A 144,179-nucleotide genomic window follows, 5' to 3' on the forward strand; every position below is an offset into this window, starting at 1 on the left:
CCTATTGGGACTATAGGAACTACACTACAATGGTAGAACTGGCTTACACCCAATTTATATATTTAATTTACTTATACGTCCCAGGTAAAGTGGCCCTACATGTGCCCAGGGTCTGTAAATTAAATGCTTTTAGTGGGTCGGCATCACTATTGTGCCACCCACCTGGGTAGCCCTTTAAACGTGTCCAGACCTGCCATTGCAGCCTGTGTGTCCAGTTTTAATCTGCCATGTCGGCCTGGCAAAGTAAATCTTCTGTAAGGCCCAAACCTTCCATTTTAATACATAATAAATCACTACTAGTGCAGGCCCTGCATAGCCCAGAGGGTAGGATGCACTGTCTAAAAAGTAGGACATGTTCTTTTAAGTTATAATTATCCTGGTAGTGAAGAACTCTTAAATTCATTTATCACTACTGCAAGGCCTATCCCTCCCATAGGAGAATATTGGATTTACGTTATTACATTTAATAAGTGTAATTTCCAAATGGGACTAGGTAACCATAATTTAATCATAATTACAAATCCTAATTTATGGTGAAGTCGGATTTTAAATTGCAATTTTGAAAATGCCACTTTTAGAAAGTTTGCATTTTCCTCCCTTAGCCATATTGGGCCACATGTACAAAACTTCCAGTTTTCATTTCCTAAATAGCACAGTAGGAATCGCTATTAGGAAATTGCTGTTTAGGAAATGCTAAACCATTCTTTCCTATGAGCCTAAAGCCCTATAGGTGCGAATGGTTTTGCATTTCTCAATAGGAAATCACAAATTGGGAAAAGCAAAATCAAGGGTGCCCATGGGCCTAAGGCTCTCCTTGACGCCTCCCCCCCCAAAAAAAAAGTTGTGCGCAGGTAAAGTGCACAAAAGCTCTAGGGGCTTGTGTGTGCTACATGGCACTTTATAAAACGCATTTGGGTGCATTTTTGAAAATTACACATGGTCACCATTGACTTGGAGTCGATGGTAATAGCATTCCTGAATACCCATTTCGCATTTAGGAAATGCTTTGTACGTGTGCTTAAGAAATCACAAATTATAAATCCCTATTAATGATTTCCTATTTAGGGAACCGCAAAATGCGATTTTTACTAGGGTGAAATCGCATTTTGCAACCGCGTTTAGGCCTTTGGACATATTGAAAGGCAGTATTGCATTTCTTAAAAGACCAAAATTGCGATTCAGTTTGTCAAGAAATGCGATTTCCTTTCGGACATCTGGCCCTTAGTGCCTGTAGCCTGCCTTTGGTCACATGAATGGGTGTAGCTGGCAGTTAGGCTTTGTGTATTCCTCCTAGACAGTCACACATAATTGGGTGCATAGGTGAGACAGAATGGGCCATCACAGGCAGGGTGGGAGGAAGGAGCTGGGTCCAGTTCTTTTCATACTTATATAGGCTGTGTCCTGTCTACACACAAGGGTCTGCTTACCTCCTATATGTAGTCTGAGCCTGGGCTAAGAAGGCAGGGCATATGTTCACTTCAAAGGAATGCCTTTAGAAGGTTCTCCCCACTTCAAAGGCACAACTGGGTATTAATATTGGACCTCAGAGATCAACTCTTCTGTCCACTTCTGTACCTGTGGATACTCTGCCAGGAAGAAGGACTGCTGTATTGCTACAAGGAATACCACTCTGCTGGAGTCCTGCTCTGACTGACCTATTCCCCTGTTGTGCTGATGCCTGCTGTCCTCTTGCCTGGGGAGGAAGAACTGGACCTGCAACTTTATCTAGGATCCAGTACTCCGGATTGACTACAAGGGCTAATCTGCTGACCTCATCACCTCACCCTCGGGGACATAAAAGGCTCCCCAAACAGCTCCTGGACCCAACTGCAGCGAGTTCCTGACCCCCAAGTGGTTCCTCTCATATCCTGGACCATTGGTGTGGCTCACAGGCTCTTAAATCAAGCTTTTGGGCCCTACGCAACCGGGATTGGCCCGTTTGCACTACGACTGCGCTTCTCGCACTGAAAATCAGTGAGAGCCGCTGCCAGCCCATCTCTTCATGTAGCAGCATTAACCACTCATGGGCAATCATCAACACGCAGCACCTGCCTGCTTGTCAGCAATGCTCGGTCTGCTCTCTGTGCCAAGTAGGGGTGGGCGGAATTTGCGTAATCTAGTTACGCAAATCTCCACGAAATGGTAAAAAATCTCAGCGAACAGGCAGAAATTCCACGAACACGCGGAATTGCTTGTTCGCGATGCTTTTTTCCTGTTCGCAATTGCTGTTTGCGCGCTCGAGGGGAAATATCTCGCGAACACGCATTTTTAGAATGCGGACAATCAAAAAATTTCGTGAAGTCGCAGAATGCAGAATTTTGGGCAATTCCGCGTTCTCCGCGGAAGGCGAAATTACTCATATCACCCAAATTCTGCAAATTCAGCGAGCGGAAGAGAATTTACCGCCCAGGCCTAGTGCCAAGCCAGCAACCGCCTGCAATGTTCTCCTTGCTCCTCACAACATCTCAAACACAAACGAGACTCTCGGCACAAAACATGAGACGGTAAACCTTCATCATGTCTAATCAGGGACTGTATCTGACCTAGGCTCTATTGCGATCAGCCTCAGGTTTTGACTTTGACCCGGCCCTGCGTGACCAGATACCTGGGGTTAGCACTTTATGCTCTTAGGTGCTATTTTTCACTTTATTCTTTGAGACTTCATAACTCCGGTTCAACTGATAAGATTTTTGTAATTTTTGACTTTTTTTATTTAACCCCTTCCATACTCATGATGGAATGGTTCCGTCATGAGCATCAGTACTCCTGTGCTGATGACGGAACCATTCCGTCATGAGGCCAGGGGCACGAAATCACTCTGCTGCAGACAGCAGAGGGATTTCCTTTTCACTCCTGTGACCTTGGGTGCTGGGGAAGAGCTTCCCCAGCTCCCGAGGCCCCCTCCCTGGTTTCTGTTCAATGACGATCAGCGCGCACGTCGCGCTGTCGTCATTGAACACAAACCGAAACTAAAATGAGCCTTTAGGCTCATTTCAGTTTCACTTTCTACATGCTCAGTGGGCTATCTCAGCCCCCTGAGCACGTAGAAAGACGGGAGAGGTATCATTGGAAAGGGTAGAATGCCCCTTTCCAATGGTATCCCTCCCGAGTGGATCCCCAAGCAGGGATCCACCCACTAGACACCAGGGAGGGGGAGCAGCCCGTTGGGCAAGGGCCTTCACTCCCCCCATAAATAAATTTCTAGTATTGAGTCTTTCTGCCCCCCTTGGGGGGCAGATGGGGCAGTAGCCCCCTAATCTGCCCCCCCCCGGGGGGCAGAAAGCCCACTATACACCAGGGAATTTTTTTGGGAGCACTGTTTTTAGGGTGGGGGCTGCCGAAAATTAGACCATTGCATACTTTCTGCCCCCCCTGGGGGACAGATGGGGGCAGTAGCCCCCAATCTGCCCCCCGGGGGGCAGAAAGCCCACTATACACTAGGGAATTTTTTTGGGAGCACTGTTTTTAGGGTGGGGGCTGCCCAAAAATTAGACCATTACAGACTTTCTGCCCCCCCTGGGGGACAGATGGGGGCAGTAGCCCCCAATCTGTCCCCCCAGGGGGGCAGAAAGCCCACTATGCCCCAGGGATTTTTTTGTGTGCACTTTTTTTTAGGGTGGGGGCTTCCTGAAATGGGCACACCAATGCCCCCACCACCATTACAGCCTTTCTGCCCCCCCGGGGGGCAGATGGAGGCAGTAGCCCCCAATCTGCACCCTCGGAGGGGCAAAAAGCCCACTAGATGCCAGGGATATTTTGGGGCAAATCTGAATTAGGGTGGGGGCTGCCCAAAATGGGCATGCCAATGCCCCAACCCCTCCCCCACAAAAATTACAGCCTTTTTCCCCCCGAGGGGGAAGATGGGGGCATTAGCACCCAATCTGCCCACAGGGGGGGGCAAAAAGGCCAGTAGAGGTCATGGATTTTTTGGGCAAATGGTAATTAGGGTGGGGGCATTATAGCAGGACAAAGCATGTCCTTTTTGAAGACCCCTCACTCACCAACCTGGTTGGTGACATGCTTCATCATCGGGGTCCCACCCCGAAGGCCGAGTGCCAGCAGGGTGTGCTGCGACACCTGATTACAGTGGAGCGGCTTTTCTCTTTCTTTTATATGTGCAATGATTCTAGTAAGTGATAAGTGGATTAAAAGGGGGACAATACTACTCACTGCAAGACTTTATTCTTGAGTGATTGAACCACCATAAAATAAAGTGTGACACCTATGTCTAATTAGGTAGACTTCGATGTCTGAGACGTGTAGTGTTTATTAAAAATAGCGACGTGTGCTATGTGATTTTAAAATTAGGTCTACATGTTTCAACCATCTTGCGATTATGGGTTTTCATCAGGACCAAATGAAGTGATCTGGGTGGAATAAAGTCTTGCAGTGAGTAGTATTGACCCCCTTTTAAACCCGCTCCACTGTAATCAGGTGTCGCAGCACACCCTGTTGGCACTCGGCCTTTGGGGTGGGACCCCGATGATGAAGCATGTCACCAACCAGGTTGGTGAGTGAGGGGTCTTCAAAAAGGACATGCTTTGTCCTGCTATAAGGTTGGGCACTTTGTGCTCTAGTGAGCCTTAAGCTCCAGGTACAGAGCTTTTCTCTGTTACTCTTCCAGGGGGTACTCCTCCATTTGTTGTTTAATATTGTAACAGGGGACCAGGAGTTCCCACCTTACACACTGTTCAATACCCTTACTCTCTCATATTGTTTTGGAGTACTTTAGGCAGCGCACAGCTGCGAGAGTTTCACATATATACTACACATAACTATTACACCCACCTTTCTGGCACTTTCCGCAACCATGAGCGAGAACCAAGGCCTCTCCTATACCTCAGAAGAGGTTGAGGAAATCATGGGCGATCTGTCTATATTCGCGGATGCGAGTATAGCACAGAGTATTTCACAAACGACCGATTGGGAGAATTTGACAGAACTTAAACGGAACAGGATCAGAAGCATCCTTCATGGCACCATTTTAAAACAATATCTAAACAGCAATATGGCACCCAAAGGCCTATTGGTTACAAATGCAGCCCGCATTTTCTTGGAGGACGCCACCTTCCGCAAGGACTGGGCTTCCATAGCGTGGCACTGCACGCATGATTGGATAGTCCTCATACTTAAAACTGCGTTGAGACTGTCCAAGTGGAAATCCAAGAAGCAGAAGGTCACATAAAAGCCACAATCACTGGCTATATGAAACAAGCATTAGGAATGCATTAGGGCTCGGTTTGTTTGAGTTTGAGATAATGGCATTGTATATGGTAATGGGCACTGACAGCTGCTGATGATTGTGCCAATTGAAAGAGTGGCTGGTGTACTGTCAGCTGTTGGTGTGTGTGTGTGTTTAGTGAAAGTTGCACTGACATTGTTTGTTGTGTGCGTGGGTGTTTAGCGGCACGGATGCATGGTGGAGTTTTTTTTTGGTGAAAGCGTACATTGGTGGTTGTTGGTGTTTGTACATGGTGAAAGCATTCATTGACGGCTGGAGGTGTGGTGTTGTGTGTGTTGTTTTCTGTGTACTGGTGAGTGTGTGGTGGTGAGTCTGTGGGGGTGAGCCTGGGGAGAAAGTGGGGGTGGTGAGTGTGTTGTGGTGAGTGGTGACGAGTGTGTGGTGTTGAGAGAGTGAGGTGTGTGGTTTGTGTGTGCGCTATGTGTGTGTGGTGTATGTGTGTGTGGTGTGTGTATGGTATGTGTGTGTGGTGTATGTGTGTGTAGTGTTTTCTGCACACTCACACACTGCCCCTACACATTCACACACTGCTCACCCACACACTCCCAATGTCACCCTGCATAGTCACACACTGTTTATACTGCACACTCGTTCTGCACACTCACACAATGTGCACCCTGCACCCTTACACACGGTCTCTGCAGTCACTCTGCACTCACTGTCACTGTACACGCACTCTGCACTCATTCACTCTGAATCTGCACCCTGCACTCTGAATTCTGCACTCACTGCACTCTGAATCTGCACTCTGAATCTGCACTCTGAATCTGCACTCTGAAACTGCACTCTGAAACTGCACTCTGCATTCTCAATCTGCACTCTGCATTCTCAATCTGCACTCTGCACTCTCAATCTGCATTCTGCACTCTGAATCTGCACTCTGAATCTGCACTCTGAATCTGCACTCTGAAACTGCATTCAAAATCTGCACTCAGAATCTGCACTCAGAATCTGCACTCTGATTCTGCACTCTGAATCTGCACTCTGAATCTGCACTCTGAATCTGCACTCTGAATCTGCACTCTGAATCTGCACTCTGAATCTGCACTCTGAAACTGCACTCTGAATCTGCACTCTGAATCTGCACTCTGAATCTGCACTCTGAAACTGAACTCTGCACTCAGATTCTGCACTTTGCACTCTGAATCTGCACTCTGAATCTGCAGTGTGCATTCTCAATCTGCACTCTGCATTCTCAATCTGCACTCTGCATTCTCAATCTGCATTCTGCACTCTCATTCTGCATCCTGCACTCTGAATCTGCACTCTGAATCTGCACTCTGAATCTGCACTCTGAAACTGCACTCTGAAACTGCACTCTGATTCTGCACTCTGATTCTGCACTCTGATTCTGCACTCTGATTCTGCACTCTGAAACTGCACTCTGAATCTGCACTCTGAAACTGCACTCTGAATCTGCACTCTGAATCTGCACTCTGAATCTGCACTCTGCATTCTCAATCTGCAGTCTGCACTCTGAATCTCCACTCTGAATCTCCACTCTGAATCTGCACTCTGAATCTGCACTCCGCATTCTCAATCTGCACTCTGCATTCTCAATCTGCACTCTGCACTCTCAATCTGCATTCTGCACTCACAATCTGCACTCTGAATCTGCAGTCTGCATTCTCAACCTGCACTCTGCATTCTCAATCTGCACTCTGCACTCACAATCTGCACTCTGAATCTGCACTCTGAATCTGCAGTCTGAATCTGCACTCTGAATCTGCACTCTGAATCTGCACTCTGCATTCTCAATCTGCACTCTGAATCTGCACTCTGCACTCTGAATCTGCACTCTGAATCTGCACTCTGCATTCTCAATCTGCACTCTGCACTCTCAATCTGCACTCGCACTCTGCACTCTGAATCTGCACTCTCAATCTGCACTCTCCACTCTGCACTCTGCATCTGCACTCACAATCTGCACTCTGCACTCACAATCTGCACTCTGAATCTGCACTCTGCACTCTGCACTCTGAATCTGCACTCTCCACTCTGCACTCTGAAACAGCACTCACAATCTGCACTCTGCACTCACAAACTGCACTCTGAATCTGCACTCTGAATCTGCACTCTGCATTCTCAATCTGCACTCTGCACTCTCAATCTGCACTCTGCACTCGCACTCTGCACTCTAAAACTGCACTCTGAATCTGCACTCTCCACTCTGAATCTGCACTCACAATCTGCACTCTGCACTCACAATCTGCACTCTGAATCTGCACTCTGCACTCTGAATCTGCACTCTCCACTCTGCACTCTGAATCTGCACTCACAATCTGCACTCTGCACTCACAATCTGCACTCTGAATCTGCAATCACAATCTGGAATTAAAGCCTCCTGCTATACATATTCATGAAGGGGAGGGGAGGGCGGACATCTGCACGCTGTGTCCCATCATAGAGGAATGTACCATGTAACATGGGCCATACCAATGCAAGGGGGAGCTCCCTGGCTACCAGATCCACACTTACATTGAGCTAATTAGCCCCATAGTAGTTACTATTGTTACCTGCTGCAGAAATGAGTGCGTCGCCTGAAGGTAACACAAGCGCACTCATCCAAGCTGGAAAATAGTGCAGCAGGCAGATCTTGCTGTGTCCTGAGGCGGAAAGCCGGGACTGTTGTTCACCATTTAAAAAATGTACCTGTGCTCAGATTTACTCTTTTTAAAAATTTACTTGTGTTCAGACTAATCTGTTTTTAAAAAGCACTACTCTTACCTGGGCTCTGTAGAGTGGCACTCGGCACGGGCAGCAGACCCTAGCGCGACCACGCTGCCTTGACCCTCTCCCACGCCCCCAACGAACTCGGCACCGCGAGGACGGTGGCCACGCCCCCTTTAGGCCACGCCCCTTCCAGCAACCAGTTTAAAACGCTGATTGCTAGCGTCTGGCGCTCAGATCTTGCTGTGTCCTGAGGCGGAAAGCCGGGACTGTTGTTCGCCATTTTAAAAATTTACCTGTGCTCGGATTTACTCTTTTTAAAAATGTACTTGTGTTCAAACTAATCTGTTTTTAAAAAGCACTACTCTTACCTGGGCTCTGTAGAGTGGCACTCGGCACGGGCAGCAGACCCTAGCGCGACCACGCTGCCTTGACCCTCTCCCACGCCCCCAACGAACTCGGCACCGCGAGGACGGTGGCCACGCCCCCCTTAGGCCACGCCCCCTTCCAGCGACCAGTTTAAAACGCTGATTGCTAGCGTCTGGCGCTCAGATCTTGCTGTGTCCTGAGGCGGAAAGCCGGGACGGTTGTTCACCATTTTAAAAATTTACCTGTGCTCAGATTTACTCTTTTTAAAAATTTACTTGTGTTCAGACTAATCTGTTTTTAAAAAGCACTACTCTTACCTGGGCTCTGTAGAGTGGCACTCGGCACGGGCAGCAGACCCTAGCGCGACCACGCTGCCTTGACCCTCTCCCACGCCCCCAATGAACTCGGCACCGCGAGGACGGTGGCCACGCCCCCTGTAGGCCACGCCCCCTTCCAGCGACCAGTTTAAAACGCTGATTGCTAGCGTCTGGCGCTCAGATCTTGCTGTGTCCTGAGGCGGAAAGCCGGGACTGTTGTTCGCCATTTTAAAAATTTACCTGTGCTCAGATTTACTCTTTTTAAAAATTTACTTGTGTTCAGACTAATCTGTTTTTAAAAAGCACTACTCTTACCTGGGCTCTGTAGAGTGGCACTCGGCACGGGCAGCAGACCCTAGCGCGACCACGCTGCCTTGACCCTCTCCCACGCCCCCAACGAATTCGGCACCGCGAGGACGGTGGCCACGCCCCCTGTAGGCCACGCCCCCTTCCAGCGACCAGTTTAAAACGCTGATTGCTAGCGTCTGGCGCTCAGATCTTGCTGTGTCCTGAGGCGGAAAGCCGGGACTGTTGTTCACCATTTTAAAAATGTACCTGTGCTCAGATTTACTCTTTTTAAAAATGTACTTGTGTTCAGACTAATCTGTTTTTAAAAAGCACTACTCTTACCTGGGCTCTGTAGAGTGGCACTCGGCACGGGCAGCAGACCCTAGCGCGACCACGCTGCCTTGACCCTCTCCCACGCCCCCAACGAACTCGGCACTGCGAGGACGATGGCCACGCCCCCTTTAGGCCACGCCCCCTTCCAGCGACCAGTTTAAAACGCTGATTGCTAGCGTCTGGCGCTCAGATCTTGCTGTGTCCTGAGGCGGAAAGCCGGGACTGTTGTTCACCATTTTAAAAATGTACCTGTGCTCAGATTTACTCTTTTGAAAAATTTACTTGTGTTCAGACTAATCTGTTTTTAAAAAGCACTACTCTTACCTGGGCTCTGTAGAGTGGCACTCGGCACGGGCAGCAGACCCTAGCGCGACCACGCTGCCTTGACCCTCTCCCACGCCCCCAACGAACTCGGCACCGCGAGGACGGTGGCCACGCCCCCTTTAGGCCACGCCCCCTTCCAGCGACAAGTTTAAAACGCTGATTGCTAGCGTCTGGCGCTCAGATCTTGCTGTGTCCTGAGGCAGAAAGCCGGGACTGTTGTTCACCATTTTAAAAATTTACCTGTGCTCAGATTTACTCTTTTGAAAAATGTACTTGTGTTCAGACTAATCTGTTTTTAAAAAGCACTACTCTTACCTGGGCTCTGTAGAGTGGCACTCGGCACGGGCATCAGACCCTAGCGCGACCACGCTGCCTTGACCCTCTCCCACGCCCCCAACGAACTCGGCACCGCGAGGACGGTGGCCACGCCCCCTTTAGGCCACGCCCCCTTCCAGCGACCAGTTTAAAACGCTGATTGCTAGCGTCTGGCGCTCAGATCTTGCTGTGTCCTGAGGCGGAAAGCCGGGACTGTTGTTCACCATTTTAAAAATTTACCTGTGCTCAGATTTACTCTTTTAAAAAATTTACTTGTGTTCAGACTAATCTGTTTTTAAAAAGCACTACTCTTACCTGGGCTCTGTAGAGTGGCACTCGGCACGGGCAGCAGACTCTAGCGCGACCACGCTGCCTTGACCCTCTCCCACGCCCCCAACGAACTCGGCACCGCGAGGACGGTGACCACGCCCCCTTTAGGCCATGCCTCCTGGCCGTTCCCCCCAGCAACCAGCCATAAAATGTGCCTGGCCAGGAAGCGCAGCGGACGAGCCCAGCGGGAGCGCCTAAGGCAAGCCCGTCTGCGCCCGTCCGCGCTCGAACGGGCTCAGGGCCAGACCCTATGCTGGATCCAGACACCAAGAGGGTGAGTTACTCGCGCCGCGCCCTTCTAAGTCTTAGACCTACAAATAACACATTGTGTAATTATGTACATGACTCAGATGGACTCTTTTTAAACTGCACACTCTGCCACCCAGTGCACCTACAACTCACCCAGGCACCGACCTCATACTCTCTGAATACACTCTGAATCTGCACTCTGAATCTGCACTCTGAATCTGCACTCTGAAACTGAACTCTGCACTCAGATTCTGCACTTTGCACTCTGAATCTGCACTCTGAATCTGCAGTGTGCATTCTCAATCTGCACTCTGCATTCTCAATCTGCACTCTGCATTCTCAATCTGCATTCTGCACTCTCATTCTGCATCCTGCACTCTGAATCTGCACTCTGAATCTGCACTCTGAATCTGCACTCTGAAACTGCACTCTGAAACTGCACTCTGATTCTGCACTCTGATTCTGCACTCTGATTCTGCACTCTGAAACTGCACTCTGAATCTGCACTCTGAAACTGCACTCTGAATCTGCACTCTGAATCTGCACTCTGAATCTGCACTCTGCATTCTCAATCTGCAGTCTGCACTCTGAATCTCCACTCTGAATCTCCACTCTGAATCTGCACTCTGAATCTGCACTCCGCATTCTCAATCTGCACTCTGCATTCTCAATCTGCACTCTGCACTCTCAATCTGCATTCTGCACTCACAATCTGCACTCTGAATCTGCAGTCTGCATTCTCAACCTGCACTCTGCATTCTCAATCTGCACTCTGCACTCACAATCTGCACTCTGAATCTGCACTCTGAATCTGCAGTCTGAATCTGCACTCTGAATCTGCACTCTGAATCTGCACTCTGCATTCTCAATCTGCACTCTGAATCTGCACTCTGCACTCTGAATCTGCACTCTGAATCTGCACTCTGCATTCTCAATCTGCACTCTGCACTCTCAATCTGCACTCGCACTCTGCACTCTGAATCTGCACTCTCAATCTGCACTCTCCACTCTGCACTCTGCATCTGCACTCACAATCTGCACTCTGCACTCACAATCTGCACTCTGAATCTGCACTCTGCACTCTGCACTCTGAATCTGCACTCTCCACTCTGCACTCTGAAACAGCACTCACAATCTGCACTCTGCACTCACAAACTGCACTCTGAATCTGCACTCTGAATCTGCACTCTGCATTCTCAATCTGCACTCTGCACTCTCAATCTGCACTCTGCACTCGCACTCTGCACTCTAAAACTGCACTCTGAATCTGCACTCTCCACTCTGAATCTGCACTCACAATCTGCACTCTGCACTCACAATCTGCACTCTGAATCTGCACTCTGCACTCTGAATCTGCACTCTCCACTCTGCACTCTGAATCTGCACTCACAATCTGCACTCTGCACTCACAATCTGCACTCTGAATCTGCAATCACAATCTGGAATTAAAGCCTCCTGCTATACATATTCATGAAGGGGAGGGGAGGGCGGACATCTGCACGCTGTGTCCCATCATAGAGGAATGTACCATGTAACATGGGCCATACCAATGCAAGGGGGAGCTCCCTGGCTACCAGATCCACACTTACATTGAGCTAATTAGCCCCATAGTAGTTACTATTGTTACCTGCTGCAGAAATGAGTGCGTCGCCTGAAGGTAACACAAGCGCACTCATCCAAGCTGGAAAATAGTGCAGCAGGCAGATCTTGCTGTGTCCTGAGGCGGAAAGCCGGGACTGTTGTTCACCATTTAAAAAATGTACCTGTGCTCAGATTTACTCTTTTTAAAAATTTACTTGTGTTCAGACTAATCTGTTTTTAAAAAGCACTACTCTTACCTGGGCTCTGTAGAGTGGCACTCGGCACGGGCAGCAGACCCTAGCGCGACCACGCTGCCTTGACCCTCTCCCACGCCCCCAACGAACTCGGCACCGCGAGGACGGTGGCCACGCCCCCTTTAGGCCACGCCCCTTCCAGCAACCAGTTTAAAACGCTGATTGCTAGCGTCTGGCGCTCAGATCTTGCTGTGTCCTGAGGCGGAAAGCCGGGACTGTTGTTCGCCATTTTAAAAATTTACCTGTGCTCGGATTTACTCTTTTTAAAAATGTACTTGTGTTCAAACTAATCTGTTTTTAAAAAGCACTACTCTTACCTGGGCTCTGTAGAGTGGCACTCGGCACGGGCAGCAGACCCTAGCGCGACCACGCTGCCTTGACCCTCTCCCACGCCCCCAACGAACTCGGCACCGCGAGGACGGTGGCCACGCCCCCTTTAGGCCACGCCCCCTTCCAGCGACCAGTTTAAAACGCTGATTGCTAGCGTCTGGCGCTCAGATCTTGCTGTGTCCTGAGGCGGAAAGCCGGGACGGTTGTTCACCATTTTAAAAATTTACCTGTGCTCAGATTTACTCTTTTTAAAAATTTACTTGTGTTCAGACTAATCTGTTTTTAAAAAGCACTACTCTTACCTGGGCTCTGTAGAGTGGCACTCGGCACGGGCAGCAGACCCTAGCGCGACCACGCTGCCTTGACCCTCTCCCACGCCCCCAATGAACTCGGCACCGCGAGGACGGTGGCCACGCCCCCTGTAGGCCACGCCCCCTTCCAGCGACCAGTTTAAAACGCTGATTGCTAGCGTCTGGCGCTCAGATCTTGCTGTGTCCTGAGGCGGAAAGCCGGGACTGTTGTTCGCCATTTTAAAAAGTTACCTGTGCTCAGATTTACTCTTTTTAAAAATTTACTTGTGTTCAGACTAATCTGTTTTTAAAAAGCACTACTCTTACCTGGGCTCTGTAGAGTGGCACTCGGCACGGGCAGCAGACCCTAGCGCGACCACGCTGCCTTGACCCTCTCCCACGCCCCCAACGAATTCGGCACCGCGAGGACGGTGGCCACGCCCCCTGTAGGCCACGCCCCCTTTCAGCGACCAGTTTAAAACGCTGATTGCTAGCGTCTGGCGCTCAGATCTTGCTGTGTCCTGAGGCGGAAAGCCGGGACTGTTGTTCACCATTTTAAAAATTTACCTGTGCTCAGATTTACTCTTTTTAAAAATTTACTTGTGTTCAGACTAATCTGTTTTTAAAAAGCACTACTCTTACCTGGGCTCTGTAGAGTGGCACTCGGCACGGGCAGCAGACCCTAGCGCGACCACGCTGCCTTGACCCTCTCCCACGCCCCCAACGAACTCGGCACTGCGAGGACGATGGCCACGCCCCCTTTAGGCCACGCCCCCTTCCAGCGACCAGTTTAAAACGCTGATTGCTAGCGTCTGGCGCTCAGATCTTGCTGTGTCCTGAGGCGGAAAGCCGGGACTGTTGTTCACCATTTTAAAAATGTACCTGTGCTCAGATTTACTCTTTTGAAAAATTTACTTGTGTTCAGACTAATCTGTTTTTAAAAAGCACTACTCTTACCTGGGCTCTGTAGAGTGGCACTCGGCACGGGCAGCAGACCCTAGCGCGACCACGCTGCCTTGACCCTCTCCCACGCCCCCAACGAACTCGGCACCGCGAGGACGGTGGCCACGCCCCCTTTAGGCCACGCCCCCTTCCAGCGACAAGTTTAAAACGCTGATTGCTAGCGTCTGGCGCTCAGATCTTGCTGTGTCCTGAGGCGGAAAGCCGGGACTGTTGTTCACCATTTTAAAAATTTACCTGTGCTCAGATTTACTCTTTTGAAAAATGTACTTGTGTTCAGACTAATCTGTTTTTAAAAAGCACTACTCTTACCTGGGCTCTGTAGAGTGGCACTCGGCACGGGCATCAGACCCTAGCGCGACCACGCTGCCTTGACCCTCTCCCACGCCCCCAACGAACTCGGCACCGCGAGGACGGTGGCCACGCCCCCTTTAGGCCACGCCCCCTTCCAGCGACCAGTTTAAAACGCTGATTGCTAGCGTCTGGCGCTCAGATCTTGCTGTGTCCTGAGGCGGAAAGCCGGGACTGTTGTTCACCATTTTAAAAATTTACCTGTGCTCAGATTTACTCTTTTAAAAAATTTACTTGTGTTCAGACTAATCTGTTTTTAAAAAGCACTACTCTTACCTGGGCTCTGTAGAGTGGCACTCGGCACGGGCAGCAGACCCTAGCGCGACCACGCTGCCTTGACCCTCTCCCACGCCCCCAACGAACTCGGCACCGCGAGGACGGTGACCACGCCCCCTTTAGGCCATGCCTCCTGGCCGTTCCCCCCAGCAACCAGCCATAAAATGTGCCTGGCCAGGAAGCGCAGCGGACGAGCCCAGCGGGAGCGCCTAAGGCAAGCCCGTCTGCGCCCGTCCGCGCTCGAACGGGCTCAGGGCCAGACCCTATGCTGGATCCAGACACCAAGAGGGTGAGTTACTCGCGCCGCGCCCTTCTAAGTCTTAGACCTACAAATAACACATTGTGTAATTATGTACATGACTCAGATGGACTCTTTTTAAACTGCACACTCTGCCACCCAGTGCACCTACAACTCACCCAGGCACCGACCTCATACTCTGGCCTAAAACTAGCAGAACTGAACTGCAGGTCCCTCCCCATGCACGCCCTGCTTATCAATCACCTGCTTGTGGACCACGAGCTAGACATCCTGTTCCTCACAGAAACGTGGCTCACCACACACTCGGACTCGGATGTGGTCCTAGCCCTGCCCCCGGGTTTTCTTATCCAGTCCCAATTACGTCCATCTGGCAGAGGAGGCGGACTTGCCATCCTGCACAGAGATCACTTCTCCTGTAGAATCAGCGACACACACATCATGGACTCAGAGAGCTGCCATTTTACCATCCAGCTGGCCCCGACAACTTCACTGGCAGGCCTCCTGGTGTATCGCCCCTCCGGGCATTTTGGCCCCTTTGCTAGCGCCCTACTAGAATCCATATCAGCACTGGCCCACTCCACCCCCAACTTCACCGTGCTAGGGGACCTTAATATCCACTTTGACAATCCCCTAGACACAGGGGCTGCCGACCTGATTCTAGACTTGGCTGCCTATGGTCTCCAACTGGCCAACTCCGGAGCCACCCACATCAAGGGCCACCTACTAGACCCAGTCTTTACAAATGTTCACACCCTCCAGGCCAAAGCTTCTTGCCCCCTCCCCTGGACGGACCACTTTTTGGTCCCTCTCTTTTGGCAAGGAGAATTTAGGAAGCCCCACAAGCCGGTCACGTATATCCAAGACAGGGCATGGTCCAGACTCTCGACAGAGGACTGGGCCAGAGCCCCGGAATCAACTACCCCCGCTCCCTCAGAGGACCCTATCATAGCTGACAGCAATTTCAGGAAGTGGATCTCCAACTCTCTCGATTCCATCCTCCCTATAAAAACCCACGAAGATAAAAGCGGAAAGACAGGGTCAGCCCCCTGGTTCAGCCCAGAGCTCAGAACCCTCCGCAAGGAATGTAAAAAAGCGGAGCGACTGTGGAGGAAGGACTGGCTCCATTCTAGTAAGGAAACCTACAGAGGGTCGGTGAGAGCATATAAATCTGCTCTGAAACGCACTAAAGCCTCTTACTACGATGAGAGGATAAAAAATGCCACCAACTCGGCGAGGGAATCCTATCTCATTGCCAAAGAGCTCCTAAAAATACCACAACCCCCCCACAGGACCCTTCCAGACAGGAGCAATGAACTTGCAAACTATTTTGACTCCAAAATCTCCCATATCCTAGCCTCACTCCCGCAGCCTACCCAGCTAACCGATAGGGACAACGCTGCGCCTGCCACCCGTCCAGGAGACACCTCCCACCCACAGCTGACCGCTTTTAGGGCGGTTTCGCTGGACGAGGTTAGAAAGACTCTGGCCAAGGTAAAAAGCGGCTCCCTGTGTGACCCCGCTCCCATGAGGTTCCTGCAAGCAGTTGCCCCTTCGATCGTGTCCACAATCATGGAGCTGATCAACACCTCGCTGTCCCAAGGCTCCGTCCCTCCTAGCTGGAAGGGAGCGGTAGTGAAAGCCCTTCTTAAAAAACCCCAACTAGACCCCACCGATCTGGCCAACTACAGACCGATCTCGCTCCTCCCGGGCATCAGCAAAATGGCCAAGAAACTGGTCAACGCCCAGTTATCCCAGTTCCTGGAATCCAATAACCTGTTGCGTCAGTCCCAAACTGGGTTCCGTCCCGGCCAAGGCACGGACATCGCCCTCCTCGCAGTCATCAAGGAGGCAAGGTGCATTCTAGACTCGGGGGGGTCAGTGGCAGTGATCCTCCTGGACCTGAGTGCAGCCTTTGACACAGTGAACCACCGTGTCTTGCTTCACCGGCTGGCCAGGGCGGGACTCAGGGGCACCGCGTTGGCATGGATAGAGTCATTTCTGTCGGGCCGCTCCTTCCAGGTCTGGGATGGCAATTCCCGCTCTAATTCCCTGCCTCTGACTAGTGGGGTGCCCCAGGGGTCCTCACTCAGTCCCACCCTATTTAATGCCTATATGGCCCCTTTAGAGGACATAGTTGCCCCCTTCGGTATCAAGATTGTGAGCTATGCGGACGACACGCAACTGGTCGTCTCGCTCTCACACCTTGGCCACTGCCCAGACAACCTCCTGCACTGCCTCCAGGAAATCCACCTTTGGATGTGCGAGTCCTCACTCAAACTCAACGGGTCTAAAACTGAAGTCATGCTGATGGGCAAGAAATGGTCAGCAATTCCACCTTCTGTTTGGCCCGTTGCTATGGGTGAGGTGCCCGCCCCGAAGAAGGAAATCAAGAGTCTGGGGGTCTGGCTCGAACCAGACCTGTCTATGAAAACCCAGGCAACAAATACAGCGGGAACCTGCTTCGGACTCATGCGATCAGTCCGTAAGATCCTTCCGCTGCTTCCTCCCCCATCTAGGAAACTCCTGGTTCAAGGACTGATCCTTGCACGATTGGACTACTGCAATGCCGTCTACTTAGGAGCCCCCGTAAATACTCTGACCAAGCTACAACGTACCCAAAATGCGGCTGCCCGACTGCTGATGAGCCTTCCCTCTAGAGCCTCTGCCAGACCAGCGCTTAAGACTCTCCACTGGCTGCCAGTGCGAGAGAGGATCGAGTTTAAGGCAATGTGCATCGCCCACAAACTCCTTAAGGGTCAAGGCCCCTCCATTCTTAGAAACATGGTCACCCCGTACAAAGCCTCAAGACCCCTGCGCTCGGACACTGAGCATCTGGCTAATGTCCCCAAATTCAGGAGGGTACGCACTGGAGGGCGGCGTTTCTCAGTAAAAGCATCCTCACGCTGGAACTCGCTCCCCCGCTGTTTGCGGTTGGAACCCTGCTACTTACGCTTCCGCAAACAGCTTAAAACCCTTCTCTTTTCAAAATAAGCCCACTTCCCCCTTTGGCCATCTCAAGTTCTCACAGCGCGGGGATGCCTCCGGGTCACCAGGCGCTCTACAAATCGTTAAATAAATAAATAAATAAATTGTGACACCCAGTTCCTTTTCTTTCGACCATGTCCGCGCGGAAGTCGCAATTGCGTCCTCAAACGTTGACATAAAGTCTGGAAAACTGCATTGTGGGAGCTGTAGTCTAGTCGCACTTCCATTAGACCGATTCCGCGGAAGGCAATGATCTGTAGTGGAAAATCCCCGGCCTAGACACGCTGCTCCCAAATCCTGTCTAACAGAGCTTGCCACAGCAGAGCGCCTCGATACGGTTCAGTGTAGGTGCTTGGCAAACACATTAAACTCTACATTGGAGTGGCTGTGCCAGATTCTTTTGTACTGATAGGGAGTTTGCAGAGAGGCATCTCTCGTGCCTTTATATGACAGCCCACTCATCCCAGGTTAGCAGAGGGCACGACAAGGTCTTCAGTCCTTGCTAGGGCATGTGGAAATGTTTATTTTATTCAGGTTTGCTGATTGGAAGAGAAGAACGCGCGCACACAATGGCCACGTGACGACTTTGTGGTGGTTGGTGACACACGGCCGGGTGGCTATAAGCGCTGTTAGCTGCATGTGGCGCTTTACACAGACAACGGGATACACACTAACGAGTGCTTGTTTGGGAGAGTGCCAACAGCAGCACATGGTGGCTGCTATATTGCGCGTGAAATTCAATTTCCTTGCACACCCCGAAAATATTCGCGGGGTGTTCTGTACCTAGCATTCCCATCGAGTGCAGAAGGGAGGCGTCTGGCCTGAATTTGTATGAAACATCCGACAATGTTAGTGAGAAGTCCGGGGTTGCTTTAAATGACACTTCGCTGAGAGCTTCTACTGGCCCTTCTTTTCTATTTTATTTTAAATGCACGGTGTTGTGTAAATAAAGTTGACCGTGTGTCTCCATCGCTGGACACGTAATTTACAGATGGGCGTTTCTTACAGAGGTAATTTTTAACTAAAATGCACATTTCTGCCGAGTGACCGCAAAGTCCAGATGTCCTTCATATGCCCTTGTAAACGCTTCACTTTAATCAACTTGTAAATCTCCACGGATAAATAAAAAAATAGAAGAATAAAGAAACATTTACGTTTATAAACACCATATTTGCTGGTTTCTCGCACGCGCCCGCAAAACTCACTGCTGAATGGTGAACGCGCCCCGGCCATCTGGATTCACTTACCGAGGCAACCTGACAGCTCCTAATTGATATTTATGGACTGCCGCGCTCGTAACCGCAGACAAAATGCAGGAAATGCCCAACTGGAAATATATATGGCCTATTGCGTTAAGGGTATTACAAACACGGCACCGCGAGGACCAATCACCATAAAGATGGTAACATAAAGCACTGAAAATGCTCGCGCACTGAGGAATTTTTCAAGCACGATCAAGAAACCCCTTAACAATACGGCTCGCAGCTCCGCCCCACTTCTGACGAAGTGGTGACGGCGCCGAGCCCTAAAAACTGGACGAGTTGAATAGGGAAAATAATGATTACAAGGATAATCTAACACAGCAGAAAGTGCAAAAATTCCAGAAAGATTTGAAGAAATTCTCAATGGTAAAAGCTTACCCTTACTCGGATCCTGATTACGCACCACCATCAAAACCTGATGACAACTCGGATGCCTCAAGTAATGCCTCAAGCAATGCCTCCAATGCAAGCAGCAACTCGAGCACTGGAAGCACTAAGCAACGAGGAAGAGGACGGGGAAGGATGCAAAGCAATTGGCCATCCTTTAACCCAATGCCAATGCAAGGCTACCCAGGTCCTTTCGACTATCCTCAAAACTTTCCAATGTATGGATGGCAGCCTCCATTTCAGCAGCCCTTCTACCCACCAAACACCTACAGACCGCCTTTTTTAGCCAGGGGCGGAAGGGGGAGAGGCAGACGGAAAAACGGCAACCAGGGCAAGCAAGTGCACTGGGGAGCGGAGGACCCGAATGCAGGTCAAGCACGGACCAAGACTCCGCAAGCCGGCCCGAGCAACCGGAGAACCTAGTCACTAATCTATCCTCAAGACCCCTTTCCGAGGATGAAGAACGAGTCCTGAATAAAGGGCTCGGCTTTGTACCAACTGCGAACCTGGATAAATTTAAGCTTCATTGCGAGCTTTCCTCCTTCTTTAGAAAACTAAAACTCAAGGCGTTCTTTGACAAGAGGAATGACACAGCCTCTGATGAAGACCCGAACGAAACTGGCCCACGGTCAAAATCAACCTTCGTACCACCTCCACATACAGTCCCAGTAGAGGTAACCGCCTTCGAGCAAGCGGTTTTCAACGAAGTTGAGTCACTTACCCCGAAGAAACCATTCATGAACCTGACTAGGACAGAAAGGATCGCTTTGGACCAACTGAGAAACTGCGACACCATTATAGTCAAACCAGCGGACAAGGGCGGTCGGGTGGTGGTGCAAGATAAATCAGCCTACCAAACTGAAGGCCAGAGACTACTGTCTGACGTAACCAACTACCGCAGACTACCTGTCGACCCTACAGAAGATCTATGCAGTGAGATAAAATCGCTTGTAGAACATGGAGAAACTGAAGGGTATATCTCTAAACAAGAGGCAGACTGTTTGTGTAAAAGTGAGGGGAAAATACCTTACTTTTATACGCTCCCGAAGATGCATAAAAACAAGACCCCCCCACCCGGAAGACCGATAGTCTTCGGTCTAGGATCCCTTTTGGAACCTCTCTCCCGCTTTTGTGATGCTTTCCTTAAAAAACTGGTCCAAAAAACCAGTACTTACCTTCAGGACACCAAGAGGCTGCTACAACTTCTGAATAATCTCAATGTGGAAGATGACACCATTCTGGTAAGTTTTGATATTGAGAGCCTATACACAAGCATTCCCCAAGATGTGACTTTAGAAGTACTGAAAAATGCTCTGGAGAAAGAGGAGTGGACCTATAGGACTCCCCGGCAATTCATACTGGAATGTGCAAGGTTGGCTCTCAAAAGGAACTATTTTGAATTCGAAGGAACAATATACCTCCAAACTGGGGGTACATCGATGGGGAGCACCTTCGCCCCAAGCGTGGCAGGGCTCTATGTCCACGACTTCGAGGAAAAGTTTGTACTCAGTGACAGGAACCCCTACAGCTCTAATATCCTACTATGGAAGCGATACATCGACGATGTGTTGGCAATTTGGCAGGGACCTGAGGATCTACTGGTTTCCTTCTTCAATTGGCTGAACACCTGTGATGACAACCTCAAGTTCACTCATGTCAAAGATCACAACACCCTGGTGTTTCTAGATCTCAATCAAAAAAGAAAACGGAATGTTCAGAACACTGACACATTACAAACCAACGGGAAAAAACTTGCTACGATTCGAAAGCTTCCACCCCAGACCGTTACGGGAGAATCTACCCTACGGACAAATTTTACGTATACATAGAAATTGTAGTGAGTTAACCGACTACAAAAAACAGGCTAGTGACCGCACCAATAAACTAAAGGATCGAAGTTATCCTGAGAGGATCCTACAAAAAAGTCAGAAACGCGCTCGCAACCAGCTGAGGGAAGCTCTTCTGGAGAACGCTGAAAAAACAACTGGGGACACTCCTCTAACCTGTGTCACCACGTACAACACGATCTCTAATGATGTTACCAGAGTGATTAACAAACATTGGTCCATTCTGAACTCTGGTAAGATGAAATGGGTAAAACCTCTTTTCTCCTACAAAAAAGCGAGGAGCATCAAAGACGCAGTAGTGAACACCAGACCCATCCAAAGAGCAGCAGAAGCGGAGTCAGTGTTGAATGCCTGGGGCTTACCAAGAGTGACGGGCCACTACAAATGTGGCAATTGTAGTGTGTGCCCTTTTACTACTAACACCAAGACACTACAACTTGAACCAGGAAAAACCTGGATTATCCGAGGATACACAAATTGCAACAGCGAAAATGTAGTGTATAGGATAACCTGCCCCTGCAACCTACATTATGTAGGTATGACCAACCGTAAAGTAAAACTCAGAATTGGCGAGCACAGAAGCACCATCAGGTGTAAGAAGTCGATGACAAAGCTTACAGAACACTACCTGACGGCTGGGCACACGCCTGAAGACATGCAATGGACAATCATTGAACAGATCAGTGCAGGGAATAACCAAAATCAACGCCTGTTCGAGAAGGAACAGAGATGGGTGTACAGGCTGGGCACCCATAGGACTGGCCTGAATGACAATATTCCATGGAACTCAATCATGGGATAAAATAGTGCATTTGTGCTTAATGCTCAGGCAATATATCTAGTTGGCACCATTAACTCACATACATTTATCAGGCCATTAAGTGACTACCAACACTTTCAAACCACCACTAATCTGGTTGTGATCTCTGCCAGATAATTTCCTCTATAGAACTCAACCCTCCATTGTAATGAGGATTGACAATACTGCTGGATGCCAACGAATAAACAATCCCTTTCAGGCATACATATATTGGTCTACTAGTAATCAGATATCCCTAGACCAGTTGGTCCTGTTCTCCCTTCCAATATACCGTCTGCCTCCTTCCCCTTTCGGTCCCTTTTGTGTTTTTAATACATACACTGTGTCTAGCTGCCTGCGCAGCCAGCCGGGACACATGCTCCTGTGCCTACCACTTTTGTAACAACGAGCGATCGATGCACTGAGACTCTCGAACTAGCTACGGTGTTTCCGTGGCAACCTCTCCCAAGCCTCGTTCACGATACACGGTACGGGGATTGGCCACCCCCCAACGTGACTACGGCCACGCCCCTTTCGCCCGATTCCAGGAAGTAGAGAAAATTAGATATACTTCAATGCAATCACGGGCAGCTAGGGACTTCCACGGGGTGTACCGAACAGGAACCAAGTAGGTTTCCAGTCCGATGAGCAGAAGCCACTAGTAATTTGGTTTTCAATGTTACTACGGGACTCGGCCCAAACTCGAAATATCGATACAACACAGCTCATACCGGTATGTACTCGCTTCTGTGTTTATCTCTATCCAGGTGACGTGAGCTTTACTCTTGGATCCCGGACACCCATGTAGCGGCTTACATCGCTGTCTCAGTAACCCCAATGTTTATCATATATCTGGGCCGGTCAGGGCTACAATTTTCAAATATTCATCCGATCCATCGAATACATAGTTGTAGCGCCCTGGGTGTATGTCAGACATGGATTATACCCCACGAGTTTGCATTATCGCGGCACCTCCCTGATCGTATTATTATTATTATTTTTCGCCCGCACTTTCCTCTTTTTTAGTCAACCCCTAAGGCAGCATGCCAGGCACTCTCTCTAAAGTTGCCCTGGGGTAAAAACCACTGATGCACTGCGAAGTACACCATTGCACCTCCACCCGGCATTGATGTATGCTCTGGTGCCATACTAACTATAAGTATGGGTCAACAACCAGGCAGTTAGCTCTGCTACTCACTTTTATGAGCACAATATATGTTAAGTGTACAAACAATTGTCTGTCTACTTGTGTACGTGATCCCAACCCCATGTTTTCCCTTTACAGGTTTTTCTTCCGGAGTGGGGAGAAGACTTGCATTTTTTACTGAGGTCCACAATTTTTATGGGCCCACTTTTCTCACGTGATCGAGGACAGGGCGCACCTTAGCGTGTGCGCACCACCCAGATCACTTCATTTGGTCCTGACGAAAGCCCATAATCGCAAGATGGTTGAAACATGTAGACCTAATTTTAAAATCACATAGCACACGTCGCTATTTTTAATAAACACTTCACGTCTCAGACATCGAAGTCTACCTAATTAGACATAGGTGTCACACTTTATTTTATGGGGGTTCAATCACTCAAGAATAAAGTCTTGCAGTGAGTAGTATTCTCCCCCTTTTAATCCACTTATCACTTACTAGAATCATTGCACATATAAAAGAAAGAGAAAACCCACTCCGCTGTAATCAGGTGTCGCAGCACACCCTGTTGGCACTTGGCCTTCCGGGTGGGACCCCGATGATGAAGCATGTCACCAACCAGGTTGGTGAGTGAGGGGTCTTCAAAAAGGACATGCTTTGTCCTGCTATAAGGTTGGGCACATTGTGCTCTAGTGAGCCTTAAGCTCCAGGTACAGAGCTTTTCTCTGTTACTCTTCCAGGGGGTACTCCTCCATTTGTTGTTTAAAAAGTTCTGGAATCTACATGGATACACAAATTTCATCCCACCCAGCGTTCCCCCAGGTCTCCCGATAAAAATGATACCTCACTCGCGTTGGTGGGTCAAGGACCCGCAACAGGCAAGGGCCCAAAACCTAATGAGGCGACATCAAAATTACCTATCACAAACCAACCTGGTTTTGCAAGGGGGTTACCATGAGTTTTTGGCCCGGGGCTCGGCGGCCATGTAGGGAAACCTACCTAACCCATACATTTCTGGAAACTAGAGACGCGGGGGAGTCCAGCGAGGTATGGCTTGTGTGGGTCCCTCATCATTCTCCTACCCAGAATCCACTGCAAACATCAAATTTTGCACAACAAAACGTTTTTTTCTCACATTTCTGTGTGGTAAAGTTGTGGAATCTGCGTGGATCCAAAAATGTCCTCCCACCCAGCGTTCCCCCAGGTCTCCCGATAAAAATGGTACCTCACTTGCGTGGGTAGGCATATTAGCTGCAACAAGGAAAGGCCCAAATCGTTCGGTGGAGACTTAAAAATTACCTTTAGCAAAACTACCTTACTTTTAGGGGGGGCACCTGAGTTTTTGGCCCGGGGCTCGGCGGCCATCTTTGGAAACTACCAAACACAAACAGTTCTGAAAACTAGATACCCGGGGGAGTCCAGGGAGGTATGGCATGCGTGGGTCCCCCAACGTTTTCCTACCCAGAATTCCCTGCAAACCTTAAATTTAGGTTAAAAAAACACTTTCCATACATTTTTGCGTGTGATCTCCGTGCCGGCACAAATGTCCTACCACCCAGCGTTCCCCTTGTTCTCCCGAGTAAAATGATACATCAATTGTGTGGGTGGGCCAAAGGCCTGTGACTAGGATGACCCCAAAACAGTAGAATTCTCTGTGCTTAATTTGTCAATCCTGAACTCTACAATTTCTTAAAAATAAATTTTTGGCCTGTTCTGCTTTGGCCCACCCACACAAGTGAGGTATCATTTTACTCGGGAGAACAAGGGGAACGCAGGGTGGTAGAACATTTGTGCGGACACGGAGATCCCACGAAAAAAAGTATGGAAAAGTGATTTTTTTTAACCTAATTTTAAGGTTTCCAAGGAATTCTGGGTAGGAAAACGTTGGGGGACCGACACATACCATACCTCCCTGGACTCCCCCCTGGTGTCTAGTTTTCAGAACTGTTTTGATTTGGTAGTTTCCCAAGTTTGCCACCGAGCCCCGGGCCAAAAACTCAGGTGCCCTCCAAAAAAATAAGGCCGTTTAGCTATAGGTTAATTTTAAGTCTCCACTGTTCGATTTGGGCCTTTTCCTGTTGCAGCCACTATGCCTACCCACGCAAGTGAGGTACCATTTTTTTTGGGAGACCTGGGGAAACGCGGGGTGGGTGGAAATTTGTTGATCCACGCAGATTCCAGAACTTTCCACCACAGAAATGTGAGGCAAATGCGTTTTTTTGTCAATTTTTTAGATTTGCAAGGGATTCTGGGTAACAGAACCTGGCGGGAGGCAGTTGGGTCACCCCATCCTGAATTCCCCTGTGTGTCTAGTTTTCAAAAATGTATAGGTTTGCTAGGTTTCCCTAGGTGCCGTCAGAGCTAGGGTTCAAAAACGAAAGGTAGACACTTTGCCAAAAAAATGCCCATTTTCAATGCGAAATTGCGGTGCGACCACGTTGCGTTTTGCGCTGTTTCCAGTCGCAGGCACTAGGCAGACCCAGGCAAGTGAGGTACCATTTTTTTTGGGAGACCTGGGGGAACGCGGGGTTTGTGGAAATTTGTTGATCCACGCAGATTCCAGAACTTTCCACCACAGAAATGTGAGGAAAATGCGTTTTTTTGTCAATTTTTTAACTTTGAAAGGGATTCTGGGTAACAGAACCTGGTGGGAGGCAGTTGAGTCACCCCATCCTGAATTTCCCTGGGTGTCTAGTTTTTAAAAATGTATAAGTTTGCTAGGTTTCCCTAGGTGCCGGCAGAGCTAGGGTTCAAAAACGAAAGGTAGACACTTTGCCAAAAAAGGGCCTGTTTTCACTGCGAAATTGCGGTGCGAACATGTTGCGTTTTGCTCTGTTTCCTGTCGCAGGCACTAGGCAGACCCAGGCAAGTGAGGTACCATTTTTTTCGGGAGACCTAGGGGAGCGCGGGGTGGGTAGAAATTTGTTGATCCACGCAGATTCCAGAACTTTCCACCACAGAAATGTGAAGAAAATGCGTATTTTTCCCCAATTGTTTAGGTTTGCAAGGGATTCTGGGTATCAGAACCTGGTGGGAGGCAGTCGAGTCACCCCATCTTGAATTTCCCTGGGTGTCTAGTTGTCAAAAATTTATAGGTTTGCTAGGTTTCCTTAGGTGCCGGCAGAGCTAGGGTTCAAAAACTACAGGTAGGCACTTTGCCAAAAAAGGGCCAGTATTGACTGCGAAATTGAGGTGCGACCATGTTGCGTTTTGCGCCGTTTCCTGTCGCAGGCACTAGGCAGACCCAGGAAAGTGAAGTACCATTTTTCTCATAAGACTTTGGGGAATGCGGGGTGGGTGGAAATCTGTTGATCCACACAGATTCCAGAACTTTCCACCACAGAAATGTGAGGAAAATGCATTTTTTTCCCACTTTTTTAGGTTTGCAAGGGATTCTGGGTAACAGAACCAGGTGGGAGGCAGTGGAGTCACCCTATCCTGAATTCCCCTGGGTGTCTAGTTTTCAAAAATGTATAGGTTTGCTAGGTTTCCGTAGGTGCCGGCAGAGCTAGGGTGCAAAAACTACAGCTAGGCACTTTGCCATAAAAGGGTCAATTTTTAACTGCAAAATTGAGGTGTGACCACGTTGCATTTTGCGCCGTTTCCTGTCGCAGGCACAAGGCCGAACCACACAAGTGAGGTACCGTTTTTATTGAGAGACTTAGGGTAATTCAGATTTGTAAATCAACTGTTATTACCTATTGAGTTTTCATGCATTTCTCCCTTCCCAATGAAAGACATTGTGTAAAAAAAAAAATCTTTTTGAAAAATGACCAATAATTCTCATGCTAGTATGAGTATTCCCAATTTTGAAAATGTGCAAATATATACTGTTTCTAAACTCTATAATTTGTACTCAATTCAGAAACACATAGATGTCTTTCATACCGATTTTGCCATGTATACATTTTCAAAGAATAAGTGCTCTATACCCAGTACATAATAAAATACCATTGCAAGTTGCTGCTCAGTTTTTGGCTCTGGGTTCGTCGGGTTCTTGGTGAAACTACAAGTACTATATATCCCCACAACCAGGAAGGTCAAACGGATGTAACAGTATATTGCTTTCAAACAGCTGTCAAAATTACAAGAAGTTACAGGTGAAAACGGTGAGACAAAAGGCTGTTTTTTCAACTAAATTTCATTATTCCAATATCTAACTGTTAGTTTCTATAAAGAAACCTTCATGGATTTAGACAAATGACCCCTTTTTGAATTCTGAATTTTGTCTACGTTTAAAAAATGTATAGCTTTTCAGGATCCAATATTGCTTTCAAACTAATTTCTACCACTAACTGGAAGGAGGTTGAAAGCTCTAAAAATAGCAAAAATAGGCTATGTCCCAGAAAAATGCCAAAACTGTTTGAAAAATGTTGGTTCTCTGACAAAAGACTGTCATTCCCTAAAATATGGGAAAATGCTGATTTCATCCCCATAAAGCCTTTTTGGATAACATTTGCAGGGAAAAACCCAGAGGCTTTCATTTGCAACCCGTTTTTCCAATTTTTCTGAAAAAAACTAACTTTTTACTGTATTTTGCTTAATTTCTGTGACCCCTCCAAGGGAATCCACAAATCCTGGGCACCTTTAGAATCCAAATGATGTTGGAAGAAAAGCACGCAAATTTGGCATGGATACCTTATGTGGTCAAAAAGTTACAGGGGCATAAGAGCGCACTACCCCAAATCGCCAAAAAAGGGCTAAGCACAGGAGGGGTAAAGGCCTTGCAGCGAAGGGGTTAATAAATTGAGCTCTACTTTTTTAATCTGGTGTGGGATACCTTTTGTGTGGTGTATTCACAGCTTTACTGTTTGCACAAATACTTTATACATTGCCTCTAAGTTAAGTCTAACTACTCTGTGCCAAGCTACAAGGGGTTGAGCATAGGTTAATTTGGGGTTTGCTTCTGCCTTACCCTGCCAAGGATTGTGGTTGCTGCTTGACCAGGTTCATATTCCAGTCAACCAGTAACCCAATTTCTTACAGACGGGAATGGCCCCTGCATGGTACATGTGCATGTATTCCTGTCCTGTGTGCTCAAAAGCATGTGAAATTCGTATCCTGACTTTTTGTTTGGCCCAATATTCATACTAATCAAGAGTGTGCGCAGAGGCCTAGCTCTAATGGGAGGTCCAGAAACTGTTCTCTGATCGGAGAGATATGCCAAGCATTCTTCATGCTGGCATAAGAATACTGTCCATGACCTCCATTAGTGACATAAAGTGAAGGCAGCAGAAGACTGAATTTTGTGAATCATTAGTTATGACCAGACCTTTTTTGTGTCAGGTAAACACAGACAAACAGGTCTCGCTATACACAGCTAAAGCAGTTTGTAGCCAAGACCTAAACATTTAACTTGAAATTATAGTGTAATAGGAAATCACCAAACAAATGAAACCACAAACACATATTATTATGGAAAACATAGCGCAACGTTGAATAACAAAAGAAATGAATACATGGATGCCCTGCATTCTCTGGGCCTCATTTACAAGGTCCCTAGTGGCCCTTTTGCACCGCCTGAGCATCATTTGTTTGACGCTCCGGTGACACAATGTGTCGCAGCATATTTACAAGACCAGACATAGCCACTTTGTGTGGCTTTTAATGGTTTTGTGAATATGTGCCCTTTTACGCAGAACACTTGGTGAAAAGGATATTTCATGGGTGTTGCTGTGAGTGTGCCCATGGAACACCGATGGAATCTGAAGCATTCCCAGATTTACCAGATTTACGAGGAATCGTAAACCTGGGAATGCGTCAAATTCTAATACCACCCCAGGGGTGGCATTAGGGAGGCGCAATACGTCTCCTCATTTTTTCCTCTCTCTATATGTATTGTATTATATTGTATTGTAATTATTTTGTAATTGTATTGTATTGCGTTCTGCAGCACACATAGAGAGAGGAAAACACCTCTTGTAAATATTTTTGTGCAAGACGGTGTCCCTTCCTGCACAAAAACAATCACCCCTACAACGCAGACACCCTTGCACCAAGGTGCAAATTGTGCCTGCATTGGTGCATGGCAGCCCATTGTGTGCCAGCAAAGGGGAAGAGGACAGGGACACCCCTTATCTAGTGGATACGGTGCATTCCTGCCCTTTTCTTTTGACGGAGGGCAGCACAGCAAGATTCCTTGGGGCACTGCCCTTTGCCAAAACCTCGTAAAGGAGACCCTTTATTTTCATTTATTTTTTAAGTTTTATATTACCTATACAAGGCCGGAATGAGTCTCAGCGCGCACTCACACTGTGGTCTAGATATGTATCCATTAAATGATATTCATAACATAACTGGTGTATTTTCATGTTGATGGCAGTCAATCAGTGGGCAGCAGCAAAGAACGAGTTTGAATCTGGGAATTGTGCATGGCCATTGGGCGTGCACTGTGATTGATAACTAACTGTCCACGAGCTATTTAAAAATACCAAATGTATTTACAAAATGATATCAGAAGAACGATGAAGAGGAATGAAAAGGAGAGGGAATATTTTTGAGGATGCAACACACTGTGACAAACAGTCTTAAGTAGTTATAACACGCCTAATCTTTGACAAGCATAAAACACCGTGCTTGCATAACTCCCTGCCTGTTTTTGTAGGCGAATACCTTTCATGCGGCATCTAAAGAATTCGAAAGATTGGACCAATTTCAAAGCCACACTTCCTGACTTTAAATTTTATTGTTATTTTCTCAGAATGATTCCACGCAGTTGCCATGCTTTGAATAAAGAAAACAGTGGAATAAACGGCATTTTATTTTTGCTATTGCTATCTTCAATCTTACTTGTCTAGATTCCGTGAAACGTCTGCTTATAGAGGGCCAGTTTTGTAACGTTTAAGAATTCGTTATGAGAGACTGAATTCATGGAGTGAGCTATTTTCCCTGGCAGCACTTCAAAAGAGTGATAACTTCTCTTCATACCAACCTGTTTGTGTCAGCGAGGAATCGTCTCTTCTGTTAGATCACTGATATCTCTTTAACCTCTGATGCTTTCCTGCTCCAACACAATTTTTTCTCAAAACATGCCGAAGATGAAAGGTTCTTGTTTGCTTGTCATTATCTGAACGCTAGCATACCTTTCCTCGGTGTAAATGTGTACTCAGTGATTATCCACATGCGTGCGCTTTCGGGTTTTGCGACTGAAGAAGATGTAGTCGCTGATATATTACCGTACTTCAAAGGAGAGCTCGAGCCGAGGGTCTGTCAGGAGCGACTCAACGTGAACCTGCGCGGGTCCAACGTGCACCAGACTAATGGAGCTCCCGCATTAATCACCACGTGCGATGGGAGTGAGATCGCCCAGAACATTTCAAACAAGCGTGGTAATGCGAACGCTTCCCAAGAGACACATTACAAGCAACTCTGTTCTCACTTGCCCACCAACAAAGTGAAGTATCAAAAGTATCCATTTGAGTGGCCTTGTGCCCTGTTACAGGCCCTGTTATGACACCAGAAGCACTTTAGCTTTCCACGTGACTAACCAGTGGTGCTGGAACAATTTCCAGAGTGGGGGAGCTGACATTGTTACATCACTGAAGTCAGGAATTGATTTGTTTTGATCCTAATAAAATCTTTGTTTCCAGCATACTTCAGAATGAATTTTTTTGCTTCATTTGTGTTTTCCTAAATGTTGATATATTTTGAAATATTTGCACACTTCATTTACAGGTATTTGCATTTTAATTGTGTTGTGTGTTAGGAAAACAATGGCACCCTACAGCCTTTCCTTTCAGACTCACTGTAACTAGCAAGTTTATTGGATGAATGAAAAGTAAACACCAATAGCCCTTCTAGCACTTTGGATGCTCATAACGAGCTCAGCTCGTCATGTGGCACAGTGGCGCTGTGCTCATGACAAGCTGAGCTCATCATGAACACCGCGGAACGCCCACGTGGGGATAATTCCCCAGCTGTGCTGGGCGTTCCATGGAAATGGGTGTGGTCATGACGAGCTCAGCTCGTCATGAGCACAGCGCCACCGTGCTGCGTGACGAGCCGAGCTCGTCACGAGCACCGCGGCAGTGCTGCGTGCGGCCCCCCAGCACCGCGGGGCAATTAGCCCTGCAGTGAAGGGGTTCAAGGAATAAGCAGCAATTTGTCAAAACTCATAGCCTGACATTTGACCTCTGTATTTGTGACAAGATAAAAACAAGGGGCCTCATTTACAAGAAAATGATGCAGAGCGGCGACACAAGCCATTTTGCTGCTCTGAGCTGCATCATTTTAAAAGCACAGGGATGTGTTGTATTAACAATACAACACTTCTTTGTGCTTTCCCCTGCGCTGGCGCACAATTGACTGCTATGTGACATCGCAGGCACCCATGAGTCATGTTACAAGGGTGTCTGCGTAGCAGGGATGATTATTTTTGTGCAGAAAGGGACACCTTCCTGCAAAAAAAAAAGAAATATATGGGATTTCCTCTTTCTATGCCATAGATAGAGGAAAAAACAAGGAGAAATAAAAGTATTTCTCCTCGTTTGCACCACTCCTACCTATGCCTCCCTTGGAACACCCACAGCAACACTCATGGAACGTCTCTTTCATGCAGAGTAATGCGTGAAAGGGGCCCATATTTACAAGGACTTGCAAAATCATGCAGGGTGACATTATGTGGCCTTGTGAATATCAGCAGGCACACTGAACCCCCGGTGCGACAAAAAAGGTTAACACTTGTAGCCTATAAAGTCTTTTGAGAAGGTATTCTCTAATCAGAAGAGAGTTACAATAGTCTAACCTGTTCAAAAAGTTGCATTATACTATCAGCTTCCTGGCAGGTTGAAGTAGTAGGGGAAGTTTTCCTCAATTTCCTCAACAGTCCCTGTTTGTTGTCGATCAAAACCCCTAGGTTTCGAACTGACGGAGCAGAGCTTGGGATAGTGTCCTTTGACCTTGGCTAAAAATTACATGGTAATAAAGACTGTACTTTGCCAGAGGAGCAGCACAGAAATGCGATTGTAATGCAGTTACATTTAAGTGTTCATATTCAGCCATTTGGCCATCTCCTTTAAGCATGTATGAACATTTTCAAGCTGAATCGGGTCATTATTGTCTATGGATAGTATTAATTGGGTATTTAAACAAATAGAGAGAGAGAGGGTGCTTCTACAGATGTGTAGGGCGGGAACTCCTGGTCCCTTAGTTAATACTTTAAACAACAGCATGGAGGAGTGCCCCCTTGGGTTTTTCTGCAAGGCAAATCTTTTGCAGTAGAGAATGGTGAGCCCAACCATATAAAGGATGCGAGTAGTCCTTTAAGAAGACCCCTCACTCACCAACCTAGTTGGTGACATGCTTCATCATCGGGGTCCCGCCCCGAAAGCCGAGTGCCAACGGGGTGTGCTGCGACACCTGACTACAGTGGAGCGGGATAGTGATTTTTATATGTGCAGTGCTAAAAATACAGTGAGTGATATTAAAACAGGGGGTCAACACTACTCACTCATGGGCTTTATTCCTGAGTGGTTGAACACCTCATAAAACCAAGTGTAACACCTTTGCCTAATTAGGGAGGCTGTGGTGTTTCGAGAAGTAGAGTGTATAAAAATTGAGACGTGTGTTATGTGATTAAAATACAGGTCAACATGTTTCAACCATCTTGCAATTGTCGGTATTCGTCAGGACCAAAAAAGACCTGGGTGGTGCACACACTCTTAGGCGTGCCCTGCCCTAGGTCAGTGAATTTTCTGGAACCACAAAACGTGGACCAATTTTTAAAAACGTGAAGTAATCTCCCGTGATTTGGAAGAAAAAAACCTGTGAAGGAAAAAGGGGGTTGGGATCACAAGGACATTAAGACATACAATTGTAGTACATATAACATGTAGAGCTATCAGAATTATGCTTGTTTGTGGTAGCGGCCGGATCGCAGTATCTAAATCCGGGGAGCCTGCTGAGAGGGAAAAAGAACGGTGGATGGGCGACATTCAGGCGTGTAGTGCCTGGGTGGATATCATCCAGCCATAGTTTAAAAGTTGATCTGTCACCTCTCCAATAAAAGAGCCTCGGCTCACGCATTTGGTGACAAAGGAAGTGAATCAACGACAAGTGGCGTGATCACAAACATCCTGAACACTGTGAACATTGAGTACTCTCCTACATGCCACTATATCACCACAACCAGGTAATCTGATAGACGTATCTGGGATGGTAATACGGTGGTCAGTCATGGAAAAAACAACCAAAATGGACGCTTACTTAGAGCTCGGTGATTGTCGGCTTCATGGGCGTCTGGATTCCAAGAGCGGAATGCTCACGTAACCTGGTAAATAAAATAATGGAAATGCGGGAATGAAAGCCGCCGCGTATGCGTGTTAATGCTGATCTGTTGGGGTGGCCCCTGTCGCCCAAAAACTTACTTGTGGCTTCTTCCTTGCGGTATAGTAACCTACTTGGATCTCATCGCGGAGCCCCGTTTGTGACCGGCACCAATGGAGAGTGCTGGGAGACATACTCCTGCTACCGACTTCCTGGTGTGGGTGTGGCCAAGGTCACATGTCGGTTCCTCAGCCAATAGGGAACGGTGCCGACGTCATTCTGATTTTGCCACGGTGTTACCCTCGTTACAGAGTTCGAGTCGCTCTGTCTGCCTAAATCAAAAGCAAAGTTGAGCCGACTTTCTCGTCCCAACGTGTGGTTTAGTCTAAGGTGCGGTTACTTAACCTACCTAGGTTTGATGCGTTCCTTCTAAATTCGGGACGCGCAATAGTTCAACAAATGGGGGAAGGGAAAACACATCCGGGGAATATACAGGAAAGGATCAGGAAAAAAGGATCAGAAAAAACAGGGTCTATTCAGTTGTATTCATACTCCCTGCCTCCGGATTGCGAGACAGGTTAATGAGGCAACCGACAGGGTGGTTTCTCAGGTTGCTCATGTAGGGGAGTCCTGGTATTACCCCATAACAGAATTCCATGGAATATTATCGTTAAAGCCAGTTTTATGAGTGGACAATCTGTAGATCCATCTTTGCTCCTTCTCAAACAAGCGTTGGTTGTTTCCTGGGCTTACTTGTTCAATGATGGTCCATTGTAGATCGTCTGCGGTGTGGCCTGTGGCCAAATAATGTTCTGTCAATTTTGTCATGGATTTTTTACATCTTATCAAACTTCTATGCTCAGAAATCCGTTGTTTTATTTTTCTACTGGTCATGCCTATGTAGTAGAGATTACATGGGCATGTGATTCTGTATATAACGTTGTCACTATTACAATTCGTGTGACATCGAATGGTCCAGATCTTGCCAGGTTCTAGCTGGAGTGTTTTGGATTTCGTCGTTAGTGGGCAGACACTACAATTCCCACATTTGTAGTGACGAACGATCTTAGGCAAGCCCCACGCATTGAGTACTGATTGGTTTTCCATTGTTTTTTTGATGGGTTTGGTGTTTACCACGCAGTCTTTTATGCTTCTCGCTTTTCGGTAGGAAAAGAGGGGTTTAGCCCATTCCATTTTTCCTGTGTTCAGGATTGAACAGTGTTTGTTGATAGCCTTGGTTACTTGGTTTGACACCGTGCTATATGTTGTTACACATGTTAGAGGTGTTTCATCCATGGTTTTTACAATGTTTTCCAAGAGGGCATCCCTTGGTTGGTTCCGTGCTCGTTTTTGACACTTGTTCAGAATCTTGTCTGGGTACCCCCGATCTTTTAATTTAAGGGTGAGGTTACTGGCCTGTACCTTATAGTCTTTGGTGTTGCTGCAATTTCTCCGAAGCGCAAGTATTGTCCATATGGGAGGTTTTCACGCAGCGGTCTGGGGTGGAAACTGTTGGTATTTAACTAGGCCTCTGCGAAATTTTAATTATGCTAGAGTGAGCAGAGAAATTTTAAGCAACTTCTTGTTACTCTTATGACTCAAAATTACAAAATTTCATGATTATGCCCACTTGTGTAATTCAGAGTAAATTGGGTCAAAAATGCTTACCGGGAAGAACGGGAACAGAGCATGACTGGCTGCTACTGGTTGTGTTCTGTTGTATTTAGCACTATCTTCTTAGTCTAAAATGAATCCTCGGTCCATTATAAAAGCGAAGGTGCATTTTGCACTAACAAAATAGTGCTAAATGCTGGGTTACGCTCCTCATGTACTTCCGTGTATTCTTGTGTAATTTTTCTGTAATTTCACAAAATTACGCTACATGAACTGAATCAAGTTATGCCCACACCTGTATTTAATCATATGCTAAAGTGTTTCTTACTTGCCACATGCAAAATTAGGCAATTAGTATTGTATTGGCCTGAAAAGAATGGTATGTACATTTAGGCCCAGATTTACTCACTTATGTCACAGCCCCAACCAAAAACCGTTTTGGCGTTTACTAAGCCATACAAAGCCACTTTGTGTGTGTTAGTAAATACAAAGAAACACAATGGGGCATATAGCACTGGCCTGGGTTACTTTACGTCAGTTACGCGTTACGTGGGTGGAGCATGGGCATTCCCATGGGCCACCCAATTGTTTTTGAGGAAAACTCAGATTTACAAAGACTTGTAAACCTGGGTTTTAACCCAAAATGATGCACCTAATATATTTATTTCTCCTCTTTCCATGTGTGCAGCATTGTTCAGCACACCTGTAAAGAGGAATATGCCTGAAAGTTTTTTTTAGTAGGAAAATGTCCTTTCCTGCACAAGAATAATTCCCTTGATGGGATGAGTTGCGTGAACAAATAGTAAATGTGCTTCCAAATGTTTTGTAAAGATTGAGATTAAGGCTTGCAGAAAATAGTTGAAATGAGTTCAGAGAAAAGAAAAACTATAACAGTTAACTGTATTAGAGTTTATAATGGAAATAAAACATGAATTTTTTTATTTTTAAATCAGGCGCAAAAATTCTAGTCCAAACCAGTGATCTTGTTTTGGCTTCAGCATTTAAATATCAACACATATACAGTGGCACCAACATGTGCTCTGAAGTGGATTTAGGGAGACATGTTTAATACTCGCCAAAACTAAGTAAATATATATCTGAGTACAGTGTTAATTCAAATGCAACTTGTAAGGCACGCTGATACTTAGGAGATATCCTGGCTCTAAGATTTGGTAGAAATATAGACAGAGAAAGAGGAGAGATATGAATAGAAGGATAAAAAATGGCAGGTTTTGATGAGAATTCTGAAGACTGTATTTTTGCTGCCTGTGAAGAGAAAGTGGTAGGCCATTCCAAAGGGTTCCTTCTAAGAAAGAGAAGATTGGTCTCCTTAACTTAAGGATATTGTCCAGGTAGGCTGTAGAAGAGTGGAGTTCTTTGCGGGCAGAATATAAATACATTTTCTGTTGGAGGAAGATAGGCCTACCCTGGAGAGGGCTCTTAGACAAAAAGTGCATTGTTTTAAGAGAGCTATTTTGGTTACTGGTAGTTATAAAAATAAAATAAGTAGGCCTAAGATAGATGTAGTGGTGGGAGGCCAAAGAACTGACTTGCAGCAGCAATCATTTGAGATGTCATCAGTAGTGTCAGCGAACTTTTCATGAGTGATGTAATATGTGAGGTCATAAGCAGTGCATTGGGTCAGGCATAAGTTATAGTAAGGTCAGCTATAACTGCTAGTTTCAATGGTTTTGTACCAATGAAATATGAGCCTAACTATAATGTACCTGTAACCTTTGGTTTTTGCAGTGAATTTTTAAGGTTTTTTACATTCTATTACCTATCTATAACATCCCTGTAACCTTCAGATTTGTCAGTGAATTTCTTTGGTTTTTTTAAGGTTATTTGCTAACTATAACATCCCTGTAACTTCTGAGTTTTTAGTGAATTTCTACAATTTTAATGTTATTTTCTAACTATAACGCCCCTGCAACCTTTCATTATTTAAGTACATTTCTAAGGTTTTTAAATGTTATTTCCTAACTGTAATCTGTAACCTTTGTGAGTGAGTGTATGAGTGAGTAAATGAGTGTCACAGTGGGTGTATGAGTGAGTGTGAGTGTCTCAATGGGTGTGTAAGTGGGTGTGTGAGTGTCTGAGTGGGTATAGAAGTGGCTGCAAGAGTGTCTCACTGGGTGTGTGAGTAGGTATCTGAGTGGGTGTGTGACTGCCCCATGAGTGTGTGTCAGTCTGCGAGTGAGTACATGAGTGTCTGAGTGGGTCTGTGAGTCTCTGAGTGGGTGTGTGAGTCTGTGCATGAGTCTCTGAGTTGGTCAGTGAGTGGGTGTACTTGTAAGAGTGGGTCTGTGAGTGGGTGCATGAGTGTCTGAATGGGTCTGGCAGTGAATGTTGTAGTGCCTGAGTGTGTGAATGGGTATCTAAGTATCTGTGTGGGTGAGGGGGGGGCGCTAGGTGGCGCACTACCAGGATGCCCACACACCAGTGAGGCTCTGGGACCTTAGTGGCATAATATTGCATTTACCCTCTGCGAACTCACATTTACTCGTCTGAAACTCAGTGCCGCTATCGCCCTAGGACCGGCCCACACTCCAATGAAAGAATTAGTGAGCTCCAAACTCGGCCAGAGCTTCTAAGACCATCACCTGGTGAGCGCAATACGTGCATGGAGCTCTGCCTGCTGCCCTGAGCTGTCACTGCTGCTACGCAAGCCTGGGTACCCCACGTGGCTGCAGGCCCCTTGGCGGCCTCAACATCGCAGTGACAGTGCTCCTCGCAACTGGCCCACCTGCCCAAGGTGCTGACCTGCAGATGCCTTACAAAAATACAAGGTGCTGCCCACACACTTATTTGGATCCTCTATTTTTGAGGGAAAAAGACCAAGTCAACACTTCCTAGTCAATTTGGGTTTATCATTCAACCCTTTTTATTATTTAATTTTTATCTTTTTTTGTTAGATGTATGAAAAAGACACCTTATCGTAATTTCAATTTTGATCAACAAACACTTATATACAATTCAAAATTATTTACAATACAAAAACATACACATGACTACACATATATACATAATTGTTTGCTCCAATATATATACACTAGGTGGTTACTAGTTATACAGAGACATAAGTCATTGACAGTTCCTTGAAAATAAACAATTAATCGCAAGGGACTACAATTTGATGTAGTTAGCTAAAAAAGAATAGAAAAAACAGACTCAAAATTAATTCATTCAGTCTGTTCAACAGATTAATGTCCAATCTTTTTTACGCCAACGCGTTTCGAATCCGGTATGTCAACTCTAAGGATTCTCATCAGGGCTCTGCCTTTTTTCGAGGTATCTGTAAGTGTATAGAGCAAAGCTTTTTTTAGCTATATTGTTGATATATAATGAAGCTTCCTACTGCATTTAGTTTTTATTCCTTTAGTTACCTGTTCTACCAGCCCTTGCCGGTTCGGAAGCGAATTGTGGGTGCTGACCGAGTTTCTTGTTTATGAATCTAAAAATAAATGTGTAAGTATCAAAACCTGTTTTCTCTTGGATTTTATACAGAACACGGGCATACACACTCCATCGCCTACCTGACTGGATCTTTTCGTTGATCCTTCGTTTCCAAGAATAAAGATTTATTTTTCACCCCGGTGTAAGATTTACAGCCTGAAAGGATGAAACATTCATTTAGTGCGCATACACTAGAGACGAGAGAGAAAGGCGCTCAACACTCTACTCGGCATACCTGTTCAATGTAGCTCTGTGTTTAGGCTGTTCTAGTTTCTTTGGCATCTAGCGGCACATACTCTGCGCCGGACTCGGCACCACTTAAGAGGTCCTCAGTCCCTCCACTCGTTGCCCCTAAAGGAGATAGCCTAATATTACAAACCCCTTTATCGCTATTGCATTACTGCATGAATTGTTCTATGTTGTGTCAGGACTTACTTAATCGCGCTGCAACCCGGCGTCCGGCTACCGATTCTGTGTGTGGCGGCCATGTTGGAACGTGGTTTTTAAGCTTGTTAGAGTGCGTGATCGGGGCGGCCATCTTAGAGTGGGGAGTTAGGGAAGGGATTTCTTTTGGAATGTATTGAAAGGTGAATCTCAATCGAGAAAACACGCTAGCATTTAAGGAACGGTTTACAGTCTTGATATCTCAGATAGTGAATTGAGGCCGCTTTGTGCACTTTTGAACTTCAGTATCAAATATGCCTCTTTTTGTAAAAGAGTCCTCTCATGATCAGTGTGTCTAGACTGTTGTACTACATACAAGACCGTCCACTTCAAATCGATCTCTTTATGATTATTTTCAATAAAGTGCTCCACCATAGGTGCAGTCAGCACCTTATTCTTGAGTCGTGATTTATGTTGTGTTATGCGAATGTTCACCAATTTTTTAACACAGTTTGCCTGAATCTGTTGGTATCAGGCCCAAAAGTGGTGACACATACCAGCCGGTCTAGTTCGGCCCTTGGTTTTACCTGTAGTAAACAATCACGTGGTGTACAACGTGCCCGCTTAAATGAGTTTTTTAACAATTTCCTAGGATAACCTCTGCTTTCCATTTCATGACAGAATGTGTCCGCATGTCTTTCATACTCTGTTAGTTCCGTACAATTTCTCCTAATGCGGAGTAGTTGGCCATAAGGTAAATTGGCCCTTAAGTGCCTGGGGTGGTCACTCTGATGGTGCAATATTGTGTTTTTGTCGGTCTGCTTCTTATGTAGGGAAGAGACTAACTTTCCATTTGCACATGTGATCTCCACATCCAGGAATGTCATTCGTGTGTCACTGGATGTCATGGAGAATTTTATGTCTGGATGCTTAGAATTAAGCCATCCGTGGAACTCAATCAACTCAGTGTGGCTCCCCTGCCACAGGAGCCACACGTCGTCGATATATCGTAACCACTGGTTGATCTGACTGCAGTACGGATTATCCTTTTCAATGAATTTCTTCTCATATTCCGCCATATACAATATAGCCATCTCAGGAGCATATGGGCATCCCATGGCAGTCCCTTTGGTCTGCATGTAGAACTGCTCATTAAATCGGAGCGCTATTTCTGCCAATTTCAAAATAAAACTGGTAGGGACTCGGTGTGGTCTAACACGAGCTTCTAGATAGAGCTCGATGACTTCCAGTGCCTCTCCTTGGGGGATCTGGGTATAGAGGGACATGACGTCCATTGTCACAAGTAATTGTGATGCAGGATTAAATTCAGTTCCTTCTACTTTCACTAGAAAGCCCTTTGTATCTCTGAGATATGATTTGACAGAGACAACAAAGGGCTTCAAGAAGAAGTCCACATATTTGGCAAGTGGTTCAAGGCAGGAGTCGCACCCAGAAACAATGGGTCTTGCAGGCGGCTTGTTTAAATTTTTGTGGATCTTAGGGAGAAAGTACAGGATCGGTGTCCTGGGGTATTTCTTAATCAAAAAGTCAGCTTCTCTCGCACCCACATAGCCTTCATCTAGTCCTATTTTTACAATGTCAGCTATAAGTCCCTGGATGTTCTTTACAGGGTCCTCCTGTAGACCTCTGTACCAAACTGTATTGTTCACTTGTGTGTCAGCTTCAGCAAGATATTGCTCCCTTGGCCACAGGACTACTGCTCCGCCCTTATCGGCCTGTTTTATGACTATAGATTGGTCATTCCGCAAATTCTGTAATGCACATCTTTGTCCTTTGCTGATATTTTGTTTAAAATATTTTTTTGTTTTCTCTATTTTATCAATTGAGGACAGCATGATCTGTTCGAAGGCATAAACCTGTTTCGGAATTTTTTGACTGGGTGTGAATGTTGATTTATTACGTAACCCTGTCGTCTCTTTTTCCATCATAGGTGGCTGGTTGGCAAAAAATGCCCTGAGACGAATTTTACGACAAAAATCTATAGCCTCTTGCTTCATTCTGGTGAAGTCTGTTTGCTGACGGGGCACAAATCTTAACCCTAAATTTAATACAGATTCCTCATCTTTTGTGAGTGTTTTAGCCGAGAGATTGACTACTGTTGAAGGTGCCTTTATGATTTCTAGAAATTCCTCCTTGACCGCATCTCCCATGGTACCTTGAATCTGGTTTTCCCTTGCTGGTCCTTCTCTAAAAAAGACACCTGCTTTTTATTTTGATTCCCACGTGAATCTGAGCCCGATGAATCTGATGATGAAGAGGTTTCGGAAAAAGTTTTAAATCTATACCGGGACCTCCCTTGGTAATTACGCAATGCTCCCCTCGACTCGGCTTGAGTATAATACTCGTCCTTTAAGAATGGGTATGCTTTCTCGAGCGTGAATGCCTTTGAGTCTCTCTCGTACTGTGCGATTTTGTTATTGAGTGTAGTATCCTTGAATGCCAAGATCTCTTTTTCTATTTTTCTAATAGTGCTTTGGCATCAGATATTGTGGGACTGTCTTGGATAGCCTGGGTTAGTGTTTCTATTTCTTCTAGTTCTTTTGCACTGAGTCTCTGTGCAGTTTCTATTGTATGGACCATTAGGTCCCTGCTGCACTTTGTGTTGATACAACTGAATCCCCTTCTATATTCAGTATCCTCAGTGAAGATCACAGGGACATTCTTCACCTGCAACCCCCAGGGTATGGTCCCACCTCTCAGATGTTTTAATAAAAAGTGCCCAGGTAGTTCTGTCCTTAAATGTTTTTTACTCAGCCTTATTAATTTATCCGACTCATTCTGTTGTTGAGCTGAAGAGCTCAGAGCAACATTTGAAAATGCAGATGCCTGCACTTACCTGCTTCTCCCCTCCATTCTGACCTGGATTTGTGGAACCTTCACCGCCGGCTTCACTCCACGACTACTGGCGTTGCGCTACGTAAGTGATGTGGCGTCTCTGGCCTCTGCACCCCAACTAAGGCCCCAGAACCAACCTACCTCCATTGGATCCTTGGTGGATGAACTGCACAGGTGGCCACCCCTGCATCAGCCGTGCCATTCACCCAGGACTTAGGCTACATGTGGAGGCGGTAAGTGACAGAGGGTGCGTTTCCCGAGCAGCACCGCAATTCTCCCTGATTCCCGCACCGGCACACTGGGAATACCTCACGCTACGGGGCCTTACCACACCACACTCAGGGCCAGCCTGTGGTGCTCAAAGTTTTTCTCCACACAATTGGCTGGACTGCCCGCTCCATGCCTGAAACTCCCACATGTGTAGCCCCGCTCCCATCCACCAAACACCAGGGTGGTCGCTCTACAGGCCCGTGCCACAACATCATCTTCCTGCCATCATGGCAAAGGGGGCACCTCCCCCCTCCTCTGCATTGTCCACGGTGCGGCACCAGATGGGCCTTGCTCCTGCACTCTCACACGACGCAGACACTGTCCAGGCTGTGAACTTTCCCCCTTGGTGGGTTCCTGCAATACGGTGGCGCACTGTGACCTGTCTCCCGCTCCTTTTCCTGCATTTTCTGGGTCTGCCAGCTACGACACCGGCCACCTTCCACCACTCCTCATACGTGCACTACTTGGCGTCAGGTGGCAGCCACATGGTGGACTGAGGACTTCCAATGTTTTGGATCTCTCTTTGTTGCACGCCTCCCTCGTGGCCCCTGTCGCTCCTTCTGGCAGCAGTTGTTGTATCCTGTGCCTGCGGCTCTCACTGGCTCTGCTGCTTACTGCATCATCAGTCGCTGGGGCTCCTGGTCGACTGGGAGAGACGTCGCTTCTCTTGTAAGCTGACAAACAAGGAGTGGAGGTCTTAAGTATAACCTTCAGATCAAGATTTCATGAAAAACAATAAAGACATACAATAAATGGATTTGATCTATAATAACCCTTGCAATATACATATCAAACATATCTTATAATCAGTACAAGAGAAATGAAAATATTCAGAACCGAAGAAAGGTATAAAAATAAACAAGTAGGTAAGGGAGGGAAGGGAACAATCCATAATATACTAATGCTTATCACTAAAAAGAGCTACTATAACAAATTACATAACGTATTATAAAAAACCTTACTCATGAGGACATGTAAAAGTATATCATTGAGAAGCTACATAATTATCAACTTGAATCCAAAAGGAATGAAATGAAATAGAATTATGATTAACACCAGATAATGATAACTGGCCACCTCTTCTTGTAAAAACAACCCAAGCATGAATTGATAACTTAGAAACATCTTTCCAGCAAAAGGTCATGGATTTTAACGCAGCTGAAATTAAGAAATTGAAAAGTTTACATTCAAGGTCATTTAAATTTTGTGATAAGGTAACAGATTTGCATATTAACAAATTATAAGCTTAGTTTTCATGTAAATGTAATATCTTCCTAATAATGACCCAAACTTCTGACCAAAATGTGGAAATTACAGGACAATCAAACAGTATGGGGTCGATTCCGATTCGGGGAAAAACGCTCCGAATAGCCGTTCGGAGCGTTTTTTCTGTACGAATCGTACCCTGCAACGTCCCCCGTACGTACGACGAAGTACGATTCATACCAGGAGCTGGACTCCGTACGAATCGTACAGAGACCGTACGAATCAAATCCCCCTACGATTCTCCCTCCGAACCCGCTGTACGTGACATCTGTACGATTTGCAGCTGAACACAGCCGTAAAAGCAGAGATCGCCCGGAAACAGGTACGGAACGGCCCCCCCGGGTACGGTGCGTACACCCCATGATCGCAGGGGTACGGTGCATACCCCTGCGATCATGGGGTGTACACAGCGTACCCCTGCGATCATGGGGTGTACGGACCGTAGTAATCTTTATCACTCTCGCAGGTCTGCACCCCCGGATTTTACTCCTTTTCTTGAAGATATTGCGCCGTGGTGGTTTGGGGATAATCAAAGGGGCTTCCTAGAAGCCCCCTTTGAAGATGATAAGTTTCGAGTGGCCATTATGCAGATGAAATCGGACAAAGACCCTAGTTCTGACGCCCATCCCATTGACTTCTACCAGAAGTACCTGGATCAATTACTTCCAGTGCTGAGAGAAGTATGCCTGGAGGCTCTGGAGGCAGAGATCCTTCCCGATACAATGAGTGAGGCACTAATTACCTCCCTCCTGAAGCCTGGAAAGCCTGCAGACCATTGTGACTCTTACGGGCCCCTCTCCCTCATTAGCACAGTCGCAAAAGTACTTGCAAAACTATTGGCTAACCGCATCCTTTTATTGATGGAGAAACTCGTGTTGCCAGACCAGGCGGGCTTTATCCCCGTGAGAGCGACCTCCCATAGTCTCCATACTCTTTTTTCCATTCTGCTGAAGGTCGACCCCAATTGGCCCTAGTTGATGCTTTGTTAGACGCCACAAAGACATTTGATTCTGTGGAATGGGACTATCTTTTCACTATCCTTCAATGCATGGGGCTGACAATAGGCTTCTTAGCATGGATACGCCTTCTTTATGCCTCTGCCACGGCATGGGTTCTGATTGATGGCCATACCTCCCTCTCCTTCCACCTCACTCGAGGTACTAGACAGGGCTGCCTCTCTCTCCTCTCCTGTTTGCCCTTGCCAGAAAGACGCTGGCGGCCAAAATCAGACAGGATCATCAAGAAAAGGCCCTTCAAAGTTTCCTTCGCTTGATCCTCATTTCCCTGTATGGCGACCATGTCTCCCTGTTTATCAAAGACCACGGCAGAACCTCAACCCGCTCCTCCGCGAAGTTGTTCAATTTGGAGGTCTCCCGGCATCCATATCAAATGGGCCAAATCTCCACTTACAGCTTCTGTGGTACGGTTCCCCACAGACTATCCCATAGAATGGTGCGCCGCTGAGGTGAAATACCTGGGGATACACGTCACCATTGATCGCAAAGAATTAATGAGGCTCATTAATGGATATACATTCGAAGATATCACTTGCAGTATCACTCGTTCGAATGCACTCCCCCTCACCATGGCAGGCCGTGTCTCACTCATAAAAATGGTCATCCACCTCAAGCTCTTATATTTGTTTTTGAATATCCCTTATGACCCGGGCAGATACTTATTTTCTCAACTTCGCAAGGAACTAATCAGATTAGTTTGGGGTGGCAAACAACCACGCTTGCAGTGGGATACATTTGTGCGACCATATTCTCAGGGGGGATTCAATGTCCCTAACTTAGAACTGTACAGTATATGTGCCCAAGCCCACTATGCTCAATATTGGTTCCACCCTCCCTGTTATACGCCTCACGTACCAACTGAACATTGGCTGTCGGACTCTATCCCGCTCGACAGGGCTATATTGACTACACCCACTCCTCGTACATCATGCCTGTCTTCTGTAGATTGTACGGTTGCAGCTTGGTGCCGTATTTCTCGCCGTCTATAAGCCCCATCTTATATTCTCCTCTGCTCCCGCTTACATATCACCCACGGATGCCTGTCTTGCAGAAAGGAGTATTTTACAAAACTAAAACTAAACATAACATATATCTCAATGGCATGTTTTGCACCGTACAGCAACTATTTAGAGATACAAAGCCCTCTCCCATGGACATCTTCCTCTATGTCCACCTGTGGCAAGGTTTTAAAGAGTGTACTCCCTCATACGCTCAGGAGCCCCCGGTTGTCGCCCCACTGCATCATGTACTACGCGATAGCAATGCGTCACATCTGGTCTCTACACTCTTTCATAGCATGTACACAGAGATGGTCTACGCCCCCTGTACTTCCCTGGATAAATGGGTTGCTGACATTGGACATGAGATCACGGAATAACAGTGGTTGTATTATTGCAGGCAGACTGAACAAGTATCTTCCAGAAGTCAGTTGCGTATCACTCAAGTTTTTACACCGTATTTACTACACTCCTGTACTAAACTCCCGTTAAACTACACAAATACAAACTACAGGAAACAAACCAATGCAACAGATGTAGGGCAGAAGCCGATTACTTTTTCCATTTTACATGGGGTTGTAGATCAGATCCTTACCTTTTGGCAGCAGGTATTCACCGCGCTGGCGTTGATGATCTCACTGCAAATTCCCTTGTCCCCCCTCACCTCACTTCTCGGATACACGTAGGAGATTGCTGTGACATACCGTAAATTTGTCTCATTCACCCTCTTACTAGCCAGACGGCGTGTGGCCTGCAGATGGGGCCGCGGACGTGCGCCCAAATTCAAAGATTGGATTAGCAACATGACACTCTGCAGGACCAAGCATGCACTTATGCCAAACTGCTCCCACTCTCGTCCCAACCCCGGGATATCTGGGATCTATTTAAATTGTATCTCCTGGAACACCCTGTGAAGACTGATAATGAGTCTTAACTGTCCTCCCTCTCTCACAATTTACGAACCGTATATGAATGGTCGTTGATTGGTATCTCTCAATTTGTCTCTCTGGATAGTTGTTCTGCCACTTTGTATCGTCATATTTGTTGGCTATAGGGTATGGCTGAAATGTACAAATTAAGTGCTGATTTGTGTTCAGGTATGGGGTCTTGGCCATCAGAGGACTCTACAATCAAGTATGTGCATTTACATATCTCTGTAATGTCATTATCATGCTGGTATGTTCATTCTCATTGACTGTGGTTGTGTTTATTCTGCTCGTTATAAAGAAAAAACCTAAATAAACAATTTTTTTTTAAAGTATCTGTGTGGGTGTATCAGTAGCTCTGTCTGTGACTGGACCACAACGAAACCACAACTGACCTTTATCCAAAAAGAGTTCATAGTTTTGTACAAAATATCTACCCAAGTGCTGTACTTTCAACTGGTTAACCCCTTCGCTGCCAGGCCTTTTCCCCCTCCTGTGCCACGCCTTTTATTGGCTATTTGGGGTAGTGCGCGCTGAGGCCCCTGTAACTTTTTGACCACATAAGGTATCCATGCCAAATTTGCGTCCTTTTCTTCCAACATCATGGGGATTCTAAAGGTACCCAGGGTTTGTCGATTCCCCTAGAGGGGTCACAGAAATGAGCCAAAATACAGCATGGTGAAAGATTGGAAAAACAGGCTGCAAATGAAAGCGTCTGGGTTTTTCCCTGCACATGTTATCAAAAAAGGGTTTGTGGGGCTGAAATCACCATTTTCCCAGCTCTTGGGGGATACCAGCCTTTTGTCAAAAACCCAACATTTTATACACAGTTTTGGATTTTTCTGGGACATAGCCTATTTTTGCTATTTTTTGTGCTTTCAACCTCCTTCCAGTTAATGGTAGAAATGGGTACAAGAGCAATAATGGATCCTGGAAAGCTACACATTTTAGAGAAGTAGACAAAATTCTGAATTCAGCAAGTGGTCATTTTTGTAGATCCAGCAAGGTTTCTTTATAGAAACTAACAGTTAAATATAGTATACATTTTTCACCTGTAACTCCTTCTAAATATGACAGCTCTTTGAAAGTAATATACCGTTACATCTGCTGGACATTACTGGTTGTGGGGATATATAGGACTTGTAGGTTCACCAAGAACACGACGAACCCAGAGCCAAAAACTGAGCAGCAACTTGCAATGGTTTTTTATTATGTACCGGGTAGATTGTAATTATTCTGGAAAAATGTGTACATGGAAAAATCGGTATGAAAGACACCTGTGTATTACTGAAATGGGAATAAAATATAGAGTTTAGAAACAGTAGATATTTGCACCTTTCCGAAATTGGGAATACTCATACAAGCATGAGAATTATCGGTCATTTTTTAAAATGACTTCTTTTTTACAGAATGTCTTTCATTTGGAAGGCAGAAATACATCGAAACTCAATAGGTAATAACAGTTCCTTTACAAAACTGAATTACCCTAAGTCTCCAGATAAAAATGGTACCTCATATGTGTGGGTAGGCTTAGTGCCCACAACAGGAAATGGCTCAAAACCCAACGTGAACACACCACCTTTTCACAATGAAAAATTACCCTTTTTTAGCAAAGTGCCTAGCTGTAGTTTTTAAACCGTAGCTCTGCCGGAATCTAGGGAAACCTAGCAAAACTATACATTTTTTAAAACTAGACACCCAGGGGTATCCAGGACGGGGTGACTTGACTGCCTCTCACCAGGTTCTATTACCCAGAATCCCTTACATACCTAAACGTTTGTAAAATCTGCTTGGATACACAAATTTCCACCCACCCCACATTCCCTAAAGTCTTCTGAGAAAAATGGTACCTCAATTGTGTGGTTCGGCCTAGTGCCCGCGACATGAAATGGAGCAAAACGCAACGAGGACACACCTCAATTTCGCAATAAAAAATTACCCTTTTTCAGCTCAGTGCCTAGTTTGTGAACCATTGCGCTGCCGGCATCTAGGGGAACCTAGCCAACCTATACATTTTTGAAAACTAGAGACCCAGGGAAATCCATGCTGGGGTGACTTGACTGCCTCCCACCAGGTTCTGTTACCCAGAATACTTTGCAAACCTACACAATTATAAAAAAAAAAAAAAATTCCCCACATTTCTGTCGTGGAAAGTTTGGGAATCTGCGTGGATCCACAAATTTTCACCCACCCCGCGTTTCCCAAAGTCGTCCGAGAAAAATGGTACCTCTCTTGTGTGGGTCGGCCTAGTGCCCATGACAGGCAAGGACCCAAAACCTATTGAGGAGACATCAAAATTACCTATCACAAAACAACCTGGTTTTGCAAGGGGGGTTTTACGAGTTTTTGGCCCCGGGCTTGGCGGCCATCTAGGAAAACCTATCAAACACACACATTTCTGAAAACTAGACACCCGGGGGATTCCTGGGAGGTCACTTGGGTTTTTGGCCTGGTGCTCGGCGGCCACCTAGGGAAACCTATCAAACACACACATTTCTGAAAAGTAGACACCCGGGGCATTCCAGGGAGGTATAGCTTGCATGGATCCCCTAACTTTTCCTTACCCAGAATGCCCTGCAAACCTCAAATTTAGCCCCAAAAAATTACTGGGCTGGCACAAATTTCCTACCACCCAGCGTTGCCCCGGGTCTCCCGATAAAAACAGTGCCTCACTCGTGTGGGAGGCCCAGGTACCCGCAACAGGCAAGGGCCCAAAATGTATTGAGGCGACATCAAAATTGCCTACCTCAAAACGACCTGGTTTTGCAAGGGAGGGTCACCTGTGTTTTTGGCCCGGTGCTCGGCGGCCACCTAGGAAAACCTACTAAACCCAGGGAAGTATGGCTTGCATGGATCCCCAACGTGTCCTTACCCAGATTGCCCTGCAAACCTCAAATTTAGCTGAAAAAAAATCACTTTTCTCACACATTTTTGTGTGGGAAAGTTGTGGCATCAGGGGCGACACAAATATCCTACCACCCAGCATTCCCCCGGGTCTCCCGATAAAAACGGTGCCTAACTCGTGTGGGAGGGACAAGTACCCGCGACAGGCAAGGGCCCACAACGTAGTGAGGCGACATTAAAATTGCCGATCTCAAAATGACCTAGTTTTGCAAGGGGGGTCCCCTGGGTTTTTGGCCCGGTGCTTGGCGGCCACCTAAGGAAACCTAACAAACCCACACATTTCTTAAAACTAGACACCCGGGGAATTCCAGGGAGGTATAGCTTGCATGGATCCCCTAAAGTTTTCTTATTCAGAATGCCCTGCAAACCTCAAATTTAGCTGGAAAAAATCACTTTTTTCACACATGTTTGTGTGGGAAAGTTGTGGCATCACCGGGCTGACACAAATTTCCTACCACCCAGAATTCCCCTGACAGGCAAGGGCCCAAAACATAGTGAGGCCACATGAAAATTGCCTATTTCAAAACGACCTGGTTTTGCAAGGGGGGTCCCCTGGGTTTTAGGCTCGGTGCTCGGCGCCCACCTAAGGAAACCTACCAAACCCACACATTTCTGAAAACTAGAAATCCGGGGGATTCCAGAGGGATTGAGGTTTCCAGGGCATTCTGGGTAATGAAATGTTGGGGGATCCATACAAGCCATACCTCCCTGGAATCCCCCGGGTGTCTAGTTTTCAGAAATGTGTGGGTTTGATAGGTTTCCCTAGGTGGCCGCCGAGCACCGGATCAAAACCCAGGGTGGGCATTATTGGCTTGCCAGTTTCGGGCAGCCCCCACCCTAAACAAATCCTCTAAAAAAGATCCCTGGTGTTTAGTGGGCTTTCTGCTCCCCCGCCCCCCCCCGAAGGGGGACATTAGGGGCCAATGCCCCATCTGCCCCCCACTGGGGGTAGAAAGTCTGTAATACTTGAGGGAGCATAGGCCCGACCATTTTGGGTAGCCCCCACCCTTATTTTTAAGGGAGGGGCAAAAACATTTCTCCAAATTAACCTGGGGGAGCAAAGGCCCTTGCCCAAGGGGCCGCTCCCCCCTCCCTGGTGTCTAGTGGGTGGATACCTGCTTGGGGATAGCCTTCCTGTGGTGATCCCCAAGAAGGAATCCACTTCTCCCCTTTCCAACAATACATCTCCCGTCTTTCTATGTGCTCAGGGGGCTGAGATAGCCCCCTGAGCACGTAGAAAGGGAAACTAAAATGAGCCTCTTGGCTCATTTCAGTTTCGGTTTCACTGAAATTACGTCAGCGCGATGTGGGCGCCAATCGTTATTTCAGGGAAACCAGTGGGGGGGACCTCGGGAGCTGGGGAAAGCTATTTTGGTAAAAAGGGAATCCCTCTAGTGCCCGCACCAGAGGGATTTCCCAGGGGATGTTCCATGACGAGCTGGACTCGTCATGGGCACAGGAGCACTGTGTCCCATGACGAGTCCAGCTCGTGATGGGCATACAAGGGGTTAATTACTAAGTGTTACCTGTGTATTCTACACCACAGCTGCATAATGGACCTCGACTGGATCATCTCTAAGGAATCAACAGTCAAGCTTATCTCTATAGACCAGTGTGACTGATCTGACCACCACGCCATCACATTCCTACTACCTGGCACCCACAAGATAGGGGGACCACAACCAGTGATTCCTGAACGCTGGATTAGAGACAAGACACTAGAAACCTAGACCACAATGAACTGAAGGCTTGCTGCAAATCTGACCACACCCCCCACATTTCTCAACGGTCAATGACCTCAATAATCACTACTCTGCAGCTATCTCGAGCATCATGGATGAACTAGCCCCACTAAAGCTAAAAAGAACCCAAACAAAAGACAAGAACCCCTGGTTCACTGTACCCCTCAACAATGAGAGGAGATGCCTCCGGCAATCCGAAAGAATCTCGAGACAACACCCCTCCACCGCACATCTTAAACTTCTCCACCAGGCCAGAAATGCCTACAAAAAGAACATACTTAACTCCCAAAAATAATTTTTCAGATCCGAATTAGATAACGCCAAGAACAGACCTCACAAGCTCTTCGATCTGGTCAAACACCAATCCAATAAACAGGTCAAAACCTCGAAAAAAACACCCAAGTCTTTAATATCATCTGAGTAATTCTCCTCCTTTTTCGCTGACAAAGTCACAGCCTTAGAAAATGAACTTAGTGCCGCCACATACTCTCTATCCCTTCCTGGCCTGCACCCTCCTCCTGCAATGCCCCCACAGACTTCACCTAAAAATCAAGCACTTTGGACTGACTTCAACCTCTACGACGAAGACTCATATCTAAAATCCTATCATCCCAGAACCCGAATAACCATTTCAATGACCTGCTCTCCGCCAACTGTCTAGTGGCCGTCGCCTAACCCATTAATCTTAGCTGGACTGTAATAATTAACGCCTCGCTCCAGCAGGGTTCCATTCCTGATTCTCTGAAAGCCGGCCAAGTCCTCCCCATTTTGAAAAAGCTGTCGCTGGATCCAGCCATTCCCAACAATTTCAGACCAATCTCCAACATCCCCCTCTTAGCCAAACTGATGAAGAAGTGTGTACAACAGCAACTAAGTCAGCACATCAACAACTTCCACCTTCTCGATGACTTCCAATCTGGTTTCAGACCTGGGCACAGTACTGAAACGACCATGATCCACATCGTTGACGATGCCCTCCAAGCCCTGGACCAAGGGAAAATGTGCCTTCTAATCCTCCTAGATCTATCCTCGTCCTTCAACACGGTCAACCACGAAAAACTAATTGAACGCCTCAAACTCAGGATAGGTTTGAATGGCTCTGTTCTAGAATGGTTTAGATCCTTCCTCCAAAACCGATCGCAGCGATTCCTAATCAACGGCAACCTTTCTGCTCCCTCTCCGGTCAAAGTCGGAGTCCCCCAAGGATCAACCCTGTTCCCTACCCTCTTTAACCTTCACCTCGAACCACTTGCCGAAGTATTACGCATAGTGAATATCTCCTACCATATGTATGCTAACGACACTCAGCTCTACATCAAAGCCTCTTCTCTCGAGGATATTCTCTCCCTGAATGAGGCCCTGAAATCAACCGTCCATTGGCTCACCCCCAATCAACTCAAGCTCAACGCTAAGAAAACAGAATTTCTCTTACTTCCCCTCCAAAAACCAATCCTGAGATGCGGATATGGATCAAGGCTATCACAGCCCTAGATTGCCCACCGACCATCGTGGACTGGACTCAGCAAAATCTCTGGGAATAACCATTGACTGCAATTTGAACATGCAAGATCAGCCAGATTCCACTTGAGCTACCTCTGGAAACTGAAACCCTTCCTTGACACTATTGACCTAAAAAGTGCAGTCCAAGCGCTAGTAATCTCCAGACTGGAATATGGCTGCTCCACCCTCTCTGGTTTACCCCAGATCTCCCTGGCACCCTTAAAAGCCTGCCTTAATGCTGCAGCCAGACTTCATACAAGCTCAAAAAAATTTGACCTTATAACCCCACACCTGAAAGCATTGAACGGGCTTACCCTCAAGGCCAGAATACAACTCAAACTGGCTTGCATTGCACTCAAGGCCTTATACTCACACTCCCGTGTTTATCTCGCACAGAAACTTGTGGTATCCGGCAGAATTAGAAACTACCGGTCCGCCAGAGACCTCTTACTCCAACCTGCATGATTCTGGGAAAAAACCTTTTAACCGGGCTTTCTCTGGATCCGCTCCAAGAATATGGAACTCTCTCCCGCCCGCCATCAGAAGAATCCCCTCTCTGGCACTTTTTCAAAAAGGATGCCAAAACCTTCCTTATTAGTAAATTCCTCTCCTAAATCCTGCCTCCTACCAACACATAGACATTGACCAACTACCGACTAGCGACTCCCTTCGGAATACCTAGCTACCTCATCAAGGAATCTGGGGCCTTATCTGGAGTTGTTTAAATGTAAACTGTATATACATGTGCTCTACCCTTAATGTGATTCCTTGCCTAATGTGATCCCCTGTAAAACGCTCTGATACCCTAACGGGTGAAGTTCACCCTCTATAAAACAATAAAATAAATAAATAAATAAATGTTGCCAGTGACCTTGTGTGCGTTTTTGCAATGTGATTGTTCCTCTTGCGTCTCTCTCCTTTAGGATAAATGGAATCTTCCAAAACAGAAGACGACTAGGCCTAGGGGGTGAACTCTGCTTAATTTGCAAAGTTTACGGAGTTTTCTGCTCTCCGCGCTCAGTGGAGCTTGCGAAATACAGAAAACTCTGCTTGCACTGAGTGGCAGGAAGATCAGCGCAAACAGCAGTTCATGCCACACTCTGCCGCTTGTGGAACTTCACTGAGTATTTTTGCCACATTGCGGTTTTCCACCCAGTCCTAAAGATGATGAGAGTACAAAGAGGGACATTTCCACCAAAGTAAGTGCTTCTTCATTTGGTGGAGATATCTTCATATTCTTCAGCATCAAGAACATGTCACCAAAATTGCGGGGAATAGCACTGGGAGGCCTTTTGGTGAGCTGCCCATCATCCTGGCAAAAGGCGGGAAGACCATTACATACTAATAAGGTGGACGGGGTGGAGCTAAACAGATGGAGCTTCATGTGATTTTGCACATTTGATTACTCGTAATTATTTAAAGGAAGAACCATGGACTCTGCTCATTTTTGTGCCCTCTGTGTTGGCCTCTTCTGTTCTGTTGTGCCTTTTCTGCTAATTTTTATTCCCTTTGCTTTGCCTTTTCTGCCTTGTATTGGTGCTTTCCGTTTTGGCTTTCTGCTTGGTTTTCTGCCCTCTGTTTTGACTTTTCTGCTCATTTTTCTGCCCTCTATTTTGTCTATCCTGCTTGTTTTTCTGCCATCTCTTTTGCCCTCTTCTGCTCTGTTTAGACTTTTCTGCTTGTTTTTCTGATCTACATTTTGCATGTTCTGCTCATTTTTCTGCCCTCTGTTTTATCTTTTCTTCACGGGGAGAGGGCTGCGTGGACCCCCTCCCGGAGCGATGTCAGTGCCGGGGAGTCTCATACCCCGGGGCCTGACCAAGATTCAATGGGAGGGGGGGGTGACATAGTCCCTCTCCCCAGGCTGATTTTAGCCATGGGGACCCCATCTTTCAGAGCCCAGTTACGTCTCAATGGGTGCCCTGGCCCGCCCAGGGCACCCACTGTCCTTTGATGGGGACCAGGGGGAGCCTTAATCTGCTTGTGATGCCTGGTGGCTCCCCACCTTCTGCAGGAACAGGCATTGCTTCCGCATGCACGGAACTCCTAAATATGCAACTCCCTGCATGCAGGAGCAGTCTTTCATCTGTCCATATAACAGCAGGCAGGGACACAGATGGAAATTCTGCTCCTACCATGAGGGAGCAGTTAGAAAGCTCTTGCATGCTGGGAGTGGAGTTAGTGTTTGCTCTGGCTTGGCGGGAGTTGTCACACCTCCCACCACCAAGCAGAAGCAAACTGCTATCTCCTGAGGGTGGACACCTTCGAAGGTAGCAGGAGCTGGCACTGAGGGGTGGTGGGCACCAAGGCCATTAATGGCTCCAGAAGAGCATGTGTCAGCCCAAGGGAGGTGGTGGTCCCTGGGGCCGTATATAGCCTCGGAGGAAGGCCGCATTTTAAAATATTTGGCCCTGGGGAGGTGGTGGGCCTCAGGGCCGGGGTGGTCTACGTGGCCCCCACATCATTTATTCAGCCTTGGGGAGGTTGTAGTCCCCAGAGCTTATTAAAGCCCCAGGAGGGGTTCTATGCAGCCCTCCTTCACTATTATTTAAAAGCCCTGGGGAGGTGCTGGCCAATGGGGGGGTCAGTGAGCCAAAACGAGGGGTGTCTATATAGCCCCCTCCCACATTTAAATAAAGCCCTGGGGAGTTGGTGGTCCCCAGGGCTAAAAAGAGCTCTGTGGGGCCCATGCGACCCCTCCTTCATATTTAACATATAACTAAGCCCTCTGAGCCTAGCCCACCCGGTGGCAAATCTTCAAACAAATGCAGGAGACCGTGCTTCTTTTTTATGCTGTGAATTTGCGAATATTCACGATTTTGTTGCATTTTTTTTAATGCTTTTTTGTCCTGCCGGTGTGCTGGGGGGACCCCAGCACCAGAGCAATGGGGGTCAGAGTTTTCTACCATAAACTTAGTTAACTTACCTGTAATTATGCTCCCTGAAAAAAAGTGATTCATTCATATTAGAATTTCTACAAATCAATATTGAAGCCTAGCAGTTCTAGTAGGCCTGTTCCCAGTCCAGGATGTCCACTCACCGGTGCGTCAGCTGCTGCTTGAAGCACAGCATGCAGCTGGATCACCCAACGCTTCTACAGGGCATAAGCCTTCCTGGACCTGCTACCGGTTGCCAACATTAGGGGGAGGTGGTGCTCAACCCAAAGAATGAGTGGGCCCACCTTGGCTTTGTCAAAAATAGGTCAGGCTGCACCCCCGCCTGCCAGCTTCACCCACAGTAGATGTTGGTTGTGCTGCCTGTTTCTGCCATTTGGGGCTGGGCGGGAGTATGGCTGGGATGGTAAGGATAATAGGAGGACAGAGAGACCAGGTCAGGAAAAAAAAAAGTAACAAGATAACACACAGAAATTTAAATACACACAGGGAAAGTCATAAAGTAATCAAATAAAGAAAATGTGGGAATGATTAAGAGAAGTGATCAGATGGGGTGGATTGGATGGGACTGGAGCAGGACAGAGTCAAGAGAAAATATAGTAGGAGGAGGCTAGATAAAATGGGTATGCTTGGGCAGTGGGTGGTGCCATTTGTGCCGATTTTCAGTATGAAACGTGCTACCGGTGCAAAATCACAGCACGAACAGCACAATGTGCATTTTCGGCCTGTTCGGCCTCTTCTGAATCTCGTGGAGTTTTTATGTACCTGTTATGTTCCGGAGGTATGGTCCGCCCCTGGCGCCAGGGGCGTGCAGTGTTGAAGTCATGTGACCTTGGATAATAAAGAGAGGCCCCGCACGCACGTACGCAGTTCAGAGACGAGCGCACGGAGAGCCACCAAGTTATTCCCAGAGTCTGTCTCAGTTATTTCTAGGGCCACGTGTCAGGCCTGGTTATACTTAGATGCCCCAAAGTGTAGGTCCCGAGTTACTACCCTTAAGGCGATCCTTCCCCACCTTCAGGACACAACAATTGGCGACGAGGGTGGTTGCCGGATCCTCGCCCGGTGGGTGTGCCTGCTTCCTGCCCCGTAGGGCGGCTGCGAGCCCGTCCCTTGGCTCGCGGTGCTCGTGCCTTGCGGCGTCGCCCACCCCCACGCAGTGCGCCGGGAGGGACGACTTCGATCCCTGGAGACTCGCAGGTGAGCCGTGCGGCCCAGCGCCCACCTCCAGTGTGCTTCGGTGTGCCTGCTCAGACGGCGCACTCTCTCCCCGGTGGCTTCATACCCAACGCCGCACTGTGCCCCTGGGCTCGTGCGTGAAGCGCGTTTCGGTCCGCCTGGCCCGACGATCGGGGCGGTGCCCTGCCTCTTCTCTCGCATCTGGCGGACGCAGCGTGTGCCTGTCCAGCAGCTGGCCTTGCTCGCCCGTGGCAAGTGTGCCGGTTGCACGCGCCTTCCCGGGGTCCCCGTGGCTCACTCCACGGCCACGGACTGACATACCAGTGGGTGCTGACGGCCCGGTGCTCCGTACCAACCCACATCTGGTCCTTCCGCGCACCGGCTCGGGTGCTGCCACGGCCCATCAGTGGCCTGATCCTGCACTCCCTGGACGATGGCCACGATTCCGCCCATCGAACCGTTTGTGGTGGAGGGTGCGCCCTCGACTCTCGCCCCAAAATGGAAGGAGTGGGTGGACAGACTCCTAGTATTCTTTGAGGCCACGAAAGTCCACAAGGAACAAAAACGGGCCATGGTGATACACCTAGGGGGCAAGGACATCCACTCTATTGCTCGGACCCTTACAGAGGCGACCCCCAGAACGCATCACACGTTGATAAATGCCCTCAATGCCCATTTCGAGCCCATGGCCAATCAAGACTATGAACGTTTTGTATTCCGACAAGCGCGTCAGCTGCCGGAGGAATCGTTGGACACATATCATACCAGACTCAAAAAGCTGGCGCTGACGTGTGGCTTCCAAGATGTTACGGAAGAGATCCGAGGGCAAATCATACAGGGCTGCGCCTCGGCCAAATTGAGAGAACGAATACTGGAGGAGTCTGGCAAGCCGCTGGCCGATATCTTAACTCTCGGCCGCACGAAGGACCTTTCCAAGGCCAGGGCAGCGCACATGGAAGCCGCCTTGCAAGCGACGGTCAAAGTGGAAACAGTCAACAAGATTCAGGTCCGAACGCCCACCAAGTGGCACAAGAGACCACTCACCCCGGGTGGGGTTATTGCGTAGGCCCGCGTCACCCGGTGACAGAATGCCCAGCACGAGGCAAGCGGTGCTCGGGATGTGGCAAAACAAACCATTTTGAAAAAGTGTGCCGATCAAAAAAATTCCGCAGGCCACGCCCAACTGTACAGACCATAACGGAAGGGGAACAGAGTCACAGCGATATGGATGATGATGAGGAGGAAGAACGGTCGGTGCACAAGGTATATATGATCGGCACTGCCGCCCGTCGCACCAGACCGCTACCTCAATGCTCCATACAGGTGGCGGACCAAGACATAATGGCGGTAGTGGACACGGGTGCATCCATAAATCTCATGAGCGACTCACTCTACCGAACCATGGCCACGCCTCCGGATTTGAGCCCCACTCCTATTACCGTCTTTGCGTATGGACAAGACACTCATCTCAGGATTCGAGGGAAATTTCGAGCGGCAATCCGCCATGGGAACAAGACCATCAGAGCAAACATCTTTGTGTCGGAAGAAGGTCAAGGTATGCTATTGAGCTGCAGGGCAGCCGAAGACCTCGGCGTGGTGACGTTTGCCTTCGGAGTCCACGAGGAGTCCGTCCAATAACTTCTCATGGACTTCCCGGACCTCTTTGAAGGCATTGGACGATTCAAGGGCCGGGAGATCCACCTACACATTGATCCCACGGTGCAGCCGGTGGCCCTGCGACACCGTCGCATCGCAATCCATCTTCGGCCGCTGGTAGAAGAGGAACTCCGTAAACTGGAAGCGGCGGGCATCATTGAAAAGGTCTCGGGTCCCACCCCCTGGGTGTCGCCCATCGTAGTCACCCGGAAACCGAAACAGCCAGGGGCGGTCAGGATCTGCGTGGACATGCGCATCCCCAATGCAGCCATAAAACGGGAGCGTCACATCACCCCCACCATTGACGATCTTATAGGAGAGATGGCAGGGGCCTGCTGGTTCTCAAAGTTAGATCTACGATCAGGATATCACCAGCTGGTATTGGACATGGAGTCGCGAAACATTACCACTTTTTCCACCCACATTGGCCTTCGACAGTACACCCGACTCAGCTTCGGAATCTCCAGTGCAGCGGAGGTATTCCAGAATGTCATCCAAGAATTGATTGCCGGAATACCCGGAGTGATAAATGTCAGTGATGACATAATGATACACGCCCCCACTATTACCGAACACAACCACAGACTAACTCAAGTGTTTCGAAGGCTCAGAGACGCAGGACTCACGCTCCATAGAGAAAAATGCGAGTTCCTACGAAGCAAAATAGGATTCTTTGGATACATCTTCTCAGCAGATGGCGTCAACCCAGACCCTGACAAAGTAAAGGACATTAAAGATGCACCACTCCCCACGACAGTCACCGAAGTCCGAAGTTTCCTGGGCATGGTTAATTATTGTGGCAGGTTCATCAAAGATCTGGCCAATCTCACGCTTCCCCTCCGTGACCTCACAAAGGACTCCATTCCATGGAACTGGGGACCGGAGCAGGAGAAGGCATTCAAAGACATCAAAGACTCTCTGTCCAGTACCACCACGCTTGCATTTTTTGACCCTCGAAATACCACTCTCATAGCGGTGGATGCTGGGCCTGCAGGATTGGGAGCTGTCCTAATGCAAAAGCAGAGGGATGACACAGATTGGACACCAGTTGCTTTTGCAAGTAGATCTCTCACAGACACTGAGCAGCGGTACTCGCAAATTGAGAAGGAAGCGATCGGCATTCATTGGGGGTGCAGGCATTTCCATCTGTATATATATGGCAAGCCCTTCACGGTGGTGACGGACCACAAACCACTGCTGGCCCTGTTCTCAGGAACCTCATCGAAGCCGCCGCCTCGTATTGAAAAATGGTTGCTCCAATTGCAGGAGTACAACTGCAACATTGAATATCAGCCAGGAGCCAAGAACCCGGCGGACTATCTCTCTCGACATCCCAGGCCAGCTACCACAGAAGAAATGGATGAAGCTGAAGAGACGGAGGCCTATGTCAAATGGGTGGTAGCGCAGTCGTGCCCTCGCCCTCTTTCCATAAATGACATTGTGAAGGCCACGACACAAGATGCGTGTCTCCAGAGGGCCAAAGAAATTCTCCGCACGGCGAACTGGCACCGAGCCAAAGAGGGATGGAAGGTGCTTACTCCAGACGCTCAGAAGATCATGGAGAGCTTACATCATGTCCGGGAAGAACTCAATGAAGATGAGGCGGGATGCCTGTTACGAGGGCATCGTCTAGTAATACCCACGGCTTTAACTGACCAGGTGATCCAGCTGGCACATGTAGACCATCAAGGTATGGTTAAAACTAAGGCCCGATTACGAACAAAGGTGTGGTTTCCCCTGATGGACGACATGGTAGAGAATGTGGTGAGGTCGTGTGCTGCGTGTCAAGTCACTGGAGAGGCTCCTCGGGAAGCTCCGATTATAGTGGAACCCCGACCCCAACAGCCATGGGAGAGGGTCAGCATGGATTTTGGCAGTCTCCCTGATGGAAGATACACGTTGGTAATGATCGATGACCATTCCAAGTATCCAGAAGTGGAGATAGTATCCAGTACAAGTGCTGAGAGTGTCATCCCAAAGATAGAAAAAATTGTTGCTACTCACGGGGCCATGCGTGAGCTCCGTACAGACAATGGACCCCCATTTCAAGGGCAAGACCTGGCCACTTATCTGTCATCTCTTGGCACTCGACACCGACGCATCACCCCTCGCTGGCCTCAAGCCAACGGGGAAGCTGACTGATTCATGAGAACCCTGAACAAAGTTATTCGCATCGCCCATGACAAAGGCCAGTCTGTGGAGATGGCCATCTTCACTTTTCTTCGCAGCTACCGGCAAACCCCACACTCAACCACGGGGATAGCCCCAGCCCATCTCCTCATGGGACGAGTAATAACTGACTCCATTCCTCACCATCCCCAGTGGTCACCGGAAGGGGTGAATGAAGAAATGATTGCGAATAAGAGAAAGGCCGTTTTTGCCAAGATCAGTCGGAAGAGAAGAGCGGTGATGACACATTTCAACAGAGGGGATGTGGTACTTCTTCGCAACAGGGTAACCAGTGGAAAGTTCAGGCTGAACTATGAAAAAGGACCGTGGCGAGTAATTGGTGTGAAAGGCACCCGCATCACAGTGGTCCGAGGACGGGAAACAGTAACCAGGAACGTATCCCATTTCAAACATTTTCACAGGGAGCCGATGACGTCTGATTCCCCAACGCTGCCTGCTGAAACTGAAACTGCAACGAACTTACCCTGCCAGGAGCTAACGCCCAGTCCCGAGGTCACCCAGAGTAACACCTCGAGAGCAGTGATCAAAGAGGCGGGGGATGGCGCTGGTGCCCTGGAATGCACGCCAGATCCGGAGGGGGCCGACATGGAGGCGCCAGAGGTCGATACTGTCCCAGATACAGGCGTTCCAAGTCAGCGAGGTGTGCAACAGAGGCTGAGAAGAAACCCCATGCCCTCCTGCCGGCTACGCGATTATCTCACGTAAGACTGTTTCATGTAAAATAAATTACAAAGTGCAATGGTGGTGATATGCTTTACCCGTTTGAAGTAGTATTGAGAAGCGGAAAAGGGGTCTATGAATAATTTCACAATAGACTGTTCAAAAAAAACCAACAGATTGTTGTTGTTGTTATTGTTTTTCTTGTTTTAGGAGGAATGTTATGTTCCGGGGGTATGGTCCGCCCCTGGCGCCAGGGGCGTGCAGTGTTGAAGTCATGTGACCTTGGATAATAAAGAGAGGCCCCGCACGCACGTACGCAATTCAGAGACGAGCGCACGGAGAGCCACCAAGTTATTCCCAGAGTCTGTCTCAGTTATTTCTAGGGCCACGTGTCAGGCCTGGTTATACTTAGATGCCCTGAAGTGTAGGTCCCGAGTTACTACCCCTAAGGCGATCCTTCCCCACCTTCAGGACACAACAGTACCTCCGCAGAACTCTAGTCTCAGCCCTAGAAGAAAGTTGCTGTTGGGAGAAATGTAACATGTGCTGGGATAAGTAAAATGAGAGCGGATAGAGGGGGGTGGGTAAGTGAGGGCTAACGGCTAGGGCCCTCGACCTCGGATCTGGGTTCGAGTCTCGGTAACGACGCCAAAAACCTCCTGTGATTCTGGGCAAATCACTAATCTCCCCGTGCTTAAAATTAATGTGTGTCCGTCCTCATGTAACGTAACTGGTGCTATGTAAAAGCGCTCTGATACCTGATTCGGGTCGGGTCTAGTTCGCGCTATGTAAAACTCTGCAAAAAAAATATATATATATATAAAAATACAAGTTATGTTGCTCCTTCACTGGAACCGGGGCTTCCATCAAGGACCCATGTTCCATGGACCCCCACAAATGCTGCCTCCATGGCAATACCCCTTTTACCCGCAAGGCCCTCCACAATTCTACCCCCAGAACCCTTTTCACGACAGAGGTTGGGGCAGAGGAAAAGGGCGCAAACGGAGCGGCACAAGAGGGGTGCAGTGGCAAGACCAGCCATCGACATCAGCCCCGATGGAAACCAGGAGTACAGCGAGGGGGAGAAGAGCTTAGTGGTCAATCTCTCAAACAGAGTTCTCTCTCCTTTAGAAACGACTACCCTTGAAAAGGGCTTAGGGTTTGTTCCCACGCCCATCCCGGACAGTTTTACAGAAATATGTGAGATCAAACAATTTTTCCGCAAAGTACGCCTTAGGGCCTACTTCCAGGACCAGCCTCCCAGTGATAAAACTGATACGGGTCTACATAACCCCTCTACTTTCACCCCAGCGGACGGGATGGTCCCTCCTGAGGTATTGACCTTTGAGAAGGCTGTACTAAAATCCTTGGAGAATAAACCACACTCCAGTAGTTATAATAATCTGAGCAAAGCTGAAAGACAAGCAGTCCTATCCCTTGGCAATGACACCGCCATCGTGATAAAACAAGCTGACAAGGGGGGAGCAACTGTCATACAAGACGCCATCGACTATGACACAGAGTGTAAGCGCCAACTGGCCAACACTACCCACTATAGACCCCTCCCAGCAGATCCAACTAACAGACTAATTACAGACATCTCCAGTCTGATCATTGAAGGTGAAGCCAATAGCTGGATCTCTAAAAAAGAGGCAGAGTTCCTCCTGACGAAGCATCCTGTGGTCCCGTATTTTTACACTCTACCTAAAATTCATAAAGGGACCAGTCCAGTCCCAGGGAGACCCATTGTCTCTGGGATTGGCTCATTATTAGAACCTCTATCTAAGTTTTGTGATGTGTTTCTTCAACCCATTGTAAAGGAAATACCCTCCTACCTCCAAGATACTAGAGATGTCTTACGTCTCATTGAGTCAATTGAAGGGCGAGAAGATGTAGACCTACTTCTCACGCTTGATGTAGAAGCATTATATACGAACATTCCCCAGGCAGCCACACTTGAAGCCGTGGAATCCGCCCTGATGCAGCAGGAGTGGTCCTCGCCTACCCCTATATCTTTCATCATGGCATGTGCAAGTATTGCATTGACGGAAAACTTCTTCCAATATGGTTCACAGTTGTACCACCAGATCAGAGGTACCTCTATGGGTTCGACCTTTGCTCCTAGCATTGCTTGCATTTACATGGCGGCTTTTGAGGACCAGTTCATCTATCCCGACTCTAACCCCTTCCGACAACATCTTACACTATGGCGTCGGTACATCGACGACATTCTGATACTATGGAAGGGGGACCGAGAGAGTTGTAATCAGTTCTGCACCTGGATTAACCTACAGAATCCCTACCTGAAATTCACTGGGACGATGTCAGAGACAGCTTTACCCTTCCTTGACCTCACGATACGGCTGGGACCAGCCGGTCTGAGTACCACTCTGTTTCGTAAAGAGACGGACAGAAACAGCCTCCTTCTGTTTAACAGTCATCACCCCAGAGCACTACGCGAAAATCTTCCCTTCGGTCAATTCTTGAGGATACGTAGGAATTGCTCTTCAAGGGACGATTACAGACAGGAAGCTAATTCCTTACAAAGTAAGCTGTTCGACAGAGGGTACCCCACCAAATTGATACGAGACTCTAGTAAGAGAGCCCTTAACAACCATAGGGATGCCCTCCTAGAAGTACACCAAAAAGAACGCGACAATCTTATAACATGTGTCACTAGTTTCACCAGGAATTCAAACTTCATTAAGAAAACAGTGAACAAACACTGGGGCATCCTCAATTCAGGGGGTACTGATTTACCCAAGCCTAGGTTTGCATTTAAACGAACAACAAACCTCAAAGACTCCCTGATACATACACGTCCTAAGAAATCATCTGTTGGTGGACAACGCACATTATGGGACCTTCCACCCGTGGTTGGACATTACCCGTGCGGAGGCTGTGCCGTTTGTCCCCAATCTAGACAGTGTAAAGAAATCACATTAACAGACTCTTTCACTTGGAAACTGAATAGACATACTAACTGTAACAGCTCCAAGTGTGTCTATCTCCTTATCTGCCCTTGTGACAAATTCTACGTCGGGATGACCATGAGACAGGTCAAATTGAGAATAACGGAGCATAAAAGCAACATACGATGTTCCAGAACTCATACGAGAATGTATGAACATTATAAACAACATAATCACCCGGCCGACAGCATCCAATGGCTAGTGCTTGAGTCCCAACCAGCCATGACTAGACAAGCTTTGTTCAGGCTTGAACAGAGATGGGTGCATCGTCTCCAGCTAGATACAATTGGGCTGAATGACGCTATTCCTTGGGCGAGTGTCTCGAGGTAGATACCCTCTACTCCAATACCAGTCCACCCCTACTGTAATGGTATCACATCCCAGACATTCCTCTCCTGCCATAAACCCCTGACTAATGGTGCTACATAACCTATAGCCCAACTCCTTACCCCTTACTGTTTCTGCCATCCCAGTCCACCTTGATCCCTCTCATACAGCATACCTTTTGTTCATTACTCCACGGACTGACTGGGTTTAGTCACGCAGTCTCGGCAGCATACGGTCATTACAGACAGTGTCCTGACATCGTGTGTAGACTACGATACTATATGCGCTAACATTCGCACCATTACATTCCCTATGGACACTGCATGAATACTCACTTAGGCATTCCCTGTAACGTTCCCCCTTCTGGTCTAATTACACCTGCCTCCCTGAGCTATTGATCTCGAAGCCATTCGCGATCTGTGAAAGCATGTTGTGACACTCCCAAGATGGCCCCTTCACTGTACCATCCGAGCATCTAATTCTGCCCATTGTCCCAGACCGGGGACAGCGCATGCGCGTAGCGCAATCTCAATGCGCCTTCATCCCCATACCGGGTACTGCGCATGCGCTTGACGCAACCTAGATGCGCCTTCATCCCCTTAAAAGGGCGGACACCGGTAGAAACCTCCACCAGCAGCTCCGCACCCTGACCAGGTGCCGCGAGCGTGAGGGGTAGGTGTTCCGCCGTTCCAGTGTCTACTCAAAGGTAAGCTCAACTCGAGACCGTTAAAGCCCCAGCGTCATCATGGAGCGTGGTTGACGGGACAATATCGGGCCGAGTTGTCCACTTTACACTTCATCCTTACCTGTCTCAGTTACCAGCTACCTATTTTTACATCCAATAGGTGTATCCAATCCTTATTACGCTGGCCTCACGGGAGCTTGCTGCGGGGCCCATTCTTAATCCCCTTAGGGTAAGAACTTGACCAATGCTGCACGCCTACTGTTGTTTCCGGAGGGGCGGGTTGTTATCCTGAAAGCTTCGGTTATATACCACAGTTTGTTTTTAAAAACACACAATGAAAATTCCCCAATTGTGATATCTGGGTGGTGTATGCTCCCTTTCCACACCACCCCCCTTCACTTCTCACAGTGTGGAGCCTGTGTCACAAGAGTCACGCTGCACGATTTGAACATTGAGTCACTATATTGCATTTGACTTGAGCTGTTCTCTTTGTTTTTATATTTTGTTCCCCTACCTCTAGGTCGCCTAAATAGAGCAGGACCCCTTGGCCCTCTTGTCCTCCGACCCAGCGAGGTTGTATTTGCTTTCTTTATATAGATTGAGCATTGAGTTCACTTTCTTTTTGTGTAGTACTTTATTTTAGGTCCTGACGAATCGCCTTTCGGCGAGAAACATGTTGACCACACTAGGGGGTAGAGTTATTGTTCTGTACACCTTTTACGGTCTCTAAACTCCCCTCCCACCCCTTTTAACTAAGGAATCAGCCACGTTATTAAAGTTGCAAGTGGACTGATTACCTTTTTTATCGCTTTCACTCACCACTGCACTGACTACACCTTCCTTTTCATCCTCACCCACATCCACCTTCGGCAAGGAACTAAAAGAACCCCGTCAAAAGAGTACCTTTGGGGACTCCGTCAGATATTGCAGCGCCGGTCTGACGAGGGGCAGTGAGCCGATGATGACACCGGACACCCTCTAGTAAGGGTGTGTTTCACGCTTATTACTTTGGGTGTGTGAGGCTCTCTAAGTTCCGACTAGGGAACCCTTTCTTCACAGCCACGGTATTCATAATACCAACTCCTTGCTCCACACGGTTTAACGCCCCCTGGGGAACTTTGTACTCTGCTGTTAGCTCCTTCACTACCTTCATGCATTTTTATTATCGTCACACCAAGTTATCCCTAAAGTCACCAACTATACACTTCACCTCACAGACGGATATAGAGACTGTGTAGTGGGAAAAGACTCATGGAGGTGTCCCACCACCCTTTTGATCTGACAGTCCTTCTTACTTCCTGCTCATCTAGCTAAGTCTTAGCATACATGACTGCCACAATGTCTGCTGACTTCCTAGGTAACATAATTCCATATGTTTGCTTAAACTATCTGGCCCTGGAAACAACGAGACTTTCAAAATATTGGACTTATTTTGTAAGAAATGACATTTACCGGGCAGCTTAGTGAGATATGCCTCTCTCAAGAAAATTACGTAGTAGTATATAGTTGAACATAAGTTGTCAAATGGGCAATGTATTTAGCAAGAATAATACCTTCAGTCAGAACTGACTTTATAGATAATTATGTTTTGCCATAAGAATTCGGGTCTTATAAAATCCAGCTTACTAAGTAAATGTTGTTGGCTAACATACCAGTACTGAAGAAAGTTGTCATATGGATGTATGACGTTAGAACGCATACATTGACAACGCGTACCTTTACAACGCGTTCGTAACAACGAAAGTTGTTACCACGCATTGCGCTGGGGGGCGCAAAATTGATTAATTTAATTTACTATTCCAACACCAGTCCCCGTGGATAGTAGGGAAGGTGTTGGGATAGTAAATTAAATCATTTACTATCCTTGAGCGCCCCCCAGTGCAATGCGTGGTAACAACTTTCGTTGTTACGCCCGCGTTGTAAAGGTATTCCGTGGTAATGCTTGCGTTCTAAACGCTGCATACCTTGTCATATATGACAAGGGATAATCTCCCAGCTATATACTGTATATCACAGATGTGCTAAAATGATACTTTGCATGTCACAGTCCTCAGTCTTAATGGAGCTATATAAAGATTGGTAGCCACCAGTAGCAGCTCGTGGAGGGAGTGCTGCAGGACGGTGGGGCGGGCGGGGGAGGAGCAGTGTGGGGGGTGGTAAAGTACAGAATAGGTCAGAACGAGTGTAAGTAGACAAATAAATAAATCAAACAAATGTGCATGGCATCGCATTTGGCAATGCAGCGCGCACAATGAAATTTGTTTTATTTATTTATTTGTTTACTTACCTCTGTTCGGCCGTATTCCGTAGTTTACTACCCCCCACCCTGTTCGTCCCTCACCCCGCCCCACCCCACAGTGCCAAGGCACTCCCTCCATGAGCCACTACTGGTAACTACAAAATTATTGGAAGAAGGACCACTGCAACCCTGAGTTGCAAGTGTAAATGGAAAATGATTGTGGTTCTATGCAGGATTGCCATCCAGGGATTAGGATAGTTACAGCACTTCTCTGGAGAAAGCAGGATTTTAATGACCATTAGTAATTGTGGTAGACACCCAGTTTTAGCTCTTAGAATGCTCAATCAGCCCTCTACATACATATTTTAATCATTGCCTGATTCTAAGCATGAGAGAAGAACACTTTGCATAGAGTGCCCCTGCTTGCAAAATTGTTAATCGATATCATTTTATGAATTTGTTAAATATCAAGGCCTAGTTTTACTAACATTTTACGCTGTGGTTGTGTGACTTTTTTGGTGCAGCCACAATGCAAAATGTTAGTTGAGATTTAAAGCAATGCAAATCTTAATTTGCTTGGCTTTTTGACGCATTCCCCACCCCCAAAAAATAAAACAAAGTGTGTTACCTTGCATCAGGGATTTTTTTACATGGGTTGAGTATAGATGTCCCAGTGCATCTACCCATGTATTTCGACACAAAGCCAGATTTAGTAAGGTTGATACACCTGGGTTTGCGCCAAAATGTTGCACTTACTCTAGGCTACCGTACCAAGGAGAAATACCTTTTAATTTTCCTTCTTACTTCTTGCTGCATTATGCAGCATGCACACAAAGAGAAATAAGTCTCTAAGGATTGCTTTTCTGCAGGAAGGTATACCTTCCAGCACAAAATCAATCCTGAACACAATGCATGCACACTTGCACCATGGAGCAAGGGTTCCTGCGTTGGCGCTAGGCTGCCACAAGTTCGCCAGCACAAGAAGAAAGCAGAAGTGTGCCATGCCTTAATAAATATTGTGTTTTTCTGCTCTCTACCCTTCGTGAAACGCAGAGCATTATGCTCCAACCCCTCTTTCTTGAGAATTAATAATTTCAGATGAAAAAACGTGCCTTTCTTGGGGCTACCTTCTTATTTAACATTACAGCATAATGTTCCTATTAACATCACACTATGTTGCGAATGAACTAAAATAATTGGTTTAAAGCTGACAAATGGGGGTTGCAGAGTACAGGTCTGGGGCTAAATTGACGCTTTAACAGATCAGTTGAATTTGAATTTAATTTGAATTTACAGGCATTTATATAGCGCACTTCTACCTGGCGGTTTCATGGCGCTGGAGGATGCCTAACCGAGGACTGGAGCACAAGGAATCACTGAGAGGGGAAGGCACGTGAAAAGAGGAAAGTCTTAAGGGCCCCACGAAATTCAAGATAGCAGGGGAGAGATCTGATCTGCAAGGGTAGAGTGTTCCAAAAGATAGGGGCTAGAACAGCAAGTTTCAGACCCCCTGATCTGCTTTTCTTGAACCGGGGAACAGAAAGAAGGAATTTTGTGGAGGAGCGAAGGTCTCTGTTGGGACAATAAACCTTGATGGCCGATGAGATAAACACTGGGGCAGTCCCTGCTATTGCCTGAAAGGTAGTGCAGCCTAGTTTAAAGATTTATTAATAGGTAACCAGTGCAGGGATTTGAGCAGCGGAGTAGAGTGATGGAATCTGGGCAGCCCGTAAATCAGGCGAGCGGCCTGGTTTTGGACTAGCTGGAGGCGGTGAAAGGCATATGCGGGGGAGCCATTGTACACTAAATTCCCATAGTCCAGCCAGGAAAGAACCATTGCCATTAAAATTAATTTCAAAGCGGGAAAGGAAAAGAACTGGGACATTTTCCTGATGGTGCGGAGGGCAAAGAAACAGGAAGAAACAACTGAACTAATCTGGGAATGGAGAGTGAGGTGTTTGTTAAGTGAAATCACAAGTGTTTTAACTGAAAGGGAGGGTGTAGGGGGAGTGCCCAGGGAGGGAGGCCAGAAATTGGGGGACCAAGGGCTAGGGGTGCAACCAGTGACGACAAGTTCAGTCTTGTCGGGATTTAATTTGAGGTGATTACAATTCATCCAATCACTGATGAATAGCATGACAGATTGAAAATTGTGAATGCTGACAGAAGAGTGTGAAAGATGAAAGATGAGTTGGAGGTCATCGGCATAGTTGTACACGGTGACCTCCATCTGCTGAAGTGCAAAAATGAGTGGAAAGATATAGAGATTGAATAGTAAAGGAGAGAGAGAAGAACCCTGAGGGACACCACACTGGACCGGGCGAGGGAGGGCAGAGAATTCGGCGAGGTGAACGGCCTGGGTGCGACCTCCTAGAAAGGAGCTGACCCAGGTAAGGGCTGGGCCCCCGATGCCGGCCGCCTTGGCACAGGCGAGAAGGATGGAATGATCAACCGTTTCGAAGGTGGCGGAAAGATCTAAAAGAACGAGGGCTAGGGGAGTGTTGGTATCTAGCCCCTCTCTAAGCACATCCATCACCGAGATGACAACCTTCTCGGTGGAATGACGGGGTCGAAAGCCAGCCTGACGGGAGGCAAGACCCCCACTCTCCTCCACAAAAGCGCCAAGGGCCTGGGTGACATGGGGACTTTAGCCAGGAAAGGGAGAAGAGAGATAGGGCGGTAGTTAGAAGGAGGGACAGGGTCGGCCACAAGTTTTTATAGGATGGGAATGATGATAGCCTCTTTATGGGCGGCCGGCACGACACCCTGTTCGAGAGAAGCGTTCAGAAAAGTAAAAGGGGGAAGATAACAGTTAGTGAAAATCTTACGAAGGATATGTGCAGGGGCAACATCCGCAGGGGCAACATCCGCAGGGGATCCAGATTTGACACGGGTCAACAAAGAGAGAAAGATTTCTCTTGTTAAAGGAGGTAGGAGGGTGAGACTGGACAAGATAGGAGGGGGCTGGGGATCACCAAAGGCAGGGGAGGGGGGCGGGATCTTGGACTTAATAAGTGCAACTTTCTCAATGAAAAAGTCATTGAGAGAGTTGCACAAGGATTGGGAGGAGGGAATTTTGGGAGAGGCCCTATCAGAAGAAGCTAACTCTCGAACTATAGAAAATATATCTTTGGACTGGCTCTCTAAAGCGAGGATTCTCCCAGAGAAATAGGAAGTCTTGGCAAGGAGAATGTCCCTTTTGTACTCATTAAGGATGGAGTTATAGCGTAATTTGGAGTTAATATTCTTAAAGAAATCCGTGGCTCATTCTATAAAAAACTGTACTAAATATAGCACAAAATATATTTTTTTTGCAAAGGTTTACTTTGGATAGGATCTAACAACATTTTAGGATAATCATAGAATCTTAATTTTCTATAAAGATAAACATACCAGTGATTTTGCAGGTCCCTGTACTTGCCCTTTAAACTTGTAATCCCCTCTGGCACAGTTTGACTACTGCAGGTTTTTGAATTCACAGATCAAACGTTTGCACAATTAAACCAATCCACCACACATAAACCACCCATGTCAAGTGCTGAACTCCACAGGAGGGCCCATTAAGTGAAGAGGCTCATTTACCAGAATTATTGCTGCTGCTCCTCAGACCCCCGTTACTTATTAGAGGCTGATGGGCTGTATTTGACCTCAGGCTCAAGCTGCCTAGTTATGCCATTGCAATAAAGACAGGTTACGTTTACCTTACATTTTACAGCGAGCAGATAGCTCCATTCCCATTGTAAACAAGCATTGGCAAAGCCAGTCTGGCTTTGTTATGTTAAATTAATTTATAAAGCGCGGCTAACACCATTAGGTTTCTTGGCGCTGTGCTGAGGAGTGGTGAAAGGAATGTGAAGCAGAATCTAAAGATTTGAAGTGGTGAAAAGGAAAGTTTTGAGGAGTGATCTGAAACCAGAATATGAGGGTGCAAGTCTAAGAGGAAGTGGGAGGGAGTTCCAGAGGGCTGGAGCCAGAAAAGAAAACCTCAGGCCCCTGTGTTTTTTCCTCTTGAACCTGGGAACGGATAGCAGGGCCATTTGGGATGAACGTAAGTTACGGGGCGGAATATAAGAATGGAGAAGGGAAGAGATAAAGGAAGGACCCTGACCGGAAAGGGACTTGAAAATACTACAGCCTAGCTTAAATTTGCAGCGGGCGGATACCGGCAGCCAGTGAAGACTCTTTAGAAGTGGACGAACGTGACTGTTGGCCTTCTGTCTTTGTTAATGCGTGAATTATTTTGTCATGATTTTTGCAAAACTATACTTTTGTGGGAGCAGCCTGGCCCTCTCCAATATAAATAACAAAGCATAAATATTTTTCGCTCTCAAAAGCGCATGCCATCATAGTGATCCTTAGCACTAAAGATAACTACTTTGTATGAGAACGTGTGCCTTGTGAAAGAGCAGAAAGTCGCCACTTACAGTGAAGTTAGCGATTGACTAAGTGGTCTGAATGTGAATAGCACAGCAACTATGAATGGATGAAGAGGGATGAAGAGGGCTGAGCCCTAAATGTAAATATATTATGTATGAAGTTTTAGTAAAATCAAAAGGACTTCGCTGTCAGACCTAAGAATGGACCTAACTGTCACAAAATGAAAAGGATTGGTGGCATTTACACCCAAGAGTTTCTACCTGCCAGAGACTGATATGAACCTGCATTTGTACTCCTGCTTAAGAAGAAGATCTCTTCCAGTACTCATTTTTTGTTGTGTTAAAAATAAAGCTTATACTCTGCCACATACATTAAGCCATAATAGTCAAGAATCAGACTACCAAATATATGGAAGCACATAGCCTTCTTGGCTGGCTGCTGGGCTTCAGTTTTGTAAGAAGTATGCACTGGCTCATATCAGAGAGGATCTTTACAGAGGCAAAGATGATGGCAATCCAGTGTTTAAAATAATGAGGAAAGATTCTGCAGCACAGAAAGAGCTTGTCAGCAAGGAACATGTCATCTGCCAACAAAAATAGACAGTACTTCTCCATGAACATCTCAGCTAACAGATAAAGATTGTTTGAGGCCACTCTTCCATTAAAAAGTAAATCTGTAGTGTCTTCCATAAATCTTTGCTACTGCCATTTCTACTATGAGATAATCTACCTATTCTCCCTAGCCTGTCTCCCACCATAAACTCTCCAGAACGTTTTATTGACATTTTACGAGCACTTTGCAAATACATGAAGAAATATGAATGATGGTCAGACCATATATGCATGCTAATTAAGGAAAAATTATAGAGTGCATCAATCACATTTATCACAGACTGATGGATTATTTGTGATGTTTAGATGGATTTAAAACACAGCTATTTGACTTTATCAATATGTAATATACTTTGGAATAAAACTTTACAGGCTTATTTGTAGAGTGTGCATTCATCTGCAGGCTGGGTGTGAGAGCCAGATTACAGAGTTGAGGGCATATGTAGCAGCATCATGTCCCTTGTCACCATTGACTGATAACAGATGCAGTTACCTAACTGAATGATACTCATTTTATCAACCTCGCAAGGATGAGTGGACCAGCTTGGATTAGAATGTTTAAACCTGGGTCAATCACAGTGCCCTACGGTGGATTCATTAGTCCATTTAACCTCTAATCCTGGTGCTTATAACTTCACATATTACATCACTCATGACATCATCCAGTGATTGTGAGTATTTTTAAATGTCTCTGAGTGCTAAACATATATACTAAGTCACCTCAAAAGTTAAATTAGTTAATTTGTGTACTACTGAGTGATTTGATTTTAAAACATAGCTTATGTGAGTGTCTGTGTAAATGTGTATATCTGTGTGTGAGTGGCTGTGTGTGTGGCTATGTCGATGAATACTTGGGTGTGTGTGTAGTTGTATGGGTGAGTATGTGGCTGTGTGAATACTTCTATTGGTGAGTGAGTGGGTAGGTAAGTGGGGTGTAGATGAGTGAGTGGGTGTGTGAATTGATGTATGGGTGAGCGAGTGTCTGTGTGAGTGAGTGGCTGTGTGAGTGGCTGTATGGGTGAGTGAGAGGATACGTAAGTAGCTTTAAATAGTGAATGAGAAGGTGCATGACTGGTGGCATGGTTGAGTGAGTGGGTATGTGGTTGACTGCAAATGGTGAATGAGAGGGTGCATGAGTGGCTGTATGGGTGAGTGAGCAGGTGCATGAGTGTCTGCATGGGTAAGTGAGAGTGTACATGAGTGGCTGTATGGGCACATAAATGAGAGTGTAAGTTGGTGTATGGTTGAGTGAGTGGGTGTGTGAGTAACTGTATGGGTGAGTAAGTGAGTGTTAGAAAGGCTCTATGGGAGACTATGTGGTTGTCTCAGTGACTGTTAGTTGAGTGAGTACATGTGTATGAGTAAGTGAGTGGGTGTGTGAGTATCGGTGAGTGAGTGGCTACATGAGTGAGTAAGTGGGTATGTGAGTGGCTCTATGCATAATTCAGTGGATGCTAGAGTATTTGTATGGGTTTGTAATGGGTATGTAAGTGGTCGTGTGAGTGTGTGAATGGGTGTACAAGAGGTTGTATGAGGGTGTGAGTGGTTCTGTGGATGATTTCATCAGTGATATAATTTAAGATGTCATCAGTGATGTCACTGACCATGTCATGAGTGATGTGATATGTGAGGTCATAAGTAGTGCATTGAAGATGTCAGGAAAGAAACAAGCATTGCCCTAATACGTAATGGAGAGTGTTTGTTGAATCATGGGTTAAAACATAAACTGGTGGGCAAATGCTCCAATTCTAACCATTGGAGAAAGTTATGGAGAAGAAGCCTTGAGAGCCATTCCAAGATGGCATTTGTACAAAGCAGAAACAATAAGCTTCTTACATGAAGAAACTCTCACAAGATTTGAATTAGCTATCTGGGCAGAGCAAGCCTCTAACTGCACACTTCAACAAGAGACTTTCTGAGGAGAGTAGTGTTCCCTTAAAGTATCCTGTGAACTTTGAGTTCTGATAAACCTTAGTTTGTATTATATTTAGGGTTAATGGTGTGCCAGCACATCGCAGACTCCTTCTCTCACGAGTTCCACTTGACCTTATTAAGGAATAGTGTTTCTGCACGGAGTGGTGTCTGTATCTAGGAGCCCACCTCCAACTTTGCCCAGAGAAGTGCCTTTTTATGGAGGGCTCTCAGTATCTATGAGCCCACCTCTGACTTAACTCGGAGTAGCGTCTCAGCACGGGGTTTCTCTGCTGTGTAAGAGCTCTGCCTCCATCACTGCATGAAGAGCAGTGTTTCTTTATGAGAATGATGCCAACTGCTCACGTTACAGCTGTCCTCCTCATCGGAGAAGAGTTTTTCTGCACAAAACGACTCTGTATCCATTTGCCTTGCACTTCCCTATAGGTTACACTAACCATTTCTAATTTGGACTAGTGTCCTAATCGAACTCTAGCTTCTTTCATCACAGCGCCTGTACTCCTTCCTTTCCACTCGCGGGCTTTCAATCCTTTCCCTTTCCTTCCCTGATTCCTTTTCTTTGCAGCATTTACTGGAAGACCCTGGAAATGGTAAGGACCGTTGTTTATTATTAAGAGGCAGGTATTGTAGTGATTATACTTGCTGAAAGATCCTGGCACTTATCATTTCACTATTGCTGGAGAGACATATTTAGAACTGTGTGAAATCTATATTCACAACTTACTACTACAAGAACAGTTACAAATACATATAAATATAACATCGGAGTGATAAATAAGAGAGGGCAACATTCTCCTGATTCCTAGGTACGTGTGGAATTTACACCATTGGTAAGGTCCTGTTATCATTGCATGCTATTGTTTACATATATGCATTAGGTCTTTCCCTCACGAAGTGTCCAGGTCCCTACTGACATGTCAAGGGAAAGAAAAGAGTTGCAGAATAGCTGAGAGAACAGTTGAGGGATGAACCAGCAGATGATCAGGAGTGTCTCTTCTAAATCTCATTCCCCTTACCCCCTTGCTGGTGTAACCTACTTAGAGTATTGGTGGATGATACTTTTAGGAGGGCATTGGGAGCTTATGTCAAATCTGTTTTTGTGAAGATCATTGGCATCTGATACAGGGAGAATATGTTATAGTTAGGTGAGGTAAATATAATTGCTGAATTTCTCTGGTTTTGTTCCAGTGAAATGTGAGCCTAATTATAACATTCCTGTAACCTTTAGTTTTTTTCAGTGAATTTCTAAGGTTTTTTAAATTTTATTTCCTAACTATAATGTCCCTGTAATCTTCGGCTTTTTCAGTGAATTTCTACATTTTTCTATTGGTATTTCCTAACTGTGGAGAAGGTGGAGAAGCGTGGCTCAGTGGTTAGAGGCGGCAGACCCGGAAGCTGAGATCGACCGTGGACCAGGGTTCGATTCCCCGCCTCGGCGGGTCTCGGGCTCAAAATTCCACGACTCGACAATTCTCGCTCTGGTGCCTACTCAACTCACAGGGTCACACTCTGCGACTCTGGGCAATAGCTTGCTTAATCTCCACTACGGCCCCTCGCGGCGGGATGCCTGGCTTTCACCTTGTGGACACCCTGCAGGGGAATACCAGGACGGGTTCCCTAAGCAAGCGCCGGGACGCTCACGGGCAGCTGTGCGCTTTACAAATCCAGCACATTTACATTTACATTTATAACATCCCTGTAACCTTTGGTTTTTTGAGTGAATTTTTAAGGTTTTTAAAATGTTATTTTGTAACTGTGACCAGTAGCATTTGAGAGTGAGTGTGTGAGAGAGTGCATGAGTGTCTCAGTGGGTTTGTGAGTGGGTGTGATGTGAGAGTGTCTAAGTGAGTCTGTCAGTGGGTGTGTGAGTGGTTCTGTGAGTAGATGCATGAGGGCCTCAGTGGGTTTGTGAATGGATGTGAGAGTGTCTGAGTGCATCTGTGGTTGGGTGCATGAGTGTATGAGTCGGTCTGTGAGTGGGTGTGTGAGTGGATATGTGAGTGAGTGTGTGAGCAGGTCTCTGAGTGGGTATATCAGTGTCTGAGTGGGTCTGTCAGTGCATGTGTGAGTACCTGAATGGGTTAGTGGGTGTCTAAGTATGAGTATGTATGTGTGTGTGTGAGTGGCTGTTCAGTGACGGGACACAAAGAAACAGCACCTGCAACTTAATCCAACAAGACTCCACAGTTTTGCACAAAATATCGACTCAAGTGGAGTCGATAATTACCAAGTGCTACCTCCTTGGGTAAATATTCAGTCCGTATTCCACACTACAGCTGTTTAATGGAGCACAAGAAAATGTCACTAGTGACCTTGTGTGCATTTTGGTAATGTGATTGTTCCTCTTGCATCTTTAACCAGAAATTTATAACATGAGTCTTCCTATAGAGAAGACAACAAGAGTACAAATAGGTAAATCCCCACCAAGCAAGGGTCCTTCTTCTTAACTATATGAAGCAAGATCTTTTTTGTTTGGTAGAGATGTCCTCGTAATCCTCAGCTTACAGAATGTCTACCAAAATCGCAGGAAACACGCTGGAGGTCGCTTGTTAAGCTGTCCATCATCCTGGCAGAAGGCAGATCTTTGCTTACTACTGAGGTGGGCGGGGCCAAACAGCATAGGTTCCAAGTGATTTTCACATTTGAATACTTACAAAACTGAGAAGGGTAGTGATGTTTTTTTCCGATCGCACCTCTTTCGGCTTGTACTAGTATATTTATCAGAAACATGTTATCTTGTTATGGTGCTAACTGGTACAGATGCATCAAACTACCCAATATGCATCATACACATTGGTGAAACCACCTCCATGAACATAAGAAACAAATGTACCAAAGTACTCAACATATAGTGATTAAATGGTGTAGTCACCATATACAGTGTAATCCCAAAAATATAATCAGAGAACAGGAGTCAGAGATTTTGTACAGAAGCTTGTATTGTAATCCAAGAAACAGCTGACACGTGTTTCGTCACACAGGTGACTTCTTCAAGGCTGTAATTACACATGTTTACAAAAAGATATCTATTAGTAAAACAGATTTATGTAACTGTATTATACAATACACTGCGCACAGTTTTTTAAATTCATACATTGTAAATAGGGCTCCTGGTTTTATGGTATTTATTTTATTAACATTTCCGTCTGTATTTATCCATATTTATTTTTTGGTCATTTTATCTGTATTTATCCACATTTATTTGTGACGCAAGAAAAAAAAAACGCTAAAGCTAGTATTTTTCCACATTTATTTAAGTTGGCATACACACTGGCACTAGGTTGTTCTAGCTGTTTTTTTTAATTGCTCCACTCCGTGCAGATATCTTTTTCAAAGCATATTCTACCTGTTACAACTCTCTTTTGCAGTTCCAATTTTATATCAGGCAATTCTCTCCCTCTGTGTACACAATACAACAAAAACTGTCTCCCAAGATACATTACCACTGCACCTGTCACAAGGCACATCAGCCATGCACCTCTCTTAAGGATCACCAGCCATTTAGCTATCTTTCCAGGCACACATCTGCTTCACGACTTTTTCTTAAGGGCATCACTCATTTTCTGCAGCCGTCTCTCTTAAGGCACATCCTACTACTTTTGGGTATCTATCTAGGGTATGTCACAGCCTGCAGATAAGTTTATCCTACTAAGGATGCATCTCCAAGCTCAGAGCTTTCTTAGAGAGCACCAACCCCTGAAGCTCTCTCTCCCTTGCCTCCTGCGTCTTTTGTTTCTTGCACACACGCAGCTCGCACCATTCATATCTCGCTCCCAGGTTGTCTCACCCCTGGAGCTCTCATGCAAAGCACATCAACCTTGCAAAATTGTATCTCATTGATGCGTCCACATCTCTTCTGGGCCTCTCTCTGTCTCCATGGCACCGCACTTCCTCTGCAGCTGTTTCACTTTTGGAACAACACTCCCTGAAGCTTTCTCTCCCATTGCACTTCACCCACTGCACCTCTCTCTCCCAAAACACATCATTGCTTGCAACAAACCAGGCCTCCGGGGAAATTCTAGCCCGCTGATGTCTCTACCAAGTCACCTCATACTTGCCATTCTCTATCTCTGCCCACATACTAGCAAGCATGTCTCTCACTCCTCCACTGAGCCCAACACTGCCTGCAGCTTTCTCCCATACCTGCCCCTCCATCCTCCCTCAAGGAGCAAATTGCTGTCTCTAAACGACCCACCCCCACAATCCTATCACTGCTGTTAGCGCTTTCTCTCGTGTCATATTCACCTTGCACAACTCTCTCCAACTATTTAGCACAGCAGTGCATATTTCCCAAGACATATTTTGCAAATTGCTCCCAGTGCACATCGCAGTTCCTAAGAAACTCTTACCTACGGCATGTGTACCTACGGCATGTGTAAACCCCTGTCCCTTGGCACATCACCCCTTACAGCTCTAGCTCCCAATCTCTGCGTCAAACAGCGATGACCTAACTTTGCTTCTCCCTGCCTCTAGTTCCTATGTGCCACAACACTTTGCTTATGTCCCCAGGCCTCCGTTTACACGTGATCCTCCTTTCTTATGTTTAAATGCTTAAATGCAGTGCCCCTCCCTAGCTACAGTTTAGATCACATTGACTACATCCACTGCCACCTCTTTCAAAAAACGTCCTGCCTTTCATTAAGCAACCCAGTGCTTAATTTGTGCCGGTGCTTTCCGGTGCTTAGCAACGGCACTTATTGATCAGGGCCGGGTCTACCATGCATCTGCATGTCATATGGCATTGTGGCGTAGACAGTATATAAAAGATTACCTCAGTCACTGACTCGGTGCGATGGAGAGTGCTGTGGCTGTGAGACAATGAGAGCCAATAAAAAGTATTTAAATCACATATATGATTCATTACTGACTCCAGACCGTCGGACTCCAACCATAATTTATGTATTCCAATATGAATTAATGCATCTATAATCCACATTCAACTGGTCGTGATGATGCGCATTGCAAATTTACCTTAGTTAGGTGGTGTCCCCTAGTTCAGTGTTGCCTGTGGGCAGGACACTGATTGGGCTAGGTTTGGTTCTGCATGGGTAGGGCTGTGCGGCAGGCAGCGTGCTTAGATTTTTTTAAAATATCACGTCCCGGCACACGCGCACCTCGCCATGAGTTATCAGTGGTTCGAGTTGAGTGCAGGCAGCAGCAGGCCCATCGTCCCCATCAGTAAATAAAGGCAGGCAGGCCAGTGCCCGCCCGCCCACCACCATACCTAACGATAATCGTAAGTGTAGCAAAACCAACTCTGCTTTTTTGGTCTACCTCGCTGGGCATTAGGTGCAATAGCCCCCCCCCACACCTTCCCCTTCGCAGAACAACACATACATGGGGGGGATTTAGGAATTACCCCCTGCGGAAATGGAACCCCCCGAGCTCCCAGCCCAGCTGCTGGGCACTGGGAAAGCTCTGAATCATGAAATCTTGGTGGGAGAGGCATGTATGGGTATTCCCTCTGCCTGTCTTTTGTTGTTTACCCCCTATCAAATATCCTGGTGTCAACCCTGCATTTTCTGATGTCATCGATAGTTTGGTTTTGTTGTGAATAGAAAATTAGTTCATGCTCTAAGCACCCTACATGCATAGCTGCCTGTCTCATTTACTTATTTCAGAGTTATTAATGATGGTATAAAAATGTGAGCAGAAAGTGGCACGCACTAACGTGTTTTGCTGCTACCTGTAGATGTAGATGTCGGATTTTACAGTACAGCTTCCTTGAGGCAAGGGTACTCCGTGCTAAATTTGAGTTGGTGGTTTCTAGTGATCAGCACCAGCACTTAATCAGCACCACCAGCGCTTTTCATAAGCACCAGCCAAGGGCACATTTATTTAAGGGGAGATTAAGTGATTTGTCCAGAATCACAGGATGTTGAGCCCACCCCAGACTCAAACCTGGTTCCTCGGTCTGAAGGCAGCTCTGTCTATTAAGGCACCCCCCACACTTTCATGATTAGTAGTTGGTCCTATTTTAGGTGGTGCTAACAGGAGAAATGGGCTGATGCCAGCTGCCTTTTGACGAGAGCCCCGGCACTTACAAATTAACCACTGAAGCAACCCATCCTTCTCACCGGCCCACTCCGATTTGTGGCAAAATAATCCCAATTCCAGTTGTGCCCTACATCCCCCAAACGTGAGAACTAAAAAACAAAACGTTGCTGGAGCTTCAGCCGATGTCCTGGGGTGTTTTCACACCTCTTAATGGACATCGGCTGATTGCACCGCTCCAACAATTATCTAGTGTAAACTGCTGCTGTGAGGGGGTGCTGGAATGTCTCTGCAGACACGGCGCTCCCAGTCCGCCCAGCCCCCCACCATCTCTGGAGCAGTTTCAGGGCAGCAGTTCCCTGTTTCTTTTGGACGCCCCTGTGCACCTCTGACTCCGATGAGGAGGAGGAGCATTGGTTTTGTTAGTATTTTCCCGTTTTTATATATAAAAACAGTAAAAAACCAAAAAGCTTTCTGTCTGTATTTTTATGTAAAAATCCGTTTAAATGGAAAACCGGGAGCCTTAATTGTAACATAAAAACTATTTCGGATGTGGTGAACGGAACCATGATAATACATACATGTAGAAAAAAAGTGTGATTGTGTTTAATAAACACAGTGAGAAAGACATAATCATATTTTAGTATTAAATCTTTTTTATTGAGTAATAAAGAAAACCTGCTTGTCTCATACAACCATCCGCACCAGCCCGCACACATGGCGGCCAGGAATATTTCAGTAGTGTGCACACAACCATTGGGGGTTCCTACTGCAAGTATTAACACAGCAAGCAGCCTACAACCATTTTGGGCCGGCCGCGTCAGAAGGAGCGCAGTGCGGGTGCAGATGGTGCCGATAATAAAGCGTGAGTAAAGAGAAAAAACAAATGAAAGAAGTAACAAGCCCCCCCTCCCACCCCCTCCCACAACCACCCTTCTCCTTGTCCGTATAGTACAAACAGAGTCCATAGACGATCACCATGCTAGTGGTCCCCATCAAGTGTGAAGTGTGCTGGCATTTTGCGCTTACACGGCTGTGTCTTAGGTCCTGGGAGCAGGGTGTCCGCAAGGCGCAGCAAGCGCAAGTAGCGGGGGCAGCTCAGTTCACGGAACTCCCCCGTCAGCAGGGTCAAGAACGGCCTCCATAGCTCCGCAAATTCCGCCCCTTTCCCTGCCGTGGTCAATGACAGCTTCTCCATTCCCAAGATCGCCCACAGCCTATGTAGCCAACCCAGCTGTAGCGGGGGCTGGATGGGTCTCCAATGTGCTACCACGTTCTGTACAGCTGCACCTAGTGCCACCGCTATAAGCCTCCCTCTCCATGATTTTAGGGGGTACATCAAGGTATTGGTAAGGCCCAGCAGAACATAAGCTGGGAATCTAGGCAATTGGGTATCTAGGTGGGAATCTATCAGGTCTAGGATTGAGGTCCAATAAGGCTGGAGGTGGGCACAGCTCCAAAGTAAGTGTTCCAGCATCCCAAGTTCCCCACATCCCCTCCAGCAGCGATCGCTAACCCGGGGATCCCATTGGTGTAGCCGTTCGGGCGTATGGTACCAGTAAGTGGCAACCTTTGTCATAGTCTCAGTAAGGCCTGTGTGGTGGGCTGAGTGCCTGGCTCTGTAATAAACCCCTTCCCATTCCTTCCGAGTGAGTTGTCGTCCCAAATCCCTCTCCCATCTGACCCTGCCTGCTTTGTAGGTGTGTATGTTGGTAAGGAGTAGATGCTGGTAGAGGTCCGAGATCAGTTTTTTGTCGGATGTGCGTGTCACCAGCCACTTCTCGTACGGGGTGAGTCGGCGCTGTGACCCAGGTCGGATCAATGGGTGCATAACCCAGTGTCGGATCTGCAGGTAGTGCAAGCGATCCACTTCGGGTACGCCATAGTCGTCCTTTACTTTCTGGAACGGGAGAATGCCTTTGAGAACAAACCAAAGATATGTCCCACCGCCCTGCACGGGGTCGCCCTCCAAGCCGCATGTGCCCGGGGATCGAGGCCGGGCGAGAATTCGGGATTGTCGAAGATCGGTGTCATCGGTGAGGGAAAGGAGGTGAGTTCTCGCTGAACCGCCACTCTGTCCCATACATCAAGGACCATGCTAGTGATCAGTGAGGCGTAGAGATTAGGAGGCCTATGGCAGCGCGGCAAGAACGGGATGCCCTGGAGTGTGCGGCCTGCCACTGCCTGGTCTTGAAAGAGCCAGTGTTTGCCTGATTCCAATTGGTACCATTTCACCAGTGTGCGCAGTTGTGTCGCCTGATAGTATAGCGTGAGGTCCGGCACGCCCACACCACAATGTTCAGGGGGAAGTGTAGCAATCATGTGCTTAAAGCGTGGGCGGCGACCGTTCCACACAAAGCGCGACAGCTCCGATTGTGTCTTCTGGAGCCAGCCCGTTGGAGGGCGTAGAGGGAGGGTCTGGAACACGTAAAGAATTTGGGGCAGCAGGGTCATTTTGGAAGCTGCGATCCGGCCCAGCCAGGACAGGGTGAGGTGTTTCCACCTTCTGAGATGTTCCCAGAGTCTAGCGGTGAGTCTAGTATAGTTGGCCTCCACAGTCGCCTGCACCGTCGGTGCCAACAGGACTCCAAGATAGGGGACGGTCGAATCCGACCACCGCAGGTCGAATTCCGCTTTGGCGTCTTCGAGCATCTCCGGTGACAGGGATATATTCAGGGCCTCCGATTTCGCCACATTAACCTTAAAACCCGACGCTTGGGCAAAGGTGTGGAGCTCTCCAAAGATGGCTCGAAGGGATTGCATAGGGTTGGTCAGGGATAGGAGGACATCGTCTGCATAGAGACTGATCTTGTGCGTGTCTCTGCCGAACGGGATGCCTGAAATAAGGTCATGTTGCCTCACCCGCTGCGCCAACGGCTCCATATAGAGTGCAAACAGGAGCGGCGAGAGTGGGCACCCCTGCCTGGTTCCTCTACCAATAGCAAACCGTGGGGAGGTGTGGCCGTTGACCCGGACAGTAGCGGTAGGCTGGCGGTAACAATTAAATATACGGTTGCGCGGGGTCTCCCCTAACCCAAACCGTTGCAACACCATGTCTAGATAGGGCCAATGCACCCTGTCGAATGCTTTCTCCGCATCGATTGTGAGAAGCATACAGTCCGGTCTCGTCCGAGATCCGGCCTCAATGAGGTGAAGGACACGTCTAGTGTTATCGCTCGTTTGCCGTTGTGGGATGAAGCCCGCTTGGTCGGGCTCTACCAACTGCTACATGTAGGTTGCCAATCGACCTGCAAGAATGCCGGTGTAGAGCTTCAGGTCTATATTTAACAGGGAGATCGGCCGGTATGAACCGCAGCAAGTGGGGTCTCGCCCGGGTTTGGGAATAACTGAGATTGCTGCTTCTAGGAGGTCCGGGGGGATGGCACCAAGCTGATCAAATGTGTTGAAAAGGTCTCGCAGCAACGGGGCCACTTGCGGGCAAAAGGTCTTATAGAAGGCCGCTGTGTAGCCATCAGGGCCTGGGGATTTCCCCAGCTTAAGGCGAGAGATCGCTGATATGACCTCTTCTAATCCTATGGGACGGTCAAGAAATGCCGCCTGCGCCTCATTCAGGGATGGCAGGGTCGCGCCCTGCAGGTAGTCATGGCTGTCCTGCAGGTCAAGGTGATCTGCTTTGTAGAGAGCAGCATAATAATCGCTGAAGGCTGCAGCGATAGCTGAGTCTTCTGTAAGAGGGGCGTCATGTCCCGGCTGGATGGCCCGCACATGTTGTCGCTGGCGCTGCTCCCGCAGTCTGCTCGCTAACAATCTCCTGCACCTGTCTCCTCTGGTGTAGTACGCCTGCCTGAGGCGCATGGCGGCATACTCCGCCACATCTTGGTCCAAGGCTGTCAGCAGTTTCCTTTCGGTGCATAGTTGGCGCCAAGCCCGTGCTGCCCCCGTGCGCTGGTGCATCTGCTCCAGTTCCGCCACCCGTTGGGTGAGTTTGGCCCATTTCTGCGCTCGTTCTTTAATATTAGCCGTGGCTATGGATATAAATTCACCACGGAGGACCGCTTTAAGGGCCGCCCATTGCGTGGCTTTAGAGGTATCCTCATTGGCATTATGTGTAAGAAACTGAGTGATCGCCGTTTTGATCTGTTCCTGCATGGTTGGGGTTTGCAGGAGACCGTCGCGTAGCCTCCAGTGCCTCTGGGGACTGGGAGCAGCCGGGACAAGGAAGGATGCCACCACTGGCGAGTGGTCAGATAGGGAAGCCGGAAGGATCTCTACGTCTCGTGCCCGAGGAGCTAGTTGGGAAGAGCACAAGAAGTAACCAAGCCGCGCATACGTTTTGTGGGCCGCCGAGTAGTATGTGTAAGCCGTTGCGCACGGGTGAGCATGCCGCCACAGATCTATGAGGTCAAGGTCTGAGATGTGTGTGTGCCCCGCCGCTGATAGTGCCCCGACCTGACCGGACCTCTGGCCAGAACGATCTGCAGTGTTGTGGAATACCAGATTAAGGTCACCCCCCAGGAGCAGATGTGAGTGTGGTGTGGCCGTGGCTACCTCTACGGCAGAGTGTAGGAATTTCTCTTGCCCCTTGTTGGGAGCGTATACAGAGCCCACTAGCAATGTCTGACCTGCAACTTGAAAGCGGTGTACCAGCAACCTACCCCTGATTTCAGCCTCCTTCTGCAGGACCCTCCCTCCAAAGGATTTTGCTACTAATATCGCAACTCCAGCTACCTTTTTATGTGCAGATGAGAAGAACTGCCATGGGAAGTATCGGGACTTGAGTCTATGTTGGTCTTTAGGCACTAGGTGTGTTTCCTGCAGGAGGCAGATGTCCGCCTTCGAGTGTTCTAGGAAGGATAGAACCGCCTTGCGTTTGATAGGATTGTTAAGCCCTCGCACGTTGAGTGAGAGCACTGTCAAGGAGCACGTCATTCTAAGTGTGTCGGTGGGTGCGCTATGTATGGTGCTTGGCCTGCAAAGGTCCGCGGGGGGATCAGTCCGTGAGCTGCGCGGGGTGGTCTGTGCAGCCCGAGTGTGGACTCAAATGGTCACGGACAAGGAGAACCCCCCTCCCCTGTACCCCCCCCAACATCAACACTCCCCAAACTCCCACAATGCCCCCCAGTCCCTCCCCCCGCCCCCACTCTAACCTTGAGTGTCTTTTCAATGAACATTGTCCCAGTTCCAGCCATCAGTCCAGCTGGACCTGTGGGAAGGTATAACATCGATGGGGAAGCAATGGCAACGGCAACCCGTCGGCTCCCCGCCCCGGCCCTCCCGCCTCGTGGCAGCTGTGCATATCAGCGTCTCAAATTGCCAAGGTTCATAGCGTGCCGGCCGTGTCTTTCGTCACTTCCTTAATTGCGGCAGCGTGTTCTTGTGCCAGCGTCTCGGGGTCCGGTTTATTGATCTTCTTCTTAGGGCGTCTGTGCCTCACCTTTTGCCAGCCGTCTCTCGTGCCTCGCTGCGACGCCGTTTGAGATGGGGGAGCGCCAGATTCTTCCCCCGAGTCCTCCTCGTCCTGGGGAATGCCAAGTAGGTCGCAGGTGTCTCGCAGGGATCTGAGCTGTTGTGGCTTTCCGTTCCATTTGAAAATGATGCGGAATGGGTGCCCCCATGAATATGGGACTTCCCGTTCCCGCAAAAAGGCAGCGACTTTCTTGAACGCTCGTCGCTTCTGCAGAGTAATTGCGGACAAATCTTGAAAGAGGTCCACCGCTTGCCCCTGGTAGGTGAGGGGCTGTTTCTGCCGAGCCATCTTCAAGATGCGTTCTTTGAGGGGAAAATCCGGGAGGAACGCAAGGATGTCAGGCGGGGTTGTCGCCGTGCGGCGCGGGAGACCAACCCTGTGCGCTCTATCGATCCGGATCTCGAAGTCTTCAGACTCCCCCAAGACATCTCGGAACAGTCCTTGCAGGTAGGCCGTCACGTCTTCTCCCTCGGTCTTGGAGGGAACATTCCGGACGCGGATGTTATTGCGTCGGGAGCGGTTCTCCAAGTCCTCCGAATGTGCCTGCAAATCCATCTGTTGCTCCTGGAGACGAAGTATTTCTTGCTGAAGTGCGTGCACTTCCTCGCTTCTAGTCATGTCCGCCGATTCCACCTCCGCCACCCTTTCCCCAATCTCGTCCACATCCCGCCTCAGTTCCTTGTATCCCCCAGCCATCTCCTGCTTAAGCGTCTGGATGTCTTCTTTGAGGGAGGTGAACAGCGCTTCCATGAAGGACTTCGTGGCCGATGCCTCGCCGTCGGCCTGGTCCCCGCCTTTAGGCTGTGTCGCGGGCATCTGCTTGTCCGGGCTCTTCTCAGGTTTGGCTGCCCCCTTCACCAACATATCCATGATGGTGCGTCCCGTTCTGAGGGTGGAGGAGGCCATGGCCGAGGTGTGGATCCGCGCCGGTAGCTCGACCGTCACCTGCACGTCAAGGCAGGCGGTGGGCACAGCGGCAGTTGTCGATGTCGGCCGGTGGCCGCGTTTCTCAGGTCTCGCTGCAGATGGGCCGAGATGTGGATCCGAGCCGGCAGCTCGACCGTCTCCTGCACTGCAAAGCAGGCGGTGGGCACAGCAGCAGTTGTCAATGTCGGCCGGTGGCCGCGTTTCTCAGGTCTTGCTGCAGATGGGCGAGTGTTGGCAGCCAGGCGCGCGTTCAGGCGGGTCCCCGGCCTCAGCAGCGCCCCGTGGTCTGTCTGCGTTTGGGGTCACTCTCTGAGGTAGGGTGCAGGGGCTCTGGGCTGCGGCGCCCCGAGTCAGGTGTAATGATTGCAATGAGTTCAAAGTGTCTGTGGCAGCCCGCCCCGTGACTGGACCCCCATGCACGGTGCCGTCTGCTGCAATGCGCTCAGGCTGGCTGGTCGCGGCTGCACGGCAGGTCCGAGTGGGGGAACGCGCTGCAGCGGCTTTAGTAGCGGTCACAGTAGCAGCAGTCGACTCTGGGCAACCTCTCAGTTAGGGCCTGTGGGCGCCGAGCATACAGTCTCGAAATCTATTGGGAGCGGCGGCTGTCCGCTAGGAGTGGGCCTCTCGTGGCAGCGCTCCTTCCGGGGTGCTCAGGCAGTCGCAGCCGGTCAAGCCAACACCCGGGCCCTCGGGCCAGCGGGTCGGGGCACCCTGGCTGCACCGGCGTATGTCTCTTATGAGCCGGTAGTATCTGTGGAGTCGTCCGCTGTGTTGGGGTCGGTAAAGCAAGCACCAGCCCAGGGGTGGTGAGTCAGGTGTGCACATGGGCCGGGACTGCCGCTAGAACCGCGGTCGGGATTTCCTTGGTGAAGGCCGCCACGCGCGATGCAGACCTCTGCCTCTCGCTTTTCGCGCCAATCAGTCTCCGGGCCCACCAGGCCTGGCGCCGGGGGCTCGAGCGTGCCCCCCGAGGCTCCCCCTCGCACTCCTCCACAGTACTCCTCACCTCCGGTCTTTGGCTGTTGCAGTCCCGGTCCCCTAGGCGGGCGCCGTCCGGCGTGTCCCCGCTCGCCACCAGGCTCGGCTCCACCGCTCCTGCACTGCCGCTCCGCTGCTCCCCGCGGTGGTCCAGGCTGTCACCCATGTCTCAGCCCCACGGTCAGCGAGCCATGGGGTCCAGCAGCGCGGGTGTCGGCTGCGGTCGTTGAGGTCCACTGCGTCGGCGTCCGAGTAGGCCTGGAAGCCGGGACCTCGATTTCCGCGATCTCCGGCCGGGCCACCCACTGTCCACCGGCCGGGTCGCGGTAGCAGCAGCCAGTGCCTCCACCTCACTCCTGGCTAGGGATCACGGGCCACCGGGCCCCGTCTTGGGCTCCGCAGTGCGCGGGACGGCTGTCGCTCCTCTCTGGTGGCTGTTACCGGTCCCGTCCGAACCGGCGGTTATGTCTGGGCAGCCGCCATTTCAGGACTCGCAGTCTTGGAACTGCACCTCTGCTAGGCCTCCCACCTGATCAGGCAGACCCGGCAGCAGTGTCAACAGTGCCGCCCCGGTCTATGGGCAAGTGGAGACCTGTAGAGCGGTGTTTTGGGGAGGATTAAGCTATGCTAGGTGCTACAATCGAGGATCGGGGCAGGGAGCCGCGGAATCCACGTCCTAGCAGGTCGCCATCTTGGCCACGCCCCCATAATAATTTTTTAGAGGATACGTGCAAGAAAAACATCGCCCCGAAAATTGATGGAAAGTAAGCTAGAAACCGAAAAAGTGAAAAAAGTGGAAAAGGGATGAGCTGAAACACAGGTCACCTGAAGTAAGAGTATAGAAAAACTGTCTTGAATGAAGGACTGTTAGTATAAAGGAGAACTAACCTAAATGAATTGGTGTTATTGTACTGAGCCGTAGATCAACTAAACTAGGTCAGGAGGATATTCTTAAACAAGTCAGAGAAAAGAAACAGAAGTCGATTGTTTAACCCCTTGGGCGCGGCCGCGATTCTGCGCCTGTGCGGCCGTTTTGAAGAGTGGGCGGGTTCATGACGGCCCCCAGCCGTCATCAGCACACGAGCACTGTGATGCATGACGGACGGGGGTCGTCATCAGCACGCAAGGGGTTAAGTCAACCCATTATTTACTAACCGTCTTTTTATGTTTAATAAGAACTGCACATTGTGAGGCAACATGATATCGCACTGCCCAAAGAAAAGCAAATTTGTGCGTTATCATATATGGATATTTCAATACTATCAGCAGACGTGGGCACATATACTATTTTGAATATGACAAGATGGTGGTTGCCTCTACATACAATACGAGTGTTCATATCTTTAGTCCTTTTTCAATTTCCCCATATATTTTATGCATTTAAACGCTGGTTTGTGAACTATGGCGTCTTTAACTGTTTTTGGCACGAGCGGAATGACATTCGGACGTGAGACGCATGAAATAGAGGTGAGCAGTAGATTTTAGGAACACATGTCACCAAAGTTTAGTTTTCTTTTTGGATTAGATGCTTTATTACGGGGCGCTTATGCAATTGCAATTTTCAGTGAACATTTCTGTCAATCTTGGGTAGCATTATGGACATAGGTTAGCATTTGTTTTGCAGGCGCCTGTATGTTGTTTATGCAGATACTGTCTGAGTTTGGCACATTAAAGTTATGCAAACATAACCATAAGGGTAGATTGTTGGAATTACCTATTTTATGATCAGGTTAAGGGGTGATATAATATTTATAATATTATCTAACCCCTGAACAAATATTTGACCTGTAATTTGTGTTTACCACTCATTCACTTCCTGTTATATATATTTTTGTATCTCGTATCTTCTAATTGAGGGGGCTTATCAAGGCGCTCCTCGACAATATCATACTACAACATTAAGATATATTAACAGTTGTTTCAGGTGGGCAACATCTAGCATGATACATTAAGAAGCATGTTATTTAAATTAGCCATATAAGTCAATTTAACTCAAATTGTTATCTTTTCATAGGGTCGCACTGGTCATTTGTTTTTTTAGCCAATCAATATTGGGTTTTTCCTTCCATGGAAAACATTGGATACATAGGAGGATTACTTTACCGATCAAAAGTGTGACGATATTGGGACTTCTATCTAATAAATTATCTTTCGCTGTAAGTAGTCCGTTACAAAAGGACTTATTCACAACTTTTTTTTTTTGAAAATATTTTTATTTCCGTATTGAACTTTGACACATATAACTGGATGCATCACACTCAACACTTCATCAATTCTTTAGGTCCACAGATCACATACAATAATATACACATTTGTAATTTTCTGTTTTTCTGTTACATTTCCAACCTCTACATTGTAAAGAAAAAACAATAAAACTCCCCCCACCCTCCCTCTGCCCCGGCACTTACACATGTTTATTCAAAGTGCACTTAGTACATAGTCCGGCTTTGCATGTTTAACTCTTGTTCAGTACTCTGCCATATCCGCCTACACTCCCATGTTTAGTATCAGCAATGCTTTGCTCTCTGCACCCGAGCCTGCGCTCACATACTGGCATATGGGGTATCGTGTAGTGGAGGGGCAATGCCCTATTCGCTAGTCTTGTATTTCTCCGGCCTAATCGTCAATAGAGGATGAAGACAAATTACCATCATTACCAGATTCAAAAGCCCCAACCATTGCATTCCAATCGATTGATATGGGAGTCTTCCTGAGGCCCCTACGTTCCTCCCGTTGTAATTCCATACCTTCCGCCTTCCCCCACCGTAGCACTTCTCCACGCCATACATCTGGGTCTTGTGGTCTAGCTGACTTCCACCTCATTGTTATAGTTCTCTTGGCCAGCAAGAGGGCCAAGTCAGCAAATCGTGTTGCTACGCTCTTTTTCTTTTCAGTATGGCCCAGTCCCAACAAGCTATATACCATAGATGTGTATGGTCTGGCTGATGCTAACCTGGTCAATGTGTCATGTATTGTCTTCCAATAGTACCCCAACTTTGGGCAATCCCATATCATGTGAACCAATTACGCTTCTTCTGCTCCACATCGGGGACATATGTCTGCAGCATCTGGGAACATTAGGCGCAGCCGATGTGGCGTGAGGTATGCCCTGTGCACTACCATAAGCTGTATAAATTTAAATTTCGGATTCCTCGAAACCTTTTGTGGGAATTTCAAGATTCTCTCCCATTCCTTGTCTCTAAGATCCCTCCCTATATCTCCCTCCCATCTGACTCGTAGAGGTTGCAGCGAGATTGCCCTTCCTGTTCTGACGCCACTTCCTATCCATTTCCTCAGGTGACTGCCTGCCCCCATTAAATACTGCATAGTTAGTAGTGGATTCGTGAGCGGTTCGACGCCGTTCGGTGCCCATGTCTGTGTAATGTAGTGTCTGACCCTGGCATGGGGTGTGATATAAGCTGTGAAAATCCGCGAAAGCCGTAATATGGCCCTCCGCAAATAGGTCGCCCACCTGTACGACGCCCGCATCGTGCCAAGCAGCAAGTACCCGGTTCGATAGCGGACCCGTTCCCACCGGAAGCCCTAGGAGTGGTATCGTGGGTGCATATGAGGACGTTGCATTAGTGTATTTCACCGCTTTCCTCCAGCATGTAATGGCAAGTTTAAGTAGGTGTGGTGTCGAGCCGGGGATCTCAACCCTCGGCAGTAGTAGGTAGTGTATAGCGCCATTCGCTCTATCGGTTTCGGTCATGCTGATTTCGTGTAGGTTGCGGCCCGATAGCCAGTAGGCCAGCCATTAGAGTTGACACGCGTAACCATACGCTGTCATATCTGGGACCCCATACCTCCTTCCGCAGTTGGTAGTTGCAGCTTGGCTAAGCTAATGTGCCATCTACCCGACCCCCATATCAATTCTGTAAGTATAGTGTTCAGCGTTCTGAATGTGCTCGCGGGGACTAGAAGCGGCAGGTTCGTGAAGAAATATATTAGACGGGGCAGCACCATCATTTTAGAAATGGCCACCCGTCCTGCCACAGATAGCGGCAGTGTGTTCCAGAATTGCACTTGTGACTTCAGTGCGGTAATCGCTCTGTCCAGGTTCCCGTCTAGCATGTCCTTCGTCCCTCTGTTTATTTGTATCCATAGGTATCGGAAGGTCACCGCCGCCACCTGGAAACAATGGGGGGGAAAGTGCAACTGAGCTGCCTCCTCAGAAGCGTTGAAATAAATAACCATAAGACTTAGCGTCGTTAATCGTGAGGCCCGACAATGCCCGGAAGTCCTTGAATATTTCGGGTATAGGGTCAAGACAGCCCCCCACATCCCCCAGATAGAGAACCAAGTCATCCGCATAAGCCGACACCACATGTGTCACTGCGGCCCTCCGTATCCCCCTGTGTTGTGCCAAGGTCCGAAGTTTACATAATAAGGGTTCTAAAGCCAGTATAAACAATAATGGGGATAGCGGGCAACCCTGTCTAGTGCCCTTCGCTACCTCCAGATGACCCGAAATGCACCGGTTCGTGCGTACCCGGGCCGTTGGGTGAGTATATAACAGCGTCACCCAGGCTATGAAGTCTGGCGGGATCCCGAATTTATTGAATGCTGCGAACATATAATCCCATCTGAGGGAATCAAAGGCCTGTTTCAGGTCTAAGGATATACAGCCTTCCGCACCGTCGGTCGCGTTTATGTGGAGCATTATTTGGCTAAGCCTCCGCAAGTTCATCGCCGTACTCCGACCAGGCACGAAACCGCATTGGTCAGGGTGTATCAGTTGCGGAATGTATTGAGCCAGCCGCGCCGCTAGGACCTTACTTAGGATCTTGTAATCTGTATTTAGTAATGACAGAGGCCTGTAGTTAGCTAATTAGAGCCCGTCCCTTCCAGGTTTTAGGAGTGAAACTATCAACGCCTGCAGTGACGACTGTGGTAGTCTGTGGGACTTCAGCGCCTCTTGGTATACAATATGTAATTGTGGTGCAATTAAATATAAGCCCCATAGAACTCAGCCGGTAGGCCGTCGGTCCCGGGGGTTTTATTCCATGGCAGCGCACGTATCGTCTGACGTATCTCCGCGACCGTGATGAGGCGCGCTAATTCCTCCCCCTGGTTTGCCGTAAGCTGCGGCAGATCGAGGTCGACCATAAACGCCTCAAACGCCTCACCCGACAACTGCTGGTGCTGCCCATATAGTGTCTCGTAATAGTCCCTGAAAGTAACGTTTATACCTATTTGTGTCATTACCGGTACCCCGTTCTGATCAGTCACCTCCAGTATGGGCGTATACACGGGGGCGTTCCGCACCAGGTGTGCCAGTAAAGGGCCCGATCTCTCTGCATGTGCGTGTTGTCTACATGTGTATTCCCTATAGTCCAGTATACGCACTCTTCAAGCAAGTCGACGTGCTGGATGTGGGCCTCTTGCAGTGGTGTGAAATGTATATTTGTACCCGCCGCCTCGCTCTCCAACATTGCCAGCCGCCCCTCTACCTCCCGAAGCCTCTCCATCACCGTGTGTCTCATGCCCACCTTCGTGCTCATCGCTACAACTCTTATGGACACCTTAAAGGCCTCCCATTCTATCTGTCGCGAGCTAGCCGTGCTAGCGTTTGTATCGAAATAGTGCAATATTGTGTCTGCTAGGGCAGACCGGAAGACAGTATCCTCCAGGAGGTCCGGCGTTAGGCGCCACGTCGGTATTGGAGTCGGGATCTTACCTCAGCGCATTGCGATTTCTACCGGGTTATGATCGGAAAGCGTTTTTCCCATATGCTCAGCAGTCACCACGGACTCCAACAATGTTCTAGAACAGAAAACGCAATCAATCCTCGTGTGCAGTTTATGAGATGTGAGTAGAATGTATATTCCCTGTGTAATAAGTGCACGCTCCTCCATACGTTAGCCAAACCCCAACCTTCCGCCCACTGTATTAGAGCGTCAGCTTGCCTTCTACTCTCAGTTGCCTGTAGTGACGGGTGAGACCTGTCAAGGGATATGTCTAAGACTGCATTGTAATCCCCACCTATTATCCAATCATACTCCGACCATTCCGCCAGCACCCTGTTAATCGTGGCAAGGAATTCCGATTGACCTGTGTTCGGCGCGTAGACACTGCCGAGCACAATAGGGGAGCCATCTAACATCCCATGTATAAACACATAAACACATATCTACCTTCCTGGTCCACTTTTTTCTCTACCAGCTTGAAGGGGACCGAGTTTTTGAGCCATACAGCCGCCCCTCTCGAGAACACAGAATAAGTAGTGGCAAATAATTGCCCCTTCCACTTGTTTTTTTCATTTTTATTGATTCAGTTCAATAGCCACAAAGTAAAAACATAATAATTATAACAAAACCAGAAATCGTATGCAGAGGTAAACTTATGGTGCAAGTATATACTCAAAGATAAAAGAAAAACTAAAACAAAAACAAGAAAGATACGCATAATAAGAGCAAAATCAGAAGTACAGTATAGAGAACGGACTCGACATGTGGAACCACAAGAAAAGAATCATACTAACGGACCCAAATGGTCTATTATTGCCTGCCAAATTTGACACCCCTTTTGCATTTTCCTAGGTGATTTAATCCGATATAGATTAAATTCTACATAAAAAACATTATAAAACTTAGCTCGCCACATTTCATATACTGGTGCATCTGACTTCAGCCACATTGAAGATATACATAAGCGAGCTACAGCCATAGCCATAAATAAAACATATCTGTTTTTTTGATACCCGAAAAACGGATTGGTGTCATTAGATAAACCAAACAGAATCATCTCTCTTGAAATTGCCACATCACATTTTGTAATATAAGCCAGGAATTTTTCAATAGATCTAAAAAAAGGTTTTAACACTGGGCAGTCTGAGAATATATGCACAATATCTGCCTGGTCAGATTGACACCTATAGCATTTTCCATTATAAGCATTACCCCATTTCAACATTTTGAACGGTGTATGATAAAGATTAAATAAAGTTTTATAATGCTGGGAGTATAAATTAGCAGACAAAATAATTTTAGCAGCAGTATAATTTGACTCTTGAAAAGGTACAGCCAGTGTGCCCATTCTAATACACCATTTAGACTCCTGTGAACCCAAATCATCCTGTTGTGTATTCAGGAGGTAGTTATAAAGTGTCCCAATACGCGGTGATTTTCTGAGTATTTCGATGAAGTCGTTTGTGCAAAGCGGTAGAGTATTTGGGTGCCGAAGAATAAAATCGCGTATTTGTAGATACTTAAAAAAATCATGTTGTGAGAGACTATATTTATCTTTTAACTCCTGAAATGAAGCGATTGTACCATCCTTCACCATGGTGCCTATGGATATCATGCCTTTTCTCCCCCACATAGTGCGATCCCAAAATATTGGCGGAAGCAGTTCTGTAGAATTACATGGTGTATAGAAATTAATACATTCAAGAGAGATAAGTTTCCGAATTGATCGCCATCCTTTAAAGGCAGACCATACAAGTTTAAATCTGGTTCTTTTATAGTAGCTAGGTTCTACAAAGGAAAGCAACATTTGTTGAGATTGAGGACCAAGTAAAAGAGAAAAAATATCCAGGCTCTCAAATATAGGTGGAGTTCCACCAATAACAAAATATTTAATATTCTGTATAAGACATGCCAAAAATTATAATGCGAAATTTGGAACACCCCAACGCCCACGTAAAGTTGGTAGTGTCATAAATTTGGAAGCCCTTCGTGCAGATTTCCAGCCCCATAAGAATCTATCAGCTATAAATTGCAATTTCTTTAGTTGTATTGCAGGTATCTCCAATGGTACCGCCCGAAAGTAATATAGGACTTTTGGCAAGATAGACATTTTTAAAACGTTGCGTCTCCCAACCAACGACAAATGTAAGCATTCGAGTTTCTCAAGTTGATTTCTAACAGATTGCAATATATCTGACCAGTTCACCATAATCAGCTCTTGTAACGATATTCTAAATTTACTACCCAGGTATTTGGCCTCAGAGGTGACTCGACTATCATTAGGGCAAAGTCCAACTGAACAGATGACCTGTGTTTTCTGAATATTGAGCTTATACCCCGACACATTACCAAATTCACTAGTCAGGTTTTCAATTTCGCGTAGTGCAGATTCTGGTTCAGATGTTATAACCGCAATATCGTCAGCGTAGGCTAATACGCGAATATTGCCCCCGGGTAAAACCATAGATTGTATATGTTGGGATGCCAGCAGCATCTTTAAAAGGGGCTCTATATACATGGCAAATAATAATGGTGAACATGGCCATCCCTGGCGTGTGCCCCGAGTAATGTTAACGGCAGCTGATTCTTGGCCTGACAGACAAATCTTGGCCCTAGGATGTCTATACATAACTTGTAAAGCATATATAAATCGTGGTCCGAACCCCATTTTCCCCAAGATTGCCCATAAAAATGCCCATGCAACGCGGCCAAAAGCTTTTTCAGCGTCTAAAAACACCAAGCCAACGTTCATATGATTTACTATAGCATAGTCTAAGGTTGCAATAACACGATGTATGTGGTTATTTGTACTACGGCCTGGAAGAAAGCCATGCTGGTGTTCAGAGACTAGTTCTGGTTATTTGTACTACGGCCTGGAAGAAAGCCATGCTGGTGTTCAGAGACTAGTTCTGGTACAACTTGAATCAGCCGGTTCGCAAGTATTTTAGAGTATAATTTCGCATCTACATTAATAAGTGAAATAGGTCGATAGGACCCAGGTAGATGTGAAGGTTTATCTTTTTTTTTTAAATACTATTATACTTGCCTCATCCCACGAGGGGGGAGGATTTCCGTTTTGAGCATTTAAAAACGTCGCCAACATATCATCTTTAATAATAGGGAATAGTACATGATATATCTCTAGGGGAAGTTTATCGGGACCACTAGCTTTCCCCAAGGCCAATTCTTTAAGGGCAGTCTCAAGTTCTTGCATTGTAATTGGTGACTCTAGCTCCTCTTTATACAAAGAGTCTAATTGAGTTAAATCAAGTTTTTCTACATACTGGCTAATTAAATCAAAAGAACAATTTTCTTGGGTATAAAGATCTGTATAGTAGTTATGAAAAACCTGAAGAATACCGTCTGATGAATCTACTAGTATACCTTGACTATTTTCTATAGAGGTTATACGCTGTGCTGTCTGGCGCCCCCGCATTCTTTGAGCTAGACATCTTCCCACATTCTCCCCGTATTCATATCTCTCAGCCCGATGGATTTTATATTGGCGTGCAATGTCTTTGCTCCACACCCCATTAATCTTAGCCTTGCATTTTGCGACTTTATCTTGTATGACACAACTATCTTGTTGTAGACTTATAACGTGTGTTAAGTCGCGTTCTGCATTAGTTAAATCCTGTAAAAGTTGTGCCATTATGGTTTTTTCCTTCTGTTGAAGGCTCCAGCCATAGCTACATGTTTCACCACGTAGACATGCCTTAAAGCAGTCCCAGATCATTGCATTGGATGTAGAGCCCCTATTAAGCTAAAAAAACTGTTGAGCCCAATCTAAAATTTGCTGCCGATAAATCTCGTCTGAGAGCAGTTTCTTATTAAATGTGAAAGACCTCGGTATACGTTGGATTTTAAGCATGGGCATATCTATAACAATCGGAGCATGGTCAGATGTAATACGTGGCATTACAGACATACGAGAGCCTTCTGCCATATGCTTAGGGATAAAAATATAATCTAGACGCACAAATTTCTTATGGGGCGAAGAAAAAAAGTAAAACCAGGATCCCGCGGGTTTGCCAAGGGCCAACCATCAATCAACCCATGTTGGAGTAGTAGCTGACGCAGTTCTTTAAATACCTTGGGCTTCCTGCCTACATATCCCCTAAACCTCGAGTCCCAAGTATTCGTCTCCCCATGGATATTGAAGTCACCAAGTAGGAATAGAGGAGTATCCCAGAGAGCCAGCTCTACATTCAGAAATTCTATCACAGCAGTGTCATCAATATTAGATCCGTATATAGTACATATTGTTGCAGCAACATTCCCGATAACACATTCAACGATTGCCCAACGTCCTAGATTATCAGCTTTAATTTTCCCTGTTGCAACTATGGATTGTCGCCCCAATATAGCCACTCCCCGATTCATAATAGATTGTTTGGAGGCCGCCAGTACTTTATACCCAAGATCATTCAAAGTTTTTCTATTAGCCCATGGAATATGAGTCTCCTGGAGACATATTATATCAGATCGCCTGCATTACACGTTTTCGCTTATGAATATTATTAAGGCCGCATACATTAAAAGAACACATACGTAAATTATAGCTAGCCATCACTACGAAATTGGCTCATCACATGATTGCACCAAAAAAGAAAAAACAATAGAGCAATTAAACTTAACGTTCTATGGCTTTGACTGAATTTTTCCCCTTTTTTCCCCCAGCACACCCCCCGTGCCCCTCCCAACCCTCCGCCTCCCCAACACACCCGCCCCCCCACCCCCTGTGACCCTCCCCGAAAACTAAGGCAAAGGGGCCTATAGCCCCGTTGATGTGTGCGAGAGCACCTCTCGAGTTTGGGCATATCCGTTGACCTGAGAAGATAAAGCATGAGGTAAAAACTATATATAAAAAAATGAATATTCAACGTTCATAACAGTTTCCTCATGCTAATGAGTTCAAATATTCCTTCGCTGGGGCCTCAGCTGTAAAAAACCGATTCTGTCCCTTATATATAGTCTTTAACGTTGATGGTTGGAGAAGAAAAACTTGAGCGCCCTTCTTTTGGAATGGAGCAATCAACTGGCGCAGTCGCCAACGATTTTCTACGGTGGCATGGCAGTAATCAGGGCGTACAAAAAATTCGATACTCTTCCCAGAGCGCTTTTTATCCGGTCTTGCAAGATCATTGACTTTTTGTCTTGCCAAAAAGTTATTTAAGGATACCAAAATAGCACGAGGATATTGCTGACTTAGAGTAGCGCGCAATGTTTCCTTGCGAAATGGAAAGCGGTGTGCCCTCTGAATCTCTTCAGACCACTGCCAATCTTCAACCTCTGGGAAAGCCTCTTCAAAAAGTTCAACCACAAATTGGCGCACATCCTGACCCTCGCGCCCTTCGGGTACACCCAGAATTCGCAAATTATTGCGACGTAGCCTATTCTCCAAAGCAACCAATTTCATGTTAACATCGTCTTTCTGGGCTTTGATACCATCAATGTCCATTCTATTGGTTGTAACTTGATCTTCCAATGAAGAGATACGTCCTTCTGCTTCCACCATTCTATCCGTGAAATTGTTACATGATTTCGCCAGCCGTCGCACAGTATTTTGGAGTTTTTTGCAGGCATTATGCGTTTTCAAATGTTCAGCTTTAGCCTCCATTCGTTGATCAGATATGGCTCTCAAAATAATGTCTAATGGAGCTTGGCTTGAAATCCCAGGGCTAAAACCAATCTGTTCATCAAACCCTGTTTGATCCTCTTGCCCATATTGATCCGGTATAGACTCTTGTTCTACTGTAGTCATATCTCCATTAGAAGCTTCCTCACCCCAATTACTAGCAACTTGTGATTTTACCGCATCAATCATAGTAGCTTCTTTGATAGTATTTTCTAAAGAAGAAGTCTCCACTTCATCCTCTAAGTCGCCCTCCAAATCAGAGCCCTCAGAGTGTTCTGACAGTGAATAGAACTCGCTATCCTTACTACTAACAGGTTCGCCATCTGTCCCTTCTATCCTAGAGACAGTAGTAGTTTGCCTAGGATCAGCATTGTTATCAATATGTACCTCTATGTCAATATCAACATCGACAGCAACATCCGTAGTAGAATCATACCCTGGAGTAGTTTGCGGTACAGAAGACACAGATGAAGCTACTGGAGAGATTACAGGAGAAGCTACTAGCTGTTCAAGTACTTCCACCAAGGTCTTATCTTGATCAATATCAGTATCAGCCACCAAAGCTCCTGAATCATCAGTAATTTTATCAACCCCAGCTACAGCTGTCAGCCTTTTAGCCACTGGATTTTTTATTTTGGTATTAAACATTTGCAGTATTTTTGGGGTCCCTGTTTGAGTGCCATCGAAATCCTTATTACTCCCATTTTGTTTTGATTTTGCTGCGAGGGCAGCTCGTGTCCGGATCTGACTCTCCCCACAAGGTCTTGTTTTTCCGCCGCGGGCTGTTTTTGGACCCATAATAAACTGGTATGCTAAACACAGAACGGTGTTTATATAAAGTCTTTCTTTAGTCTAAAGCTGATAACCAAAGATAGCCAAAGATAGCAAAAATGTAATAAAAAAATAACACATTTTTCCAGTAATAACAAGCTTTCAAAAGTGTCAAATGTCAATATTGTCTATCACTTTATAGCGCTTTATAACAATGATGAAAGCGTTTTGTAGCAGTTATGACGGTTGTAGCAATTTTTAGCAGTTTATTGGAAAAAAAGGGGAAAAAAAAGCCAACACAGGAGCTCTTGCGTATTCCCCTCACCTCACCTCACTGTGATGTGGCTTATCGTGGTAAAAGCTCCCTATCAAGTTTCCAGTCTTGGATTTTACTAGCAGCAACTCAATACCGCCGTGTTCCTGTGTAGCTTCAGCACTTCCTTGGCCTTTCTTTGGCGTGACTCGAGGCTGTTTCAAACGCCATTACTGGAGCCGTTCATCTCTCGCGCCGCACCTCGCCTCGCCTTGCTCGGCTTGCTTGCTAATGCGTCTCCTCCCAGCCTTCCAGCGGCAGCTGCAGCTCCTCCCCAGACCGGCAAGCAAGGCTGAGACGTGCCGATCGCGATCGCAATCTCGCTGCCCAGGCACCAAATTTAGTCACAGCTCCACACAGAAGGGTAGTAATCCCGCACCTCATCTGAAGCACGGTAGCCGCAAACGACAGCCGCTGGGCCCCCAAAAAGCAATCCAACGGATCGACCCAAACGGAGCTCCTCACACGCACGCCCGTCGTGCAGGTGCCATCTTGCCTCGCCCCTTCCACTTCTTAAGTAGTTTTGCACTCGCTGCACTATTAAGGTGAGTCTCCTGAAGGTATGCTATGGCTACTTGTCTCCGATTTAACTGTGCCAAAATTATATGCCTCTTGTGAATTGACCCCATGCCTCGCACATTCCAGGTGCATATTTTATATGTGCTAGGAGCCTCCATGGCAGCCTACGGCAGTTACATCTGTCAGACCCAGTACCGTTCGTGTGCTATATATAATGTGTGTAGTCCCAAGTGCCTGTAGAACATTTAACTCTCTAACCTTAGGCTCCCCATGGAAAGAAACCTGGGGTCCAAACATCATTGCCAAACGTGGGCAACAGTTAAACTGAATCGTGCCTGCGCTCTGGGGGGGTGGTACCCACTCACTCTCTCTATGTACCAGCCGGTGTTACAACATCGTACCCTACACGAGTATGTTCTCTGTTCCCTGTTAGCCCACCCTCGCTCTCAGTCAATCCTCATACGTTACCAATCGGTGTCTTCAACAGCTACTGTCAGAATTCATTCGCTACTTGTGCACTAATTTTTGGGAACAGTTGCAAACTAGTGACAGAGCCTGACATTTCCGTGCAGGAGTCCGAATTGCTGCCCATGTCCGATCTGACCCTGGCATCATATGCTGCCAGCGCATCCTCTGTCAGCAAAGCCACTTCCGAAGTCGCTCGTGTTCTGCCCGGTGTCCTCCCACCTTTCGCACCAGGCCCCTCCGTGTGGTCTTCTCGCGTGCTATGCTGTGACCCTCCCTGACGAGATGGTCCTGCATCTTGTTCCTCCGCCATCGGGTCCTGTGTGCGTAGTGGCGTCAGCGCCACCTCAATCCACTCCGCCGCCTCCTCTGGGGATTCGAAGAAATAGGATTTGTTGCCGTGTATTATTTTGAGTCGGGCTGGGAAGAGCAGGGCGTATTTCAGATTACGGTCACGCAATTTGCGCTTCACACCCAGGAATGTCGACCTGGCTTTCTGTACTGCTGGGGTGAAATCTGGATAAATAGATATGGTCTTGTCCTCAAATTTCAGTGGAGCTTTCTCCCTTGCCGCTCTCAGCACTGAGTCTCTCTCCTTGTAATGTAGGAGGCAAACTATTAGCGGTCGCGGCGGTGCCCCTGGCCTGGGTGGTTTTGAGGTCATTCTGTGCGCTCTCTCCACGCTGTACAGCGGAGTAAGGTCTGTGGGTCCCACCACCTTCTTCAGCCAGTCTTCTACGAACTGCGTGGGGTTTCTCCCCTCACTGCGTTCTGGAACCCACAATATTTGGACGTTATTGCGGCATGCGGGCCCTTCCGCGTCATTCATCCTGTCCCAGAGTGCCTTAAGTTGCCGCTCCATGTTCCCCAGTTTCGTGGAGTGTTCCGTTTGCTGCGGTATCGGGTCGTCAAGCGCGATCTTGTGCTCCGTGACTTTCTAAGCCAATTTGTTGTGATCGGCTTTGAGGAGGGATAGGCCCGTTGCCATGGCATCCATACGCGTTTCCAGCGCTTCCCTGGAGGCCTTGATTTCTGCTAAGATGAGGTCTAGTTTAGCCTCTTGCCTGTCTTTACCTGTCGTGGTACGATTTCAATGTTTGAGGAGGCCAGTGGGTCTTCTGAGCCAGTGGATTGAAGGTCGGCGTGCGCCCCCTGTTCTTGCATTTTGGTCCTGTTTCTCCCCATAGCTTGTGATGTATGGGTGGCGCCGCCGGGGTCCCACGTGTACACTCGGTCACTGCCTCCGGGAAGTGCAGTTGACATTGTTATTCACCTGTCTGCACTATTCGCCTCAAAGATCTTTGGCCCGTGTCATCAAATGGGCATATATCAGCCTGTGGGATTCCGCCCGCGTACGGGCACTCTGACTGCTCCTGTTGAGCTCCACGCTACCGAGGTCCGTTATGTGCCGTTCAGGCCCTCCGTTGTCATGCGATGGGGGGAAGGGTCTTCTACCCAGTCCGCAACGACGTCGCTACCCGCAGTAAGCTCTCTTACCCAATATAGCTTGAGGGTCAAGTATATACACCTCTCCTCGGTCCAGGCAGTGGCCTTGTGCAGCAACACCCCTTCCCAGGTATCCTCAATGGTCGTGGGCAACAATCCGCCACCGGCCCCTTTGTCTGAATACAGCAATATGGGAGAAGCGCACTTTGCCGCAGGAGCCCGTATATATCTCAGTATCTTGCACCCATCAGTGCCAGTCCAATTCCCCGCATTACTATGCTGCGTTCTCACCTCCTCTGTAGTCCCAGAGCTCCGTGTATTGTCTTTGTCGGGGAAGACCTTCCCGGGCTCGGGGCCGTGATGTCCGCTGCCGCAGAGTCCAAAATGGCGCCCGCTATCCCTTGCGCAGTTATAACGGTTCGCACCCCTCCGGGTCTAATATTCAGGTCTTGCACCCCGGGGGCAGCCACTACCAGTCAGCCTCGTATTGATAGCCCGCCACCTTTCACCGCTCCTCACCGGACCTGCGGCTTCCTGTGTGTCGGGGCTCCGATCACCGGGCTTGTTCCCCCTTACCAAGTCCTCTGGTGACGATGTCCGAGTCTTCCGCACCACCGCGCAGCTAATCTCGTCACAGTGAGCCGTTCCGCCGGGTGAAACCTCTGCCTGTGTCCCTCCGGCAGCGGCACGCCGCACACACCACCAGGCCTCCAATAGATGTCCCCCGTCGCAAGTCGCACACTGTCCGGCTCCTCCTGCTGCAGACCGCGGCTCCCAGCGTGCGACAAGGCCCCTCCGGTTCCCTCAGCGCTCCTCACCGCTCAGGATCAGCTGGCGACGCGGAGCTCGGTTTTGCCTGCTCCCCTCACTTCTAGCAGCCGTTGGGCAAAGGTGGGTGTCCCGTGGGAACCGGGATCGCAGGATAATCAGCAAATTATTAGGGCATAGGACGGAGCTAGCCTAGTTCACCTCCGCCATGCTCAGCTCATGGCCACACCCCCCGACTTATTCACAACTTTGGGGATATTTATTGGAACCCAATTTGAACTTTAACACTGTATCCATTGCTAATAGTGTTGTACTATCTTTTTAGCATTACAGGGTTTGAATTCTGACCGTTTGAAAAAATATTTTTACGGTGTAAAACAATTGGATACCTTTGAGGATCTATGGATCAAATTTCCACTCTAGACTCTGACTGTAAGTCTGATACCTGTTCTATAATGGACTTCTCGGTTTTCATTTTTTTCGGTTAGTAAATAATAGTTTGACTTAAGCAATCGACTTCTGTTTCTTTTCTCTGCCTAGTTTAAGAATATCCTTCTGACCTAGTTTAGTTGACCTACGGCTCGGTACAATAACACCAATTCATTTAGGTTAGTTCTCCTTTATACTAACTGTCCTTCATTCAAGACAGTTTTTCTCTACTCTTTCTTCAGGTGACCTGTGTTTCGGCTCATCAATTTTCCACTTTTTTCACTTTTTCAGTTTCTAAGTTACTTTCAATCAATTTTTGAGGTGATGATTTTCGTGCACGTATCCTCCAAAAAATGCGTACTTCTCACGTGTTTATCAAACACAATTACTCTTATATAATTTTTTGATTTGGATGTTCTTCCTAGAACACACCTATATCGGAGAGACTTTTTTTCTACGTACGGGCATTATCATGGTTTCCTTCACCACATCCTGAAATAGTTTTTATAATACAATGTATGAATTTAAACAACTGTGCACAGTATATTGTATAATGCATTTACATACATCTGTTTTACTAATAGATATGTTTTTGTAAACATGTGTAATTACAGCCTTGAAGAAGTCGCCTGTGTGACTAAAGATGTGTCGGCTGTTTCTTGGAATACAATACAAGCTTCTGTAAAAAAATCTCTGACTCCTGTTCTCTAATTATATTTTTTAGACTACACTGTATGTGGTGACAACACCATGTAATCACTATATGTACTGTATGTTGAGTGCGTTGGTACATCTGCTTCTTACATTTCAAAACTTGTAGCAATTTAAAGGGAGAACCATGGACTCTGCTCTCACCAGGTATAGACAAGAAACAACCCACTCATCACGGTCACTACAGATTGTCTCCAAAATCTCAGCAATGCATTCACCTCCACGAAGAATTTTAGACCATCTTTCAATATGGAATTGCAGAGAAAACACACTTGTTTTGCCTTCGCTAACCCAGGAGTTAGTATTATTTGTCCTTTACAGAGGTGGAGATTCAGCTTGGGCAACACCTATGTTTAAATTTGTAAGTGCTTCCTATGGAGGTTAATTTCTTTGAAATGAGCATCAGGGGTCAGAACAGCCCGAGGATCCCAACCCCTGTGGCCCAGACATGACTTAATGGGGAGGGGGCTGCAGGGTGCCCCACCCTGGGCTGATTCTGGCCCTGGGCACCTCCCCCAGGTCCTGACCATAATTATATGGGGTAGGGGACCTGCAAGGCCCTTCTCCCCAGGCTGTTTTCGGCCCCGGGGATCCCATTCCCTAGGGCCGGCCATGACTACCTGGGGGCACTGGAGCCCACCCAGGGCCCCCAGTCACCACTGTTGGGGACTGTGGAGAGAGCCTGATGTTCTCATGGTCCCTGCCAGCTCCCAACCTCCTCTGGGAGCCGGCATTGCTCTTCCACACACGGAGCTGCTGGAAATGCAGATCCATGCATGTCAGAGCAATACTTTCATCTTTTTCCCTGATCACATGTCCGAGGGTCGAGGTTCTGGTTCAAGAAAGCGGTAGCAGTTTGACAGCTCCTGCTTGCTGGAAGCGGATTGTTTTCTTTTGCTTGGTAGATCAGTCCGAGCCCCTGCCAAGCAAAAGTAAACAGCTATCTCCCAAGGGTGGTCAGTTCGGGAGATAGCAGGAGCCAGCCCTTGGGTGTGGTGGTCCGTAGGGCCATGTATAGATCCAAGACAGAGGCTGTACTGGGCCTGCCCCGGGGATGTGGTGGTCCCTGGGTGGAAAACTACCACGGAGGTGGGCCGCACAACCACCTTCCTTCAAAAAAAAGAAACCAGCGGGGGGTTGTCTTTAATGTTAATTTTAGCCCTGGGAGGGTGGTGGTCCCCGGGACCCAGGGGTCCATGCAGATCCCCACTTTAGTGTGCATTTCATCCCCAGGGTGGTGGTACTACTCAGGGCCCCAGTGGGGGTCTGCACGGCAGCCCCAATATTATGTTTTGCATATAGCCCCGGGGAGGTGGTGGTCCCCGTGGCATTATTAAGCTTCCAAGTGATTTGCACATTTGAATACTTGTAGCAATTTAACCACTTGGCTGCTAAGGGGTTTTCCCCTCCTGTGCTGCTTATTTATGAATCCCATTATACATGACGAGTTGACCTTGTCATGAGCACAGATCCAGTGTGCCTCATGACGAGTTCACCTTGTCATTAGCATGCAAGTGGTTAAAGGGAGAACCATGGATTATGCTCTCACCAGGTAAGGACAAGAAGTAACCCACTCATCACGGTCACTACAGATTGACTCCAATACCTCAACAATTAATTCACCTCCACAAAGCATTTCAGATCATCATTCAATATGGAATTACAGATAAAACACACTTGCTTTGCCTTCACCAACCCAGGAGTTAGAATCATTTATCCTTTACAGAAGTGGAGGTTCAGCTCGGGCAACTGCTATGTTGATATTTGTAAGTGCTTCCTGTTGAGGTTAATTTCTTTGAAATGAGCATCAGGGCCAGAACTGCCCATGGTACCCCATCCCAGAGGTCCGGCCACAACTTAATGGGAGAAGGGACTGCGCGGCCCCCCTCTCAGGGCCAATTTTAGGCCCAGGGACCCCTTCCCAGGCCATTTTCTCCCCCAGGGACCCAATCCCCGGGGCCTGGCCACGATTCTCTGGGAGCCCACACAGGGTGCCCGGTGACCACTGTTGAGGATCGCGGGAAGCCTGAATTCCCTTATGATCCCAGCCTGTTCCCCACCTCCTGCATGAGCTGGCATTGCTCTTGCACACAGGGAGCTGCTAGAAATGCAACTTCCAGCGTGCAAGAGCAATACTTGTTCGTGGACATGGAAAGGGATGAAAACTCCTCTTCCAGCAAGCGGGAGCAGCTTGACAGCTCCCAGTTGCTGGAGAAAGATTTTTTGCTTTTGCTTAGTGGGAGTTCTCAAAGCACCTGCCAAGCAAAAGCAAACAGCTATCTCCCTCGGTTGGGCACCTCGAGAGATAGGCCCTGGGTGGGGGGTCACCCGCCCCTTTTTTGATTTTTAATGGCCTGCCCAGGAAGTGGTGGTCCCAATTGTCGAGAAAAGGCCTGGTATGGGTGCTGCTTAAGCCATCAAAGCTCCTTATTTTAGATATTGCTGCATTGCAGATAGAAGAGGGTATAATAATACCTTATCCACCACTGTGGCATGTAATCCTGGGGGTGACATCATTGCAATAGCTAATGAGCATAGTAATTGCAAGTAATTATGTGACTTACCGGTGCACGTCCCTGCTGCCACTTCTCCCCCTTCAACTGACCTGTCGCTGGCTCCTCCTGCAGCGGCATTGGAGCCGGCATCACTGATGGTCTATTGAACCCTACTCCCTCCTGAAACATCCTCCACACGTATGCAAGTCCATGGAGACATTAATCTTTCCATGTTGTGGTTAATATCTCTCTCTTATGAAGTCCCAAATGTTGTATGTATGCATCTGGCTTCAAGAATGGAGTGGCTAGTTCGGTGCAATAGATGCCAGGGAGTCTTGTTAAAGGAGTAGCGCTGCATGTTTTGTCTTGTGTTCTGTATGCACTTGCTCTTTCTCGAACATGACTGGACTTATGACCTTATATGTTCTCCTTTTCTTCCCTTGTAGGGTAAAAACGTTGGAATGCCAATTTCTCCAGCCAGGAAACAGAGGTATTAGTAAATGTATCCTTTTCATTTACGACTACCATTTCTGGAGCCTCTCAACAATAGAACATAATTTTTGCATTGGAAAGGCACTTGAGGAATAGTTATGAGCAAAGTGAATGCAGTTGTGAATGCAAAATATAATGCAGAAGGTTAACAAAATGGTGAACAACACCCTAGGAATAAAGAGAAAACATTACAGGCAAAAACACATTGCAAAGGAACAGATGGGTGAGCCCCAGTCAACCTTAACCTGATAACCACTGACCAGCAAATATTTACCAACATGGGCATTAGCAGTACTTAGGTTTCATTAGATGAAGACTTTGCTGATGGAATAGATTGCTCTGATCATGCCTAAACCGATCATTTTAGTATCCATGAAGTATTTTCTACCATCCGTTTAATATGGTCCTCATTCACACTTGTCAGTGTTGTATTTGCAGTTACTGTGACGGGCCTACCAACATTTGAAATGTATGACACTGTTGTTAAAGTTCAGTTACCCATGCATTGATGAAAAAAAAAATCCTGTTTCATATACACGACCAGACTGTCAACCAAAGCAGCCAAGGAAAAAATGTTCAAACCAGCCTCTCACCTGCTTACCTCTCTCTCTCTCTCTCTCTCTCTCTCTCTCTCTCACTCTCTCTCTCTCTGTCTCTCACTCTCTCTCTCTCTGTCTCTCTCTCTTTCTCTCTCTCTCTTCTCTTTCTCGCTGTCTCTCTTTCTCTTTGCCCTCCCGGACTATCTTATGTCCCTGCTGCTCATTCTGCAATTGCCCCAGGAGGCTGCAGAGTGTTTGATGATCCAACAGTGGGCATAGGCCTTCTAAAATTGGCCTTCAATCTCTCCATCCTTACCCTGAAGAAATGCCTGTTTAATTAAATGGCAATTCCGCCCTCGCCAAATTCTTTCCAGGTGATATTACGGAAAGTTTGCAAGAAAAAAAGAAAAGCAAAGTCTGATTTACACCAGGATGTTACAGACACAAGTGTAAATACAAGCAGATGTTACCGCAGTAGCAGACAATGTTGCTGCCAAATATCAGTGCAGAGTCCACCATCAAAAGACACCACATGCAACATCCAAATATGTGTAAGATTTTCTTTGACTTTGAAGCAACAGATTTAGAAGAGAAAACAAAACAACAACTCTTAGAAAATGAGGTACAACTGCTCACCAATACAAAACTGCAAGTTGAAATTGAGGGTGAATTATACTGATGTGTTAGCCACAAATCAACAATGATGAGAAATTTAAGTGCAGGCATGGCAACTTAAGCAAAAAAAGGTGCAGTGGCGTCAGCACGATAGTCTCAACTCACGAGTAGTCAAGTCAAGTCAAAACAAGCTTTATTCGATTGTTAAAATCATAAAAGCAAAGACAAGCAAATAAAAAGACAATGTCACATTTCATCAGTTTAAAAAGACATTATACATTAATGATAATATTGAATATATACAAAAATTGTTTAAAATGGGCATGCTAAAAAACAGTTAAAAGCAGTAAAAAAGAGCACAGTATATTCGGTCACCCCGTCAGGTTATTCGGGGATAGCCTCCTGGTCTTTATGCGCATGGCAGCTACCAGAAAGCTAGCAACCCCGAAAATTACCTTTGTGGATCCTAATAGTTGTAAGTAAAGGAGAGCAGGGCGTACTTGTGAAAAACCCACATCTCTTAAGATTGGGGCTAAAAACCGCCTTCTACCCTCCTTAAAGTGGTCACAGAACATTACAAAGTGCATGAGAGACTGCTCTGAAAAGTTATCACAGCTACATGGGCTCAGTAAATCAGGTACCCCCCACACTGGATAGTTACCCAAGGAATATTGTATAATATTAAACCTGAATCTAATAAGGAGATGACGATGAAATGGTTTACTAACAATTTTTAGATAGGGTTCTAGAGAGGGGGTAGTTAAGAGCAAAAACATTTGCTCTAACTTTTGGCTTAATTAATTCCTCCTCTTCCCTAGCCTGATTCGCCCTAAGCAGGAAGTTCTCCTTGATCCATTTTACGTCTCCTTTGACTATGTTGTTCGGGTAATTGTAAAGATCTGGCCTACCCATATTGTTCAACATGTTCTTAATGTATACTAGCCAAGGAATTTTAGACACGATGTCTAGCGCCATACAATCCTTAAGAATACAGTGGTTCAAAGGGATATCATTATTTAACCAGGTTTTTGCCCAGTAGACGAAGGGGGCCAATTGAAGTTCATCGGTTACATAGCCTATGCCTAGCTCAGTATGTAGAGAGAAGACTGGTGTAGATTGTCGGACTCCTAACAGTGTTCTGAGGAAAATATTTTCCGCAATTTGTATTTTGCCTTGTGGCGAGAAGCCCCACAGGGGAGCACCATACATAGCTATGGACAAGCATTTCGTCTTGTACACTTTCAGGAGAGCGTCCATTGGGCGCGAACCCAATCGCTTTGCAAAGCTCATTAGAGCTGAGGTTGATCTTTTGACTGCAAGGCTTTTTGCATTTAATTGGGCGGTCCAAGAGCCCCCCTCTTCAAAGATGATGCCCAGGTAGGTAAAGACTGGTACCCTGGTCACCCTCTCACCCGTTCAGGTAAACGTCTTTAGCATTTGAGTTTTCTTGCGTTTCCCCGCCACCATTATATGGGATTTTTTGTTGTTAATCACCAGGTCAAGTGAGGCCATGAACTCTCCAAATGCGTCAAGAAGTTTCTGTAACCCTACCCCTGTGCGGGCTAAAAGCACCGCGTCATCCGCGGATAGTAATAAGGGCACTAGGGAATCCCCCACGCGTGGAATATCAGGTGTTGAGTCCTCCAGTTCTTTACCCAGGGAGTTAATATAAAGGGTGAATAGGAGAGGGGCCAAAATGCAGCCCTGCCTAACACCCCTTCTGGAGCGGAATGGCCGAGTACAGCTGCCCTCCCGATCGGTTCTGATGGAGGCTGACAAATCTGTGTGCAGTAGCGCTAGAAAGTTAACCAGCGATGGGTCAATACCTAGGCTGGCCAGTATGGCCCATAACTTTGTTCGGTTGACCAAATCGAAGGCCGAGGAGAGGTCCATGAAGGCCATGTATAAATTACCCTCCTTAGCCTTTGTGTATTTGCCGACCAGCATAAGGAGGTTTAGGCACTGGTCCATGGTCCCTCTCCCGGCCCTGAACCCATACTGCAGGTCTGAAAGGACCCCCTTCTCCTTTATGAAATCCCCCAGTCTCTGTAATATGACTCGGCCCAGAATTTTTACGGCAGAGTCAATCAATGATATCAGCCTATAGCAGGCCGGGTCTGTTCGGGAACCTTTCTTGTAGATGGGAATAATGGTCGAAGAGGACCATGATTTGGGAAACCCAGCTGTGCAGGAGGAATTAAAGACGTTAGTGAGTATTTTAGCCCACATGTCCAGGGGTGACCTATAAAGATCTGCAGGGACGCCATCTGGGCACGGGGCCTTACATTTTGTCATCTCCAAAATGGCCCTAGTAACCTCGTGCTCACTAAACTGCAGGCGGACATCAGGGACCATGGGCCGGTGAAGACTATCTGGTGCTAAAGCCTCTCCACTGTTGTATATTTGGCTGAAGTGGGCAACCCAATCTTCCTCAGGGATTACACAATCCATGATAGAATTTTCTTCCTCAGAAAAATAGGAGTGGTTGATCACAGCCGAGAATTTGGAGCAATCTCTCAAGATGTTAATTGATGTGAGATCGTCCCAAGCCTCGTTTTTTATGGTCTTTTTTCGGTTGGAAGTAGTAAATCTATAAAGCTTCCTGCACTGAATCACCCGCTCCCGATTCCTTGGCTGCTGTTTGAGGGCCTCCATAAGCTCCTTATGTGCTTTTGAGCATTCCCTGTCGAACCACCTTGGGCGGGAGGTTTCAGCTCGCATCTTCCTAAGTGTTAGATCTTGGCTAACTTGCATGCAGATGTTAGTAAAAGAATTAATTATATCAGTGTCAACTGCCAAACTATCTGTGCATGTTAGCAGATCTACATGAACATTTACTTTTAGGTGCTGAATAAATGTGTCCGGAACCACCTTGGACCAATTTAATCTTCTTCCCCGGTCCTTGGGGACGATGGGGTCGCAGCAACCACCCAGACGCTCAACCTGCGTTACATTGTTGCTCCCAATGTCTAGAGTCAGGATCATGGGACTATGGTCACTAAAGGCGGAAACCTTGACTTCCAGGGAAGATACCGCGTCAACTAGTCCCACTGAGATAAAGATGTAATCGATGACAGTGTTTGCATCTCTACCTATGAACGTTGGTGCCCTATTTTCCCCCTCAGACCCAGCTACCTCAAACAGGTTTAGGTCGGCAAGTAATTCTTCCAGCTCCATCCCCTGCGGTGTGTGTTCAAGATGGGGACTGATAGCGCCCGGGGGTGCCATTTGTTGTTTAGAAAAACAGTCCCATCCACAGGGGTGTATGTTAAAATCTCCCATGAGCAAAATTTCGAATAAAGCTGTTTGATGTGACTTGTAATGAGAAAGAAAGAAGGATAAGGACCTTAAGTGTGTGTTACAAGATACCTTATCCGGTGCATTATAAAAGTTTACTATTAAAATTATGGGGAGGTTGGGCCTAACCCATTCTACACACAAAATACTATCCACAGATGATTCTATTTTCTTCATGGAGCCTACCAAATTGATAGAGGTAATTGTGTACAGGCCACCTTTGGGTCTCCCTCCCAGCCTAGCAGTCGCTTTAACTGAGAAACTACGATATCCATTTAAATAAAAGTTTTCATTTACATCCCACGTCTCCTGAAAACACACAATATCGTGATGAGTTACAAAGTTAACCCATCTGTCATCCGAGGCTTTCCTCCTTAGCCCTGCTATATTCCAACTAAGTATCATTGGTTTATAGCGTTGATTGACTAGAGTGGAATTCTCCTGACCAGTCGGGTGGGTGGGTGGCTGTCAATCCACTAGGTCCAGGCTAGAGGGGTTTGCAAGTGGTGAGAACCTATTACTTAGCACAACGGGTTCCACCTGAATTTCATCTGTATGATCCGGGACCTTGCGTGCGGTGGCGACAAGCTTATCCCCCGCTCGCAGACGAGTCTGCTGAGCTTGATAGGAATAGTGTCTCACTTCCCCTGCCCTACCTGTGTGTCCTACTGGTGACGGGATGTGCCAGGGTCGTGGTTTAACCAGTCGATGGGGTGGGGGAGGTTAAAAGTAGCCTAATGGCAGGGGTCTGATACCTGTACCAACTGGTTCTGATCCATCCCAGAGTAGTGTATTGGCCATATTGGGGCTGTTAAAGTGAACAATCACACAGTCACCGGTGATACATTTCTCCCATCGCCCCACCCAGTCGACCCTTCTGGCAGCTATAATATTTTTCCCCACATCCAAGCTCCCACTACTAAACTGTGTACACCATCTTCTGGTTCTGATCAGTAGATCCTGTTCTGATTCCCTCTGGTTAATGTTAAGGCGTGGAATCCCAGTTAAAATTACAACTAAAGGTGCTGCATCTGGGGGGAGATCCACTATGTTGTTCTGTCTGTCATGCCACCCACTACTTCTTCGCTCCTTAACTAGAGGATTGGCAACCCTGTCCTCAGGCACAGCCCCTGAGACTGCAATCGTATGTGCCTCCCCTTGAGATGTTATATTCCCTTTGGGTGGATTTGTGCGTGTTGTGTGGCCTTGGCTATTAGCCTGCAATGGTGAGCCCATGATCACCTCCTGACTACCAATCAATCCAGGTTTTTCATGGGCCCGCTTCCCCTCAGTGTGAGACTTCAGGTCATTTAGGCAGTTATCAATGCGTTCACATTTAAGCAGGATATTGTCTACACATTGTTTCAAAGTGTCCACTATGTCCTTTGCAATATTTACCAAAAGTGGTTCCAATTGGGATTCAAACAGTTCTTCTACCACATCTGCCAATTTAGCGGGGAAACTCTGGGTCGATGTAATGTCTTTTTTGGGTGTGGGCGGTATGCGGGGTTTTTTCCCACGGGTTTTGGTGTTTTTTAACAAGGGTTGTTGCTGTGTTTCCGGTGATACAGCCTTACTGTTGGTTCGAGGAGGTAACTGGTTGTCCATGCAGGTGGAAAGCGGGGCCGCCACAATTATGTCGGGTTCAAGTGGGATGGGACGAGCCGGTTCTGGCAATAACAGTGATTCCGATACAACTGGGAGATCCCTATTAGCAGCACCAGCCTGGACAAGTCCCAGTTCTTTCTCCGCATTAGCAATTTCATAGTTCAAAGCCCCCACCGCAGAGGTAAGATAGGAAATAATTGAATCCGATTTTCGTGGGACTTTGGCTTTCTTACCTTCTCCGCCCTTTATTACAAGTTTGCGTTTCCCCGTTGCACTGGACAGAGAGACTGGCCCTGCCCTGCCTCTTCCTGCCCCGGACGGCCACAGACAGCCCGCCCTCTGCCCGGGCTCAGCCCGGCGTCGCCCGCGTGCGTCCCGCGACACGGGAGGTGCTGCTGGTGTTTATGCACCTCCGGCCGGAAGTTGCAGGTGTCAGGAGGCGGCGTCCCGGTCCCGGTCTCACAGGGATGCTGGAAGGTGTAGTTTGGCGAGGCAAGGCAAAGCTCCTCCCCACTCGGCGGCCGGTAGCACTCGGCGGCGGGGGAGAGCGGTGAAGATCTGTGGCCCCAAGATACAGCAGGTGCACTGCAGGTAATGCCCCCAGACAGTAGCAATGACCCCCGCTCCACCGGAGGTGCTGCTGGTGTTTATGCACCTCCGGCCGGAAGCTGCAGGTGTCAGGAGGCGGCGTCCCGGTCCCGGTCTCACAGGGAAGCTGGAAGGTGTAGTTTGGCGAGGCAAGGCAAAGCTCCTCCCTACTCGGCGGCCGGTAGCACTCGGCGGCGGGGGAGAGCGGTGAAGATCTGTGGCCCCAAGATACAGCAGGTGCACTGCAGGTAATGCCCCCAGACAGTAGCAATGACCCCCCTCACGAGTAAATACGGAGCCACAGGGACACCATGAAATCCCACTTGGTGCAATAAACTCAATAATTATGGAATGCTGTCAAAGAGATTCAAGCTATCCATTTAATACATGACCTGGCCAATAAGATATCTGCAAAAAAGAGGGAGCCAGTAGTTACTAGTCTGCTACTGCTCATGATCTGCCGCAACAACATTCAAATTAGGATGCACTTGATCCCTAAGCACCAATGTAAGTAAAAAAGAAGGAAATCCTCTTATGGCTTAATATCACCAACAGAAATAGTGTGACACTAAATAATGGCAAAAAATATTGAGGACATAAATGTTCACTTCTCATACTTTATATGTAAAGTACAAAAATATTGACTACAAAAATACAGATGCCCAAAATATTATCATGAAATAGAGAAGTACAACGAATGTAAAGTAGATTACAAAAAATTAACTTTATAAAAGCTACCATAAAAAAAAAAAAATATATATATATATATATATATATATATATATATATATATATATATATATATATATATATATATATTACAAAATATATATACACAAAGGCATAGAAAATACATAAATAATTGTACAACTTAAAAAATATAACTCATTTATATATTTTAAATAAATGTAAAATTGATAAAGCACAATATGCAAATAAATATGAATAATTAAATAAAAATACTAATAATAATTAAGAATAATTTGAAACATGATTTTTATTGTTAAAATTAATTTATTAGGAATAATATAAATCCATAATAATACAAGTATATATTAAGATATAACAAAAATGTAAATACCTTTTAAAATGAAGTCACAAAAAATATGTTAAAAAATAACATTCAAATAAAAAAATAATTAGACGTTGGAGGAGTCAAATTCAATATTTCCCCTCCAAACTAAGCAACAGTAGGGAGTAAGTGTTGAACATTCTGGGGGTCAGATTTACTATTCGTTCACCTACCTGAGCACCAGTATGGGAAATGCAGGACTTTGGAAAGGTCAGGTTTACTATTCATTCTCAATCCTGAGCAACAGTAGGGTAAGTGTTATACTTTGAAGTGGTCAGACTTACTATTCCCAGTCCAATCTGAGCAACAGTAAGGAAAGTATTGGACTTTGAGAAGATAGGATTTACTGGTCCCACTACTACTTGAGGAACAGTACAGAAAGAGTTTGATTCTGGAAGAATCAGATTTACAATTCCCAGTCTAGCCTGAGCAATGTAAGCAAAAGTAGGGAAAGTGTTGAGCTTTGGAAGGGTCAAATGTATTATTCCCACTCCAATATATATATTAAATATCTACATTTTAGCATTATATAATTATTATGTACACAATAATATTACAACATTAATATTTAAATGTAGAAATAAAATAATATTACAATTATTTACTAATCAATACATTAACAACATGTCTATATATATATATTTACATATATATATATATATATTTATATATGTACAAATGAAAGTTTCCCTCTTCTCCCCACAAACTCAGCAATAGATGAATTGAAATAAAATATTTAAATACATTAAAAAATCAAAAATAAACTATACAAAAAAATAATTACACACAAGCAATAAAAATAATAACTTAAAGCACAAAAAGAAATAAAACATTGCAATATAACTTAAAAACAATAAATTATACAGCTAGATTCTGTGACACAATATTTGAATACAATGATGTTTTTGCACAAACATGTTTTCTTTGTTTTCCATTACATTTTTTTGTTTGGTTCTTTTTTTGTGCTTTAAATAAGCTATTCACAGAAAATTGGAATTACTACATCTTACTTTTATGCAAATATGAAACAGTCTAAACATGCATGAGCACAGTTTGTTTTTCCAGCCAAAAGAGAATACAATTTTTCAAATTCTTACATTAAATGTAACAACATTGTCTTATAACAATTCAACTGTTTTTTCCAATGTATCATTGGGTAGCATAAATGGCTATAATTTGGGCACAAGAAAACAACTGCTAGCCTTAACAGAGGATTTTTGTCCTGATTTATTAAAAAATATGAACATACATGCTACTATAAAACATTTTCAAATAGCTTGATAGTTAGTTTTCCACCTTTGCATTGTCAATGCTATATTGGAAATTCCATGATTTCGTTAACATCCTCATTGGTACCATCCATTGCATCATCCGAATGCAGGATGAATCCACATGTGGGTGCCCCATTGTACAGCATGCAGCTCAAGAGAATACCACAAAAGGTTTTTTTGGCTTATATTAGGTCTATACTAATGGTTGTAATCGTAGAAATTAACTTTTTAGTAAGGCAAAAGTCCATGAAATTGTACTTCTAATTTCTATGTTCACCACATTATTCTGCGGATGCAATGTTGGAGTTAACAGCTATGACTTCAATGAGTAAGCATCTTCACCTACTGGGAACAGAGGTAACGCTTGATATGTTCACATATTTTGAAATACTTTAATAATCAATACGTAGCAGACTGCACATTCTAAAGTAAAGGCAGGGAAATAGATGCATTAGTTTTCAACAAAGTTTCAACATAGACATTGATTACCAACAAAGCTCGTGTTGAAGGACTTAACTGTGATGAGGAAAATAGAAATTGTGCTGTAAGCACTACACAAAGCCTCCACATAAGATAAAGCCATTAAATAAGTGCAATGAATTACTCTTACATATAACATTGCACATGTAACTCGCAAAACACAAATATTTATAAACAACTATAAAATACCAAGGTAACTGACAAGATCTGAAAGTTTAATTAGGTTGTATGAATAATTAAACTGAACTATACTTTCAGCCCTGGTGCTAAAGCAGGTCTGTAGCCAGCAGACCAACTATATATGATGTAAGCTACGGCTAAAGAGATAATGTACAATGAGATCTTCATACATTGCCCTTGGTCAAAATAACTTTACATGTATTGGGTCATACAGTCAAGTAAACTAAGTTCAGACGTTGGCCCTCATTGCAAGTTGCCTGTTAATTCCATTGCGGTACAAAATGGGGTGGTGATGGACGGCGCATCTGAACCAATCAAACACTCACACCCAGTCAAAAGATCTGGGTTGAATCCATCACCGTTCTTTAGCCCACTCTGCCACCCCAGTTCAGACATGGCTATATGCAAATCAGTCTGACCCTGTGCCTCATGGACACAGTCCAGCCCGAACTGCCAAGCCATGCCTTCCCTGGACCAGAAACAAGCTTCCGAGGACCGGTTTCTGGCATTACAGCCGTCTTCAGCCCGGCTTGCTTGAATCCAGTGGCAAAGTGAGCAAGGGACTCACGTCTGAGCATACCCTGCCACACTTATGGCGGCCAAAAGCGGTACAAAAGGGGGTGGTGATGGACGGAGCATCTGAACCAATCAAACACTCACACCCAGTCAAAAGATCTGGGTTGAATCCATCACCGTTCTTTAGCCCACTCTGCCACCCCAGTTCAGACATGGCTATATGCAAATCAGTCTGACCCTGTGCCTCATGGGCACAGTCCAGCCCGAACTGCCAAGCCATGCCATCCCTGGACCGGAAATAAGCTTCCGAGGACCGGTTTCTGGCATTACAGCTGTCTTCAGCCCGGCTTGCTTGAATCCAGTGGCAAAGTGAGCAAGGGACTCACGTCTGAGCATACCCTGCCACACTTATGGCGGCCAAAAGCGGTACAAAAGGGGGTGGGGATGGACGGAGCATCTGAACCAATCAAACACTCACACCCAGTCAAAAGATCTGGGTTGAATCCATCACCGTTCTTTAGCCCACTCTCCCACCCCAGTTCAGACATGGCTATATGCAAATCAGTCTGACCCTGTGCCTCATGGGCACAGTCCAGCCCGAACTGCCAAGCCATGCCTTCCCTGGACCGGAAACAAGCTTCCGAGGACCGGTTTCTGGCATTACAGCCGTCTTCAGCCCGGCTTGCTTGAATCCAGTGGCAAAGTGAGCAAGGGACTCACGTCTGAGCATACCCTGCCACACTCATGGCGGCCAAAAGCGGTACAAAAGGAGGTGGTGATGGACGGAGCATCTGAACCAATCAAACACTCACACCCAGTCAAAAGATCTGGGTTGAATCCATCACCGTTCTTTAGCCCACTCTGCCACCCCAGATTTTGCAATTTTCACCCCGAGTGGGCTGGGTATGCTCAGACATGAGTCCCAGGCTCTCCACACTACTGGAGTCAAGCTATCCAGGCTGATGAAGGCTGATAGCCAGAAACCGGTCCTTGGATGCTTGATTCCGGTCTGGGAAAGACATGGCTTGGTAGTTCGGACTGGACTGTTCCCATGAGGCACAGGGTCAGAGCTGATTTGCATATAGCCAGTGTCTAACCCAGGGTGGTGTGGAGTGCAAAAAAACGATGGATTTAGGCCCAGATCCTTGTACTGGGGTGAATGTATGACATTGTTCTACATTCTGTCCATCAACTATGTTTTTTGCAATTTTCACCCCGAGTGGGCTGGGTATGCTCAGACGTGAGTCCCAGGCTCTCCACACTACTGGAGTCAAGCTATCCAGGCTGATGAAGGCTGATTGCCAGAAACCGGTCATTGGATGCTTGATTCCGGTCTGGGAAAGACATGGCTTGGTAGTTCGGACTGGACTGTTCCCATGAGGCACAGGGTCAGAGCTGATTTGCATATAGCCAGTGTCTAACCCAGGGTGGAGTGGAGTGCAAAAAAACGATGGATTGAGACCCAGATCCTTGTACTGGGGTGAATGTATGACATTGTTCTACATTCTGTCCATCAACTGTGTTTTTTGTTAATTCCATTGAGCGCAGTAATCTGAGTTACTAAATCTATGATGATCTATCACAGCTGGTGAGTGATAGTCCTCCCAGAGATTTATCTTGCTGTAAGATGGAAAAGTCTCTATGTTGAATTCCTTTGAAAAACATGTGGGTACCACACAGTAAATCAGATTTATGCATGTTAATCCCTAAAAATGCATACCACCTGTTATTTCTCACTACAAAATTCATAGGTCTTCTGGTGAATATAAATCTGAAGAGGGGAAATTCCACGAATAATAACAGACCAATCATAATGAGAGCCTCTGAGTTATTTCTTTTACTAAAGTCCTTATTCCACAAGCCATAGTATTTTGGTGTTCTAATACAGCACCTTGAAAATGATAATATCAAGGGGAGCAGTATTCAACATGTGAAGTATTGCTATATGACCAGAAACGGGTCAGTGAATGTGGAAGGGACTGACTGGTTAGATCAAAACACAGTTCTGAGAGAATCTCTGCTCAACACCCGATACCTATAGCACAAGTATCAGAATATCACCGGAAGTTCGAGATGTACCAACAATTTTGGAAGTCAAGAAACAACACAATACACGTCCCAAACCAATTTAAAAAAACAGAATAAGATTTAATGAACACAAAGACATCAGGGTCATTAAAATTGTTCAAGTGGAACTGTTAATATGAATTCTTACATTTAAAGGTAAAAGCCCCCTAGAAAGTTGACAGCACCTTTCAAAACCAACAGTTCAAGGGTAACCAGGACCTAAGAGCAATTTCAGGCTAACTGTGATGAAGCAGAGGTCAGATACACCTAGCAGGGTGTCCCGCTCAAAACATTTACCTTCTAACTTAGGGACTGATTAAGATGGCGGAAAGACCGCCACCACCTAGCCATCGGTGGCGGTCCCCCCACCATTAGTAGGGTCTGATCCTCCCGCCGCATTGCAATGGCAGTCCACCACGATTCCGACAGGGGGAATGATTCTGACTGCCCATCGGACCATCTTCCATGGGATAATGCAGACTGCAGCACCCACTGCAATACAATGAATAGACATTGTGACCGCAGGGGTGACAGTCACATCGTAATTCAGCATGTGGGACCACAGTCTTGTTGGCAGGCGGTCCCCATTCCGAATGGGTGTGGACGGACATAAGTCCATCCACCATCCTAATGAGGCCCTAATTCTCTGAAATGAAAGTCAAAATATTCCAAAACACCTTTGTCCAAGACTAAGGTCGGCAAGGCCCCATCAAAGTCCCATTAAATCTCATTTTTTTGCAACAAAAGCTGCCGACTGGGACAAAACTATATTTCATGGCCAAAGAGTGTGCTTTACAGGTCAGATAGATTGGCCACCTTTCCTCTATCCTTCGTCAGTCCGCACGCCCTCACCTCCACAGACTACATCCTCCTAGGGAACCTCAACTTCCACCTGGAGAACAACAAGGATTGCAACACCACCGCCCTGCTGGATAACCTCGCCAACCTCGGACTCAAGCAACTGGTGAGCACCCCCACCCACTACGCCGGCCACATGCTCGATCCCATCTTCTCCTCCTGCAAGCACATCTCCTTCAGCCACTCAACCAGACTAAACTGGACAGACCACAGCTGCGTCCACTTCAACTTCAGGAGAACCACGACCCACCACCACCCACAACAGGTTCCCCGCAGAAGCTGGAGCAAGATCACCACCGACCAGCTCACCACCGCCCTCAGCCAGAACCCGCCCACCAACACGACGGACCCCAACGAAGCAGCCCGCAACCTCACACAGTGGCTCATCAACTGCGCCGATGAACTCGCACCACTGAAGAATCCTCCCAGCAGACCCAACAGCAGGAAAGCCTCCTGGTTTACCAACGAACTCAAAAACTCCAAGAAAACCTGACGCACCCTCGAGAAAGCCTGGCGCCACGACCAGACAACAGAAAACATGACCGCCCTCAAGAACACCACCCGCAAACACCACCACCTGATCCGCACCACCAAGAAGACAACAATCAAAGAAGGACTGGACAACAACACCCACAACAACAAGGAACTCTTCAGCATCGTTAAAGAGCTATCCAACCCCAGCGCCTGCAACAACGACATCACACCCTCGCAAGACCTCTGTGACTCACTCGCCTCGTTCTTCCACCACAAGATCGACGACATACACAACAGCTTCGGCGCACAGACCACGCACCCAACCACCGAACCAACGCCCCCCACCACCACCCTCTGCAACAGGACCCCAGTCAGCACCGAAGACACCACCCACCTGATGAACACCATCCACTCCGGCTCCCCCACCGACCCCTGCCCGCACCACATTTTCAACAAAGCCGACTCCATCATCGCACCCTAACTCCGGAACATCCTCAACAGCTCCTTCGCATCCGCCACCTTCCCGGAGAGTTGGAAACATGCCGAGTTGAGCGCCCCCCTGAAGAAACCCACCGCGGACCCCACGGACCTGAAGAACTTCGGCCCCATGTCGCTCCTCCCCTTTTCAGCCAAAGTCATCGGAAGACCGTCAACAGACAACTCTCCGCCTTCCTCGAGACCAACCTCGACTCCTCTCAATCCGGGTTCCGAGCAAACCACATTACCGAGGCCGCCCTCATCGCAGCCACCGACGACATCAGGTTCCTGCTCGACAACGGGGAAACAGCTGCCCTCATCCTACTGGACCTCTCAGCAGCCTTCGACACTGTATGCCACCGCACCCTGATACAGCGCTTCAGCAACACCAGAATCCAAGGAGCGGCCCTGGAGTGGATCATCTCATTCCTCGACGGAAGAACCCAGAGAGTCCGCCTCCCCCCGTTCCGATCCACGGCCACCAAAGTCATCTGCGGCGTTCCGCAAGGTTCCTCACTCAGCCCAACCCTCTTCAACGTCTTCATGAGCCCTCTCGCAGCCATCGCACGCCAAAACAACCTCAACATCATCTCCTACGCCGACGACACCCAGCTGATACTCTCCCTCACCAACGACCCCGCCACCGCCAAAGCCAACCTCCAGGAAGGAATGAAAGAAGTCGCGGAATGGATGAAGATCAGCCGTCTGAAACTGAACTCAGATAAGACGGAAGTCCTCATCCTCGGACCATCTCCCTCCGCCTGGGACGACTCCTGGTGGCCCCCTGCCCTGGGCACCGCACCCAAGCCAACGGACCACGCACGCAACCTGGGCTTCATCCTGGACTCCTCCCTCACGATGACCAAGCAAGTCAACGCCGTCTCGTCATCCTGCTTCAACACCCTGCGCATGCTCCGAAAGATCTTCCGATGGATCCCCACCGGAACCAGGAAGACGTCACCCAGGCCCTCGTCACCAGCCGTCTGGACTACGGGAACACCCTCTATGCTGGAACCACAGCCAAACTCCAGAAAAGACTCCAGCGCATTCAGAATGCCTCAGCACGTCTCATCCTGGACATCCCTCGCCACAGCCATATCTCTGCCCACCTGAAAGACCTGCACTGGCTCCCCGTCAACAAGAGGATCACGTTCAGACTCCTCACCCACGCACACAAGCCCCTCCACGACACGGGCCCGAAGTACCTCAACAGCCGCCTCACATTCTACACACCCACCCGCCAGCTCCGATCCGCCAGCCTCGCCCTCGCCTCCGTCCCACGTATCCGCAAATCCACCGTCGGAGGAAGATCCTTCTCCTACCTGGCAGCCAAGACATGGAACTCCCTCCCCACTCACCTAAGGCTGACCCTGGACCATCTCTCCTTCAGGAAGAAGCTCAAGACCTGGCTGTTTGAGCAGTAGCAACCCCCCCTCACCCCCCTCAGCGCCTTGAGACCCTAACGGGTGAGTAGCGCGCTATACAAATTCTGCTGATTGATTGATTGATTGATCCTTGATTTACCTTCATACTTAGTAATTCTGTTGAAAGCCAGAATCCTTCAACGAGGCAAGGCTGGAAGCTATAGCTGGACAGGGCACTACAAGGCCAAATACTTTTACCCTGAAGTCCTGCTGAACATGTTTTCAGTATGGCAAAAACTAAGAGTGTAGCAGGCCTGGTTTTCTTGCCAGTCTAGGGTGAAACCTCCATGGAAAAGCTTCAGCACTTCGTGCCAGTCCTCCAGAGGTAGTAATAAATTAATAAATCCCATTTTTGGGATCCCCGTGCCCTGGGCATGGTGTGCTCCGAGCCTCACATCAGCAACGTTTTGTGTGGGGTTTGGGGTCCAAAGCCAGGCTTACCTCTGTCCTGACAGCAATCTCTCCCACAGAGGATGTGGGCAGATGAGCCTGGGCTGCGGGCTCTGCAGGGCACAGAGTGCTCTGAGCCTCTCACCAGCAGTGATGTGTGTGGGGCACGAGGCCTGAGGCTGGGCTCCCTTCTCTCCGGACGCCGTTCTCATCTGTGAGAGGTGTGGGCAGAGGGGCCTGGGCAGTGGGCTGTGCAAGGAGTGCAGTCTGAACCATGGTCTGGATGGGGTTCTTCTTTGGCATTCTGGGCATTCTTTGGCATTGTGAAAATATAAATAGCCCAATCCAAGGTGACATCTCAGTTCTCTTTTCCCATTATATATTCCCAGTCCCAGATGGTGGTTACCCCTTCCTGTGGTTTGTTTCCTTTTTCCAGGTTAGTGAGCAGTACATAAGACTGCCTGAGTCAGTAGTGTGTGGGTCACAAACATTTCTGTTCTGAGTACACACTCCTAGTTAGTTCCTTGTGTACTTTACTTGTTTTGCCTGTTTATGTGCCTTTTGGGTCCTCTCTCTTGCTCTCAGCTCTTCTGGATTACTATGCTTTTTGAGGTTTTTCTGATTCTCGCTTTTCCTCCACCAGAAGTGGTTCCTTTCCCAGGGTATCAGTTGACATGGGATAACCTTCATGTTGACAGGGTGGCTTCAGGAAAGGATCACCCTTTCTTCAAAACCAAGGTCTCCCGGATCCAGACTTGACCATCACGGCCAGCAGTTGACACCCACTTTTCTCCAAACCAAAGTGATAGTTCCTCCTGGTAAGTCTTTCAGCATCCAGCTGCTCAGGACAGGCTTCTGGTGTTTGGTTTCTCTCCAGCCTTGTCTTCTGCAGGATCCACTCTTATGTGATCAATTGAGCACTGTTGGAGTCAGGCCTCCTTCTGCTTTCTGTGTCCCTGAAGAAGGAAAAGAGGAGACTAACGACTTGACCCTTGCAGAGCAGTTCCAGTTACTATATGCCAGCAAGATTTCAATCCCTGTGTTCCAGCAGAAGTTAGGAGTCCTTGAGTCTTTGAGTTAGTCTTGTTCTTCCGGCAGGAGCCCTGAGAGATCGTACAGCAGGGCCTTCCTGTGCTGAAGTAGTCTTCCCAGGTCCTGTAATCTTCTGATGAGGTGGTGGTTGAAGTGCCAGATTTACCATGTGCACTAGCCAGTAACTGAAGAAGTTCTGACATTGAATCAAATTTATTTCCCACAGAACCCCACCTCCTTTTGCAGAATGTCTTTGTTCTGCCAGATGTTCTTGTACACTTTCAGACAGCTAGTTCCTGCTAAGTAGTAAGCAGTTAACATCTCCTTGTCATTCTTGAGCTGAGGCAGGCCAATGTTAATTATCATTCAGACAGTCTAAAGTACATGTTTAGGCCGAGCATCAGCGCGCATGGCTGTCTGCAAGACCTGATGTAATCACTCTACGGAGTGTAATTACACCTGCTTTCCTGCCATTGGTTCACAACCCCATCACTCCTACTTGCTTGCTCTTTATTGGCTGGTGCCCCTGCTACATCACTTCCGTTTTTGAGCAAAGAGCACCAGCCAACTACAGTGTCATTACACTGTAGGTCTTTATTTGTTTCTTTAGGGATTACTTATGTTATTTCCTGTTAGTAATTAACCAGAGCGCCCACTTCACAAAGCCGCCATACCATCATTTTTATATACGAGGCCGCCATGCTTTATGATTAGCACAGCGTCCACCATGCACAACAGAGAAATGCAACAACAGAAGGTAGCCATGTACAACACAGTAGCACAATAACAGAGCCCCACCATGGCACCACTTTAAGGGCTATCATGTGCATAACTTTTGATATACAAAGGTGCTTTAAGTTTCAGCACGGCGCTGCATTCATATTTGCAACGCGGGTGCCGTGCTTTATGTTTCAGCATGGCTCTCTGTGGGCTCATGCCTATGTAGTATGTTACTGTAAGTTATGTTATGCAGCATGTTACTGTCACTTTAAGTAGAATCGTAGGCTGGGATCTAGAATTGTTATGATGTGTATTCATTGAGCATTCTCTGAGCTGTTACTTGTGAAGAGCTCCGGTGTGCTGTACAACCTATTCACCTGTGCTGGGGGTTTCAATGAAGAACCTATCATAAAGAAGATTAATGGTGCATCATTTGTTACTACACCGATTTGGCGACGAGGACTAGGTAACCCCCAGTGCTTCCTTGTATTGGAGAAATTATTTACTGATAAAATTGGAATTAATCAATCAGTCGAAGCAACAGACTGCTTCAACTTCTTCAGGATCTGTGACAGTGCCTCACCAGAATGATCCGATTGCTACTACCATGGATGATGAAAGATCCTTGTAATCCTCCTGTCTGTGAATTTTCATGATTTCCGCTGTATTGCCTGCGTTTGACTTCATTAAGCGTTGTTTCGCTTAGCGGCATTAAGAGCACTGTAAAGCACTAGTAAAGCTATATATTTTTTTTATTAGCGCAAACTGTTTACTAGTCGCTTGCCGCTAGTCCTTTTAAGCTTTGTGTATTTTTAAACAGCCAGCGCGTGATGCAGCGAGTGCCGCATTAGAATCTGTTGCCAGGCGTGTTTACCTTCAAGCAGCCAGCGCGTGTATACGGCAACTCCCAAGTCTGCATCGAAGCGCGAGTCTGCTGTCAAAACCCAAGCCTGCATCAAAGCGCGAGCCTACTTTGTTTATCTTCAAAGAGCCAACACGGGTGTGCAGCGAACTCACACCGCGGCTCCAGCGTACGTCCTTAGTTACCTGAAACACAACGCACTGATGTAATTGAATCGGCGTTGAGCCACGCAACGTAATACAGACGGCCATATTTAAATTGTTTACTATTGTGTTTTTTTCTTCAACTACTTTACTGTGGAAATTTAACCAACGTTATTTCAACAACAAAAAAAATGTATATCGTTTTCTCACAGCATTATTCCTGGAATACGGTAAGACTATATTTTTATATTATTTATGTCTTGTATTTTTGAAGTGATTCTTTAAAAGAAAAAATGGAACGGGAATCCAGTACAGCATCTATTTCAAGGAGTAATGTCACTTCACACAACAATGCCAGCATTACATTAAGTGACCCAAAAAAAATTCTAGTTAATCCAGGTGAGCCTAATATTAAATGGTTAGATTGGAAAGAGTATTTTTTAATTATATTGCCACTCTAGAAGATAATGGCAATATTATGTCTCCAGAAAGGAAAAAGAGAATTTTAATGCACTGTTTAGGACCTGAAGGCCTCAGAGTATATTTACAAATGCAAAAGATTGAAAGAAGTGGTGATCTTCATGTTTTTAAATGTGCTATTGCAGATCTTGATGATCATTACTCTCCAATTGTATGTATGGCAGTTTCTAGGCGTACTTTCTACAAACGCAAACAAAATGCAAGTGAGTCTATTGAGGACTACGTGTCTGCTTTAAAAAATGTGGCCATCAAATGTAAATTTGGATCTTTACATGATGATATGATGAAAGACCAAGTAGTCATGTTCACCAAAAATAAGAATATCTAGGACAAATTATGGATAGAGGGAGATGCATGTCTAAAAGATATAATTACTTTAGTTAAAAAAGCCGAACTCTCTGAAAGATGCGCTAAAGCAGTTTCTACTTCCAATGATCCAGTGAAATTAATGATACAAGGAAAGACAAAGGTTCAAACTTTAGACAACCCAAGCAATATCAAAATTGGAGATCACATCAAAATTCCAACTTTAGGAGAGAAGAAAATTCTGCTCAATCTTTTGCATGCTACAGGTGTGGTAGCACATCACACACAGCTAGATTTGATAAGTGTCCTGCTAAGTCTACAAAGTGTTCAGCATGTGTTCTAATTGGTCATTTTACAAAACAATGTGGGAGGACGTTTCAAAAGAAAACACGAGTTTCCTGTATTACTAACATTGACTTTGACTTATCAGATAATGACGAAGAAGATTATCTGTCTGAGAATTTAAGTACATCAGGCAATGCTATGAGACATGTGGTAGTAAACATTACCGGCGATGACAGCAACAAACCAGTATGCATAGTTTCTTTTGGTGGTATAGAGTTACAAGTTGCAGCGGACTCAGGACCTCCATTTACAATCATACCAAAATCAATTTGGGTAAGACATTTGCGGGCAAAATTGGTCCACAATTGCAACCTTCTGATGTGATTCCTGAAAGTTTCACAGGACAAAAAATTGACATGTTGGGTTTTAGAACTTTGATGTTTGAATTTAAGGGTAGAAGGTCTGTGTGTAAGCTATATGTGGCTAAAGACGGACCACCTGTTTTGGGTTGGAAAGATCAGCGCTCACTTAATATAATTTTTAATCCTAATAGCCCTGAACAAGTGCTGATTATGTGTGAATCTTAAAACACACAAAAATGGGTTCTGGAAGAATTTCCTGAAGTTTTCAGTGGAGGATTTGGTAATCTACAAGGTTTTTCACACAAAAATCAGAGTTAAACCAAACGCTATTTCAAAAGTTAATAAAGTACGTCATATACCACTTATTGTACATGATGAGGTAAAGAGAGAAATTAACAAATTGTTAGATGCAGGGATAATTGAACCCGTTGAAGCGTCTGATTGGATTTCTCCAATCGTGATTGCTAGACGTTCCAATGGCAAAATCCGCATGTGCATAGATTTAAGATACTTGAATGACAATATAATAGTTGATCAATTTCCTCTCCCTAGGATTGACGAGATGCTTACTTTGACTAGAGGTGCTGAATGGTTCTCGACTGTTGATTTATCTTGTGCGTATCACCAAATTTCTTTGCACCCCATGAGTAAACATCTCACTACTTTCTGTACTCCATTTGGGTGTTTTCAATTTTGCCACATGCCATTTGGACTGGCGGCGGCCGTTTTTCAGAGGCTGATGCATGAATTATTTGGTGATATGCAAGATGTGGTATTTTTTCAGGATGATATCCTTATAATGGGACCAAACAAAAAGTACATGATGAGCGTTTGAGAAAGGTAATGAGTATTTTACAGAGTAAAGGAGTCACTGCAGAACCTTCAAAATGTAAGTTTGGAGAAAAAAGTGTTACTTACCTTGGGCATGAGGTTAGTTCTTCTGGCATAAGGCCAAAATCTAGTTTAGTGAGTGCTATCCGCGATGCTCCTGCACCAAAGTCCAAAGAAGATCTTAGGTCATTTTTGGGACTTGCAGAGTTTTATGCGAAGTTTGTGGATACATTTTCAGAGAAAACAGATGTTATGAGATCTCAACTAAAGAACAAAACACAATTTAATTGGTGTGTGCTTTGCCAGAAATCTTTTGAAGAGATAAAATAAGCTATCACACAAGCTTCCAGTTTGCAAGGTTTCGATTCCAGTGCTGACACCATTGTTACAACTGAAGCCAGTAGCAAGGGATTGGGTAGTGTTCTTACCCAAATTAATGATAACAAGAAAGAAGTTATTATAGCGTTTGCTTCACGTTCCCTTTCTCCCACAGAAGAATGCTATTCTGTGGTTGAAAGAGAAACACTTGACGTAGTATGGGCTTTAGAGCATTTTAGTTTTTGTGGGGAAGGAAGTTTATTGTTTGATGTGATCACAAACCTTTGACTAAATTACTCACAACGGATGGTCTCACTAATGCTACAGCTAGGATAGAAAGGTTGTCCATGAGGCTACAAGACTTTATGTATGACATCCAGTATGTGCCAGGTACAAGAAATTTCACTGCTGATTTTTTAAGTCGTAGGTCCTTACCGCTGATTGAGCTAGACAAAAATCAATGGAATGATTTTTCTGTTGCACATATTTCTTTTGATAAGACTCAAAGTAGTTTTACCAAAGAAGAGTGGCTTGAAGCAGAGAACTCTGACCAGATTTTACTTGTTTTGAAACAATTAATTGTCAAGGGTTGGAGTGGAATGGACAAAAAGATCATCAATGATGACTTAAGAGGATTCTGGGAAGTTCGGGATGAACTTAGTATGTCTGATATGTTAGTTGTACGAGGTGATAGGATCATCCCACCTAAAGACTTAAGGAAGAAAATTATCAATCTTTGCCATGAAGGGCATTCGGGGATCACTCGCACAAAACTTCGTATAAAAGAACTCTATTGGTGGCCAAAGATGGATGTAGAAGTTGAGAGGTGTGTGAGGTCATGTGTACTGTGCGAAGTCTCTGACAAAACTTTTAAAACCTTTAATCCACCGTTGACCCCTCCTGATTGACCTAAATTCCCTTGGGAGGTTGTAGCCATTGATTTCATAGGTCCTGTCACTTGGCAAGATGGGGTACAAAAGTACATTCTAGTTTTTATTGACACTTTTTCAAGATGGTTAGAAATCAGCATGGTTAATGTGATCAATACAAAAACTGTTATTACTTTTCTGGATGAAATTTTCTTAAGAGAAGGTTTTCCTAAATACATTTTGTCAGACAATGGCGTGCAATTTAAATCCCTGGAAATGAAAAACTATTTGTTGGCTTCTGGCATACAACAGAGATTTACTGCTCTTTACCATCCCAGCGGAAATGGTATTGTGGAGAGAGCCAACCGTAGTATTTAGGGAGTGTTGCAGTTAGCAAATAAAGGTAATTTATCATGGGATATTGAATTAAAAAAATTGCTTTGGGCATACAGAAGCACCATTCATGGTTCAACTAGTCAAAGTCCTTTTTCATTAATGAGAGGCAGAATTCCGCATTCAAAGATCAATCCAGGGTGGATGAATAAAAGTGGTATAACTAATTGTAATTTATCTAAAGTTAGAGAGTGCATTAAGGATTCGCAGGCAAAGAATAAAATCTACTTTGACTCGAAGCATGGAGCTAGACAGGTTAATCTTAGTAAGCGTCAATGAGTTCGAATAAAGAGTGCCAGAAAAACAACAAAAAGTGAAAGTGAGGTTAGTGAACCTAGATTGGTGGTCAAGGTCAAGAACAACACTGCTTTGTTACAAAATGGAGAAGTATGGCATTTTAGCCGTCCTGCTCCAGTACCTCATACTAGTGTGAATGAAAATAAGGATGGGTGCAAAACACTGAAAATGAGATTGTGTGCAACAACACTACATCTTGGTGGTGGGATACAGTTATTGGAGCACAAGAACCTAGGGACAGATGTAGGTCGGTCGGTAACGGACGAAAATCTGTATTTTCGGCCGTTACCGACCGGTATATGGGTGACAGGTATGTAGGGGGCATTATTTTAACGAATCGGTAAAATTACCGATTCGGTAATTTTACCGATTCGGTAAAATAAAAAATCGGTAAATTTACCAATTCTGAGGCACCGAGATGTAGGTGGGACTCTTCAGAGTCCCAGAGGCCTTACAGAATCGGTATTTTACCATCAAATCCAATTTGATGCTAAAATACCGATTCCGGTGTGCATGCACATGTGTGCATGCACACCTATGCCATGTGACAGGCAGACCTGCCCTTAGGGCATTTATGCCTGCCACATGGTTCCCGAGCCTGTTTTGGGGGTGCCAGAGGGTGTCAAAGTGACACCCCCTGCACCCTTGTGCAATAAATACCAAATCGGTAATGCCCATTCATTCCTATGGGCTTCAAAGCCCATAGGAATGAATGGGCATTACCGATTCGGTATTTACCGAATTGGTAAATACCGAATTCTTCAGAATCGGTATTCCAGCACATCTGGAATACCTACATATCCACCCCTTAGATTTACCAATTTTTAATTACCGAATCGGTAAAATTCGGTAATTAAAAATCGGTAAATCTATTTTACCTACATCTGGGCCCTAGTGTTTTCTGTGATGATTCACCATTTGATGCTAATTTTGGGAATGAGAACTTAGTAGTTCCTGATAGTAATTCTTTGCCTGAAAATAGTTCGCAAGTTCTACCTAATGCAACCAGCACCGTTCCTGATGAGTCCATTGTAAGAACTTCTAGTGGAAGAATTGTAAAGAGACCTAAAAATCTTGAAATGTTTGATTGTACTTAGTTTTTTTTTCTTTTTCTTATGTCATTGCTTTTTTGTTTTGTTTCCTTTAAGAATGGGGATTGTGTAGTATGTTACTGTAAGTTATGTTATGCAGCATGTTACTGTCACTTTAAATTGAATCTTAGGCTGGGATCTAGAATTGTTATGATGTGTATTCATTGAGCATTCTCTGAGCTGTTACTTGTGAAGAGCTCCTGTGTGCTGTACAACCTATTCTCCTGTGCTGGGGGTTTCAATAAAGAACCTATCATCAAGAAGATTAATGGTGCATCTTTTGTTACTACAGCCTACTCTGATGTGCACATGCATATTTCTGTGTTGTGTGTTCCTCTTTGTATATATGTGTCCGTGTTTTTCTGGGCAGAGGCCAAAAGGTGGTGCTGGAAGGTAGCAGAGGGAGCTTTAATGGGCTGTGCCAAACATCAGGAGCTCACTGTTAGCTTTGCTGTGAAACCAGAGCAGTCCTTCCGTCCATCATAAGCGAGTACGTGTTTTTTTCTGTAGGATAATTTATATTCATAATGTGTGCTAATTCATACAGACATGCTATGATTTGTGTAAATTGTACTGAAGCATGTATGTAGCGCTGCAGATCTACGATGGCTACATGAAGCGCTTTGATTTGCATGGGGTTCCTGGTGCCCTTACATAATGCATGGTTGGGAAGGATGCTGGTTATAGATAGACCCATAAGCAGGGCCACTGGAATTATGCGACTTTGCCGCTTCGGTGCTTCACACATAAATAGGGATTTGTTTCACATATAACTACGGATATGCCACTTAATCCATCACGTGTTGCCTGATCGGTAAATTTTAACTAAAACAATCTTTTTTCAAGCTCAAATGGGTCAAAACGTAAGTAAAGACACCGTTACATGAGTTGGCAAGCAGTGGAAGGCCTTATGCAAAGGATGACTGGTCACCTTTTTTGTTACTTATTGATGTATATGGGTGTTAAACTGACATCAGTGAGATGAAACCTACGCACGTACTATGTTGACATGTACAAATAAAATAAGAAAGTCATACTATCAGAAACTACGCCGTGTTATCACTCATAATTGACCTTTGTTGCGACTTAATTTAGTCAACCCTGCCGCATAATTCCAGAGACCCCATCGATATGGGAAGTGTTGGGCTTTGTACATGAGGTTCATAGATGTGCTTTAAATATGGTGTTGCTGCAGCGCTTCAAACAAACACGAGACATTGAGTAATCGTGTGAGATACATGCCATCGCAAATGTGGATACCTATGCTTTTATTTAGCATACAGCTATAGTTATGCGCATTGGAAGGGCCGGATTTGGAATGCTATCCAGAATCCAAGTTAGATAAAATACATTCTTTTTGTGCTGGAAGTGGGCTCCGTATCTGTTCCCAAATGTGAGATTTATTGATAGAGGGTTGAGGTAAAGGGGAGAGATAGCCTGGAACTGAGAGCTTAGGTTTGGTGGCAGGGACAGAGTTGTGATAAAGAATAAGGGCCCTTTATTGTGAATAGCAGGGTGTGCTATGCACATTGATTTGAATGAGTGATTCGTCTAGCCGTAGGAAGTCACTGCAGGGACTTTAAGAGCAGGTGAAATGTGAGAACTGATATTAATGTTCAGTGGCGGCTGGTGACATTTGAACGTGGTAGGGCGGAAAATGATTTCCGCACTGTAGCTCGCGAGCGCAGCGCGCGTGCCCGAACACCCCCCGCATTCCCCCCCGAGAAAAATGTGCAAACCGAGTGGACAAATGGTGCATTTGCAAGCAATTTTGAGAAGGAAGGAAGGTTAATAAAGAATGTTGTATTGTCATACAACATAGGTAGCTACCTGCTTATTCAATATGTGGCTTCATAACAGACTTTGAGAAACAATGCATTTCTGACTACCTCACAGAGGTTTTTTATTTAAAAACAAGTAAACAGGTCGCAAACTAGCAGCATTCACCATATAGTTACTTTGTGTAATTGAAATCAACATGTCTGTCCTTAAGAGCAGCAAACTTTTCAATAACTTGTGTGTTGAACTCTGGTATTCTTTTGAGCAGCTCACTCTCTATAGAAAGCATTGCTAAAGCATTCAGTCCACTGCCACCCTCTGGTTCATCACAGCACCCTCTGGTTCACCATTGCCACACTCAGGTTCATCACTGCCACCCTCTGGTTCATCACTGTCACCTTCTGGTTCATCACTGCCACCCTCTGGTTCATCACAGCACCCTCTGGTTCACCACTGCTTCACCACTGCCACTCTCTGGTTCATCACTGTCACCCTCTGGTTCATCACTGCCACCCTCTGGTTCATCACAGCACCCTCTGGTTCACCACTGCCACCCTGTGGTTCATCACAGCACCCTCTGGTTCACCACTGCCACCCTGTGGTTCATCACAGCACCCTCTGGTTCACCACTGCCACACTCTGGTCCATTACTGTCACCCTCTGGTTCATCACAGCACCCTCTGGTTCACCACTGCCACACTCTGGTTCATCACTGCCACCCTCTGGTTCATCACTGTCACCTTCTGGTTCATCACTGCCACCCTCTGGTTCATCACAGCACCCTCTAGTTCACCACTGTAGATTATGGGGAGAAAGCACACCTGCCCAGCCAGCCTCAACCGAGACAAATTAATTTGGGGCTGGTTAATGTGTTGTCGCAGTCCCCATACATTTTATATATACATGTGAACCTTTGTACGAGACTGTCCCTGGAGCCATAATCCCTGCACAGCTCAGCACATATCCGATAAAGAATTGTGCGTGTCCGGGAAGCTTGCAGCATCCATGGCTGGAGGGGGTGGAGGGGCTCGCCGAAGCCCTATAACCCTCTAATGGGCGATGCGCGCGCCTGCCAATGATGTCCTGACTCGTGACCACTCATGAAGCGACCTAGAGGTCCCAAAAAACAAATGCCCTATGTCTCAAGCTACGTCCGTTGTTAGAGCCATGAATCAACACCCTTTTTCTGCCCCTTTTGTCAAGCGTTTGAAGAGGACAGGCTAAAGCGGAATGCACCCTGCCTAAATAAGCAACAAACAAAACGTACGATTGCTGTAAAAGACAACCGGCTGAACCTCTGCTTTGGCGCACCTCGTCCACAGATTCTGAAGTGGCTTAAAACACCTTGTAGACCTTTTCAGAGCGCAGGAATCTACCACAAAGGAGCGGACTTCCGAGGTAGGGCAGAGGAGGAAGTAATCCGTCAGGATCGCTGTAAACTCGTCCCATTGACCTCTGGCTCAGGTGTGATTTGTTTCTTACACGCACTTCCTGGATTTCCAGCAAAGCTTAGCCCCCATTAGCGTCAATCGAGGCGCTGCACAAATTGTTTATGTCACTTCAGAGCAGGAATAGGAAACAATTTATTCTGGGCGCCCATAAATTGGGTGAGAGTGGTCAATGTGTGGTAGAGGAAAGAGAGTGGAGTTACGAGGGGAGGAATCATTAAAAAAACTGTCTTACATTCAACTTATACATTTTTTTTATATGCCTCAAATAGATTTGCCACAAGGAAAAATGTGAAGCTGTTCTGCTTAAATAATTGCACAGTACAACGTCCAGCCAGCAGCTTAGCTTAGGGGAACCTGCATCAAGTTAGATTTTTGGGCACATTTGCGAACCAATTACCAAATCAGCCCAAACCCGCCATGGCACTCTCAGGGGTACAGCTGTGGGGGATCATGGATAATACTTAACGGGTGAGAATTTGAAATACAAAAGGGCGGTAATCACCAGCAGTATATTGTGGCTCACCTCAGTAGTTTTCATTGCAGAAGTTGTCGATGTCCAGCACGGTAACGGTAGTAGTCCAGCTCCACGACAAGGCAGGAAGAGTTACCATCAGGAGCACGCACAGCAGGTGAGGTGTGAAGCCGGCAGCACTGTGTGTGGCAGTGGCTGCAGGTGCGGGGTGAGACTAAAGATTAGGTGACGTCACGTCGTGCTAGGCGTCATCAGGCAGCTCGGACTCTAGCTCAGGATTGGCTGGAGCAGCCAAACTCCCCGCCCTATTAGGAGACCAGGGGCTGCGGCATGAGGCAACTCCCTGGCTCCCAAGAGGGAGGCTAGTGCGCATGTTCGCGCCGGGCATAAAAATGACCAGTCCGAAAGCTGACATGCGCACTAGCGCTGTATGAAGGCGGAATCCTGAGCGTGTCTGCACAGCCCCATCCCCCCTTTTCCTGATGGTTCCTGGTCTGGCCCGGTGACCGGCCGGCCAGAAACTAGTAGCTGAATGTGTCATTTAGTCACACATTGGCGGTCCCGGATGGGGGCAGTGCGCATTGGGAGGGCAACGCCCCAACGCCCCAACGCCCCAATGGACGCACCGCCGCTGTTAATGTTAAGCAGGTTTTTTTTCAGCTACGTTCTGAATTCTAATTTCCGAGTCACATTAAGAGGGGCTCCAAAGCTGATGCCATTGAACATATGATTTTTTTATTGTTATTATTATTAAACAGCTGGCCATTGATTAGTAAAAGGGAAACATATTTGGTCCGATTCACTGAGGGTTTTGTTCATTGAAGGGGTCGAATCAGATTCAGCAAACCTTTTCACTCGCTGATCATAAGAATTATACAGGCCAATTCATCAGATTCCACTGTAGGAATTCTGGCATAAAGAGCTGGGTGGGGCTCTTCTAGGATTAGTGAAAAATCAATGAAAGATTCACTTGTAAGAAAAAAAAGGAACAAAGTAAAAAAGTAAATTGTAAGCGCCTTCCCGTGGTTGTAAAGAAAAATGTATTCCTTAATGTTTTATAGTTGAGTTGGGGAGAAAAAAACATTCAGCTCATTAAATCCACATAATGTTGGTACGTCCTCAAATGTACCAACATTATGTGAATTTAATGAGCTGATTTCATGTTTCAATTTTTGTATGATATGAAAAACTACATGTAATATAATGCAGCAGTCAGGCATGGGCTGCAATGGTATAAAGGTAAAAACAAACGTAGGACCACCAGCCATGATCAAAACTGAATAGACAAAACACAATGGCTTGGTATCCATGTGAACAGTGAAAAAAAAAGATTGCTATAGAAACCACTTTGGAGTGCCTCTTTTCCTTGTTAGAACAAGCATTTGCAATGCTTATAGGTCTCGCATTTACGCAAGTTTAAGCTATTGGCATTGTAAATGACAATGCATTTAGTTTATGTTTTAAAAACGAAAACAAAAATAAAAGGCATTGTTCTTTGCAATGTCACTAGATTAAACTCGCGTAAATCCGAGACCTATTGCATTGCAAATGCTTGTTCTTAAGTTATTGTTCCACGCAAGTTATCAGAATCAGAATACACACGTCGTGGCCAATCCATTGGGGCAGAGGGGCCACGCCCCCTCACCTTTTACGACTAAGAACAGTGTCCGTCAGGGTGACAGGGTGAGCAAACGTTGGCCTGACAGACACTGTTAATTTCAGGTCAGGCAGCTAGGAGTTAGACATGTGCTAAATGTGCAGGCTCCTGGCTGCCTGAGATGAACTTTGCTGGGCTAAGGATGTCACACCTCATGATGAGGGAAAGCATCACTCATTGCCGCGCACCTGGGTGCTTCAGTTTTAAGCCCTGATGTGCCCAGGGTCAATCAGTGATACTTCATCACAGAGTGGGGTGGGGACAGCAGTCTCACTAATCCCAACCCACTCTCTTATGATTTTGGGACTGCTGCCTTCCCTCATTGGCTGACCCTAGTACAGCCAATGAGGGAAGCCCGAGGGAAGGCAGCAGTCCAAACCTCCTAGGACCTCCAAGGCTGAGCTGCAGGTGTGAAAGTATGTGTGTGTGTGTGTGTGTGTGTGCGTGCGCGCATATGTGAATGCATGCCTGTGAGTGTGTGTGTCCCGTCTGCCCCCTCCCTACTAAAATTACAGTCCGCCACTGGATTACACCATTCAATGAGATGTTGAAAAGCAAGTTGAAAATAACTTTGAATGGCTATGCTAGCATTTCCATGGTGAAGATATACAATTAAATATTTTAATCACATTTAGGCCTGTCCTGAGGCAATTATAGCTGACCCTACACGCTAAAATAGCATGTTGGCCTTTAGTTACTGTGAGGACATACTTTTAAATATATAGTGTGACGTTTTTATACATGTTAGGCATTTTGTGATATGGCTACACTTTAGGGGAAGCTTAATATAAAGAAATATGTTTTTTCTGCATGGTAAAGGTACTTCTCCTTGCCAAGTGTTACTATAGCACCTTTGAAGTGTGGCATCCATATATTTTGTCATACATGTGGGAGGAGTGAATACACACTGCAGCACACATATGACATCTAACTCACATGACATTTATGTTAGCCCTGCCCCATCTACTATGGAAAGTTAAATAAACCAATGGGTTGAAACCAGTTTTACGAATGTCATTTTAGAGCCAGAGTGCAAGCACTATGGCACTAAACAGCCATGCCAGCATGCACAGAGACCTCATACCAGGGTCCAGAAAAAGATGGCAATTTTGGGGAGACCGTGCAGAAAATGCAATTTTGCTACACACACCATTCCACTTTCAGCACCTCAAAATGGGATATTATAAGGTAAAATCACGCCCCCCCCCTATTCCAAAGTGTGGATTATGACATGCTGTTTCCCCCCACTCAAATTCTTCCAGGTTTTACCCGGTTTAATCATGTGTAGAAGAATCTATAGACTGCAGTTATTTCTACACATCTTTGATTCATGATTTAGATGCAAACTCGGGGCTACAACTGCACCCCTGTTGAGCGAAAACCAAAACGTAGCTCTTTTAGCTTTGTAGTGAATTTGCGTCTAGGTTCTTGTTCCGTCGTGTGAACATGCTTTATCTGATATTTCTAGTTATAGGCGTGGGCATGCATATTTAATTTTGATCTTCAATAATTTAAGCCAGAAAATAAGAGTTCTTGGTTCCTCAGCTTAAAACCATCCTACTACTAATGTACCACTCGGCTGTCATTTTTTTTTCAAGCATATAGTTGCAAACTGGTTGGCATCTGAAGTATGGTTTTAGTATTGCTTCACAGGGCCCAAAACGGTTTGCAAAGTCCTTCCTCAGTAATTTTGTGACATCTTTCATGGTGGGGATACATGTTTATTCCTCCTTTTGAGGACATTATTTATTTTGTGAGCTAAGCCATGATATTCTTAGTTGGGAGAGTATACTAAGGATTTTAATTTCAGAGAGTAGCAGAGATTGACTTTATGATTTCCACAGTTTTATAATTTCCATATTTTAGTATCTGCTTGTCTTTCAAATTTGCCGTATTTAATAATAAACAGGCTGATATCGCCCAAACCATACTTATCCGCCTCCATATGTTACAATATTTGTTTGGATATAGACATTTAGAAAAATTATTTTTAAATTCAGATTACTGTATAGATATTTGCGCCAATGCGTGACAGTTTTCAAAGCTGTTTCACATTATTTTGCGGATTTTTGGGTTTCAACAAAAGAAGCCATATTTTGAACCAGTGGCCTATAAACCAAACATGTTCTATATGGGTATCTTTAGGGTGAAATGAAAAAGTAGGCCTGTTTTAAACATTCTCTTTACGCAAAAATATATCATAATATTTATGTACTGCACCTTTGTTAACAAATATGAAAGTGCCTAATTTTTTTAAATAAAGCCCAATTACGTTCTATCATCAGGCACTGACGTCAGCATTGACGTCAAACGCAGGAGTAATACAATTTAAACCATCAGGGCGCACTGCGTTGGAAGTTCTTATTAACAATTACATATTACTGGACTATTGAAGATAGATTTAAAGATATTAATTTGACACTTGACCCTTCCGCACCACCTCTGGTGCATTTCCTTGTACTGTGGAAATACACTACGCTAGTAGCTGCTGGCGTCATCTTAAAACTAATGTGTTGCATCTCACACCTTGTTTCCTGAATTATGTAAATGGAATTTGGATAATGGATACTCATAATTGGAAGTCATTGACGTCAAGAAAACACTTGAAAAATGACCACTGACAGCAAATTGTCCTAGTACGTAAGCGGAACGTCACCAAAACTGCATTATTCGGATAAACGCTTTGAGGCAATGCAGTAATGTTTCCTCCAAGGTATTTTTCCAGATGCTGCCTGTCTGACTGATAAAGCCGGATTCTCTAAGAGACACGTGGAGAATCGATTCACCTTGTTCTCATATCTGCGCCCTTCACAACCCAGCAGAGTGCGGTCCCACATCAGTATCTTGTGTTCACTGACATGGAAGAAACAGTTCCATTGTTATGGCTGTAATGACTGTCTAAATGGGAAATGATTTACAACAAGGGGTGGTGATGGACAGAGTCTCTGAATTAAGCAGAGTACTCTCACCCAGTCAAGAGATCAGGGCTAGATCCAACACCGTTTTTTAGCTCATTGCACCCTCCCAGTTTCAGAACCCGGCTGTATGCAAATTAGTCTGTCCCTGGCCCAGTGCATCATGGGAACAGGGCAGACCAGAATACAAAAGCCAATTCTTACACTGGGAAGGAAACAAGCTTCCGGGGACCGGTTTCTGCCATTTCAGGCGTCTTCAGCCCGGCTTGCTTGAATCCTGATGTGCAATGAGCAAGGGACTCACATCTGAGTATACCCTTCCACGCTTAGGGTGGACAAAATAATTTACAACAAGGGGTGGTGATGGACAGAGTCTCTGAATTAAGCAGAGTACTCTCACCCAGTCAAGAGATCAGGGCTAGATCCAACACCGTTTTTTAGCTCATTGCACCATCCCAGTTTCAGAACCCGGCTGTATGCAAATTAGTCTGTCCCTGGCCCAGTGCATCATGGGAACAGGGCAGACCAGAATACAAAAGCCAATTCTTACACTGGGAAGGAAACAAGCTTCCGGGGACCGGTTTCTGCCATTTCAGGCGTCTTCGGCCCGGCTTGCTTGAATCCTGATGGTGCAATGAGCAAGGGACTCACATCTGAGTATACCCTTCCACGCTTAGGGTGGACAAAATAATTTACAACAAGGGGTGGTGATGGACAGAGTCTCTGAATTAAGCAGAGTACTCTCACCCAGTCAAGAGATCAGGGCTAGATCCTACACCGTTTTTTAGCTCATTGCACCATCCCAGTTTCAGAACCCGGCTGTATGCAAATTAGTCTGTCCCTGGCCCAGTGCATCATGGGAACAGGGCAGACCAGAATACAAAAGCCAATTCTTACACTGGGAAGGAAACAAGCTTCCGGGGACCGGTTTCTGCCATTTCAGGCGTCTTCGGCCCGGCTTGCTTGAATCCTGATGGTGCAATGAGCAAGGGACTCACATCTGAGTATACCCTTCCACGCTTAACGTGGACAAAATAATTTACAACAAGGGGTGGTGATGGACAGAGTCTCTGAATTAAGCAGAGTACTCTCACCCAGTCAAGAGATCAGGGCTAGATCCAACACCGTTTTTTAGCTCATTGCACCATCCCAGTTTCAGAACCCGGCTGTATGCAAATTAGTCTGTCCCTGGCCCAGTGCATCATGGGAACAGGGCAGACCAGAATACAAAAGCCGATTCTTACACTGGGAAGGAAACAAGCTTCCGGGGACCGGTTTCTGCCATTTCAGGCGTCTTCGGCCCGGCTTGCTTGAATCCTGATGGTGCAATGAGCAAGGGACTCACATCTGAGTATACCCTTCCACGCTTAGGGTGGACAAAATAATTTACAACAAGGGGTGGTGATGGACAGAGTCTCTGAATTAAGCAGAGTACTCTCACCCAGTCAAGAGATCAGGGCTAGATCCAACACCGTTTTTTAGCTCATTGCACCATCCCAGTTTCAGAACCCGGCTGTATGCAAATTAGTCTGTCCCTGGCCCAGTGCATCATGGGAACAGGGCAGACCAGAATACAAAAGCCAATTCTTACACTGGGAAGGAAACAAGCTTCCGGGGACCGGTTTCTGCCATTTCAGGCGTCTTCGGCCCGGCTTGCTTGAATCCTGATGGTGCAATGAGCAAGGGACTCACATCTGAGTATACCCTTCCACGCTTAGGGTGGACAAAATAATTTACAACAAGGGGTGGTGATGGACAGAGTCTCTGAATTAAGCAGAGTACTCTCACCCAGTCAAGAGATCAGGGCTAGATCCAACACCGTTTTTTAGCTGAACTGGGATGGTGCAGTGAGCTAAAAAACGGTGATGGATCAAGCCCTGATCTGTTGACTGGGTAGGAGTGTTCTGATTAACTCAGATACTCTGTCCATCACCACCCCCTTTTTGTAATTATTTTGGCCACCATGAGTGTGGAAGGGTATGCTCAGACATGAGTCCCTTGCTCATTGCACCATCAGGATTCAAGCAAGCCGGGCCGAAGACGGCTGTAATGCCAGAAACCGGTCCCCGGAAGCTTGTTTCCTTTCCAGTGAAGAATTGGCTTGGTAGTTTGGTCTGCCCTGTTCCCATGATGCACTGGGCCAGGGACAGACTAATTTGCATATAGCCAGGTTCTGAACTGGGATGGTGCAGTGAGCTAAAAAACGGTGATGGATCAAGCCCTGATCTGTTGACTGGGTAGGAGTGTTCTGATTAACTCAGATACTCTGTCCATCACCACCCCCTTTTTGTAATTAAATGGGAAATGAGCCCTGTTTTGTTTATCTTCCATTTATGAAGTTGTGAACTAGCCTCAGCACCAAAATCCACCGTCATAAGTATAACTCCAAAATTAATTAAAATCATTTATAAAAGAACACTCAATGTAGGCAATGTAATTTTGTCTGTTACTGCGAAATTACTGTCGTTGTCTACAAATAATGTAATTATACTCCCTCATGCAACACCTACACGGTATTCCCACACCCAAAATTACCAATATCACAAGGATTGATAATTTTGAGTTGCAGGAATGGGCGGTAATTCGTGTTGTATCATGAAGATTGGGAAATTACCTTGGGGGCTGGTGTTTGGACACCACCAAACAGTTTTACTTTCCGGGCCATTTCCATCAGCACGTTTCATCAGGTGTTAGCTGAAGAATGTCCAGTGAGAAAATATTAGGTGTGCGGTTCTGCTGCGGAACTTGTTATTCCAACTCCATCAGCAAATTGTGTCACCATTAGGTGGGCGCAACACGCTATCCTGTGTGGTATAATCATGGAAAATTACCCACATTTCTGGGAGACTATGTATAATTACGTGGGATGCATGTCTCATCAGAAAAATTAAACGGATAATGCCATCCATGCTAAAAAGCATCGCTAATGGCAACTCAAGCTGCGCGTATGCATGCCCATTTTGATTTTAAGGGCCTGCTCCTGCCTAGCCATCTCCTTGCGTTTCCTGCTCCCCATGCCCCATCCATCCTAATCCACCCCATTCTGCTCCACCCTTTTTAGGTCAAGCTTTTGACCTCTTGTATATACTTTAGTTTACACTTCTGTGTGCGCTTAAACTCCACCCACTGCTTTTTATTTGCTTGTTTCAGACTCCTTTAAAAATTCTTGCTTGCTAGTGGTCAGTCCTGCCTCTTTAACCCTCCTTTTTATCTTTTGTTCCTCCCACAGAGCAGGCACAAAGGACTATCATTAAGGTATGGTTGTTTATCTGTTCTTTGGGGGACTATTTTCTTCTAAATTTCCTGCTTGTGTGACTGTTTGCTTGTGTTCAGCTTCATTGCCCATAGCTACTTGTTTCTTTTGTTTCTGCACGGCCACATGGGAAGGCTCTCCTTCGCACTGCTGCTCACCCACATTTAGCATTCTAGGCCTGTACATCTTGTTTTTATTACCCAGCACTCCGTCTTTTCCTGAGCAGTATGAACCGGATCAATGACTAAATATCGAGGGACAAAATATAGACTACCCAAAATATAGATTCCAAAATATCGACAGACAAAATATCGAATTCCTATCAACAAACAGGTAAGTACCAAAATATCGACCCCAGAATATCGTTTATATATATATACATTATAAAAATATTGAATTTCTTAAAATTAATGTAAAATTATAAAAATATTAAAAATAAATAGCTAAAATATACTTAAAAATACTTAAATTACTTTAAAAGTAATAAATAACTAATTTAACTTATACAAAAAAATACTATCATATCTGTTAAAACATATATATATATATATAAACATAATATTAATAAAAAATACACAATATTACTACCGTAGGATAGCGGAGGTGTAAAAATTACTATTCCCACTCCTGGAAGTGCAACAGTAGGGAAAGCATTGGATAGCGTAGGGGTAAAAATTACTATTCCCACTCCAAAGAGTGCAACAGTAGGGAAAGCATTGGATAGCGTAGGGGTAAAAATTACTATTCCCACTCCAGAGAGTGCAACAGTAGGGAAAGCGTTGGATAGCGTAGGGGTAAAAAATACTATTCCCACTCCAGAGAGTGCAACAGTAGGGAAAGCGTTGGATAGCGTAGGAGTAAAAATTACTATTCCCACTCCAGAGAGTGGAACAGTAGGGAAAGCGTTGGATAGCGTAGGGGAAAAAATGACTATTCCCACTCCAGAGAGTGCAACAGTGGGGAAAGCGTTGGATAGCGTAGGGGTACAAATTACTATTCCCACTCCAGAGATTGCAACAGTAGGGAAAGCGTTGGGTAGCGTAGGGGTAAAAAATACTATTCCCACTCCAGAGAGTGCAACAGTAGGGGAAACGTTGGATAGCGTAGGGGTAAAAATTACTATTCCCCCTCCAGAGAGTGCAACAGTAGGGAAAGGGTTGGATAGCGCAGGGGTAAAAATGACTATTCCCACTCCAGAGAGTGCAACAGTAGGGAAAACGTTGGATAGCGTAGGGGTAAAAATTACTATTCCCACTCCACAGAGTGCAACAGTAGGGAAAGCGTTTGATAGCGTAGGGGTAAAAATTACTATTCCCACTCCAGAGAGTGCAACAGTAGGGAAAGCGTTGGCTAGCGTAGGGGTAAAAATTACTATTCCCACTCCACAGAGTGCAACAGTAGGGAAAGCGTTGGATAGCGTAGGGGTAAAAAATACTATTCCCACTCCAGAGAGTGCAACAGTAGGGAAAGCGTTGGATAGCATAGGGGTAAAAATTACTATTCCCACTCCAGAGAGTGCAACAGTAGGGAAAGCGTTGGATAGCGTAGGGGTAAAATTTACTATTCCCAATCCAGAGAGTGCAACAGTAGGGAAAGCGTTGGATAGCGTAGGGGTAAAAATTACTATTCCCACTCCAGAGAGTGCAACAGTAGGGAAAGCATT

The sequence above is a fragment of the Lissotriton helveticus genome, chromosome 8 (genome assembly GCF_964261635.1).
Source record: "Lissotriton helveticus chromosome 8, aLisHel1.1, whole genome shotgun sequence".
NCBI lineage: Eukaryota > Metazoa > Chordata > Amphibia > Caudata > Salamandridae > Lissotriton > Lissotriton helveticus.